The sequence below is a fragment of the Triturus cristatus genome, chromosome 1_1 (genome assembly GCF_964204655.1).
Source record: "Triturus cristatus chromosome 1_1, aTriCri1.1, whole genome shotgun sequence".
Taxonomy (NCBI): domain Eukaryota; kingdom Metazoa; phylum Chordata; class Amphibia; order Caudata; family Salamandridae; genus Triturus; species Triturus cristatus.
The window spans coordinates 6,369,327-6,513,505 of record NC_140579.1 but is presented as its reverse complement, the minus strand read 5'-3'; positions in this window follow the sequence as shown (position 1 = coordinate 6,513,505).

The following is a 144,179-nucleotide window of genomic DNA, read 5'->3' as shown; positions in this document are numbered from 1 at the left end:
CTCATCGCTCTGACACAAGCCTGTATTCAAGCCAAAAATAAAAGAGTTAACATATACACAGATTCACGTTATGCATTCGGAGTTGTACACGACTTCGGAGTCCTCTGGCGAGAGAGAGGTTATTTAACTTCTCACGGTGCCAACATTCAACACGGTCCCCTCATTCAAGCTCTGTTAGATGCAATACATCTGCCTACTGCGATATCTATCATGAAGTGCAAGGCACATACAAAAGTCATCGATATCATTTCCCAGGGTAACGACCTGGCAGACCGAACAGCTAAGCAAACAGCACAGAATCGGACTCATGCAACTGACTTGACAAAGACAATAGTTCCAACATCGACACACTGCATGACAGTTAGGGATCCCGCCCTTGATGTAATTGACATACAGACACATGCTACACCAGAGGAAATCAAGAAATGGCCTGAACTAGGAGGGATCCAAACAGATCAGGGATGGATGACGAAGGGAAAATCTACATGGTTTCTCCCCGACTCCATGGTTCAAGTTATCATTAACACAATACATAGTCCAGCGCATCTAGGAGAGAAAGCTATGTTAGACAGTATTCGAAACATCTGGTTCAATAAACACTTACGAGCAGCAGCCAAACAGAAAGTGCGTACTTGCATGATTTGTTGCCAGTTCAACCCAGGTAAAGGCATTCCTGTAGAGCAAGGTGGATTTCAACCTCCCGATCACCCTTTTGAGGTCCTCCAGATGGATTATATCCAGATGGAACGTTGTCAAGGATTCAAATATGTCCTCGTAGTTGTATGCGCACTTTCCCGTTGGACAGAAGCATATCCAGTCTCAGATTACACTGCCCCGACCACTGCCAAGCAGCTGGTTCGTGAATTCTTCCCACGGTATGGTTTGCCCCGTATCGTGTACTCAGATAATGGTCAACCATTCTCATCCGAGCTAATGAAACACATTTCACTCCTGTTAGGCTATCAATGGAAATTCCACTGTGTCCGGCATCCCGAGGCAGCAGGTCTCGTGGAGCGTCATAATCAGACTCTGAAAATACGACTTTCTAAAATCTGCAGAGAGAAAGGCGTCGACTGGATAGTAGCTTTACCAGTTGCGCTCTTTTACATGAGAATGATAGCACATTCTCGAACAGGGCTATCCCCGTACGAGGTGGTCTTCGGTAGGCCACCAAATATGTGGGGGACGCCTATACCTCGTAAAATCACTGATGTTGATTGTAATATGCTGACAGATTACCTTGCTTCCTTGATGTCTGCACTACAATCTTGCCGTTCACAGGTAGCTGCAGCCTTTCCCGACAACACCGAGGTGAAGCCCCATGAAGTGGTTCCCGGAGACTACGTATTTATAAGAAATTTCGACAGGAGGAGCCCGCTGGAGCCTCGCTGGCAAACGCCGAAATTAGTACTCCTGACCACGAGGACAGCAGTGAAGATTGAGGGTCGCAAGGGTTGGCTACATTCGAGCCATATCAAGAAATTTCATGGACTGCCTTCTGATTTGAACTCTCAGCCCTACCCTCCTCCACAGACTGACTCAAAACTCCCCCTGGTCGAGAAAACTGCTTCCCAGGAATATAAACTGAAACTAAGGTCTAGCAAGTCAGACAATTTGATTGTTTAAGTCCTCTCCTAGGTGAATCGGTTGAATTAGTCTCTGACATGTATCCTCTAGACCGAAACAGAGAGAAAGATAGACAGAAACAGCTCAAGAAACGTGCATATTGTAAATTACTTCGTAGTCACTGTATAGTGACATTATTGATTATGTTTTTTCTAAATCTTCTGATTATTGCTGCAAGTATACTGTTGCACATATACTACCCTATTTTCAAGCGTGCACATTCTGCTTCCGACGTTACTGCCGAACACTCTTTTAGCGAATTACCTCCACATGAGTTGCCCTACAGACTTGCGCTGCGCAACAACACATTCATTAGTATGTTACATCACTTCCATCAGACCAACAACGCTACAAATTGTTGGATATGTGGCCGACTCCCTCCCTACCAGAAATACAAGGGAGTTCTGCCCCTCTGTCCATATCCATTCACACACAATGGTTCCTGTGGTGCATGGTTTAGTTTGATTAATTCTTTAGATTCAGATACCGTAATTTACCAGAGCAACTGGGTATGGGGAAACCTGAACTTAGTTTTGCTTAAAGCCTGCTACCCTAACAAGGAGGGACTTCCCAAAAGGACAGGAACTGATCTAGAAAATGAAGTATATGGATTAGGTAATTTTACACTTAACCTCATGATTCTGAATGTTGAATCCGAAGCCGCACCAGTCTTGCCTGCTATGTCCGTATTACCAGTCAAAGGTGAATTATGTGTATGAAAGAATGGTACAGTACACTTGGGTCATAGTAAATGTACTACTGTGATCGAATTCAGTGATCAAGGCAAGTCTACATTTAGAGCTTCCCGTCATTCCTACTTCATTTGTGGTCATACCGCATATATACGTTTACCTCTAGATTGGGATGGTACCTGTTACATTGCATTCCTTCTGCCACCTGTTTTCCTAGCCCCTCCTGATTATCATAGAAACACCCATCTAGTACACAATAGACCCCAGAGAGATCTCCCGATTGTCGACTACGCTGAAACGGCATGGGAACAATACACAGACTTCAATAAAGGTCTCTTCCCCTACATAGGTGTTGTCTCTAATAGTAAACTGATACGCAGATTAACCAGAACCCTTGAAGCAGTAGTGAATGAAACTACCTCTGCCCTAGGCAACTTAACAGAGGAGCAGTCTGCGATGCGGATTGTTGTTCTCCAAAATCGTCTTGTCCTTGACGTCATCCTGACCGATAGGGGCGGAGCCTGTAGAGTCATCGGATCGAGTTGCTGTGTTTTCATTCCAGAAAACGCACCATCAGTATATAAAGCCATAACTCGTCTCCATAAGATTGCAAGTCAGATACACCAGAATCCAGGCACCTGGACGTGGTCCGGTTGGTTCTGGAGTGTGTTGTCAGCCGGGGGATGGAAAGTCCTATCCTTCCTAGGTATTGCCCTTCTCATAGTATTCAGTTGCTGCCTGTGTCTACAATGTGGACCAGCGATTTGCGGCCTGTGTGCCACATCATGTATTCCACACTCAAGTTCTCATTCAAAATCCCGGAAGAAGAAAGAAGAACAAATGATGTTACATGAACAGATTGATGGATTCCTGAGGATCGATATCTCATGAAGGGTCCGTAGGGGACAAGGAGGGAATGAGGAAATATGAATTTTTATGATCAATTGTGTCCCCTATCTTAGACCCTAACGGCTCCATGTACATGCTACAAGTACATGTATGTTCCCTCCACTTCCAGCGATGAAGACGCAAATACATTTGCGTCCAACGTTAACATGTCCTCTTTCAGATCCACCATGAATGGGTCGAATATTCCGTTCCTAAGTATGCATTGCCACCGTCTTTATATGGTGCACCTTTCACGTTTTTCAGCTCTGGCAAGTTAGGCCCTGAATTCTGCCATCGAGCTTTTCCTGCTTTCTGCCTCTGAATGCTCCAGCCTGGACCTGTATCTGTATCCATGACCTTTGTCTTACTTCCTGCGCGGCTAACGGTGCCTGGCCCGGCCTGTTGCCTGCCAAGACTGTATTCAGCCTTCAAGTTATCTGCTCCGCTCCTCGAGAAATTCCTGTCTAGTAGTTTAGGTAAACATCCACCCAGCTACAGAGCAAAGGGCCCGGCCTTACTGTCTCCGTGCAAGTAATTCATAGCTCCTGTTACCATGGTAGGCCCATGCCCCCTCGCATCTCATGTAGACACGTAGACACTTATACACGCACTAGCAGTCAGTATAGGATAGCCTCTGCCCGAGGGACCTTTCCTTCCAGATAATACAGTTCCTTAAACACAAGATATTAGATACGATTTGGGATTAGGTTGTTCTGACATCCCAGACTTCTGTCTCCTCACGTAGGGCTAAATGTCAAGTCCCCTTCACCCTCCAGTTACACGTCAATCACACGTCATGCTGCTGCACGCGCATCTCTGCCATGTATTTCTGCTGACATTACAGGATTCTCTTATGGATCCACCCACCTGTGACATCCTCATAATGACGTTTCTAAGTACACGCCTATTGTAACGCCTTTTTCATTACGTATGTGTACTCTTATCTCTCCTCTCAACTGTTACGCCTTCTGCACCTGCCTTCCTGAAATGCATTGACTATATATATGATAACCTGTCAATAAAGTATGCGTTATCCCTTCCCGAACCTTCGTGGTGACGGAATCCGATTGCCTGGTTCGAACCAATTCCTTTGTAAGGAATAAAACCCCTTTTAAACCCTCTAATATCACGGATTCTGCCTCTTATTTATTCTGAGTTATCCTTATTGAACTTTACCGCATAAATTAAGTACAGGTAATTAAAATTTACCACATGTTTCAGGAATTAGATGGATTTTGATCCTTTTAATATTAGTCAGAAATGGCAGTGGATCTTTTCGGACATGTAGAAATTGTGTTTTTCTATCGTAAGAGTGACTTCCGTGTATCGGCACAATTCCCATCGCAAACGCATTGTCAGTAGGGCTCTTAAGATTGACAAGCCTGACAAATGTTCTTGGGTTTGGCGTGAAAGCAGCTGCTCCTCAGAAAACGAATGAGCCCTATTGATGGCTCGGGTAGTTGTGTTGGGAGGAGTCTTCCTACTTCGTGCTGCTTAAATGACAAATTCACGATTTATTTTGGACTGGCAGCAATCAGGAGTTTATTTCTGTTTACTCTGCGTAGTGGAGTTGTTCTCATTAGTCATAAAGACGTGCATCCACAACTCCAGCTTTTTTTTTTTTTTTACTCTTTCTGTTTTTTAAAACCGACACGTGTTTTACCAGTTATTTTGATCAGTTCAATTAGCACCTTTGAGTACAAACTCAACAGTTTACATAGTGTGCGACCATAGCAGTAGAGATCAGAATTACCCAGATTTAGTGGTCTCTGAATGGGTCACTCACCTCTTAGCAATTACTAATTGTAAGGAACTCACCCAATTATATTTTTGCTGCTTTTGGGACTCCTCTTTGATACATAAAATGTGTTTGTAATTTTATTGTAACTGAAGGTGTGAAATGATAGGGTAACCAGGATGGAATCATAGTAGTATTCTTTGCTCTACATGATTCGCAGCTATTTATATAAGATGTCAAACTGTGTTGCTTAATTTTATATTAAGATTAAGAGTGTGAAATCAAAATAATGTTTTCGTTTTTGCAAGCAAGTTGAAGCCTACATGCCAGGGTAATGAATTTAGTCATCTATTTTATTTATAATGCTGCTATTGGATCATTTTAGCTCCAGAAAAGTAGCTTACCTTATTTTGGTGGTCTTCGCAGCTTGTGAAATATCCTTAAAGATAACGTGCCCCCTGAAAATGGAACACAAATGATTTACTAATTTCTTTAGTTTTTATATGCTTGTATTCTGTAGGTTGATATCCTTTCAGCCTATACTGATTGGATGGGAATTTCTAATTTTTTGCGGACCATCTTAGCCACTCCTTAGCTCGCACATTCCCACAACGGGCTAGCGTTTGATCTCAGACTATAGAGATAGAAATAAACAATTTGCTGATTTCCCTACGCCAACCCTTCTCCTATTTGTTTTCTCTTGGTGTACAGGACAAGCAGTTTTCTACTCTACACTTTGGCAAAGGTTAAACGCTTGTGTCACGAGGCGACTATGCAGTGTCTGCAACGGACATGGCCATGCGTAAGACACCATATTCGATATGGTATCGATATTACTGTTTCCGGGCAAAGAGCCACAGATTTTCTCTCTGTGGGGGGGCTGTGGGTCCGGGGCCCCCCGGTCATGGCCCTGCAGCCGTCTGTGCCAGTCCCTCATGTCGTGTGTCACAATGCCCTCCTCCTCCTAAATGTTATCGTTCTGAGATGAATTCGGAAGGGTAGGAGCAGCCTCAGGTACTGGTCATCTAACGCCTTTTCTGGACGTTTTATTAAAACACCTTCCTGAGCTCCGCCCCGCCCGGACCCCCTCTTCCGGGGACCCCTACCTACGCTCCCTGCACAGGGCCACCATGGGCCTAGAGCCGCCCCTGCGACTAGGGGTGTAAACTGTTATCTTTGTTTGAAGATATAGCGGGCCTTTGCCTTTTAAGGCATTGTATGTGAGGCAACAGATCTTGAAACGGGAATGCTTCTTCACTGGGAGCCAATGCAGTTCCTTCAGCAAAGGCACGGAGGGAGTTCCAGAAGGGCGGTTCAGAATAAGCCTAGCCGCAGTATTCTGGACCAGCTGAAGCTTGGAGAGCAGTGATTTGCTAGCTTCTGCCAAACGGGCATTTCCATAGTCCAGTCTGCTCATCACCATGGCCTGGACCAGGGTTCTACAGACCGTAGTGGGGAGGAAGGGAAACATTCTGCGCAGAAGGCGCAGATTGTAGTAGCATGCGCTCGTAGTTGCCGCGATCTGATCTTTCATCGTTAATGATTGACCCAGTATTATCCCTAGATTCTTTACAGTTAGTTTGGGCACAGGGGTAGCACCTAATTGGTGGGGCCACCAGTTGTCCGATCACATGGAGGGGGCTTTTCCAAGCAGATTGATCTCCGTCTTTTCTGAGTTTAGCTTGAGACAGTTCTCAGTCATCCGGTTGGAGATTGCTAGCATACCTGATGTGAAACGTGTTTTTGCTGTTATCTGGTCTTGGCCTAGAGTATACATCAGCTGGGTGTATGATATTATCTCAAAGCCAAAGTGCTCTGCAATCTTTGCTAACGGGCCATGTAGATATTGAACAAGGTGGGGATCAGACATGAGCCCTGCGGGACACCCTTGTCTAAATTAATTTTGCGTGATGAGTATGGGCTCAGGATGCCAGTTTGCATCCTGTCTGTCAGGAAATGCTGAAGCCACTTAAGCGCCAGACCCTGTACACCAATTGCTCTCAGCCTTTCCAAGAGCCTTGAATGAGAGATGGTGTCAAAGGCTGCGGAGAGATCTAATAATATCAGTATCACTGGCATTCCTGCATCCACCAGGTTCCGAAGTTCCGAAGTATCCACGTCACGAGTCGAGTCGAGTCCAGTCTGGTCTAGTCCAGACCAGAGTTTCCGAGGCCTTCTGTTCCGTTCCGTGCTTCCCGGTGAGTACCGTTGCTGGGGACGCATCTAGACGTGCGCATTGGTTTGTGCCGGTCAAGGCGGGTTTGGGTACACAGACCCGGTCTGCACTGTTTTAGCAGTGTATCTCTACTGTTTAGCAGTACATCCAGTATTATGCAGTTAGCAAGTTTTATTCTAATTATCATTGTTCGTTTTAAAATGTTTTAATATGTTTTAAATGTCGTGGTATGAGTGATTGTTCGATCTTCATTACTGTGTTTATTGTATTAATTGTGTTCTAGTCCGAGTCAGAATCAAGTAGCAAGGTTTAAGATGCCGTTCTTTTCAAAATTAAGACAGATAAAAACTAGAAAAGGGATACTCGAGGAAGCCGTTCCCATTCCACCTAGGGACACTCCAGGGTACTTTATGTACCATAAACATGGCCTAGATGCCGTATTATATCTCGATTTGTGGGTGGACTACACCAAGGATTTAGCAGAGAATCAGAGATGGCCCGCTGCTGGGACATGGGATGCAGATTGCATCATGAGAGTAGAAGAAGCATTATGGAAAAAGAAAGCCAGACAGTCACAGAAAGATGCCATTGAATTATGGCGTAAAGAATCGCATAGACGCACAGAGAAAGCACTCAGAAAAGAAGAGAAAAGTAGGGAGGATTCAGACAAAGCCCGAGAAAACGTATTAATTGAGGAAGGTATCCGAGCAAAAGCAGAACAAGTAGACAGACAACGAAACACTCTTATGAATGGTATGTATCCTCTTCTGGCCGAGGGTTTACCTAAGGCCACCCTGGAAGTACCGAAAGATCTGCCACCTCCATTGCTTCCGACTAAATTACTTCCCAAGACCGCAAAGGACATTTTCCTTTCTTCCTATTTAGACGATGTAGCCCCCGAATATGTTAATGCTCCGCCGCCACGCACACCACCTGCTAATGGCGCTCGACCCCGAGATAATCTGCCCCCACTTCCCCAGCAACATACTCCTCCTTCCGTTCCAAACCTTCCGCCCGTTCCTTCACTCCTTCCTGCATCTATTCTTCCTACCTTACACCCAATGAATCCTTTTGGACCTAGCACCTCAGGAGGAGCGACAGGAAGTTTTCATACGCCGCCATCAGTGCGTCGATTGACCTATAGGGATTTAGCACACCAACGTACACCTCAAACAGCAAATTATGACATACTTAAAGAGCCTCTTACAGACTGTAGATATGATCCAGTGCCCGGTAAAGACGACAGAATGATGCTATCATCAGTACGTCTACGACGAGTTGCGAACTATTTAATGATACTACCAGGAATGGTTGATCATCTAGACAAAATATATCACTTTGTCCAAACAGGGCAAGGTCCCGAAAGTATTGGCGAGGCCATGGCATACCAGAAAGTGGACACGCAAAAACTGTTGTTACGCTTCTTCATAAACTGCCTGATAAGAAACAGAGATAGGCCTAGTGCAGACCCGGAAGAAATGAAAGCACTTAACAAATGGGGTCAGAATATAGCAGACGGAAAACATGATAAACAGAATAGTATAAAAAATATGTACCGAAGGATCCGAAAAACAGTAGAACAAATACGTGAAAGAGAACAGCCTGAAAGAGAACTAGATGCAGATAAAACTGAATCCTCGGAGGAGGAGGAACAACCAGAAACGACAACAGGACAATTACAATTACCAGCTAGAGAAATGATAGCTTATGTAGGTAAGGGAAGATCTTTTAATAATTCAATGCGTCCGATACGTCCAGAAAGTAAGAGAATTTTTCAAGCAGCCATGTCAAATCCAAAGACCCCTGAACACTTATTTCAGGCCACTGATAAAATACTTCAAGAACGAATGGGGTACCATGTACTCGATTCTATGGATGAACAAGAATTAGCCAGGTCAGCAGTACAATGGGCTGACAGTTCTGATAAATATAGTGATGACGCGCTAGTACACACGTTTTTGAATCTTTCACCAGACGAACAGCGTTTAGCTGGTATGTACATGATACAACACCTCCTTATATTGTATAAAGGTCAACATTCCGATCCTGGTCCCCTACCTGATATACTGATAGAACTACTCATGAATAAATGGAGAGGTCTAGGTACGGATCTAATTAAAGTAATTCTAGAACATCGGCACAGATACAGTGCCTTCCTGTGTCCACAGCTTGATCCAGCTCCCTCCATGGAAAGAAAAATGTATTACATAGACAGACAGAATCCCTTACGCGAAGTGCACCCAGTTAGAAATGATGATAATACTTTTAGACGCGTGTTTGTGTACACGCCCATAACTAAAATAGAACTATTGGAAATGAAAAAATTAGTGCCCAGCCATGACAGAGATCCAGCAGGTTTTCACCGTGAAATAAAAGACATGTTACTCATGGGTGATTATACCTATCCTGACATTATGAAAATATTAAAAGTATTATTGCCTGCCGGTATTTACGAGAAACTCAAAGAAAAAGAATGGGAGGTGGGAGAGCAAAAGATTGATTGGACTGCATTAGAAAACGAAGAAAATACCCGAACTCCAGGCCTAGGGCTTGGGGACAAAACTAAAGCGTTACCAGGATTGTTAGTACAAGTATTGCCACGTTTATTAACTACGAAAAAGGAAGACTGGGGTGCAATCTCAGCCTGCAAACAGAAACCCGATGAAGACACTAGTGATTTTTATTCCCGATTTGAAAAATGTTTTGGTATTAATAGCGGCCTGAAAGCAAGTAGCGATTCATATCCACATCTTTTTGTAACAAAATTAGTCGAGAATTCCCTGCCCCAGGTTAAGAACAGAGTATTGAAAGTCGAGAGCACTTGGCAAGCTAATACCCCGTCACAAATGTTACAAATGTTACAGTACCACCAGAATAGAATTAGAGAAGAACAAGAACACGAACAAAGACGTATGAAAGATACGAAAATGAAAATGCTCGTTGCTCAGTCAGTTCCAGCTGACGGTCATAAAAAGGGTGCGACACAGTCCAGTAATTCAGCGGCTCCTGTTAAAGGGACATGCAACTATTGTAAACAGCCAGGTCATTATATACACGATTGTGCAGTTCTGAAACACAATATCTCTACGGGTAAAACCAAGGAGAGACCGCGTCCACCTAGACAGGATCAGATCCAACCACAAGCACCTCAGAATGTACAGCCTATGCAAGCTTCGCAACAGGCCGTAGCAGTACCACAGCCACAGCCTAGTACCGCAACACAAAACACGACACAACAGATGTACCAGTATGCACAAAATGACTATCCCGATTATCAGCGATACACATGAAACAGCCTAGAGAGGGAGGTTGGCTTGCCTCTTATTGAGGTTCCCGTAGATCAAGAGGGTCCTTATGTACATAGTGAAGTATTAGGGAAAGACAGAAAGTTTTTAATTGATACAGGGGCAAGCAGAACAACTATAAGTCACGACGAGGTTCCAGGGGCACCCCTCTCAGGCTCACAGAATGTTTCCCTTGGATTTTCAGGAAAGCCTATTGTTAACGAAGTATCGCAACCTCTTCCTCTTGCAGTTGGTCCATTGATACGGACTACAGATTTATTGCTTACAAAATCATGCCCAGAAAACTTGTTAGGTATAAAGACACTGAAAGCACTAGGAGCTGTAATATGTTGTTCCCCAGAAGGGGTACGATTATTTTTGCGTGACTTTAAAGGTCACTACGTATTGAAAGATATAGATCACCGGTTACAGAATGTCCCTGCACATTTATGGGCACAAGGCCCCACTGATGTAGGTTGTATGCACATTACATCATATCGAGTCACACTCAAAGCAGGAGTGGTATTACCACGAATTCGACAATACAAGTTACCTCCAGATGCTGTAGTGGCTTTGCTGCAAATCATTGACGAGCTCATTGCACAAGGAGTGGTTGTGGAAACCGACTCCAATGTATGTAATTCTCCTATCATTCCAATTCTTAAACGTACTGATCCAAATGCGCCCCCAGTTTATCGATTAATTATTGATCTGCGCGAATTGAATAAATGCATTGTACCACAGTATCCCGTGGTTCCAGATATCTCTTCGTTATTGACAGCTATTGATTCAGAAGCAACGTTCTTTACTGTGATTGACCTCAAGAACGCCTTCTTTAGCGTCCCAATCGATCCGGAAAGCCAATATTTGTTCGGATTCTGTTTAAATGGACGAAGCTTCAAATTTGCACGCGCACCTCAAGGATTCACAGAAAGCCCCAGCATCTATAGCCAAGCACTGAAAAGACAACTTGACAGTATCCACATGCCTGTTAACACTACCCTGCTTCAGTATGTCGATGATCTACTGATCACCGCCCGAAGCGAGCCCGAATGTGAAAAAGCATCACTGACGGTTTTACATTTCCTGGCTGACAAGGGGCACAAGGTGTCCCCTTCGAAGCTGCAATTCCGTGTTCAGCAAGTTGTGTACCTTGGGCACTTGCTGTCCAAAGGGGGGAGACAGCTCACACCTGACCGCATCCAGTTAATTGTAAACATGTCACCACCCAAGACACAAAAGGAGGTGCGGGCCTTCATAGGCCTCACTTCGTACTGTAGACAATGGATTCCCCAATATGCATTTCTAGTAAAGCCACTCATTCAGTTGACAACCCAGGAGGCAGCGACTTCGACTGTCCTCCCTTGGACTCAGGAACATACACAAGCTTTTGAAGACTTAAAGAAAGCCTTATGTCAAGCACCTGTTTTAGCGACACCATGTTACAGTAAGCCTTTTACACTATTTGTCACAGAACGCGAAGGTACTGCCTTGTCAGTACTCACCCAGGAACAAGCAGGTTCACACAAACCGTGTGCTTACTTTTCTAGCACATTAGATCCAGTAGCCCAGGCTCTGCCTACGTGCCTGAAATCAGTCGCAGCGACAGCTTTAGCGATCAGACAAAGCGATTCCATAGTATTAGGACATCAATTGACAGTGCAAGTTCCACATTCCGTGGAAGTTCTTTTAAACCGAACACAGACCCAGCACTTGACTATAGCACGACTGACAGGTTATGAATTGACGTTGTTTCAGCCACACATAGAAATCAGACGCTGTAGTACATTAAATCCTGCCACACTTTTGCCATTAAGTGGAACAGACCCATTGGCACATGATTGTATTGAAGTCATTACTATTACGACAAAACCCAGACAAGACTTGACAGACATTCCATTACCAGATCCAGACCTGACACTTTATGTGGATGGTTCATGCATGAGAACAAGTACAGGAGAGTTAGTGGCCGCTTATGCAGTCACAACAGACACCGAAGTTATTGAAACGTATTGTATTGACACCTTGTCAGCTCAAGCAGCAGAGCTCATCGCTCTGACACAAGCCTGTATTCAAGCCAAAAATAAAAGAGTTAACATATACACAGATTCACGTTATGCATTCGGAGTTGTACACGACTTCGGAGTCCTCTGGCGAGAGAGAGGTTATTTAACTTCTCACGGTGCCAACATTCAACACGGTCCCCTCATTCAAGCTCTGTTAGATGCAATACATCTGCCTACTGCGATATCTATCATGAAGTGCAAGGCACATACAAAAGTCATCGATATCATTTCCCAGGGTAACGACCTGGCAGACCGAACAGCTAAGCAAACAGCACAGAATCGGACTCATGCAACTGACTTGACAAAGACAATAGTTCCAACATCGACACACTGCATGACAGTTAGGGATCCCGCCCTTGATGTAATTGACATACAGACACATGCTACACCAGAGGAAATCAAGAAATGGCCTGAACTAGGAGGGATCCAAACAGATCAGGGATGGATGACGAAGGGAAAATCTACATGGTTTCTCCCCGACTCCATGGTTCAAGTTATCATTAACACAATACATAGTCCAGCGCATCTAGGAGAGAAAGCTATGTTAGACAGTATTCGAAACATCTGGTTCAATAAACACTTACGAGCAGCAGCCAAACAGAAAGTGCGTACTTGCATGATTTGTTGCCAGTTCAACCCAGGTAAAGGCATTCCTGTAGAGCAAGGTGGATTTCAACCTCCCGATCACCCTTTTGAGGTCCTCCAGATGGATTATATCCAGATGGAACGTTGTCAAGGATTCAAATATGTCCTCGTAGTTGTATGCGCACTTTCCCGTTGGACAGAAGCATATCCAGTCTCAGATTACACTGCCCCGACCACTGCCAAGCAGCTGGTTCGTGAATTCTTCCCACGGTATGGTTTGCCCCGTATCGTGTACTCAGATAATGGTCAACCATTCTCATCCGAGCTAATGAAACACATTTCACTCCTGTTAGGCTATCAATGGAAATTCCACTGTGTCCGGCATCCCGAGGCAGCAGGTCTCGTGGAGCGTCATAATCAGACTCTGAAAATACGACTTTCTAAAATCTGCAGAGAGAAAGGCGTCGACTGGATAGTAGCTTTACCAGTTGCGCTCTTTTACATGAGAATGATAGCACATTCTCGAACAGGGCTATCCCCGTACTAGGTGGTCTTCGGTAGGCCACCAAATATGTGGGGGACGCCTATACCTCGTAAAATCACTGATGTTGATTGTAATATGCTGACAGATTACCTTGCTTCCTTGATGTCTGCACTACAATCTTGCCGTTCACAGGTAGCTGCAGCCTTTCCCGACAACACCGAGGTGAAGCCCCATGAAGTGGTTCCCGGAGACTACGTATTTATAAGAAATTTCGACAGGAGGAGCCCGCTGGAGCCTCGCTGGCAAACGCCGAAATTAGTACTCCTGACCACGAGGACAGCAGTGAAGATTGAGGGTCGCAAGGGTTGGCTACATTCGAGCCATATCAAGAAATTTCATGGACTGCCTTCTGATTTGAACTCTCAGCCCTACCCTCCTCCACAGACTGACTCAAAACTCCCCCTGGTCGAGAAAACTGCTTCCCAGGAATATAAACTGAAACTAAGGTCTAGCAAGTCAGACAATTTGATTGTTTAAGTCCTCTCCTAGGTGAATCGGTTGAATTAGTCTCTGACATGTATCCTCTAGACCGAAACAGAGAGAAAGATAGACAGAAACAGCTCAAGAAACGTGCATATTGTAAATTACTTCGTAGTCACTGTATAGTGACATTATTGATTATGTTTTTTCTAAATCTTCTGATTATTGCTGCAAGTATACTGTTGCACATATACTACCCTATTTTCAAGCGTGCACATTCTGCTTCCGACGTTACTGCCGAACACTCTTTTAGCGAATTACCTCCACATGAGTTGCCCTACAGACTTGCGCTGCGCAACAACACATTCATTAGTATGTTACATCACTTCCATCAGACCAACAACGCTACAAATTGTTGGATATGTGGCCGACTCCCTCCCTACCAGAAATACAAGGGAGTTCTGCCCCTCTTTCCATATCCATTCACACACAATGGTTCCTGTGGTGCATGGTTTAGTTTGATTAATTCTTTAGATTCAGATACCGTAATTTACCAGAGCAACTGGGTATGGGGAAACCTGAACTTAGTTTTGCTTAAAGCCTGCTACCCTAACAAGGAGGGACTTCCCAAAAGGACAGGAACTGATCTAGAAAATGAAGTATATGGATTAGGTAATTTTACACTTAACCTCATGATTCTGAATGTTGAATCCGAAGCCGCACCAGTCTTGCCTGCTATGTCCGTATTACCAGTCAAAGGTGAATTATGTGTAAGAAAGAATGGTACAGTACACTTGGGTCATAGTAAATGTACTACTGTGATCGAATTCAGTGATCAAGGCAAGTCTACATTTAGAGCTTCCCGTCATTCCTACTTCATTTGTGGTCATACCGCATATATACGTTTACCTCTAGATTGGGATGGTACCTGTTACATTGCATTCCTTCTGCCACCTGTTTTCCTAGCCCCTCCTGATTATCATAGAAACACCCATCTAGTACACAATAGACCCCAGAGAGATCTCCCGATTGTCGACTACGCTGAAACGGCATGGGAACAATACACAGACTTCAATAAAGGTCTCTTCCCCTACATAGGTGTTGTCTCTAATAGTAAACTGATACGCAGATTAACCAGAACCCTTGAAGCAGTAGTGAATGAAACTACCTCTGCCCTAGGCAACTTAACAGAGGAGCAGTCTGCGATGCGGATTGTTGTTCTCCAAAATCGTCTTGTCCTTGACGTCATCCTGGCCGATAGGGGCGGAGCCTGTAGAGTCATCGGATCGATTTGCTGTGTTTTCATTCCAGAAAACGCACCATCAGTATATAAAGCCATAACTCGTCTCCATAAGATTGCAAGTCAGATACACCAGAATCCAGGCACCTGGACGTGGTCCGGTTGGTTCTGGAGTGTGTTGTCAGCCGGGGGATGGAAAGTCCTATCCTTCCTAGGTATTGCCCTTCTCATAGTATTCAGTTGCTGCCTGTGTCTACAATGTGGACCAGCGATTTGCGGCCTGTGTGCCACATCATGTATTCCACACTCAAGTTCTCATTCAAAATCCCGGAAGAAGAAAGAAGAACAAATGATGTTACATGAACAGATTGATGGATTCCTGAGGATCGATATCTCATGAAGGGTCCGTAGGGGACAAGGAGGGAATGAGGAAATATGAATTTTTATGATCAATTGTGTCCCCTATCTTAGACCCTAACGGCTCCATGTACATGCTACAAGTACATGTATGTTCCCTCCACTTCCAGCGATGAAGACGCAAATACATTTGCGTCCAACGTTAACATGTCCTCTTTCAGATCCACCATGAATGGGTCGAATATTCCGTTCCTAAGTATGCATTGCCACCGTCTTTATATGGTGCACCTTTCACGTTTTTCAGCTCTGGCAAGTTAGGCCCTGAATTCTGCCATCGAGCTTTTCCTGCTTTCTGCCTCTGAATGCTCCAGCCTGGACCTGTATCTGTATCCATGACCTTTGTCTTACTTCCTGCGCGGCTAACGGTGCCTGGCCCGGCCTGTTGCCTGCCAAGACTGTATTCAGCCTTCAAGTTATCTGCTCCGCTCCTCGAGAAATTCCTGTCTAGTAGTTTAGGTAAACATCCACCCAGCTACGGAGCAAAGGGCCCGGCCTTACTGTCTCCGTGCAAGTAATTCATAGCTCCTGTTACCATGGTAGGCCCATGCCCCCTCGCATCTCATGTAGACACGTAGACACTTATACACGCACTAGCAGTCAGTATAGGATAGCCTCTGCCCGAGGGACCTTTCCTTCCAGATAATACAGTTCCTTAAACACAAGATATTAGATACGATTTGGGATTAGGTTGTTCTGACATCCCAGACTTCTGTCTCCTCACGTAGGGCTAAATGTCAAGTCCCCTTCACCCTCCAGTTACACGTCAATCACACGTCATGCTGCTGCACGCGCATCTCTGCCATGTATTTCTGCTGACATTACAGGATTCTCTTATGGATCCACCCACCTGTGACATCCTCATAATGACGTTTCTAAGTACACGCCTATTGTAACGCCTTTTTCATTACGTATGTGTACTCTTATCTCTCCTCTCAACTGTTACGCCTTCTGCACCTGCCTTACTGAAATGCATTGACTATATATATGATAACCTGTCAATAAAGTATGCGTTATCCCTTCCCGAACCTTCGTGGTGACGGAATCCGATTGCCTGGTTCGAACCAATTCCTTTGTAAGGAATAAAACCCCTTTTAAACCCTCTAATATCACGGATTCTGCCTCTTATTTATTCTGAGTTATCCTTATTGAACTTTACCGCATAAATTAAGTACAGGTAATTAAAATTTACCACATGTTTCAGGAATTAGATGGATTTTGATCCTTTTAATATTAGTCAGAAATGGCAGTGGATCTTTTCGGACATGTAGAATTGGTGTTTTTCTATCGTAAGAGTGACTTCCGTGTATCGGCACAATTCCCATCGCAAACGCATTGTCAGTAGGGCTCTTAAGATTGACAAGCCTGACAAATGTTTTTGGGTTTGGCGTGAAAGCAGCTGCTCCTCAGAAAACGAATGAGCCCTATTGATGCCTCGGGTAGTTGTGTTGGGAGGAGTCTTCCTACTTCGTGCTGCTTAAATGACAAATTCACGATTTATTTTGGACTGGCAGCAATCAGGAGTTTATTTCTGTTTACTCTGCGTAGTGGAGTTGTTCTCATTAGTCATAAAGACGTGCATCCACAACTCCAGCTTTTTTTTTTTTTTTTACTCTTTCTGTTTTTTAAAACCGACACGTGTTTTACCAGTTATTTTGATCAGTTCAATTAGCACCTTTGAGTACAAACTCAACAGTTTACATAGTGTGCGACCATAGCAGTAGAGATCAGAATTACCCAGATTTAGTGGTCTCTGAATGGGTCACTCACCTCTTAGCAATTACTAATTGTAAGGAACTCACCCAATTATATTTTTGCTGCTTTTGGGACTCCTCTTTGATACATAAAATGTGTTTGTAATTTTATTGTAACTGAAGGTGTGAAATGATAGGGTAACCAGGATGGAATCATAGTAGTATTCTTTGCTCTACATGATTCGCAGCTATTTATATAAGATGTCAAACTGTGTTGCTTAATTTTATATTAAGATTAAGAGTGTGAAATCAAAATAATGTTTTCGTTTTTGCAAGCAAGTTGAAGCCTACATGCCAGGGTAATGAATTTAGTCATCTATTTTATTTATAATGCTGCTATTGGATCATTTTAGCTCCAGAAAAGTAGCTTACCTTATTTTGGTGGTCTTCGCAGCTTGTGAAATATCCTTAAAGATAACGTGCCCCCTGAAAATGGAACACAAATGATTTACTAATTTCTTTAGTTTTTATATGCTTGTATTCTGTAGGTTGATATCCTTTCAGCCTATACTGATTGGATGGGAATTTCTAATTTTTTGCGGACCATCTTAGCCACTCCTTAGCTCGCACATTCCCACAACGGGCTAGCGTTTGATCTCAGACTATAGAGATAGAAATAAACAATTTGCTGATTTCCCTACGCCAACCCTTCTCCTATTTGTTTTCTCTTGGTGTACAGGACAAGCAGTTTTCTACTCTACACTTTGGCAAAGGTTAAACGCTTGTGTCACGAGGCGACTATGCAGTGTCTGCAACGGACATGGCCATGCGTAAGACACCATATTCGATATGGTATCGATATTACTGTTTCCGGGCAAAGAGCCACAGATTTTCTCTCTGTGGGGGGGCTGTGGGTCCGGGGCCCCCCGGTCATGGCCCTGCAGCCGTCTGTGCCAGTCCCTCATGTCGTGTGTCACAATGCCCTCCTCCTCCTAAATGTTATCGTTCTGAGATGAATTCGGAAGGGTAGGAGCAGCCTCAGGTACTGGTCATCTAACGCCTTTTCTGGACGTTTTATTAAAACACCTTCCTGAGCTCCGCCCCGCCCGGACCCCCTCTTCCGGGGACCCCTACCTACGCTCCCTGCACAGGGCCACCATGGGCCTAGAGCCGCCCCTGCGACTAGGGGTGTAAACTGTTATCTTTGTTTGAAGATATAGCGGGCCTTTGCCTTTTAAGGCATTGTATGTGAGGCAACAGATCTTGAAACGGGAATGCTTCTTCACTGGGAGCCAATGCAGTTCCTTCAGCAAAGGCACGGAGGGAGTTCCAGAAGGGCGGTTCAGAATAAGCCTAGCCGCAGTATTCTGGACCAGCTGAAGCTTGGAGAGCAGTGATTTGCTAGCTTCTGCCAAACGGGCATTTCCATAGTCCAGTCTGCTCATCACCATGGCCTGGACCAGGGTTCTACAGACCGTAGTGGGGAGGAAGGGAAACATTCTGCGCAGAAGGCGCAGATTGTAGTAGCATGCGCTCGTAGTTGCCGCGATCTGATCTTTCATCGTTAATGATTGACCCAGTATTATCCCTAGATTCTTTACAGTTAGTTTGGGCACAGGGGTAGCACCTAATTGGTGGGGCCACCAGTTGTCCGATCACATGGAGGGGGCTTTTCCAAGCAGATTGATCTCCGTCTTTTCTGGGTTTAGCTTGAGACAGTTCTCAGTCATCCGGTTGGAGATTGCTAGCATACCTGATGTGAAACGTGTTTTTGCTGTTATCTGGTCTTGGCCTAGAGTATACATCAGCTGGGTGTATGATATTATCTCAAAGCCAAAGTGCTCTGCAATCTTTGCTAACGGGCCATGTAGATATTGAACAAGGTGGGGATCAGACATGAGCCCTGCGGGACACCCTTGTCTAAATTAATTTTGCGTGATGAGTATGGGCCCAGGATGCCAGTTTGCATCCTGTCTGTCAGGAAATGCTGAAGCCACTTAAGCGCCAGACCCTGTACACCAATTGCTCTCAGCCTTTCCAAGAGCCTTGAATGAGAGATGGTGTCAAAGGCTGCGGAGAGATCTAATAATATCAGTATCACTGGCATTCCTGCATCCACCCCCTGTCTCAATGAATCGGTCACGGCCAGGAGCACCGTCTCTGTACTGTATCCTGGGCGAAAGCCAGATTGTGAGGGATCAAGAATATGATTAAGTCCAAGATAGGATCCCAGCTGTTTGTATATTAGGCCTTCGAGCTGTTCGCCCATAAGGGGTAACAAGGATATTGTGCGATAGTCGCCAAGAGATTTTTGGTCCAGCGTTGCTTTTTTTTAATATGGGCCGTACGCATGCTGCCTTCCACTCTGTCGGAATAATGCCTGATTTTATTGAGCAATTAAAGATCTCTCGAATCATTGGGGCGCAGCAGGTAGCTAGAAGGGATATTATTTTAGGTGGACAGAGATACCGAGGGGACCCAGACTTAGCTGCATCCAAGGAGCTGCGTATTTCCCCTAAAGTGATAGGCTGAAAACTACCTTGTGTGCGGAGGGTTACTTTTGGCTGCTCTTCTTTAGAGATGGTGGTCTCTGCATCCTGCAAAGGAGCAGCAGGGAGTTTTGAGTAGATGTGATAAATTTTCTCCTGGAAGAAATTAGCCAAAGAGTCACAGAGGTCTTGGTATTCCACAGGAGATTGAATGCACAATTGTAGAGAGATAATATAAAGGACTTTGGGGGAGTTGTCGGCTCGTTCGATTTGGTTAATGATAAAGCTCCGCCTAGCAGATTTGATATTCTGATGATATCGAGACAGCGCTTGTTTGTACTGATCCTTGTCATGAGGCTCTTTCCTTCAATGCCAGAGTCTCTCTAAGATCTTGCCTTTAGTTTTTTCTAGTTTTAGTTCTGGTGTGAATCACGGGGCTGATGGTCGGTGATGTGTGGGACCGTGATTTTTAAAGTGAACTGTTTCATCCAGCGCCACCGCAAGGGCAGAGTTGAAGGAATTCAGCAGTTCAGAGACCTCGGGTTGTCATTTGGTGACTTGGGGTGAAAAGCATCGCTAAAGTCTTCAGGAGTAAGTTTGTGCCAAGGTCTATGAGCATCGCGTCGCAGTCTGCTGTTTGTAGTAATACCCAGGGAGTGAGGGGCTGAACCTCAAAAGTGATTAGAAAATGACCAGTCCATGTAAGGGGGAGAGGTGTCTTGCAGTCCAGCTGGTCTATGTTGGAAAAAAGTAGATCCAGTGTGTGACCAGCTGTATGCATTGGGCCATTGACTCTTTGGGAGAGTCCTAATGTTTCTAGGTCTGTTACAAGTTTCCTAACTTCTGGGTTGGTATGTTCTTCCCCATGGAAATTAAAGTCGCCTAGAAGGAGAAATTTGTTTGAAGCTAGAACATGCATGCTATCTGTTCTATCAATAGCTGCCTGACATTGTTTTTTGGCCCGGGGGGGGCGGTAAATCAGTGCTCCAATCCAGATATCTCAGACATCTCAGCAATCCAGCTGTAGGGGACTTACTTATGGTAACAAAAGGGGTTCTTGGCCCCCAACTACCCTAAGCAGCCAAAGGGACTTCATTAGGGGTGGCTGAACAATATTCCGCCCTCATGGAACTCTGCGGAATTTAGTGGAGGTTTTCGGCAACTCCGTGGAACTCCGCCGAGTAAAACCCTGCAAGCTCTGCCCTGGCCTACTTTTGTTCAAAGTTCCAGGAGGAGGAACCTTGGGGCATGGACACTCTCGTGGTGGATTGGCCCCAGAAGCAGCTCTACGCTTTCCCTCCATTTCCTTTGATTACAAAGATTTTGGCAAAAATTCAGCGGGAGGAAGAAGAGGTGATCTTGATAGTGTCGCTCTAGCCATGGTGATCGTGGTTCCATCTCCTTTTGAGACTCCTTGCCCTTCACATCTTCATCTCGCTCTCTGGGCTTGGAGGTGGAAAGGATGAACCTTTTAAGTCTCAAGCGTTCAGGACGGCAGATTGACTTTGTAACTTTTGGGCAGGCATGTCAAGGAAGGTCTGCAATTAAAGCCACGTTGAGTAGGTGGTTGAAGGATACTATCATGCAGGCTCCGCAGGGCCCTCTGGAGGCGACTTGATTCAGCGATGGTCTACCAGGTACGTGGCTGCCTGCTCGGCAGAATTCCAGGCAGTTTCTCTTCCAGAAATCATAAGAGCAGCCACTCGGCCTTCAGAGGCTACTTTCGATAGACATTCCTGACTGAATAATATTCTGGGCTGTGCTAGCAATTTTGGGATGCGGGTGTTGAGCTCAGTTCTGGAATGAATTACTTTGCTTACCACTATTAATTTAACAGGTTCAATGTGCATTAAATCATTGGGTGCCCATATTTGATGTGTACTGTATTTTTATCAAAGGCTTTGTAATTTAGTATATCTCATGATGTAATGACTGGGACAAGGACGAGCGACATGGAGGTAATGCCATGATTACTTACGTGTAATCTTCATTACTCTTAGTCCTACTCATCGTCGTGCTTGGATATTTCAGGGGAATTCTGGGTAAACCAAAGCCTTGTATGGTAGCGCAGGAGGGTGGGTAGGGCTTGCTAGAATTCTCATGTGTGTTTCTTCTGTCCAGAGGGTGGAGTCACCCCATGATGTATTGACTGTAACGAGGAGAAGGAGGTCGTACAGTAATGGAGATTACCTGTAAGTAATCGGGGCGTTCATTCATCTGTCCTAAAAACTTAGGTAAGTAGAGTAAACACCACCTTTTGTTGACAGATCAGGGGTGTTTTGGGAGTGTGCGCTTTGTTCCCTTTCTGTCTAATTTGCAAATAGCATTCTCCTTAGAGTCCTATTTTCTATTAAAGTGACTCCCTAGTGGACTACTTCCACCACAAAATCACCGATCTGTATAGGAACTTCGAGCCCCAACTCACCGACCTCATCCTCCACCGCACTCAAACCAGCACCAACCACACCCACAGGCTTACTGACTGGAAGCAGCTCTCAACCCCAGACACCATCTTGAACTCCATACACTCCGCAGCACCCTTGGACCGCTGCCCACACCAAATCTACAACCAGAAATTCTCAACACGTCCATCACTACAGCCACCGTTCCTTACACTTGGAAACATCCAGAGGTAAAACCCCTCCTGAAGACAGCCTCCGCCTGTAGGAGAGTAGGGTCTGCTTTCTATGTTCACCCCCACTTTTTGCTTTTGCTTTACTGGTTTTCGACTTAGATGTGGCTGTGGGCCTGCTAATCAGACCCACAGCCCTGCTGTTCTCTCTCTAAATTAATACTATGTACTTTAGGTGCATAACCCATTTGGATAGGATCACCTTATTGGCCCCTGTACAGTGTACCCTAGGTACCCAGGGCATAGGTGTACCCTAGGCCTACCAGGGGCTGCAGCATGTATTATGCCACCCCTGGCCTGGCCTTCCATTTTGACACAACTGGCTGATCACTCAGCTGGGGCAGGGTCGTGTAATCACCCCTTGCTTAGGTGTAGTATTCCTATACCTAACTTACATATAGACACATGTGTACCTATCAGTCACTCCTATGGCAGGCCTTGACAATCCTGGAGGCAGAGTGCTTGGTAACATGTGAGATGGTGCTCTAGCATGAGCTGAGCCTGTCTGCAGCTTTCGGAACCTTGTCCTTATAGCTGTTCTATGATATAGCCTACCATATACTCTTAAAGTGCCTTATAATCTTAGACGGTTATGGTAACTATGGTTTGGCTTTATCAAAACATGTCGTGTAAGGTGTCTAACACTAGGGAATAATACCCCCATGCCATTTCTGGACATGAGAATATTATTCCCCCCTTCTAGAGGGAAAGACATGTTAAAATCATACTTCAACTGTTAGCCTCTGACCAAAGCCTCAGCATCACAAAATGGATGCTGCTGCCACGACACAAGTCTGACCTCCTGCAGCTGGGAGTGATCCCAGCCAGGGAGGCCTGGACAATAGGTTTCCTGCTTAGGGAGGTGCTAGCACCTCCCCAGACAGCCTTTAGTGTATTGGGGCAGGGTGGGCTGAAAGGAATGAGACATGCCTGGGGCACACAAGGTGTTCCTTGCATAGTCCAGTTCAAACCGGCGCTGGGGCACTCCAGCCCCAGCTCTGGCGCGAAACTGGACAAAGGGAAGTGGGTGTAACCACCCCCTCCCAGGTCCCACCCATAAGGCGTGACCTAGCAGGTATCCCAGCCCCCCAGATTAGTATAAGAGTGGGAGTTGGGCCTCAAGACTTTAGATTATCCTGAACCTGCAAAACTGAACAGAAACTCTGGACCTTCGACATTCGACGAAAGAAGAAGACTGAAGAATCTCCCTTGTAGCCAAGGAGTGGCTACCCTGTGCAAACAGGCACCATCAAGAGACTACCCTTTGCTTTGCGACCGTTCTACGAGGAACCGACTGCAGAGCCCGACCAGAGCCTTGACTTCCAGACTTCTCCGACCCTCATCCACATCTGCAGCAGAGCTGAGATCCGTGGAGGAACGAGCGACGTGGGACCAGCTACCTGGGAAAAGTGGCTAGTAACTTACAGCGCAGCTTCTGAGGTACCCTCGAAGTTGTGCACCGGGGATTGAGAAGCCCCAACCCCAAGCACCATCTGCACCGAAGATCAGCCCCCCACACTCCACGAGTCCTGCGTGGGGCCCTTCAGCATTTTCCTGCTTGCCGCGTCTGTCCGGTTGCTTGCCCGCTGGCTAGTGGCCTCTGTGACGACGCACCCTGAAATCTTCTGCGCTGGTTTGGCTCCTCCAGACTGGCTCCCGCTTCTCTGCAACGAAGAAGCACCCCAGACCTTCCTGGTCTGCACCAGAAGCAAGTCCTTTGTTCTTCGTGGGTTCCGCTTGCCAAGGCTTGGCGAGTCCTAGTCCAACTTCGACGCCGCCGACAGCAAGAGCCTTCGTAGGACAGCTCGCCTCCTGGTCCTGGTCGTCCTCGACGCTTCCTGATCCTCCTGGCTGCAGCGACAAGCTTCACCTTCACCTGCAACTCTTCACGACATCGCCTGGTTCCTTCCTGGTTCCACGTGGTCACTGGCTAGTGACCTTGACTCTGTCCCTTCTGCTTGCAGGTTTCTTCTCTTCTTGATCCCAGCCTTGGGATCCACCGGACACTCTCCCCTGACTGCCTGTCAGCATCTTTCTTCAGGCATCCATAGGAGTCGACGACGAAAACGACGCATCTTCACCCCTATGCACCCGCAGCCTGTGGGCTAGGTAACTTGGGTACTCCGGTGCTCATCAGGATAGTGACTATCCTAGTGTCTAGTTTTCAAGTCTCAACTTCCTAGCTACTCCGGAAGTGTCCTAAATCTATCTATTTCTAAACTGTAATATTGCTATTGACTTTTACGCATTACGCGTGAGTGTTTCCACTCTGCACACGAATCCCGTGGGCCTCCCACTTCCTAACTAACGCTAGTGTAGTGTAGCCCCAGCGATTCCCTAGGCCTAGGCCTATTCTATTTCCGTGACAGTGGTTCTTATACCACTTACTTAGTATATGGTTTGCGTGGCCCCTAGGGCCTAACTGTATTACTTACCTGTGTGACTTACTGTATGCATTAATAAGACTGTGTTGTACTTACCTCTAATCTCATAAAGAGTGCTGAGGGTTTGCTTAGAATAAATACACTTTATTTTATATATATATCTGTTGTGGTGTCCTTTCATTTGGTATTCAAGGGATTATATATGGTATCACAGCTGGCTTCACATGCCATTCAGAGTTTAGCCTAAGACTGCTCTTGTCCATGCTACCACTAGGATAGCTGGTCTATAAGGTTGACTTTACAACCAATCACCATAAGGGTATTTGGACTGATATAAGGTGTACACCATAACTAGTGACATCATACATCAGGCCAACTTCTCACATTGGTGAGCAGCGGTTGGGATCTGAGCTTGCTGTTGTAATACCATTGTAATCTTGAGATACTAAATTGAAAGATCACACAGATATTGTCTAGGTACATATAACATAGATTATTATACTTAAGTCCTACTGGACTTTGTAGTTGTAGGTTGAAGGGAGTAACACACCCTGACTACAACTACTAGAAAGGTTTAGTAGATACAACTAGTGTAGGTAGGTGCACACACCACACCCTCACTAGATCATGTCTCTGAGAGTAGATCAAGTAGATGCTCTCTCACGAGGATCAGGTCTGCAAAAGATCCCCTCTAGATATGATACCTTAACATTCCAGGAGATGAGACAGTTGTGTACCTCCAGAGGAATAAAACAGGGTGCAAACCCTACCCTCCTTCAGTTAAGACAACTCCTAGAGGAGTATGATGCTCAGAGGGCATCTCAGGAAGGTGCCCTAGGCACAGAGGAGGGTCTACCCACCACAGAGGAGTCAGATGGGGCTTCAGATGGGGAGGTAGACAGCCAGAGCCAAGTAAGGAGACTTAGCCAGGCTAACTTAAGTTTACATGGGAGTTTGCATGGGGTCCCCCATACAGACCCACAAGTAGGCATTCACAGAGAAGCAGGAGGGGCAGATCCCCTTCAAGGGAATCCATCCACTCCCATGTCTCTAGCATCTCTAATGCTTCCTCTCACAGGGGAATGACTTCACCTGAGAGAAAGGAGCATGCAGCCAGAATGAGGGAGGCTAATCTGAGGATTCAGAGGGAAGAACTTGCCCTTGCCAAAGAGAAGCTTGCTCTGGCTAGAGAGCAAAAGTTAAGTGGGTTAGAACCCACTGGTGGCAGCAACATTCCTAGAGATAGAGACAGGCACTATGATAATAGAAACCTGAGCAAGATTGTCCCTCCCTACAAGTGTGGGGATGACATCCACAAATGGATAACTGCTTTGGAGAGAGCTTGCAAAGTACAGCAGGTACCCCAAAGTCAGTGGGCAGCTATCTTGTGGCTCTCCTTCTCTGAGAAAGGAAGAGACAAGCTCCTCACAGTTAGTGATGAGGATGCAGATAATTACACTGTCCTGAAGAGTGCTCTGATTGATGGGTTTGGCCTAACCACTGAACAATACAGGTTGTTGTTCAGGGATACCCAGAAGACACAGACTCAGGACTGGACTGACTTTGTAGATTGTGCCACTAAGGCTCTGGAAGGCTGGCTAATGGGAAGTAAGGTTAAGGACTATACAGGATTGTATAATTTGATCATGAGAGAGCAAATACTTAACAACTGTCAAAACCAGCTATTGCATCAACACCTGATTGATTCTGATCTGACTTCTCCCCAAGAATTGGGAAAGAAGGCAGATAGATGGGTCAGGACTAGAGTTAAGCAGAAAAACCAGAACCAGGGCGGTGATCAGAAAAAGGCAGACCAGAAGGGTAATGAGCAGAAACAAAAAGACCAGAAGTCTTCACCAGGCCCCCAAAAGGCTCAGGGGGAGGGTGGTTCCAAAAAGGATAAGAAGAAAGATGGCCAAAAGAAACCATGGTGCAACTATTGTAAGTCCAACTCACATTGGTTTAGTGAGTGCACCAAAAAGGATAAGCCCCCAACCACCATTGCCCCTAAGGCAACTGTACCCCCTAGTTCAGCTGTAAGTGGTGGTTCCCAGCAAAAGGGTGTAGTAGGGTTAACCCTGGGAACTGAGGAGGATTCTGGCCTAGTCAGAGTACCTACTCAGGCTGTTCTGATCTGTGATGGGGACTTAGCTTTGTCCTCTACTGTAGGCCCCAGTAACCTGGGCAAGTACAGACAGACACCTTTTATCAACCAAAGAATGGCTCAGGCCTACAGGGACACTGGAGCTAGTGTCACAATGGTGACACCTGCTTTGTGGACCCTGGACAGATCATACTAGGTGAGAATTACCTAGTGACCAACGCTAGCAATGCCACTACCTCCCATAGTGTGGCTATTGTTAACTTCTCCTGGGGAGGGGTAACTGGCCTCAAGAAAGTTGTTGTTAGTTCAGACCTTCCTGTAGAGTGTTTACTGGGCAATGATCTTGAAACTTCAGTTTGGTCTGAAGTGGAGTATAGGACCCATGCAGAAATGCTGGGGATAGATGCACATGTCCTTGCTGTGACCAGGTCACAGGCCAAAAAGTGCAACACTGAACAAGTGCTGGATCCTGAAACTATGGACCAGTCACAATCCAAGAGAAAGAGCAGTAGGGTTAAGGCTGTGCCTTCCCCCCTGCCTCAGGTAGTGGATCAGCCCTCCCAGGAGGATGATTCTGAGAGCCCTGAAGGAACTGTCCTAGAAGAACTTGAACCTGATCAGGTTGAGTTTCTTGGGACAGGGGGACCTTCCAGGGCAGATCTGAGGCAGGCTCAATTAGACTGCCCCTCTCTTGAACCCCTCAGACAGCTGGCTGCTGCTGAGGCTGCAGGGAATGCTCAAGGTACCCATAGAGTGTATTGGGATGAAGGGCTACTGTACTCAGAGGCTAGAGACCCCAAGCCTGGTGCATCCAGGAGGTTGGTCATACCACTGAAGTTCAGAGGCTTCCTTCTAACCTTGGCCCATGATATTCCCCTTGCAGGACATTTAGGCCAGAACAAGACTTGGGACAGGCTTGTCCCTCACTTTCACTGGCCCCATATGTCAGAAGATACTAAGGAGTTTTGTCGCTCCTGTGTCACCTGCCAAGCCAGTGGCAAATCAGGTGGCACCACAAAGGCCCCCCTCATACCACTACCTGTGGTGGGGGTCCCCTTTGAAAGAGTGGGCATAGATATTGTAGGACCAATGGACCCACAAACAGCATCTGGGCACAGATTCATACTGGTGATAGTGGACCATGCCACCAGGTACCCAGAAGCAATTCCCCTGAGGACCACAACAGCTCCTGTTGTGGCAAGGGCCCTGCTTGGAGTATTCTCCAGAGTGGGCTTTCCAAAGGAGGTCATTTCTGACAGAGGTGCCAACTTTATGTCAGGATACTTGACTGCAATGTGGAAGGAGTGTGGTGTTAACTATAAGTTCACCACACCCTATCACCCACAGTGCAATGGGCTTGTTGAGAGATTCAACAAGACCCTAAAGGGAATGATAAAAGGATTACCAGACAAGCTTAGGCGAAGATGGGACATCCTTTTACCCTGCCTTCTGTTTGCTTACAGAGAGGTCCCACAAAAGGGGGTTGGCTACAGCCCTTTTGAGCTTTTGTTTGGGCATCCTGTAAGAGTACCCCTGTGTTTGGTAAAGGAAGGATGGGAGAGACCTCTCAGACAACCCAAACTAGACATAGTGGATTATGTACTTGGTCTCCGCTCCAGGATGGCAGAGTATATGAAGAAGGCTTCTAAAAACCTTGAGGCAAGCCAAGAACTCCAAAAAGCTTGGCATGACCAAAAGGCTGTACTGACTGTTTACCAGCCAGGACAGAAAGTGTGGGTGTTGGAGCCAGTGGCCCCAGCAGCACTCCAAGACAAATGGTCTGGACCCCACACTATTGTTGAGAAAAAGGGAGAAGTCACCTACTTGGTGGACCTTGGGACTCCCAGAAGCCCCCACAGGGTGCTTCATGTCAACAGATTGAAGGCATATGTTGACAGGGCAGACATGGGGCTACTCATGGCTACAGATGAGGGGCAGGAGGAAGAGAGTGACCCTCTCCCAGACCTGTTGACTCAGAACCCTGATGATGGCTCAGTTGATGGTGTGGTCTTTTCTGACAGCCTCACTGTCCATCAGCAACAGGACTGCAGACAAGTTCTGCAGGCCTACAGACATATGTTCTCTCTGACCCCAAGTCAGACAAACTGGTGCACCCATGAGGTGGACACTGGTGACAGTCTGCCTGTGAAGAGTAAAATCTACAGGCAACCTGACCATGTCAGGGACTGCATAAAAGTTGAGGTACAAAAGATGTTGGAGCTGGGAGTCATTGAACCTTCAGAGAGCCCTTGGGCTAGTCCTGTAGTCCTTGTGCCAAAACCTCACACCCAAGATGGTAAGAGAGAGATGAGGTTTTGCGTGGATTACAGAGGTCTCAATGCTGTCACTAGGACAGATGCCCACCCAATACCTAGGGCAGATGAGCTCATTGACAGACTGGCAGCTGCTAAGTTTTTGAGCACATTTGACCTAACAGCAGGCTACTGGCAAATCAGACTAGCTGAGAGTGCAAAGGCCAAAACTGCTTTCTCGACCCCAGGAGGACATTATCAATTTGTGGTAATGCCCTTTGGTTTGAAGAATGCACCTGCCACTTTCCAAAGGCTGGTGAATCAAGTCCTTACTGGGTTGGATGATTATTGTGCAGCTTATATTGATGATATTGCTGTCTTTAGCTCCACCTGGGAGGATCACCTGGTCCACCTGAGGAATGTTTTAGAGGCCCTGCAAAAGGCAGGCCTCACTATCAAGGCCACTAAGTGCCAGATAGGGCAGAGCAAGGTTGTATACCTGGGCCACCTAGTTGGTGGGGGTCAGGTTCAACCACTGGAGAGCAAGATCCAGACCATAAAGGACTGGGCTCCTCCAACTACCCAGACTCAGGTCAGAGCTTTCTTGGGCCTGACTGGGTACTACAGAAAGTTTGTTAAGAACTATGGGTCCATAGTGACACCACTTAATGACTTGACCTCCAAGAAGATGCCAAAGAAAGTTCAGTGGACAGTAAGCTGTCAAAGAGCATTTGATGACCTGAAGCAGGCCATGTGCAGTGCACCTATTCTGAAAAGTCCAGACTACTCCAAAGAGTTCATTGTCCAGACAGATGCTTCTGAGTTAGGTGTGGGAGCTGTTCTTTCACAACTGAATGTAGATGGTCAAGACCAGCCCATTGCTTTTATAAGTAGAAGGCTGACCCCTAGAGAGAAACGTTGGTCAGCTATTGAGAGGGAGGCCTTTGCTGTGGTTTGGGCCCTGAAGAAGCTGAGGCCATACTTGTTTGGCACTCACTTCAAGATTCAGACAGACCATAAGCCCCTCTTGTGGCTAAATCAGATGAAGGGTGAAAATCCCAAACTTCTTAGGTGGTCCATTTCCCTACAGGGGATGGACTTCACAGTGGAACATAGACCTGGGACTGACCATGCCAATGCAGATGGACTCTCCAGATATTTCCACTTAGAACATGAAGACTCAACTGGTCAAGGTTAGTTTAATGTCCCTAAGTTTGGGGGGGGGGTTGTGTAGGAGAGTAGGGTCTGCTTTCTATGTTCACCCCCACTTTTTGCTTTTGCTTTACTGGTTTTCGACTTAGATGTGGCTGTGGGCCTGCTAATCAGACCCACAGCCCTGCTGTTCTCTCTCTAAATTAATACTATGTACTTTAGGTGCATAACCCATTTGGATAGGATCACCTTATTGGCCCCTGTACAGTGTACCCTAGGTACCCAGGGCATAGGTGTACCCTAGGCCTACCAGGGGCTGCAGCATGTATTATGCCACCCCTGGCCTGGCCTTCCATTTTGACACAACTGGCTGATCACTCAGCTGGGGCAGGGTCGTGTAATCACCCCTTGCTTAGGTGTAGTATTCCTATACCTAACTTACATATAGACACATGTGTACCTATCAGTCACTCCTATGGCAGGCCTTGACAATCCTGGAGGCAGAGAGCTTGGTAACATGTGAGATGGTGCTCTAGCATGAGCTGAGCCTGTCTGCAGCTTTCGGAACCTTGTCCTTATAGCTGTTCTATGATATAGCCTACCATATACTCTTAAAGTGCCTTATAATCTTAGACGGTTATGGTAACTATGGTTTGGCTTTATCAAAACATGTCGTGTAAGGTGTCTAACACTAGGGAATAATACCCCCATGCCATTTCTGGACATGAGAATATTATTCCCCCCTTCTAGAGGGAAAGACATGTTAAAATCATACTTCAACTGTTAGCCTCTGACCAAAGCCTCAGCATCACAAAATGGATGCTGCTGCCACGACACAAGTCTGACCTCCTGCAGCTGGGAGTGATCCCAGCCAGGGAGGCCTGGACAATAGGTTTCCTGCTTAGGGAGGTGCTAGCACCTCCCCAGACAGCCTTTAGTGTATTGGGGCAGGGTGGGCTGAAAGGAATGAGACATGCCTGGGGCACACAAGGTGTTCCTTGCATAGTCCAGTTCAAACCGGCGCTGGGGCACTCCAGCCCCAGCTCTGGCGCGAAACTGGACAAAGGGAAGTGGGTGTAACCACCCCCTCCCAGGTCCCACCCATAAGGCGTGACCTAGCAGGTATCCCAGCCCCCCAGATTAGTATAAGAGTGGGAGTTGGGCCTCAAGACTTTAGATTATCCTGAACCTGCAAAACTGAACAGAAACTCTGGACCTTCGACATTCGACGAAAGAAGAAGACTGAAGAATCTCCCTTGTAGCCAAGGAGTGGCTACCCTGTGCAAACAGGCACCATCAAGAGACTACCCTTTGCTTTGCGACCGTTCTACGAGGAACCGACTGCAGAGCCCGACCAGAGCCTTGACTTCCAGACTTCTCCGACCCTCATCCACATCTGCAGCAGAGCTGAGATCCGTGGAGGCGACGAGCGACGTGGGACCGGCTACCTGGGAAAAGTGGCTAGTAACTTACAGCGCAGCTTCTGAGGTACCCTCGAAGTTGTGCACCGGGGATTGAGAAGCCCCAACCCCAAGCACCATCTGCACCGAAGATCAGCCCCCCACACTCCACGAGTCCTGCGTGGGGCCCTTCAGCATTTTCCTGCTTGCCGCGTCTGTCCGGTTGCTTGCCCGCTGGCTAGTGGCCTCTGTGACGACGCACCCTGAAATCTTCTGCGCTGGTTTGGCTCCTCCAGACTGGCTCCCGCTTCTCTGCAACGAAGAAGCACCCCAGACCTTCCTGGTCTGCACCAGAAGCAAGTCCTTTGTTCTTCGTGGGTTCCGCTTGCCAAGGCTTGGTGAGTCCTAGTCCAACTTCGACGCCGCCGACAGCAAGAGCCTTCGTGGGACAGCTCGCCTCCTGGTCCTGGTCGTCCTCGACGCTTCCTGGTCCTCCTGGCTGCGGCAACAAGCTTCACCTTCACCTGCAACTCTTCACGACATCGCCTGGTTCCTTCCTGGTTCCACGTGGTCACTGGCTAGTGACCTTGACTCTGTCCCTTCTGCTTGCAGGTTTCTTCTCTTCTTGATCCCAGCCTTGGGATCCACCGGACACTCTCCCCTGACTGCCTGTCAGCATCTTTCTTCAGGCATCCATAGGAGTCGACGACGAAAACGACGCATCTTCACCCCTATGCACCCGCAGCCTGTGGGCTAGGTAACTTGGGTACTCCGGTGCTCATCAGGATAGTGACTATCCTAGTGTCTAGTTTTCAAGTCTCAACTTCCTAGCTACTCCGGAAGTGTCCTAAATCTATCTATTTCTAAACTGTAATATTGCTAATGACTTTTACGCATTACGCGTGAGTGTTTCCACTCTGCACACGAATCCCGTGGGCCTCCCACTTCCTAACTAACGCTAGTGTAGTGTAGCCCCAGCGATTCCCTAGGCCTAGGCCTATTCTATTTCCGTGACAGTGGTTCTTATACCACTTACTTAGTATATGGTTTGCGTGGCCCCTAGGGCCTAACTGTATTACTTACCTGTGTGACTTACTGTATGCATTAATAAGACTGTGTTGTACTTACCTCTAATCTCATAAAGAGTGCTGAGGGTTTGCTTAGAATAAATACACTTTATTTTATATATATATCTGTTGTGGTGTCCTTTCATTTGGTATTCAAGGGATTATATATGGTATCACAGCTGGCTTCACATCCCATTCAGAGTTTAGCCTAAGACTGCTCTTGTCCATGCTACCACTAGGATAGCTGGTCTATAAGGTTGACTTTACAACCAATCACCATAAGGGTATTTGGACTGATATAAGGTGTACACCATAACTAGTGACATCATACATCAGGCCAACTTCTCACACCGCCAACCCCAGCGAACTCCAGAACTTCATTCCCATCTCATTACTCCCTTTCCAAGCCAAGGTCCTGGAAAAAGTCATCAATCGTCAGCTCATAGTTTACCTCGATGAAAGCAACCTGCTCGACACCTCCCAATCAGGCTTCCAACCCAACCACAGCACAGAGCGTGCCCTGATCACAGCAACGGATGACCTCAGGCACCTGCTCGACTTAGGTGAAACAGCTGCCCTTATCCTCCTTGACCTCTTTGCGGCTTTCAACACTGTCTCCCACCACACCCTCATCACCAGACTTCAGCACATTGACATCCAAGGCACCGTTCTCAACTGGATCTACTCCTTCCTCTCTGGCCGAACACAGAAGATCCATCTCCCACCCTTCTCCTCTGCCCCCAAAAACATCATTTGCAGCATACCCCAGGGCTCCTTCTTCAGCCCCACCCTCTTCAACGCCTACATGATGCCACTTGACGATATCGCACGCACCCACGGAGTAAACATCATCTCACACGCTGACAATACACAGCTCATACTATCCCTCACAGAAGAAACCGACACCACAAGAGCAAACCTCCTAAACTCCATGTCCGACATCGCCACCTGGAGGAAGTCCAACAGCCTGAAGTTCAACTTGGACAAGACGTAGGTACTCATCTTCAAAACCAAGCCTTTCCCCTGAAATGACACATAGTGGCTTACCGCACTCTGCCCTGCACCAACCCCCTCCGACCACTCACGCAACCTCAGAATCGTCTTGGACAGCCAACTGACCATTAAGCAACGCAGTCTCCTCCGCCTGCTTCCACACTCTCTGCATGCTCCCCAAGATCTTCTGATGGATCCCCATCTCCCCAGGAAGATGGTCTCCCAAGCCCTTGTCTCCAGCCGTCTTGACTACGGCTACACACTCTACGCAGGGACCACCAAACAGCTCCTAAACCCCCTTCAGACTATCTAGGACTCAGCAGCAAGACTCATCTTCAAGCTCCCCAGAAGACCCAGCATCACTTCTCACCTCAAAGCTCTTCACTGGCTCCCGTCCAATAAAGATGCCTCTTTAAACTCCTCACACATGCCTAAAAGTGCCTCCACAATAGTGGACCCCCTACATCAACCACCACATGACATTCTGACTGACATGACTGACTGGAGGCAGTGGCAACCCCTGGTCCCCCTCTTTCTGGCCCCCTTCTCTTGGCCTTCCCCCCACTCCCTCTCACTCAGCCAAGACTCTTGGTATCACACTCAATCATCAGCTGACACTTCATTCCCACATAAGTGCCGTTGTTTCCTCTTGCTTCTTCTCCCTGCGCATCATTAGGAAAGTCTCCCGGTTTTTCTCTCCCTCTGCACTTAAACTGATTGTTATGGCCATGATCCTATCCAAGATCGATTATGGAAACATTATTTATAATGGTGTTCCCGCTTATGCTCTTCAACGCCTTCAACTGGTGCAGAACCAGGCAGCTCGTCTGGTACATGGACTATCTAAATCTCACCATTCCTCTCCTCTTCTCATCGCCCTTCATTGGCTTCCCATCAAACAACGGGCCCTTTTTAAACTTGGCTGCCTTACCTTTCAAGCCCGGGCGGGCACAGCTCCCGTTTTCATCAACTCTGCCATCACCAATTATCTCCCTTCTAGAGATCTTCGCTCTTCCACTAAATCCCTACTTGTCACTCCCCGTTTCAAGAAACAAAGATCGGGAGGCCTGAAATTTTCAGTCCTCGCGCCTACCTTTTGGAATACCCTTCCGCTCTCCATTCGCCTCTCTCCCTCCTATACGGAGTTCCGTAAGGCCCTTAAGACCCTTTTGTTCCAGCAAGCTTTCAGTCCTTAGTCCCTCAGCTTCCCGTGCCCCCATACCGCCCAGGACTCCCTCTAGCGCCAAGAAACTGCATAGTGTACGTGCGCTTTACAAATTTCCAAAAGTTCAAAAATTCAAATTCCACCGACAAACCAGGGAGCTCCGCTCCTCCTCCCTTGCCCTGGCTCACGTTCCCCACATCTGTTGGAGCCGCTTTGGTGGTCGTTCCTTCCCCTATCTCGCCGCCAAATCCTGGAACGACCTCCTGCTCCACCTACGCACCGCCCCATCGCTTGAAGACTTCAGGAAAAAGCTCAAGACTTGGCTCTTTGACAGAGGCTCGCGGAAACCCCGCACCTGGAGACCCTCCGGCATGACAAGCCGCGCTCTACAAAGACCCACTCATTGATGGATTTCACAAATGTCCGACAGCTTGCATGTAACACGGTGATCCATTTGAAAATGTGATCTACAAATTAATTTTAATTCCTTGATTATGGAAATCAAGAGCTTCGTTGAGTCTGTTTATATTTTTTACTTTTCTTTTAAATGCCCACTTGTGTAACCAACACATGCTTCTCTTGGCCATTTGCTAACTCAGGGGCAGATTTACGTTTCCTGGCGCATCCCTGCAAATCAGCAGGGATGCGCCAAGAAACATGCGACACGCAATGCCATTGTTGCGCCACCACAGATGCGCCGCATTTACAATGCGGCGCGCCATGGCGCAAAGATAGGCAGATGCGTGTCGCATATGCCAGCGTAAGGTTGGCGCAGTGCTGGAGTTCTGACGCGGGCGTGACGCAACTCCAGCGCTGTGCCAACCCTGCCTATCTTCCACATGGTGCGTCACACCTTACGCCTGCTTCAAGCAGGTGCTAGGTTTTGACGCAGCAGGGTCGTAAAAGTGACTGGGTGAAATCTTGTAGGCACTTTTCCGAGGCGTTCCTGCGCCGGAACGCCCACCCTGCGCCGGAACGCCCACATGAAACCTGACGCAGGTTTCATGTGGTGCAGGGCTTTACAACGTGACGCATCTCCCTAGATGCGTCACATTGTAAATCCCCCGCAGCATGGTGCACAGGGCTTGTAAATCTGCCCCAAAGTGTCATTGTTTCCTCTTCCTAAGCTGATCGCCTTGACTCTGCCTGGCTGATGGGATGGGGCAGAGTCGGTAGACATGGGCATTCCTAGCTTTTTGCACTAAGCTGTGCCCTCAGAGCAGCACCTTCTCGCCTTTAAAATGACTACTTTTCAACCCTTCCTATGTCACTTTCCACCAGTCTCTCTACTCCTGGGGATGTGCTCGGAGCAAGGAGAGTTGTTATTGGCTGTGAATTGCATCCCTATGTGAGCACGTGGCCACAGCCAACCTGCCAATCACGGTGTCTACCTTCACTCAGCAGAAGCAAGGCTTGGGTGCAGGCCCGTGACAGCGCTCTAGAGAAGCCTTTGAGGTTAGCTCTGTGCTAGGGACGCGTCTACTAGGAGTGGACAAGCCAGACAACCATAGAGAGAGCCGAGCCAGGGCAAACATGAGACGAATCATAGAAATAAATCTTTTATTGGCCCTGCACAATAAATACATATGTTTGACTTTATATTTTATGGTTATTTAAAACCTTTACAATATAAAATAGCAGGTACTAATAAACATGGCTAAGTTCATGCAAGTGAAACCAAATAAAACATAAAAATATGAACGTGTTTCTTGGTGATTAAACACATATTACAATTACCATTTCAGTTGACCCCCAATGGGGATGTGCAGATTTGTGTTTTTTGTATGAAAACTGCACATGTCGAGTTTTTACATGTTAAGCAGCGGACACGGTCTTACATCTTTTTTTTAAAAAAATGAAGAGCTCTACATTGGAAAAACAAAGATTAAGTAAAATGCGGGCACAGAAGTGGGGCATATTCGTTTTAGCAGAATGTTAACATGTTAGAGCACTTCCTAGTAATAAAATGAAAAGCAGCGGAATATTCTTTGGTTAAATACATTTATTTTATAAATCACATATTACATATTGTACGTTATGAATCATAGCACATGGGCCGAGTCTTTGACAGAGAAATATTTTTACAAATCTGTGTATTTTGTTTTTTTAGACAACAAAAGACAGCATATCATGTTATAAATTGTCAACAGCACTTTGCGTGCTGGGACTTTCATTCCCTACTTATAAAGCGTTCATTAGAACTACAATTCCCAGAATGCACCCTGCCGTTGGGTCAGAGTAAGGACTAGCGGAACACGTTGCAAGTGACATAGAGCCACTTGTCAGCTGCATTGAGCACTGGCATTTCCTAACAACCAGCAATGACTGGTGCTGGAGTGTTGCAAGGAAGATTGCTGTGGTTTGAGGGGATACCCCACCCCCAGACTCCTTTATGAAGCACCAAAGGGCAGAGGGCCCTCCCCAAGGACCTCAGGATGCAGGAAACCCCTTCCTGTATTTTCTGTTTATCAGAGCAGCTTGAAGCCCTCAGCTTTAGCTGACTTCCTATAAGAAGTGGGTGAGCCAACAAATTAACATGGAGAGTGTAGTGTCATGAGACCACGTGCGCTAGGAGCCTTGCATTCTGGGGTGTCTCACCACTTGTTCCTCTGTGAGTGAGTAGCAGGGCAAGTGAGACACTATAGCTAGTTGGTCCTGGGCTAATGGGTACTAAGATGGTAGGATAACTCAGTCCCTTTATACTAAGGTCCCATAATCCCAACCATAGTTCTGTGGCCGCGCAGAATCCCCAGCGATAGCTGTGTATGTTCCAGCAGTGTACAAGCGCTGCGGCTGTGGTGATAGCTGTGCATGTTTCTGCAGTGTCCTAGTGCTTCAGCTTGTTGATAGCTGTGTGCACTAGGAAGGCACCTGATGACATTTTCTCAACTTGTACGGTCACAGGCGGTCGCAAACGTTTGGGGTGGGAAAGATGCCTACTCAAGCTGCAGCAAAGAAGCATGCAGCGACATCTGGTGTGCCGCATAGTGCCGCTCGCGCAGATTTTGCAGCGCAAAACAAGCTCCTGGTGCTAAAAATCAGCATGACGTGCTGATTTGGCTCACTCGCAGAATTCTGCAGAATCTCACAGAGTCTTCATGTATCTCCACATAATTCAACACGTTCCTGCAGTGCCCAGGTCCCGCAGCTGTGGTGATAGCTGTGCATCTTCGTGCAGTGCCCTTTGCAGTTGAGGTTATAGCTGCGCATGTTCCTGCTGTGGTCAAGTGCTGCAGCTGTGGTGCTAGCTGTGCTTCAGCTGTGGTAATAACTGTGTGTGTTGCTGCAGTGCCCAGCTGCTGCAGCTGTAATGATAGCTGCCTGTGTTCCTGCAGTGTCCATGTGCCGCAGCTGTGGGGATAGCAGAACATGTTCCTGCAGTGCCCAGCTGCTGCAGCTGTAATGATAGCTGCCTGTGTTCCTGCAGTGTCCATGTGCCGCAGCTGTGGGGATAGCAGAACATGTTCCTGCAGTGCCCAGCTGCTGCAGCTGTAATGATAGCTGCCTGTGTTCCTGCAGTGTCCAGGTGCCGCAGCTGTGGGGATAGCAGAACATGTTTCTGTAGTGCCCAGGTGCTGCAGCTGTTGGGATAGCTGTGCGTGCTCCTGCAGTGCCCAGGTGCAGCACCTGTGGTGGTAGCTGCCCATGTTCCTGCAGTCGCCGGGACCTGCACCTGCACCTGTGGTGATAGCTGTGCGTTTGCTTGCAGTGCACAGGTGCTGCTGCTGTGGCCATAGTTGTGAATCCTCTGGCAGTCCACAGGTGCTGCAGCTGTGGTAATAGTTGTGTGCATTCCTGCAGTTCAGATACTGTAGTTTTGTTATAGCTGTTGAAATGTCTGCAGTGCATAGCTGCTGCAACTGTGGTGATAGATGTGTGTGTTCCAGCAAAGCCCAGATAATGCAGCTGTGTTTCTCCAGTGCGCAAGTGAGGCAACTATGAAAATAGCTGCACTTGTTCTTACAGTGCACAAGTGCTGCAGCTGTGTTGACAGCTGCGTGTGTTCCTGCAGTGCTGAGGTGCTGCTGCAGTGTTGATAGCTGTGCATCTTCCTGCAGTGCCCATGTGCTGTAGCTGTGGTGATAGCTGTGTGTGATCCTGAAGAGCCCAAATACTGCAGCTGTGGTGATAGTTGTGCGTGTTCCTGCAGTGCCGAGATGCTGCAGCTGTGTTGACAGCTGCGTGTGTTCCTGTAGTGCTGAGGTGCTGCTGCAGTGTTGATAGCTGTGCATGTTCCTGCAGTGCCCAGGTACTGCAGCTGTGGCAAAAGCTGTGCATGTTCCTGCAGTGCCCAGGTGCTGCTGCAGTGTTGATAGCTGTGCATGTTCCTGCAGTGCCCAGGTGCTGCAGCTGTGTCGACGGCTGCACGTGTTCCTGTAATGGTGAGCTGCTGCAGCTATGGGCTAGCTGTGCCACTTCCTGCAGTGTCCAGGTGCTGCAGTTGTGGCAATAGCTGTGGATGTCCCTGCAGTCCACAAGGTATGCAGCTGTGGTGATAGCTGTGCATGTTTCAGCAGTGCAGAAGTGCTGTAGCTATGGCAATAGCTGGGCTTGTTCCTGCAGTGCAGAAGTGCTGGAGCAGTGGTAACAGCTGCACGTTTTCCTGCAGTGCCGAGGTGCAGCAGCTGGGTGTATAGCTGTGCATGTTCCTGCAGTGCCCAGGTGCAGCAGCTGTGGTGATAGCTGTCTGTGATCCTGAAGAGCCCAAATACTGCAGCTGTGGTGATAGTTGTGCGTGTTCCTGCAGTGCCGAGGTGCTGCAGCTGTGTTGATAACTGCACGTTTCTGCAGTGCCAAGGTGCTGCAGCTGTGGTGATAACTGTGCATGTTCCTGCAATGCCGAGGTGCTGCACCAGTGTTGATAGCGGGCATGCCCCTGCAGTGCATATCTGGAGCAACAGGAATTCAAGCAACAGAACTACAAGGCGTTCTGGGGATTGGTGAATGCCCCAAGAAATCCATCCCAGCCACATCTGGAATCCAGCCTATCTGAGGAAGCATGGACCACCTTCCTGTTTTCCCAGTTCAGCTGATACACCAGCACAGTGGTAACACCAGAAGCTGAAAGGGACGCTCCATCTGAGGGAAATGGCACGCCAGCCGCTTAGTCCAAAGATACAGAGTATGCCCATCATCGACAAAAACACCATACATCGTACGCCCATCATCGACACAAACGCCATACATCGTACGCCCATCATCGACACAAACGCCATACATCGTACGCCCATCATCGACACAAACGCCATACATCGTACACCCATCATCGACACAAACACCATACATTGTACGCCCATTATTGACACAAACGCCATACATCGTTCGCCCATCATCGACACAAACGCCATACATCGTACGCCCATCATCGACACAAACGCCATACATCGTACGCCCATCATTGACACAAACACCATACATTGTACGCCCATTATTGACACAAACGCCATACATCGTACGCCCATCATCGACACAAACGCCATACATCGTACGCCCATCATCGACACAAACGCCATACATCGCACGCCCATCATCGACACAAACACCATACATTGTACGCCCATCATCGACAAAAACACCATACATCGTACGCCCATCATCGACACAAACACCATACATCGTACGCCCATCATCGACACAAACGCCATACATCGTACGCCCATCATCGACACAAACGCCATACATCGCACGCCCATCATCGACACAAACACCATACATTGTACGCCCATTATTGACACAAACGCCATACATCGTACGCCCATCATCGACACAAACGCCATACATCGTACGCCCATCATCGACACAAACGCCATACATCGTACGCCCATCATTGACACAAACACCATACATTGTACGCCCATCATCGACACAAACGCCATACATTGTACGCCCATTATTGACACAAACGCCATACATCGTACGCCCATCATCGACACAAACGCCATACATCGCACGCCCATCATCGACACAAACGCCATACATCGTACGCCCATCATCGACACAAACGCCATACATCGTACGCCCATCATCGACACAAACGCCATACATCGCACGCCCATCATCGACACAAACACCATACATTGTACGCCCATTATTGACACAAACGCCATACATCGTACGCCCATCATCGACACAAACGCCATACATCGCACGCCCATCATCGACACAAACACCATACATCGCACGCCCATCATCGACACAAACGCCATACATCGTACGCCCATCATCGACACAAACGCCATACATCGTACACCCATCATCGACACAAACACCATACATCGGCAGATAACTGAGGGCAGAACCACCTGAGCCTCAGGTCCAAATGGAATCTCCTAGGCCATCTACAAGGCCGATCAGAAAGAATGGGCTGAGCACATGGCCCCACTATTTAATCACACCTCCAACAGGAGCCATGACTCCAGCATACATTATAGCGCCTATTTTTAATGGAGGGGACAAATCTGAAGCCGAGAACTACAGACTCATCGACAATGAAGCAAAATACTATTGCAGGCATTTTACTGGATCCCCTTCTCGTCTGGGCCACAACAAACTCCATCATCCCGATCCTCCAGACTAGGTTTACAAAAAAAGTTGGGACTTCGAGAAGCATCATGGCCCTGCCATTACTGTTTGATTCCTAAAAAACTGCCTAACTTCCTCTATACTTCTGCTACATCGACTATAAAGCCGCTTTCAATTGTGTAAACCAAAATAGGCTAAGGAGGAAATTAAGGAGCTGGCTCGTACCTGCGGTACTCTTAGGAGCCATTGAGCATCCATACTCTGATACCTGGATCAGATTCAAGATGGGAAGCGAGCCAACGTATCCAGGGCCACTCCAACGGCTGGTGGACTTGAACAGGGGTGTGTCCAGGCCCCTACACTTTTCACTCTATTTCTGGCAGACCGTCCTTCTGCTTTGACCTCGGTCAACTCCAATGCCCTAAAGTTTGACTCCATAATCCTCTCAAATCTGCCCGACGCTGATGACCTGGTGCTGATTAGTCGGACGAAGGTCGGTCTGAGGCGCCTTCTGAACGCCACCCAAGTATACTCCACCATGAATGGCCTGACAATGAACACCAAGAACACAAAAATCATGAACTGCTCCAGAAGAACAGATGGAAAGGTTAGCTGGTTTCATGGCTCCATCAAGGTTGACGAAACAAGTGAAAATAAATACTTCGGCCTCTTATTCGTCAGCAGTGGAACTTTCAGACCCCAGAAGGAGGAAATGAAAAGAAAGGGAATCGCCCTGGCAGCGGGGCCAAGGGCCTTATTCAGAAACCTAAATGGCCTGTCGTATAGCCCCATTTTTGAAAGAGCCAGGGCAACGGTGGTGCCTACCCCGTAAGTGGGGCCTTAAGGGACAAAGACTCGAAAACCCTGGATACCATCATTGCAAGAATATATAGGTGACAGTACCAACTCCCCAGTTATCCATCAACTGCCCAGATCAGGCGGGAGTTTGGGTTAGTTAAACCGTTATTTGCCAGGCGAGCAGCATTTGTCACCATCTGCTACAGACTTATATCCGCAGAGGAGAACACTATAAATTACAATGCATGGCTGGAAATAACCAATAGATCTCACTCACCTACCAGAGGCTATCTCGATGCAGCAATTGATTAGCTTGGTCTAGCGGAATTATGGTCTGCAGCAGCGACTTATGAAACCTTTAAAAGAGCTGTCAACAAAAGGTCCAAAATATTGTCATACTTAGAGAACAGGACAACCCTAGAGAAAAGTACACATGCCTGGATCATATTAAATAGCTGTACAATCTTGAAACCCCAGCAATATCTGGGAGAAGCCTTCAACAGCAGGATAAAAGGCTGATACCTGAAACACTGACTAGGGATCTTGAAACCACTGCACTATCTGGGAGAAGCCTTCAACAGCAGGATAAAAGGCCGATACCTGAAACACTGACTAGGGATCTTGAAACCACAGCAATATCTGGGCGAAGCCTTCAACAGCAGGATAAAAGGCCGATACCTGTAACACTGACTAGGGATCTTGAAACCACAGCAATATCTGGGCGAAGCCTTCAACAGCAGGATAAAAGGCCGATACCTGAAACACCGACTAGGGATCTTGAAACCACAGCAATATCTGGTTGAAGCCTTCAACAGCAGGATAAAAGGCAGATATGTGAAATGCCGACTAGGGATCTTGAAACGGCAGCAATATCTGGGAGAAGCCTTCAACAGCAGGATAAAAGGCCGATACGTGAAATATTGACTAGGGATCTTGAAACCACAACAATATCTGGGTGAAGCCTTCAACAGCAGGATAAAAGGCCGATACCTGAAAGGCCGACTAGGGATCTTGAAACCACTGCAATATCTGGGTGAAGCCTTCAACAGCAGGATAAAAGGCCGATACGTGAAATGCTGACTAGGTATCTTGAAACCATAGCAATATCTGGGAGAAGCCTTCAACAGTAGGATTAAAAGCTTATACGTGAAATGCCAACTAGGGATCTTGAAACCACAGCAATATCTGGGAGAAGCCTTCAACGGCAGGATAAAAGGCCGATACATGAAATGCCAACTAGGGATCTTGAAACCGCAGCAATATCTGGGAGAAGCCTTCAACAGCAGGATAAAAAGGCCGATACCTGAAACTCCGACTTGGGATCTTGAAACCACAGCAATATCCGGGATAAGTCTTCAACAGCAGGATAAAAGGCAGATATGTGAAATGCTAACTAGGGATCTTTAAACCACAGCAATATCTGGGAGAAGACTTCAACGGCAGGATAAAAGGCCGATGCGTGAAATATTGACTTGGGATCTTGAAACCACAGCAATATCTGGGAGAAGCCTTCAACGGCAGGATAAAAGGCCGATATGTGAAGTATTGACTAGGGATCTTGAAACCACAGCAATATCTGTGAGAAGCCTTCAATAGCAGAATAAAAATGCCGATACGTGAAATGCCGACTAGGGATCTTAAAACCACATTAATATCTGGGCGAGGCCTTCAACAGCAGGATAAAAGGCCGATATGTGAAATGCAGACTAGGGATCTAGAAACCACAGCAATATCTGGGAGAAGCCTTCATTAGCAGGATAAAAGGCCGAAACCTGAAATACTGATTAGAGATCTAGAAACCACAGCAATATCTGGGAGAAGCCTTCAACAGCAGGATAAAAGGCCGATACGTGAAATATTGACTAAGGATCTTGAAACCACAGTAATATCTGGGAGAAGCCTTCAACAGTAGGATAAAATGCAGATACATGAAATATTGACTACGGATCTTGAAACCACAGCAATATCTGGAAGAAGCCTTCAACAGCAGGATAAAAGGCCGATACATGAGATGCCGACTAGGGATCTTGAAATCACAGCCATATCTAGTAGAAGCATTCAACGAAAGGATAAAAGGCCGGTACGTGAAGTATTGACTAGGGATCTTGAAACCACAACAATATCTGTGAGAAGCCGTCAATAGCAGTATAAAAAGGCTGATACGTGAAATGCTGACTAGGGATCTTGAAACCACAGCAATATCTGGGCGAAGCCTTCAACAGCAGGATAAAAGGCTGATACGTGAAATGCCGACTAGGGATCTTAAAACCATATTAATATCTGGGCGAGGCCTTCAACAGCAGGATAAAAGGCCGATATGTGAAATGCAGACTAGGGATCTAGAAACCACAGCACTATCTGGGAGAAGCCTTCATTAGCAGGATAAAAGGCCGAAACCTGAAATACTGATTAAAGATCTAGAAACCACAGCAATATCTGGGAGAAGTCTTCAACAGCAGGATAAAAGGCCGATACGTGAAATATTGACTAAGGATCTTGAAACCACAGTAATATCTGGGAGAAGCCTTCAACAGCAGGATAAAATGCAGATACATGAAATATTGACTAGGGATCTTGAAACCACAGCAATATCTGGGAGAAGCCTTCAACAGCAGGATAAAAGGCTGATACATGAAATGCCGACTAGGGATCTTGAAACCACAGCCATATCTAGTAGAAGCATTCAACGAAAGGATAAAAGGCCGGTACGTGAAGTATTGACTAGGGATCTTGAAACCACAACAATATCTGTGAGAAGCCGTTAATAGCAGTATAAAAAGGCTGATACGTGAAATGCCGACTAGAGATCTTAAAACCACATCAATATCTGGGCGAGGCCTTCAACAGCAGGATAAAAGGCGGATACTTGAAATATTGACTAGGGATCTTGAAACCATAGCAATATCTGGGAGAAGCCTTCAACAGCAAGATAAAAGGCGGATACTTGAAATATTGACTTGGGATCTTGAAACCACAGCAATATCTGGGAGAAGCCTTCAACGGCAGGATAAAAGGCCGATATGTGAAGTATTGACTAGGGATCTTGAAACCACAGCAATATCTGTGAGAAGCCTTCAATAGCAGAATAAAAATGCCGATACGTGAAATGCCGACTAGGGATCTTAAAACCACATTAATATCTGGGCGAGGCCTTCAACAGCAGGATAAAAGGCCGATATGTGAAATGCAGACTAGGGATCTAGAAACCACAGCAATATCTGGGAGAAGCCTTCATTAGCAGGATAAAAGGCCGAAACCTGAAATACTGATTAGAGATCTAGAAACCACAGCAATATCTGGGAGAAGCCTTCAACAGCAGGATAAAAGGCCGATACGTGAAATATTGACTAAGGATCTTGAAACCACAGTAATATCTGGGAGAAGCCTTCAACAGTAGGATAAAATGCAGATACATGAAATATTGACTAGGGATCTTGAAACCACAGCAATATCTGGAAGAAGCCTTCAACAGCAGGATAAAAGGCCGATACATGAGATGCCGACTAGGGATCTTGAAACCACAGCCATATCTAGTAGAAGCATTCAACGAAAGGATAAAAGGCCGGTACGTGAAGTATTGACTAGGGATCTTGAAACCACAACAATATCTGTGAGAAGCCGTCAATAGCAGTATAAAAAGGCTGATACGTGAAATGCTGACTAGGGATCTTGAAACCACAGCAATATCTGGGCGAAGCCTTCAACAGCAGGATAAAAGGCTGATACGTGAAATGCCGACTAGGGATCTTAAAACCACATTAATATCTGGGCGAGGCCTTCAACAGCAGGATAAAAGGCCGATATGTGAAATGCAGACTAGGGATCTAGAAACCACAGCACTATCTGGGAGAAGCCTTCATTAGCAGGATAAAAGGCCGAAACCTGAAATACTGATTAAAGATCTAGAAACCACAGCAATATCTGGAAGAAGTCTTCAACAGCAGGATAAAAGGCCGATACGTGAAATATTGACTAAGGATCTTGAAACCACAGTAATATCTGGGAGAAGCCTTCAACAGCAGGATAAAATGCAGATACATGAAATATTGACTAGGGATCTTGAAACCACAGCAATATCTGGGAGAAGCCTTCAACAGCAGGATAAAAGGCCGATACATGAAATGCCGACTAGGGATCTTGAAACCACAGCCATATCTAGTAGAAGCATTCAACGAAAGGATAAAAGGCCGGTACATGAAGTATTGACTAGGGATCTTGAAACCACAACAATATCTGTGAGAAGCCGTCAATAGCAGTATAAAAAGGCTGATACGTGAAATGCCGACTAGAGATCTTAAAACCACATCAATATCTGGGCGAGGCCTTCAACAGCAGGATAAAAGGCGGATACTTGAAATATTGACTAGGGATCTTGAAACCATAGCAATATCTGGGAGAAGCCTTCAACAGCAAGATAAAAGGCGGATACTTGAAATATTGACTAGGGATCTTGAAACCACAGCAATATCTGGGAGAAGCCTTCAACGGCAGGATAAAAGGCCGATATGTGAAATGCCGACTAGGGATCTTGAAACCATAGCAATATCTGGGAGAAGCCTTCAACAGCTGGATAAAAGGCTGATACTTGAAATATTGACTAGGGATCTTGAAACCACAGCAATATCTGGGAGAAACCTTCAACGACAGGATAAAAGGCCGATACATGAAATGCCGACTAGGGATCTTGAAACCACAGCAATATCTGGGAGAAGCCTTCAACGTCAGGATAAAAAAAAGGCCGATACGTGATATATTGACTAGTGATCTTGAAACCACAGCAATATCTGGGAGAAGCCTTCAACAGCAGGATAAAAGGCTGATACGTGAAATGCCGACTAGGGATCTTGAAACCACAGCAATATCTGGGAGAAGCCTTCAACAGCAGGGTAAAAGGCCGATACATGAAATACCGACTAGGGATCTTGAAACCACAGCCATATCTGGTAGAAGCATTAAACGGCAGGATAAAAAAAAGGCCGATACAGGATATATTGACTAGTGATCTTGAAACCACAGCAATATCTGGGAGGAGCCTTCAACAGCAGGATAAAAGGCCTAGACTTGAAATGCTGACTAGGGATCTTGAAACCACAGCAATATCTGGGCGAAGCCTTCAACAGCAGGATAAAAGGCTGATACATGAAATGCCGACTAGGGATCTTGAAAGCACAGCAATATCTGGGAGAAGCCTTCAACGTCAGGAGAAAAAAAAGGCCGATACGTGATATATTGACTAGGGATCTTGAAACCACAGCAATATCTGGGAGGAGCCTTCAACAGCAGGATAAAAGGCCGATACTTGAAATGCCGACTAGGGATCTTGAAACCACAGCAATATCTGGGAGAAGCCTTCAACAGCAGGGTAAAAGGCCGATACATGAAATGCCGACTAGGGATCTTGAAACCACAGCCATATCTGGTAGAAGCATTCAACGAAAGGATAAAAGGCCGGTACGTGAAGTATTGACTAGGGATCTTGAAACCACAACAATATCTGTGAGAAGCCGTCAATAGCAGTATAAAAAGGCTGATACGTGAAATGCCGACTAGAGATCTTAAAACCACATCAATATCTGGGCGAGGCCTTCAACAGCAGGATAAAAGGCGGATACTTGAAATATTGACTAGGGATCTTGAAACCATAGCAATATCTGGGAGAAGCCTTCAACAGCAAGATAAAAGGCGGATACTTGAAATATTGACTAGGGATCTTGAAACCACAGCAATATCTGGGGGAAGCCTTCAACGGCAGGATAAAAGATCGATATGTGAAATGCCGACTAGGGATCTTGAAACCATAGCAATATCTGGGAGAAGCCTTCAACAGCTGGATAAAACGCTGATACTTGAAATATTTACTAGGGATCTTGAAACCACAGCAATATCTGGGAGAAACCTTCAACGACAGGATAAAAGGCCGATACATGAAATGCCGACTAGGGATCTTGAAACCACAGCAATATCTGGGAGAAGCCTTCAACGTCAGGATAAAAAAAAGGCCGATACGTGATATATTGACTAGTGATCTTGAAAGCACAGCAATATCTGGGAGAAGCCTTCAACAGCAGGATAAAAGGCTGATACGTGAAATGCCGACTAGGGATCTTGAAACCACAGCAATATCTGGGAGAAGCCTTCAACAGCAGGGTAAAAGGCCGATACATGAAATACCGACTAGGGATCTTGAAACCACAGCCATATCTGGTAGAAGCATTAAACGGCAGGATAAAAAAAAGGCCGATACAGGATATATTGACTAGTGATCTTGAAACCACAGCAATATCTGGGAGGAGCCTTCAACAGCAGGATAAAAGGCCTAGACTTGAAATGCTGACTAGGGATCTTGAAACCACAGCAATATCTGGGCGAAGCCTTCAACAGCAGGATAAAAGGCTGATACATGAAATGCCGACTAGGGATCTTGAAACCACAGCAATATCTGGGAGGAGCCTTCAACAGCAGGATAAAAGGCCGATACTTGAAATGCCGACTAGGGATCTTGAAACCACATCAATATCTGGGAGGAGCCTTCAACAGCAGACTAAAAGGCCTAGACTTGAAATGCCGACTAGGGATCTTGAAACCACAGCAATATCTGGGCGAAGCCTTCAACAGCAGGATAAAAGACTGATACGTGAAGTGCCGACTAGGGATCTTGAAACTACACCAATATCTGGGAGGAGCCTTCAACAGCAGGAAAAAAGGCCGATACTTGAAATGCCGACTAGGGATCTTGAAACCACAGCAATATCTGGGAGGAGCCTTCAACAGCAGACTAAAAGGCCTAGACTTGAAATGCCGACTAGGGATCTTGAAACCACAGCAATATCTGGGCGAAGCCTTCAACAGCAGGATAAAAGGCTGATACGTGAAATGCCGACTAGGGATCTTGAAACCACAGCAATATCTGGGAGGAGCCTTCACCAGCAGGATAAAAGGCTGATACGTAAAATGCCGACTAGGGATCTTGAAACCACAGCAATATCTGGGAGAAGCCTTCAACAGCAGGGTAAAAGGCCGATACATGAAATGCCGACTAGGGATCTTGAAACCACAGCCATATCTGGTAGAAGCATTCAACGGCAGGAGAAAAAAAAGGCCGATGCGTGATATATTGACTAGTGATCTTGAAACCACAGCAATATCTGGGAGGAGCCTTCAACAGCAGGATAAAAGGCCTAGACTTGTAATGCTGACTAGGGATCTTGAAACCACAGCAATATCTGGGAGGAGCCTTCAACAGCAGACTAAAAGGCCTAGACTTGAAATGCCGACTAGGGATCTTGAAACCACAGCAATATCTGGGCGAAGCCTTCAACAGCAGGATAAAAGGCTGATATGTGAAATTGCATTTTAATCTCCCTCCTTCGCACATCCTTTTTATTAGGGACCGAAGGGAGCACAACAATTAAAAGTTCAAGCACTCCAGACAGACCCAATCTTGCACTTTGCACTGAAATAGGACAATCATCTTTTATTGTGGTTTTTAAAGTGTTTGTATTTGAACCCAGTGCTGAGACTGTATCTGGAGAGGTTTCATCAACTCTGCACAGTAAGTCACTACCTACCTATCTGGCCACAGGACACATCTAAATGGCGAGAAGATTATTTTTATTTATTTATTTTATTTTATTTGATAGGTGTTAGATAGCGCTGGCTAGACCCGGTATCAGAGCGCTTTACATGAGTATCAGACCAAAGTTGCAGGTTACATCGTTACAAAGGTTACACAGTTATTAGAGCACAGCTAAATAGTTACATGTTAGGTCGAGATAAACAATAAGGACATAAGCATAAGGGAAAAAGCAGGTAAGGGGAGGGATTAAGGGGAGAGGGGGTATGAGCAGGGGAAGTAGACAGCGAATGAAGGAGGGAAGGGGGGGGTGAGAGACACAGCAAGAAAGAGGGGGAGGGTGATGGGGACACAAACCAGTAAATGAGTCAAAGCTGCGTCCAAAGTCCAGTAAGCGGTGATCCCAGGTTAGGGGTATCATTCCACCAGCTCCATCGCGCGATGTTCCCTTTCCGCAGTGGACTCTCTCAGAGGGGTCGCTGAGACTCCAAGGCCTACCTACTGGATCCTTCCCCAAAAAGGGGAGAGGGAGTGCTTTGGCAAGGGGTGCCATACCATACCTCAACTGTGAGTGGCTCCCTTGGCACTCTGGACTCTCTCATAGGGAACACTGAGACTCCAGAGTAGAATAATTGGATCTTTCCCCAACCAGGGGAGAAGGAGTGCTTAGTGAAAGGGCACATGGGGCGAGGGGAGAGATTCAGGGGAGAGGGGATAAGAGCAGGGGAAGTAGACAAAGAATGAAATAGGGAGAGCGGTGGGAGAGGGTGAGAGACAGAGCATGAAAGAAGGGGGGATCTTCCTTATCTCTGCTAGTTCTTCAGGTTTCGATCCCTCCGTTGGGTTTGCCATTGATTCTTCTGTCTTGTGTTACGCCAGACTCCGCCACCTGATCGCAGCTGGATGCTGGGTCTGGCAGTGGTAGTCCCATCGCTTCCTTCAGGTCAGTGACGTGTCGAGCTTTGTTACTGAACTCAAACGTGAGGACGAAAAGGGTATGTCCATCTATACCTAATGTATTCCGCTTTTAGTTTTTCGGTCAGAGTCCTGAGTTGCTGGCATCGCTGTAGGGTAGCCTGTGCTATGTCTTGATATGTCATGCCCCCACACAGTGTCCAATGTCTCCTATTTTGGTGGTGTTGTGGCTGCCATTTTAGGGACAGGCATCCTCGCTTGCCAGAACTTATTGCATTTCACCCTGTCTCTACTTATGGTGCACTTCCAGTGTATGGCCTTCGTTTCTGCCGCTTCACCTCTGCTATCGAGCCACAGCCTTTCCCCCATCACCAGTCTCTGTAGCCCGCTGTTCTGGATTAGCGCCTTGCAGCCGCGCCTCCGCATCCCTCTGCTCCCCACAGCCTGCTGTTGCAGCGCTCACCTTAATTCCGCTAGGTTGCGATTCCGATGTTCTGCAGACTGAGAGTCGTTCGTTGGGGCCGAGGGGGAACGTCCTTTGGTCCAGACCGTAGGGCTCAAATCTCGCCTCTCCAGTCTTATCGATGCAGGCGTATGCCATCTTGTCGCGGTGGTGGCTTTTCACTTGTGTCCCGATCAGGTAGTATTCCGGTCGCCTCCAGTGAGACCTTCTGAACCGCAGGAGAGTCCTAGCAAACTGATGCAACTTGTGAAAACCACAGCATCAGCTCCTAGTGCCTTTAACATGCTGCATACAGAGGTCTCATACGAGGGTCCGCTCATCATGTAGTAAACGCCTTCATGTATAAAGTATAAAGATCGTCAGCACACTGCATGGCCATGCTGCAGAGGTCTTTGTCATAGGCATCAGAAATACATGGGAACCTCACCCCAAACCTTCATTTTAGCAGTTGGAGCCACCCCGGGGAAAATATCCGGTGCGTCCACTTCAGCCGAGAGAAGATGATCACACGCAGTGGATCCGCTTCGCTTCATTCTCAAAGCGGGTCCGTTCCTTCTCAGGCGCCATCTTGAGGCTAAAACGCCGGGCAAGATTTTAGCCGATATCCTGGCGTTGTATCGTCCGGTTGGAACGGCGGTAACAGCGGCAGACGCTCCAGATCATCCAATGTCGGGAGATGGTTCAAGAAGTTGTTAAAGTGGGGATTAAGCGCCTCACTTGGATGTTAAAAGCGTGGCTTCAACGGAGCAGAAGTTCCGAGCGGCCATGTTGGATCCTGGCTCCTCTTTCGCTCCGTTTATGAATGTGCTATAGCAGCTTTAGCGGCAGTAGCCCACTGGCAGCACAGAAGCGCCGTCAGGAAGACGCAGTATCCGAGCAGGCGTAGCCGCTCCGGACCCCTCATCCTCTGGGGTGGGGAACCCCCGCGCACACCAGTTCAGCCAAAGACGGCACTCAACCACCCCTGGTCAGCCTGCCACGCTACTCGAGCCCGGGTCGCTGCTGACACCTGTTGGAAGGCGTTCCCCGGGGAGGTTGCGGAATGTGTTCCTGACCACCCTGAGGCCCACCTTTCCCAGAGTTAGGCCGAGCAAGAGCAGGGAGGCCCTTCCTGGAAGGGTCTCGCACCTAGGATCGCACACGCTACGCTTACTCTCTCCTTCGGATAGAGGGACACCACACAGTAAATCGTTGTAAGATAATAAGCTTTTATCGATGGTTATCAGGGATCTTTACGATCTGGAAGGCAGGTGCAGAATTAATGCCACAAGCGGCAGCGATCTTGTGATGGAGGGAAAAGGGGTAGCAGGACAGTCTTTCAATCAGTGTCTCTGCGAGGTATCCGGTGCCCAGCTCTCAATCCTCGAGCCGAGGGGATGTTGCTTCTCTCGGCGATCTCTGCCGACTTTCTTGGAGGAACGGGCCGCGAGTCACTCAGCAGGCACCGGAGGGTCTTAGTTCAGGGAGCCGCGACGGCGTCAGCAGGGCTCAGATGGTTCAGAGTTCGGGGAGCCGCGACAGCGTCCGCAGGGCTCAGGTGGTTCGGAGTTCGGGTAGCGTTCTTCTGTTCGGGGAGCGATCGAGCCGCGACCAAGTCCACAGGCTCTCGTCAGTCCAGGTCTTCTCTGCCCCTCGTCTCCTCAGCACCCCTTGTTATACTCCCCCTCCTCTTTGAAGTCCGGGGTCCTCGCGGAGAGGGGTCTGGTGCCTGGGGGGCGGTGTGTCGGGGTTTCCTGTCGCTCAGCCCCTTGATCTGTTCAGGTGTGTCCGGGAGGGACTCCAGACGCCCAGCAGGAGAGGCGCCCGCTCACCGGGGGCCTGGTGGTCGATCGAAACCTCCCTCGGGGAAGAGACCAGAGGTGTGACAGGGTCGGCGCCTCTCGGTCTGGTTTGGGGGGGGGTTTCGTTCTCCCTCGGCCGGGCATGCATGTTGGGGATCTGGTCGGCCCTCGGGATGTTGGTCCACGGAAGCCGGAAGGCCGTGCCCTCGAGGTTCGGCGTGGTTGTAGTGTGACTTGCTGGTCGGGAGGGCCCACGCCACGAGGCCGGTCTCACACGTGCCCCCCCAGCTGAAAGGCGGGGAGAACTACCCATCCACTTGGGAGTTCTCCTCGCTGAAGCGGAAGAATCGGGACAGGCCGTCCGCGTTGGCGTGGTCCGTCCCGGGGCGATGTTCCACAGTGAAATCCATCCCTTGGAGGGAGATGGACCAGCGTAGCAGCTTGGGGTTTTCCCCTCGCATCTGCATCAACCACCGCAGGGGTCGATGATCTGTTTGTACTCGGAAGTGTGTTCCGAACAGGTAGGGCCATAGCTTTTTGAGGGCCCAGACTACTGCGAACGTCTCTCGTTCAATTGTGCTCCACCGCTGTTCCCGGGGCAGTAACCTTCGGCTGATGAAGGCTATGGGCTGATCTATGCCTTTGTCGTCGTACTGTGAGAGGACTGCCCCGATGCCGTGTTCCGAGGCGTCCGTCTGGACCACAAACTCCTGGGCGTAGTCGGGTGCTTTGAGCACTGGAGCCGCGCACATTGCGGCCTTTAGGGTGTCGAACGCCTTCTGGCAGGAGGGGGTCCAGTGTATTTTCTTGGGGTGTTTTTTGGAGGTTAGTTCTGTGAGAGGGCCTGCGATGCTGCCATAGTTTTTAATAAACCTTTGGTAGTAGCCGGTGAGGCCCAGGAAGGCTCGGACTTCCGTTTGGGTTGCAGGGGGTTCCCAGGACAAGATGGCGTCGATCTTCGGCTGGAGGGGGGCGACCTGCCCACTCCCCACCTGGTGCCCCAGATAGGTTACGGAGCCGTGCCCAATTTGACATTTGCTAGCTTTGACGGTGAGGCCGGCTCGGCGCAGAGCCAGCAGGACTTGACGGAGGTGCTGGAGGTGCTCGGTCCATTGGGAGCTGAAGACCGCTATGTCGTCGAGGTATGCTGCGCTGAACCCCTCTAGTCCGGACAGGACCCTGTTCACCAGCCGCTGGAAGGTGGCCGGGGCATTTTTCATTCCGAACGGCATCACCCTAAAGCGGTAGTGCCCATCCGGGGTGGAGAAGGCGGAGCGCTCCTTGGCTCCCTCGGTGAGGGCAATCTGCCAGTACCCACTGGTCAGGTCGAAGGTGCTGAGGTAGCAGGCGGCCCCAAGGCGGTCAATGAGTTCGTCGGCACGGGGGATAGGGTGAGCGTCTGCTCGGGTGACCGCATTGAGGCCTCGGTAGTCCACGCAAAATCTCAGCTCGGGGGCAACACCCGGGGTAGTCGCTTTCGGAACCAGGACTACCGGGCTGGCCCAGGGGCTGTCAGAGGGTTCAATCACCCCGAGGTCTAACATCTTTGCCACCTCGGTCTGGATGCAGGTCCGGACCCGATCAGGGACCCGGTAGGCCCGATGTCTCACTGGCGGGCTGTCTCCGGTGTCCACGTCGTGGACACACCAGCTGGTGACCCCGGGGGTCAGGGAGAAGAGATCCGCGAACTGCCCTAGTAGCTGGCGGCAGTCGTCGGTCTGTTGGGCTGTGAGGGCGGTCGACAGTCTCACTCCCTCCACGGATCCATCGGTTTCCTTCGCCCCCAGGGGGTCTGGAAGGGGCTCGGTGTCGTCTTCGGCCCCATCGTCGGTGGCCAGGAGTAGACTTAATTCGGTCCGTACAAAGTGGGGCTTGAGGCGGTTCACGTGGAGAACCCGGAGGGGGTTCCGCGGGGACTGCACATCGATGAGATATGTGACTTGGCTCTTCCGCTCGATCACCTTGAAGGGCCCAGTCCATTTATCTTGGAGAGCGCAGGGTCTCACCGGGGCCATGACCCAGACTTGTTGGCCCGGCTGAAACTCGACCAGCGTAGCATTCTGGTCATACCAGCGCTTCATTTCTTCTTGACTGGCCTCGAGGTTTGCTTCTGCGAGTTCCCTGAATTTTCGGGTCTGGTTGCGGAGTGCCAAGATGTATCGGAACACGTCCGGAGGGGTCCCCCGGGGGGTTGTTTCCCACCCCTCCTTGACCAGGCTCAGGGGTCCTCGGACGGGGTGTCCATATAATAGTTCGAATGGGCTGAATCCCAGGGATTTTTGGGGAACCTCCCGGTAGGCGAACAGGAGACATGGGAGGAGGACGTCCCACCTCCGGCGTAGGGGTTCCTCGAGGCCCAGGATCATTCCTTTCAGCGTCTTGTTAAAGCGCTCAACTAGTCCATTTCCTTGGGGGTGGTACGGGGTGGTGAATTTGTACGATACTCCGCACTGCTGCCAGAGGGATTTCATATAACGGGAGATAAAGTTCGTACCCCGGTCACTCACGACTTCGCGGGGGAACCCCATGCGGGAGAAGATCCCCATCAAGGGCCGGCCCACCACGGGGGCCGTCACGGTGCGGAGAGGGATGGCCTCGGGGTAATGGGTGGCATGATCCACTAGGGCGAGGATGAACCGGTGGCCCTGGGCGGTCTTGGGGTCCAGCGGTCCCACAATGTCGATTCCTACCCGCTCAAAAGGGGTACTGACGACGGGGAAGGGCTGTAGCGGAGCCTTGCGCTTGCCCCCACTCTTTCCGCTGGCCTGGCACGTGGGGCAGGACTTGCAGTGGGCCTCCACATTTGCTCGCATCTTGGGCCAATAGAAGTGGGTGACGAGCCGTTGGTAGGTCTTATCCTCGCCTAAGTGTCCGGCCAGGGGTACATCGTGGGCCAGGCCCAGGAGGAGACTTCGGAAGCGTAGGGGTACCACTAGTACCCGGGCCGACCCCAACTCGGCCGACTTCTGTTCGCTGTACAGGAGGCCGTCCTCCCAGTATACCCAGTGGGTGCCAGTCTGGTCGCCTGCTGCTTGGGCCTCGGCCTGTTGTCGGGGCCCGATGAGGGACGGGCAGGTGGATTGTTCTTGGCAGAATTCTTCACGGGAGGGGCCCCCTTCGCAAGGCCACTGGGCCAGTTCTGGCAGGTCCTCGAGGGGGGTCAGGGTTTCGGGGTCGGACGGCACTGACCCTTCGTCGGGAGTGGTCGGCTCGTCCAGAAGGGGGTCGTTGGCCTCTGGTGGTGTATTCTGGATCTCGGGGGAGGTGGCGGTGTCTAGCGGCATGGGCTCTTCCCCCTCGGAGGGAGGTGCCCGGAGAGTCATTGAGCGCGTGGTGGCGCATACCCACTCGGGGAGGCCCATCATCTCGAGGTGGGCTCTTCGTTCCACTTGTCCCCACGGGGAGTTCTCAAGGTCGTTGCCCAGGAGGCAGTCCACGTGCTGGGAGGTTCGGACCGCCACCTTTAACTTGCCGGTGACTCCCCCCCATTCGAAGGGGACTAGGGCCATCCGACAGAGGCTCTCGGAATTGTCTGAGGAGATGACGGGGCAAAAGGCGCCAGGCAGGATCTGATCCTCGGAGATCAGGTGACAATGAACCGCCGTGACACTCGCCCCCGTGTCCCGGAGGCCCTCGATGCGGTGACCGTTGACCGTCACCTGCTGTCGGTACTTCTTCGTGTTGGCGGGCAGGGACGTTCCGGGGACCATCTCTCGATCCCCTAGGGAGACCAAGGCCATGGCGGCTGGTTCCCATTCTTCGGAGTCTTCTATCTCTTCCCCCAGGGCTACGGAGGCCATCTGTCTAGTCGGCGGGGTTGTTGTGGTGGACCGCTGGTACAGGGGACACTGGGGGTCGCTGGCATAGTGTCCAGTCTGTTGGCAGCGGAAGCAGGTGATCCTCACTCGGGGCCCCGGCCTCCCTGGTGGCCCGGTGCTGGCCGGAGGTGGAGCTGGAAAGGGCGGAGATTGTCCTCTGAGAGGGCTGAGCGGGGATCCCCCCGGAAGCTCCCTTTGCCGGCCTTGATTCCCTCCGCCCCTCTGGCGGGGGGGTCCCTGACTGTGGCGACCGTAGTCCCCCACGGGGCCCCGGTAGGCCCGGGTGTTCACCCACCGGTCAGCCTCGACGGCCAGTTTTCGAGGGTCTGTGAGTTTGCTGTCCAGGAGGTGCTGGCGCAGCTCTACGAAGCAATTCGCGGACAAGTGTTCCCATGCGATTAGGTCGAACAGTTCCTCGAAGGTGGAGACCTTGCTGCCCTTGATCCACCCGTCCAGGGCCCGGCTGTAGAAGTTCACGTACTCCACCCAGGTGGTACCGGGTATCTTTTTGCAGTCTCTAAACCATTGCCGGTACATTTCAGGGGTGAGCCCATATCTGGCTACTAGAGCCTCTTTCATGTGACTGTAGGAGTTCATCACGGTGGAGGGCAGGTCCAGCAGGGTATCTCTCCCCTCGCTCAGGAACTGGCCCCACAGCCCAGCCCCCCAGTCCTTCTGCGGGACTCGGTGGGAGGTCATGGCGACTTCGTAGGCCTTGAACCATTGCTGAATATCGTCGTTCTTATAGTATTCTTTCACCACATCTTTGGGGATGTGGACCTTTGGTTCCACGGTGGAGGAGATGGGTTGGGTGTCCGAGGGTCGGGCCTCCGCCTTCTTAGCCTTGAGCTCGATTTCTTTTAGGCTACGTTCGTGCTCTAATTGGAGTTTTTTCTCGTCGTGTTCTCTCTGTCGTTTCTTTTCCTCTAATTCTCCTTGTAGGCGTAACTGTTCCACCGCCAGTTTTTTCTCAGCCAGCTTTAGCTCTCCTTCGATTTTTAATTTTGCTAGTTCTAGTTCGTGGTTGCGATCTCTTTCTCGGTCCGCTAGTTCCTCCGGGGATAGGCCCCTCTCGGGGGCGCCGTTCCTCCCCGGGCTGCTTCGTGGTTCGTTGGGAGGTTCTCCTTCTGTTTGTGTCCGGGGAGTTTCTGCCTCGACCCAGGTTTTTAATGCCCCCTGGAAGTCCTCTTTCGTGCTTAGTCCGGTGGTAGCGATTCCAAAGTCTTTGCAAAATTGTTTCAGTTCTCGGTGTGTATAAGATTCTAACTGGTCTTTTTGGAATGCCGCGCTCGGGTTGGTGCCTGCGGCACCTAGGGAAGTTTCTCCTTCCATTCTTCTTGGTAGTGCGTACGTCGTCTACTGCACGATCTCTAGGTGTTGGCTCGGATCCCGTCGCCTGCCACCAAATGTTGGAAGGCGTTCCCCGGGGAGGTTGCGGAATGTGTTCCTGACCACCCTGTGGCCCACCTTTCCCAGAGTTAGGCCGAGCAAGAGCAGGGAGGCCCTTCCTGGAAGGGTCTCGCACCTAGGATCGCACACGCTACGCTTACTCTCTCCTTCGGATAGAGGGACACCACACAGTAAATCGTTGTAAGATAATAAGCTTTTATCGGTGGTTATCAGGGATCTTTATGATCCGGCAGGCAGGTGCAGAATTAATGCCACAAGCGGCAGCGATCTTGTGATGGAGGGAAAAGGGGTAGCGGGACAGTCTTTCAATCAGTGTCTCTGCGAGGTATCCGGCGCCCAGCTCTCAATCCTCGAGCTGAGGGGATGTTGCTTCTCTCGGCGATCTCTGCCGACTTTCTTGGAGGAACGGGCCGCGAGTCACTCAGCAGGCACCGGAGGGTCTTAGTTCAGGGAGCCGCGACGGCGTCATCAGGGCTCAGATGGTTCAGAGTTCGGGGAGCCGCGGCAGCGTCAGCAGGGCTCAGATGGTTCAGAGTTCGAGGAGCCGCGACAGCGTCAGCAGGGCTCAGATGGTTCAGAGTTCGGGGAGCCGCGACAGCGTCCGCAGGGCTCAGGTGGTTCGGAGTTCGGGTAGCGTTCTTCTGTTCGGGGAGCGGTCGAGCCGCGACCAAGTCCGCAGGCTCTCGTCAGTCCAGGTCTTCTCTGCCCCTCGTCCCCTCAGCACCCCTTGTTATACTCCCCCTCCTCTTTGAAGTCCGGGGTCCTCGCGGAGAGGGGTCTGGTGCCTGGGGGGCGGTGTGTCGGGGTTTCCTGTCGCTCAGCCCCTTGATCTGTTCAGGTGTGTCCGGGAGGGACTCCAGACGCCCAGCAGGAGAGGCGCCCGCTCACCGGGGGCCTGGTGGTCGATCGAAACCTCCCTCGGGGAAGAGACCAGAGGTGTGACAGGGTCGGCGCCTCTCGTCTGGTTTGGGGGGGGGGGGGGTTTCGTTCTCCCTCGGCCGGGCATGCGTGTTGGGGATCTGGTCAGCCCTCGGGATGTTGGTCCACGGAAGCCGGAAGGCCGTGCCCACGAGGTTCGGCGTGGTTGTAGTGTGACTTGCTGGTCGGGAGGGCCCACGCCACGAGGCCGGTCTCACAACACCTTTTTGCACAAGCACTTTCGTCCCGGATGTGCACAACAGACACACATTTATAGGCCTCTTCCCGCCTGTGCTGTCCTGCTGCGATGTGCACACCAGACACACAGATAAAGGCCCCTCCCCTTCTGTGCTCTCCTGCTGCGGTGTGGACACCAGACACACATTTAAAGGCCTCTTCCCGCCTGTGCTCTCCTGCTGCGGTGTGCACACCAGACACACATTTAAAGGCCTCTTGCGGCCTGTGCTCTCCTGCTGCGGTGTGCACACCAGTCACACATTTAAGTGCCTCTTCCCGCCTATGCTCTCCTGCTGCGATGTGCACACCAGTTACACATTTAAAGGCCTCTTCCCGCCTATGCTCTCCTGCTGCGGCTGCTGCGGTGTGCATACCAGACACACATTTAAAGGCTCTCCCCGCCTGTGCTCTCCTGTTGCGCTGTGCACACCAGACACACATTTAAAGGCCTCTTCTTGCCTGTGCTCTCCTGCTGCGGTGGCACACCAGAACAGACATTTAAAGGCCTCTTCCCGCCTATGCTCTCCTGCTGCGGCTGCTGCGGTGTGCACACAATACACACATTTAAAGGCTCTTCCCGCCTGTGCTCTCCTGCTGTGGTGTGCACACCAGACACACATTTAAAGGCCTCTTACTGCCTGTGCTCTCCTGCTGCGGCTGCTGCGGTGTGCACACCAGACACACATTTAAAGGCCTCTTCCCGCCTGAGCTCTCCTACTGCGGTGTGTACACCAGACACACATTTAAAGGCCTCTTCCCTCCTGTGCTCTCCTGCTGCGGTGTGTACACCAGACACACATTTAAAGGCCTCATACTGCCTGTGCTCTCCTGCTGCGGTATGCACACCAGACCCACATTTAAAGGCCTCGTACTGCCTGTGCTCTCCTGCTGTGGTATGCACACCAGTCACACATTTAAGTGCCTCTTCCCGCCTATGCTCTCCTGCTGCGATGTGCACACCAGTTACACATTTAAAGGCCTCTTCCCGCCTATGCTCTCCTGCTGCGGCTGCTGCGGTGTGCACACCAGACACACATTTAAAGGCTCTTCCCGCCTGTGCTCTCCTGCTGCGCTGTGCACACCAGACACACATTTAAAGGCCTCTTCTTGCCTGTGCTCTCCTGCTGCGGTGGCACACCAGAACACACATTTAAAGGCCTCTTCCCGCCTATGCTCTCCTGCTGCGGCTGCTGCGGTGTGCACACAATACAGACATTTAAAGGCTCTTCTCGCCTGTGCTCTCCTGCTGCGCTGTGCACACCAAACACACATTTAAAGGCCTCTTACTGCCTGTGCTCTCCTGCTGCGGTGTGCACACCAGACAAACATTTAAAGGCTTCTTCCCGCCTGTGCTCTCCTGCTGCGGTTTGCACACCAGACCCACATTTAAAGGCCTCGTACTGCCTGTGCTCTCCTGCTGTGGTATGCACACCAGTCACACATTTAAGTGCCTCTTCCCGCCTATGCTCTCCTGCTGCGATGTGCACACCAGTTACACATTTAAAGGCCTCTTCCCGCCTATGCTCTCCTGCTGCGGCTGCTGCGGTGTGCACACAATACACACATTTAAAGGCTTTTCCCGCCTGTGCTCTCCTGCTGTGGTGTGCACACCAGACACACATTTAAAGGCCTCTTACTGCCTGTGCTCTCCTGCTGCGGCTGCTGCGGTGTGCACACCAGACACACATTTAAAGGCCTCTTCCCGCCTGAGCTCTCCTACTGCGGTGTGTACACCAGACACACATTTAAAGGCCTCTTCCCTCCTGTGCTCTCCTGCTGCGGTGTGTACACCAGACACACATTTAAAGGCCTCATACTGCCTGTGCTCTCCTGCTGCGGTATGCACACCAGACCCACATTTAAAGGCCTCGTACTGCCTGTGCTCTCCTGCTGTGGTATGCACACCAGTCACACATTTAAGTGCCTCTTCCCGCCTATGCTCTCCTGCTGCGATGTGCACACCAGTTACACATTTAAAGGCCTCTTCCCGCCTATGCTCTCCTGCTGCGGCTGCTGCGGTGTGCACACCAGACACACATTTAAAGGCTCTTCCCGCCTGTGCTCTCCTGCTGCGCTGTGCACACCAGACACACATTTAAAGGCCTCTTCTTGCCTGTGCTCTCCTGCTGCGGTGGCACACCAGAACACACATTTAAAGGCCTCTTCCCGCCTATGCTCTCCTGCTGCGGCTGCTGCGGTGTGCACACAATACAGACATTTAAAGGCTCTTCTCGCCTGTGCTCTCCTGCTGCGCTGTGCACACCAAACACACATTTAAAGGCCTCTTACTGCCTGTGCTCTCCTGCTGCGGTGTGCACACCAGACAAACATTTAAAGGCTTCTTCCCGCCTGTGCTCTCCTGCTGCGGTTTGCACACCAGACACACATTTAAAGGCCTCTTACTGCCTGTGCTCTCCTGCTGCGGTGTGCACACCAGACACACATTTAGGGGCCTATTGCTGCCTGTGCTCTCCTGCTGCGGTGTGCACACGAGACACACATTTAGAGACCTCTTGCGGCCTGTGCTCTCCTGCTGTGGTGTGCACACCAGTCACACATTTAAGTGCCTCTTCCCGCCTATGCCCTCCTGCTGCGGTGTGCACACCAGTCACACATTTAAAGGCCTCTTCCCGCCGATGCTCTCCTGCTGCGGCTGCTGCGGTGTGCACACCAGACACACATTTATAGGCTTCTTTCCGCCTGTACTCTCCTGCTGCGGTGTGCACACCAGTCACACATTTGAAGGCCTCTTCCTGCCTGTGCTCTCCTGCTGCTGTGTGCACACCAGACACACATTTAAAGGCCTCTTCCCGCCTGTGCTCTCCTTCTGTGCTGTGCACACGAGACACACATTTATAGGCCTCTTCCCGCCTGTGCTCTCCTGCTGCGGCTGCTGGGGTGTGCACACCAGACACGCATGTATAGGCCTCTTTCCGCCTGTGCTCTCCTGCTGCGGTGTGCACACCAGACACACATTTAAAGGCCTCTTCCCGCCTGTGCTCTCCTGCTGTGGTGTGCACACCAGACACACATTTAAAGGCCTCTTCCCGCCTGTGCTCTCCTGCTGCGGTGTGCACACCAGACACACATTTAAAGGCCTCTTCCCGCCTGTGCTCTCCTGCTGCGGTGTGCACACCAGACACACATTTAAAGGCCTCTTCCTGCCTGTGCTCTCCTACTGCGGTGTGCACACCAGACACACATTTAAAGGCCTCTTCCCGCCTGTGCTCTCCTGCTGTGGTGTGCACACCAGACACACATTTAAAGGCCTCTTCCCGCCTGTGATCTCCTGCTGCGGTGTGCACACCAGGCACACATTTAAAGGCCTCTTCCCGCCTGTGCTCTCCTGCTGCGGTGTGCACACCAATCACACATTTATAGGCCTCTTCCCGCCTGTGCTCTCCTGCTGCGGTGTGCACACCAGTCACACATTTATAGGCCTCTTCCCGCCTATGCTGTCCTGCTGCGGCTGCTGCGGTGTGCACACCAGACACACGTTTAAAGGCCTCTTCCCGCCTGTGCTCTCCTGCTGCGGTGTGCACACCAGACACACATTTAAAGGCCTCTTCCCGCCTGTGCTCTCCTGCTGCGGTGTGCACACCAGGCACACATTTAAAGGCCTCTTCCCGCCTGTGCTCTCCTGCTGTGGTGTGCACACCAGACACACATTTAAAGGCCTCTTCCCGCCTGTGCTCTCCTGTTGCGGTGTGCACACCAGTCACACATTTATAGGCCTCTTCCCGCCTGTGCTCTCCTGCTGCGGTGTGCACACCAGTCACACATATATAGGCCTCTTCCTGCCTATGCTCTCCTGCTGCGGCTGCTGCGGTGTGCACACCAGACACACGTTTAAAGGCCTCTTCCCGTCTGTGCTCTCCTGCTGCGGTGTACACACCAGACACACATTTAAAGGCCTCTTCCTGCCCGTGCTCTCCTGCTGCGGTGTGCACACCAGACACACATTTATAGGCCTCTTCCCGCCTGTGCTCTCCTGCTGCGGTGTGCACACCAGTCACACATATATAGGCCTCTTCCTGCCTATGCTCTCCTGCTGCGGCTGCTGCGGTGTGCACACCAGACACACGTTTAAAGGCCTCTTCCCGTCTCTGCTCTCCTGCTGCGGTGTACACACCAGACACACATTTAAAGGCCTCTTCCCGCCTGTGCTCTCCTGCTGCGGTGTGCACACCAGGCACACATTTAAAGGCCTCTTCCCGCCTGTACTCTCCTGCTGCGGTGTGCACACCAGGCACACATTTAAAGGCCTCTTCCCGCCTGTGCTCTCCTGCTGCGGTGTGCACACCAGACACACATTTAAAGGCCTCTTCCCGTCTGTGCTCTCCTGCTGCGGTGTGCACACCAGACACACATTTAAAGGCCTCTTCCCGCCTGTGCTCTCCTGCTGCGGTGTGCACACCAGGCACACATTTAAAGGCCTCTTCCCGCCTGTGCTCTCCTGCTGCGGTGTGCACACCAGACACGCATTTAAAGGCCTCTTCCCGCCTGTGCTCTCCTGCTGCGGTGTGCACACCAGTCACACATTTATAGGCCTCTTCCCGCCTGTGCTCTCCTGCTGCGGTGTGCATACCAGACACACATTTAAAGGCCTCTTCCTGCCCGTGCTCTCCTGCTGCGGTGTGAACACCAGACACACATTTAAAGGCCTCTTCCTGCCTGTGCTCTCCTGCTGCGGTGTGCACACCAGACACACATTTAAAGGCCTCTTCCTGCCCGTGCTCTCCTGCTGCGGTGTGCACACCAGACACACATTTAAAGGCCTCTTCCCGCCTGTGCTCTCCTGCTGCGGTGTGCACACCAGACACACATTTAGGGGCCTCTTCCCGCCTATGCTCTCCTGCTGCAGCTGCTGCAGTGTGCACACCAGACACACGTTTAAAGGCCTCTTCCTGCCTGTGCTCTCCTGCTGCGGAGTGCACACCAGTCACACATTTATAGGCCTATGCTCTCCTGCTGCGGTGTTCACACCAGACACACGTTTAAAGGCCTCTTCCCGCCTGAGCTCTCCTGCTGCGGTGTGCACACCAGTCACACATTTATAGGCTTCTTCCCGCCTATGCTCTCCTGCTGCGGCTGCTGCGGTGTGCACACCAGACACACATTTAAAGGCTCTTCCCGCCTGTGCTCTCCTGCTGCGCTGTGCACACCAGACACACATTTAAAGGTCTCTTCCCGCCTGTGCTCTCCTGCTGCGGTGTGCACACCAGGCACACATTTAAAGGCCTCTTCCCGCCTGTGCTCTCCTGCAGCGGTGTGCACACCAGTCACACATTTATAGGCCTCTTACTGCCTGTGCTCTCCTGCTGCGGCTGCTGCGGTGTGCACACCAGACACACATTTAAAGGCTCTTCCCGCCTGTGCTCTCCTGCTGCGGTGTGCACACCAGTCACACATTTATAGGCCTACATTTATAGGCCTCTTACTGCCTGTGCTCTCCTGCTGCGGCTGCTGCGGTGTGCACACCAGACACACATTTAAAGGCTCTTCCCGCCTGTGCTCTCCTGCTGCAGTGTGCACACCAGATACACATTTAAAGGCTCTTCCTGCCTGTGCTCTCCTGCTACGCTGTGCACTCTAGACACACATTTAAAGGCCTCTTCCCGCCTGTGCTCTCCTGCTGCGGTTTGCACACCAGGCACACATTTAAAGGCCTCTTCCCGCCCGTGCTCTCCTGCTGCGGTGTGCACACCAGTCACACATTTATAGGCCTCTTCCCGCCTATGATCTCCTGCTGTGGTGTGCACACCAGACACACATTTAAAGGCTCTTCCTGCCTGTGCTCTCCTGCTGCGGCTGCTGCGGTGTGCACACCAGACACACGTTTAAAGGCCTCTTCCCGCCTGTGCTCTCCTGCTGCGATGTGCACACCAGACACACCTTTAAAGGTTCTTCCTGCCTGTGCTCTCCTGCTGCGGCTGCTGCGGTGTGCACACCAGACACACATTTAAAGGCTCTTCCCGCCTGTGCTCTCCTGCTGCGGTGTGCACACCAGACACACATTTAAGGCTCTTCCTGCCTGTGCTCTCTTGCTGCGCTGTGCACACCAGACACACATTTAAAGGCCTCTTCCCGCCTGTGCTCTCCTGCTGCAGTGTGCACACCAGGCATACATTTAAAGGCCTCTTCCCGCCTGTGCTCTCCTGCTGCGGTGTGCACACCAGTCACACATTTATAGGCCTCTTCCCGCCTATGATCTCCTGCTGTGGTGTTGTGAGACCGGCCTCGTGGCGTGGGCCCTCCCGACCAGCAAGTAACCCTACACCCACGCCGAGCCTTCCGTCTTCCGTGGGCCAACATCCCGAGGGGCGACCAGATCACCAACACGCATGCCCGGCCGAGGGAGAACGAACCCCCCCCCCCAAACCAGACCGAGAGGCGCCGACCCCGTCACACCTCTGGTCTCTCCCCCGAGGGAAGTTTCGATCGACCACCAGGCCCCCGGTGAGCGGGCGCCTCGCCTGCTGGGTGTCTGGAGACCCTCCCAGACCCACCTGAACAAATCAAAGGGCCGAGCGACAGGAAACCCCGACACACCGCCCCCCCAGGCACCAGACCCCTCTCCGCGAGGACTCCGGACTTCAAAGAGGAGGGGGGGTATAACAAGGGGTGCGGAGAGGACGGGAGCAGAGAAGACCTGGACTGACGAGAGCCTGCTGACTTGGTCGCGGCTCGATCGCTCACCGAACAGAAGAACGCTACCCGAACTCTGTAACCACCTGAGCCCTGCGGACGCTGTCGCGGCTCCCCGAACTCTGAACCATCTGAGCCCTGCTGACGCCGTCGCGGCTCCCCGAACTCTGAACCATCTGGGCCCTGCTGACGCCGTCGCGGCTCCCTGAACTCTGAACCATCTGAGCCCTGCTGACGCCGTCGCGGCTCCCTGAACTACGACCCTCCGGTGCCTGCTGAGTGACTCGCGGCCCGCTCCTCCAAGAGATACGGCAGAGATTGCCGAGAGAAGCAACATCCCCTCAGCTCGAGGATTGAGAGCTGTGCGCCGGATACCTCGCAGAGACACTGACTCAAAGACTGTCCCGCTACCCTTTCTCTCCTCACGAGATCGCTGCCGCTTGTGGCATTATTTCTGCACCTGCCTGCCGGATCATAAACATCCCTGACAACTACCGATAAAAGCATTGTCTTATAACGAATTACTGTGTGGTGTCCCTCTATCCGAAGAGAGAGTAAGCACGGCGTGTGCGATCCTAGGTACGAGACCCTTCCAGGAAGGGCCTCCCTGCTCTTGCTCGGCCTAACTCTGGGAAGGTGGGCCTCCGGGTGGTCGGGAACGCATTCCGCAGCCTCCCCGGGAAACGCCTTCCAACATTTGGTGGCAGGCGACGGGATCCGAGCCAACACCTAGAGATCGTGCAGTAGACGGCTTACGCACTACCAAGAAGAAATGGAAGGAGAAACTTCCCTAGGTGCCGCAGGCACCAACCCGAGCACGACATTCCAAGAGGACCAGTTAGAATCTTATACGCACCGAGAACTGAAACAATTTTGCAAAGACCTTGGAATCGCTACCACCGGACTGAGCACGAAAGAAGACTTCCAGGGAGCATTAAAAACCTGGGTCGAGGCGGGAACTCCCCGGACACAAACAGAAGGAGAGCCTCCCAACGAACCACGAAGCACCCCGGGGAGGTACGGCACCCCCGAGGGGGGCCTATCCCCAGAGGAACTAGCGGACCGAGAAAGAGGTCGCAACCATGAACTAGAACTAGCAAAATTAAAAATCGAAGGAGAGCTAAAACTGGCTGAAAAAAAACTGGCGATGGAACAGTTACGCCTACAAGGAGAACTAGAGGAAAAGAAACGACAGAGAGAACACGAAGAAAAAAACCTCCAACTAGAGCACGAACGTAGCCTAAAAGAAATCGAGCTCAAGGCTAAGAAGGCGGAGGCCCGACCCTCGGAAACCCAACCCATCTCCTCCACCGTAGAACCAAAGGTCCACATCCCCAAAGATGTGGTGAAAGAATACTATAAGAACGACGACATTCAACAATGGTTCAAGGCCTACGAAGTCGCCATGACCTCCCACCGAGTCCCGCAGAAAGACTGGGGGGCTGGGCTGTGGGGCCGGTTCCTGAGCGAGGGGAGAGATACCCTGCTGGACCTGCCCTCCACGGTGATGAACTCCTACAGTCACATGAAAGAGGCCCTGGTAGCCAGAAATGGGCTCACCCCTGAAATGTACCGGCAACGGTTTAGAGACTGCAAAAAGATACCCGGTACCACCTGGGTGGAGTACGTGAACTTTTACAGCCGGGCCTTGGACGGATGGATCAAGGGCAGCAAGGTCTCCACCTTTGAGGAGCTGTTCGACCTAATCGCATGGGAACACTTGTCCGCTAATTGCTTCGTAGAGCTGCGCCAGCACCTCCTGGACAGCAAACTCACAGACCCTCGAAAACTGGCCGTCGAGGCTGACCGCTGGGTGAACACCCGGGCCTCCCGGGGCCCCGTGGGAGACTGCGGTCGCCACAGTCAGGGACCCCCCTGCCAGAGGGACGGAGGGAATCAAGGCCGGCCAAGGGAGCTCCCGGGGGGATCCCCGCTCAGCCCTCCCAGAGGACAATCTCCGCCCTTTCCCGCTCCACCTCCGGCCAGCACCGGGCCACCAGGGAGACCGGGGCCCCGAGTGAGAATCACCTGTTTCCGCTGCCAACAGACCGGACACTATGCCAGCGACCCTCAATGTCCCCTGTACCAGCGGACCGCCACAACAACCCCGCCGGCTCGACAAATGGCCTCCGAAGCCCTGGGGGAAGAGATGGAAGACTCTGAAGAATGGGAACCAGCCGCCATGGCCTTGGTCTCCCTAGGGGACCGGGAGATGGTCCCCGGAACGTCCCTGCCCGCCAACACGAAGAAGTACCGGCAGCAGGTAACGGTCAACGGTCACCGCATCGAGGGCCTCCGGGACACAGGGGCGAGTGTCACGGCGGTTCATTGTCACCGGATCTCCGAAGATCAGATCCTGCCTGGCGCCTTTTGCCCCGTCATATCATCAGACAATTCCGAGAGCCTCTGCCGGATGGCCCTAGTCCCCTTCGAATGGGGGGGAGTCACCAGCAAGTTAAAGGTGGCGGTCCGAACCTCCCAGCCCGTGGACTGCCTCCTGGGCAACGACCTTGAGAACTCCCCGTGGGGACAAGTGGAACGAAGAGCCCACCTCGAGATGATGGGCCTACCCGAGTGGGTATGCGCCACCACGCGCTCGATGACTCTCAGGGCGCCTTCCTCCGAGAGGGGAGAGGCCATGCCGCTAAGCACCGCCACCATCCCCGAGATCCAGGATACACCACCAGATGCCAACGACCCCCTTCTGGACGAACCGACCGCTCCCAACGAAGGGTCAGTACCTTCCGACCCCGAAACCCTGACCAAACTCGGGGACTTGCCAGAACTGGCCCAGTGGCCCTGCGAAGGGGGCCCCTCCCGTGAAGAATTCTGCCAAGAACAATCCACCTGCCCGTCCCTCATTGGACCCCGACAACAGGCCGAGGCCCAAGCAGCAGGCGACCGGACTGGCACCCACTGGGTATACTGGGAGAACGGCCTCCAGTACAGCGAACAGAAGTCAGCCGAGTTGGGATCGGCCCGAGTACTAGTGGTACCCCTACGCTTCCGATGTCTCCTCCTGGGCCTGGTCCATGATGTACCCCTGGCCGGACACTTAGGCCAAGATAAGACCTACCAACGACTCGTCACCCACTTCTATTGGCCCAAGATGCGAGCAAATGTGGAGGCCCACTGCAAGTCCTGCCCCACGTGCCAGGCCAGCGGAAAGAGTGGGGGCAAGCGCAAGGCTCCGCTACAACCCTTCCCCGTCGTCAGTACCCCTTTTGAGCGGGTAGGAATCGACATTGTGGGACCGCTGGTCCCCAAGACCGCCCAGGGCCACCGGTTCATCCTCGTCCTGGTGGATCATGCCACCCGTTACCCCGAAGCCATCCCTCTCCGCACCGTGACGGCCCCTGTGGTAGGCCGGGCCTTGATGGGGATCTTCTCCCGCATGGGGTTCCCCCGCGAAGTCGTGAGTGACCGGGGTACGAACTTTATCTCCCTATATATGAAGTCCCTCTGGCAGCAGTGCGGAGTATCGTACAAATTCACCACCCCGTACCACCCCCAAGGAAACGGCCTAGTCGAGCGCTTTAACAAAACACTGAAAGGAATGATCATGGGCCTCGAGGAACCCCTACGCCGGAGGTGGGACGTCCTCCTCCCATGCCTCCTGTTCGCCTACCGGGAGGTTCCCCAAAAATCCCTGGGATTCAGCCCATTCGAACTACTATATGGACACCCCGTCCGGGGACCCCTGAGCCTGGTCAAGGAGGGGTGGGAAACAACCCCCCGGGGGACCCCTCCGGATCTATTCCGATACATCTTGGCGCTCCGCAACCAGACCAGGAAATTCAGAGAACTCGCAGAAGCGTACCTCGAGGCTAGTCAAGAAGAAATGAAGCGCTGGTATGACCAGAATGCTACGCTGGTCGAGTTTCAGCCGGGCCAACAAGTCTGGGTCATGGCCCCGGTGAGACCCTGCGCCCTCAAAGATAAATGGACTGGACCCTTCAAGGTGGTCGAGCGGAAGAGCCAGGTCACCTACCTCGTCGATGTGCAGTCCCCGCGGAACCCTCTCCGGGTTCTCCACGTGAACCGCCTCAAACCTCACTTTGTACCGACCGAATTGAGTTTACTCCTGGCCACTGACGATGGGGCCGAAGAAGACACTGAGCCCCTTCCAGACCCCCTGGGGGCGAAAGAGACCGATGGGTCCGTGGAGGGAGTGAGACTGTCCATCGCCCTGACAGCCCAACAGTCCGACGACTGCCGCCAGCTACTAGGGCAGTTCGCGGACCTCTTCTCCCTGACCCCTGGGGTCACCAACTAGTGTGTCCACGACGTGGACACCGGAGACAGCCCGCCAGTGAGACATCGGGCCTACCGGGTCCCTGATCGGGTCCGAACCTGCATCCAGACCGAGGTGGAGAAGATGCTAGACCTCGGGGTGATTGAACCCTCCGACAGCCCCTGGGCCAGCCCGGTAGTCCTGGTTCCGAAAGCGACTACCCCGGGTGTTGCCCCCGAGCTGAGGTTTTGCGTGGACTACCGAGGGCTCAATGCGATCACCCGAGCGGACGCTCACCCGATCCCCCGTGCCGACGAGCTCATTGACCGCCTTGGGGCCGCTCGCTACCTCAGCACCTTCGACCTGACTAGTGGATACTGGCAGATTGCCCTCACCGAGGGAGCCAAGGAGCGCTCCGCCTGATCCACACCGGATGGGCACTACCGCTTTAGGGTGATGCCGTTTGGTATGAAGAATGCCCCGGCCACCTTCCAGCGGCTGGTGAACAGGGTCCTGTCCGGACTAGAGGGGTTCAGCGCAGCATACCTCGACGACATAGCAGTCTTCAGCTCCCAATGGACCGAGCATCTCCAGCCCCTCCGTCAAGTCCTGCTGGCTCTGCGCCGGGCCGGCCTCACCATCAAAGCCAGCAAATGTCAAATTGGACACGGCTCCGTAACCTATCTGGGGCACCAGGTGGGAAGTGGGCAGGTCGCCCCCCTCCAGCCAAAGATCGACGCCATGCTGTCCTGGGAACCCCCCGCAACCCAAACGGAAGTCCGGGCCTTCCTGGGCCTCACCGGCTACTACCGAAGGTTTATCAAAAACTATGGCAGTATCGCAAGCCCCCTCACAGAACTAACCTCCAAAAAACACCCCAAGAAAGTACACTGGACTCCCTCCTGCCAGAAGGCGTTCGACACCCTCAAGGCCGCCATGTGCGCAGCCCCAGTGCTCAAAGCACCCGACTACGCCCAGGAGTTTGTAGTCCAGACGGACGCCTCGGAACACGGCATCGGGGCAGTCCTCTCCCAGTTCGACGACAAGGGCATAGATCGGCCCATAGCCTTCATCAGCCGAAGGTTGCTGCCCCGGGAACAGCGGTGGAGCACCATTGAGAGAGAGACCTTGGCAGTAGTCTGGGCCCTCAAAAAGCTACGACCCTACCTGTTCGGAACCCACTTCCGAGTACAAACGGACCACCGCCCCTTGCGGTGGCTGATGCAGATGCGAGGGGAAAACCCCAAGTTGCTACGCTGGTCCATCTCCCTCCAAGGGATGGATTTCACGGTGGAACATCGCCCCGGGACGGACCACGCCAACGCGGACGGCCTGTCCCGATTCTTCCGCTTCAGTGAGGAGAACCCCCAAGTGGATGGGTAGTTCTCCCTGCTTTTCAGCTGGGGGGGACACGTGTGAGACCGGCCTCGTGGCGTGGGCCCTCCCGACCAGCAAGTAACCCTACAACCACGCCGAACCTCGTGGACACAGCCTTCCGGCTTCCGTGGGCCAACATCCTGAGGGCCGACCAGATCACCAACACGCATGCCCGGCCGAGGGAGAACGAAACCCCCCCCAAACCAGACCGAGAGGCGCCGACGCCGTCACACCTCTGGTCTCTCCCCGAGGGAGGTTTCGATCGACCACCAGGCCCCCGGTGAGCGGGCGCCTCGCCTGCTGGGTGTCTGGAGACCCTCCCAGACCCACCTGAACAAATCAAAGGGCCGAGCGACAGGAAACCCCGACACACCGCCCCCCCCAGGCACCAGACCCCTCTCCACGAGGACTCCGGACTTCAAAGAGGAGGGGGAGTATAACAAGGGGTGCGGAGAGGACGAGAGCTGAGAAGACCTGGACTGACGAGAGCCTGCTGACTTGGTCGCGGCTCGATCGCTCACCGAACAGAAGAACGCTACCCGAACTCTGTAACCACCTGAGCCCTACGGACGCTGTCGCGGCTCCCCGAACTCTGAACCATCTGAGCCCTGCTGACTCCGTCGCGGCTCCCCGAACTCTGAACCATCTGAGCCCTGCTGACGCCGTCGCGCCTCCCTGAACTCTGAACCATCTGAGCCCTGCTGACGCCGTCGCGGCTCCCTGAACTACGACCCTCCGGTGCCTGCTGAGTGACTCGCGGCCCGCTCCTCCAAGAGATACGGCAGAGATTGCCGAGAGAAGCAACATCCCCTCAGCTCGAGGATTGAGAGCTGTGCGCCGGATACCTCGCAGAGACACTGACTCAAAGACTGTCCCGCTACCCTTTCCCTCCTCACGAGATCGCTGCCGCTTGTGGCATTAATTCTGCACCTGCCTGCCGGATCATAAAGATCCCTGACAACTACCGATAAAAGCATTGTCTTATAACGAATTACTGTGTGGTGTCCCTCTGTCCGAAGAGAGAGTAAGCGCGGCGTGTGCGATCCTAGGTACGAGACCCTTCCAGGAAGGGCCTCCCTGCTCTTGCTCGGCCTAACTCTGGGAAGGTGGGCCTCCGGGTGGTCGGGAACGCATTCCGCAGCCTCCCCGGGAAACGCCTTCCAACAGGTGTGCACACCAGACACACATTTAAAGGCTCTTCCTGTCTGTGCTCTCCTGCTGCGGCTGCTGCGGTGTCCACACCAGACACACATTTAAAGGCTCTTCCCGCCTGTGCTCTGCTGCTGTGGTGTGCACACCAGTCACACATTTAAAGGCTCTTCCCGCCTATGCTCTCCTGCTGCGGTGTGCACACCAGTCACACATTTATAGGCCTCTTCCCACCTGTGCTCTCCTGCTGCGGTGTGCACAGCAGACACACATTTAAAGGCCTCTTCCCGCCTATGATCTCCTGCTGCGGTGTGCACACCAGACACACATGTAAAAGGCCTCTTCCTGCCTGTGCTCTTGTTCTGCGGTGTGCACACCAGACACACATTTAAAGGCCTCTTCCTGCCTGTGCTCTCCTGCTGCGGTGTGCACACCAGTCACACATTTATAGGCCTCTTCCTGCCTGTGCTCTCCTGCTGCGGTGTGCACACCATTCACACATTCATAGGCTTCTTCCCGCCTATGCTCTCCTGCTGCGGTGTGCACACCAGACACACATTTAAAGGCCTCTTCCTGCCTATGATCTCCTGCTGCGGTGTGTACACCAGACACACATGTAAAGGCCTCTTCCTGCCTGTGCTCTCCTGCTGCGGTGTGCACACAAGTCACACATTGATAGGCTTCTTCCCGCCTATGCTCTCCTGCTGCGGTGTGCACACCAGTTACACATTTAAAGGCTTCTTCCCGCCTATGCTCTCCTGCTGCGGTGTGCACACCAGTCACACATTTAAAGGCCTCTTCCCGCCTATGATCTCCTGCTGCGGTGTACACACCAGACACACATTCAAAGGCCTCTTCCTGCCTGTGCTCTCCTGCTGCGGTGTGCACACCAGACACACATTTAGGGGCCTCTTCCCGCCTATGCTCTCCTGCTGCGGCTGCTGCAGTGTGCACACCAGACACACGTTTAAAGGCCTCTTCCCGCCTGTGCTCTCCTGCTGCGGAGTGCACACCAGACACACATTTAAAGGCCTCTTCCTGCCTGTGCTCTCCTGCTGCGGTGTGCACACCAGACACACATGTAAAGGCCTCTTCCTGCCTATGCTCTTGTGCTGCGGTGTGCACACCAGACACACATTTAAAGGCCTCTTCCTGCCTGTGCTCTCCTGCTGCGGTGTGCACACCAGACACACATTTAAAGGCCTCTTCCTGCCTGTGCTCTCCTGCTGCGGTGTGCACACCAGACACACATTTAAAGGCCTCTTCCTGCCTATGCTCTTGTGCTGCGGTGTACACACCAGACACACATTTAAAGGCCTCTTCCTGCCTGTGCTCTCCTGCTGCGGTGTACACACCAGACACACATTTAAAGGCCTCTTCCTGCCTGTGCTGTCCTGCTGCGGTGTGCACACCAGACACACATTTAAAGGCCTCTTCCCGCCTGTGCTCTCCTGCTGCGGTGTGCACACCAGACACACATTTAAAGGCCTCTTCCTGCCTGTGCTCTCCTGCTGCGGTGTGCACACCAGTCACACATTGATAGGCTTCTTCCCGCCTATGCTCTCCTGCTGCGGTGTGCACACCAGTCACACATTTAAAGTTTTCTTCCCGCCTATGCTCTCCTGCTGCGGTGTGCACACCAGTCACACATTTAAAGGTCTCTTCCCCCCTATGATCTTCTGCTGCGGTGTGCACACCAGACACACATGTAAAGGCCTCTTCCTGCCTATGCTCTTGTGCTGCGGTGTGCACACCAGACACACATTTAAAGGCCTCTTCCTGCCTGTGCTCTTGTGCTGCGGTGTGCACACCAGACACACATTTAAAGGCCTCTTCCTGCCTGTGCTCTTGTGCTGCGGTGTGCACACCAGACACACATTTATAGGCCTCTTCCCTCCTGTGCTCTCCTGCTGCGGTGTGCACACCAGACACACATTTAAAGGCCTCTTCCTGCCTGTGCTCTTGTGCTGCGGTGTGCACACCAGACACACATTTAAAGGCCTCTTCCTGCCTGTGCTCTTGTGCTGCGGTGTGCACACCAGACACACATTTAAAGGCCTCTTCCTGCCTATGCTCTTGTGCTGGGGTGTGCACACCAGACGAACATTTAAAGGCCTCTTCCTGCCTGTGATCTTGTGCTGCGGTGTGCACACCAGACACACATTTAAAGGCCTCTTCCTGCCTATGCTCTTGTGCTGCAGTGTGCACACCAGACACACATTTAAAGGCCTCTTCCTGCCTATGCTCTCCTGCTGCGGCTGCTGCGGTGTGCACACCAGACACACATTTAAAGGCCTCTTCCTGCCTGTGCTCTTGTGCTGCGGTGTGCACACCAGACACACATTTAAAGGCCTCTTCCTGCCTCTGCTCTTGTGCTGCGGTGTGCACACCAGACACACATTTAAAGGCCTCTTCCTGCCTATGCTCTCCTGCTGCGGTGTGCACACCAGGCACACATTTAAAGGCCTCTTCCCGCCTGTGCTCTCCTGCTGCGGTGTGCACACCAGTCACACATTTATAGGCCTCTTCCTGCCTGTGCTCTCCTGCTGCGGTGTGCACACCAGTCACACATTGATAGGCTTCTTCCCGCCTATGCTCTCCTGCTGCGGTGTGCACACCAGTCACACATTTAAAGGCTTCTTCCCGCCTATGCTCTCCTGCTGCGGTGTGCACACCAGTCACACATTTAAAGGCCTCTTCCCGCCTATGATCTTCTGCTGCGGTGTGCACACCAGACACACATGTAAAGGCCTCTTCCTGCCTATGCTCTTGTGCTGCGGTGTGCACACCAGACACACATTTAAAGGCCTCTTCCTGCCTGTGCTCTCCTGCTGCGGTGTGCACACCAGACACACATTTAAAGGCCTCTTCCTGCCTGTGCTCTCATGCTGCGGTGTGCACACCAGACACACATTTAAAGGCCTATTCCTGCCTATGCTCTTGTGCTGCGGTGTGCACACCAGACACACATTTAAAGGCCTCTTCCTGCCTGTGCTCTTGTGCTGCGGTGTGCACACCAGACACACATTGAAAGGCCTCTTCCTGCCTATGCTCTTGTGCTGCGGTGTGCACACCAGACACACATTTAAAGGCCTCTTCCTGCCTATGCTCTTGTGCTGCGGTGTGCACACCAGGCACACATTTAAAGGCCTCTTCCCGCCTGTGCTCTCCTGCTGCGGTGTGCACACCAGACACACATTTAAAGGCTCTTCCTGCCTGTGCTCTCCTGCTGTGGCTGCTGCGGTGTGCACACCAGACACACATTTAAAGGCTCTTCCCGCCTGTGCTCTCCTGCTACGGTGTGCACACCAGACACACATTTAAAGCCTCTTCCCGCCTGTGCTCTCCTGCTGCGGTGTGCACGCCTGTCACACATTTAAAGGCTCTTCCCGCCTATGCTCTCCTGCTGCGGTGTGCACACCAGTCACACATTTATAGGCCTCTTCCTGCCTGTGCTCTCCTGCTGCGGTGTGCACACCAGACACACATGTAAAGGCCTCTTCCTGCCTATGCTCTTGTGCTGCGGTGTGCACACCAGACACACATTTAAAGGCCTCTTCCTGCCTGTGCTCTCCTGCTGCGGTGTGCACACCAGACACACATTTAAAGGCCTCTTCCTGCCTGTGCTCTCCTGCTGCGGTGTGCACACCAGACACACATTTAAAGGCCTCTTCCTGCCTATGCTCTTGTGCTGCGGTGTACACACCAGACACACATTTAAAGGCCTCTTCCTGCCTGTGCTCTCCTGCTGCGGTGTACACACCAGACACACATTTAAAGGCCTCTTCCTGCCTGTGCTGTCCTGCTGCGGTGTGCACACCAGACACACATTTAAAGGCCTCTTCCCGCCTGTGCTCTCCTGCTGCGGTGTGCACACCAGACACACATTTAAAGGCCTCTTCCTGCCTGTGCTCTCCTGCTGCGGTGTGCACACCAGTCACACATTGATAGGCTTCTTCCCGCCTATGCTCTCCTGCTGCGGTGTGCACACCAGTCACACATTTAAAATTTTCTTCCCGCCTATGCTCTCCTGCTGCGGTGTGCACACCAGTCACACATTTAAAGGTCTCTTCCCCCCTATGATCTTCTGCTGCGGTGTGCACACCAGACACACATGTAAAGGCCTCTTCCTGCCTATGCTCTTGTGCTGCGGTGTGCACACCAGACACACATTTAAAGGCCTCTTCCTGCCTGTGCTCTTGTGCTGCGGTGTGCACACCAGACACACATTTAAAGGCCTCTTCCTGCCTGTGCTCTTGTGCTGCGGTGTGCACACCAGACACACATTTATAGGCCTCTTCCCTCCTGTGCTCTCCTGCTGCGGTGTGCACACCAGACACACATTTAAAGGCCTCTTCCTGCCTGTGCTCTTGTGCTGCGGTGTGCACACCAGACACACATTTAAAGGCCTCTTCCTGCCTGTGCTCTTGTGCTGCGGTGTGCACACCAGACACACATTTAAAGGCCTCTTCCTGCCTATGCTCTTGTGCTGGGGTGTGCACACCAGACGAACATTTAAAGGCCTCTTCCTGCCTGTGATCTTGTGCTGCGGTGTGCACACCAGACACACATTTAAAGGCCTCTTCCTGCCTATGCTCTTGTGCTGCAGTGTGCACACCAGACACACATTTAAAGGCCTCTTCCTGCCTATGCTCTCCTGCTGCGGCTGCTGCGGTGTGCACACCAGACACACATTTAAAGGCCTCTTCCTGCCTGTGCTCTTGTGCTGCGGTGTGCACACCAGACACACATTTAAAGGCCTCTTCCTGCCTCTGCTCTTGTGCTGCGGTGTGCACACCAGACACACATTTAAAGGCCTCTTCCTGCCTATGCTCTCCTGCTGCGGTGTGCACACCAGGCACACATTTAAAGGCCTCTTCCCGCCTGTGCTCTCCTGCTGCGGTGTGCACACCAGTCACACATTTATAGGCCTCTTCCTGCCTGTGCTCTCCTGCTGCGGTGTGCACACCAGTCACACATTGATAGGCTTCTTCCCGCCTATGCTCTCCTGCTGCGGTGTGCACACCAGTCACACATTTAAAGGCTTCTTCCCGCCTATGCTCTCCTGCTGCGGTGTGCACACCAGTCACACATTTAAAGGCCTCTTCCCGCCTATGATCTTCTGCTGCGGTGTGCACACCAGACACACATGTAAAGGCCTCTTCCTGCCTATGCTCTTGTGCTGCGGTGTGCACACCAGACACACATTTAAAGGCCTCTTCCTGCCTGTGCTCTCCTGCTGCGGTGTGCACACCAGACACACATTTAAAGGCCTCTTCCTGCCTGTGCTCTCATGCTGCGGTGTGCACACCAGACACACATTTAAAGGCCTCTTCCTGCCTATGCTCTTGTGCTGCGGTGTGCACACCAGACACACATTTAAAGGCCTCTTCCTGCCTGTGCTCTTGTGCTGCGGTGTGCACACCAGACACACATTGAAAGGCCTCTTCCTGCCTATGCTCTTGTGCTGCGGTGTGCACACCAGACACACATTTAAAGGCCTCTTCCTGCCTATGCTCTTGTGCTGCGGTGTGCACACCAGGCACACATTTAAAGGCCTCTTCCCGCCTGTGCTCTCCTGCTGCGGTGTGCACACCAGACACACATTTAAAGGCTCTTCCTGCCTGTGCTCTCCTGCTGTGGCTGCTGCGGTGTGCACACCAGACACACATTTAAAGGCTCTTCCCGCCTGTGCTCTCCTGCTACGGTGTGCACACCAGACACACATTTAAAGCCTCTTCCCGCCTGTGCTCTCCTGCTGCGGTGTGCACGCCTGTCACACATTTAAAGGCTCTTCCCGCCTATGCTCTCCTGCTGCGGTGTGCACACCAGTCACACATTTATAGGCCTCTTCCCACCTGTGCTCTCCTGCTGCGGTGTGCACACCAGTCACACATTTATAGGCCTCTTCCCTCCTGTGCTCTCCTGCTGCGGTGTGCACACCAGACACACATTTAAAGGCCTCTTCCTGCCTATGATCTCCTGCTGCGGTGTGCACACCAGACACACATGTAAAGGCCTCTTCCCGCCTGTGCTCTTGTGCTGCGGTGTGCACACCAGACACAGATTTAAAGGCTTCTTCCTGCCTGTGCTCTCCTGCTGCGGTGTGCACAGCAGTCACACATTTAAAGGCTTCTTCCCGCCTATGCTCTCCTGCTGCGGTGTGCACACCAGTCACACATTTATAGGCTTCTTCCCGCCTATGCTCTCCTGCTGCGGTGTGCACACCAGACACACATTTAAAGGCCTCTTCCCGCCTATGATCTCCTGCTGCGGTGTGCACACCAGACACACATGTAAAGGCCTCTTCCCGCCTGTGCTCTCCTGCTGCGGTGTGCACACCAGTCACACATTTATAGGCGTCTTCCTGCCTGTGCTCTCCTGCTGCGGTGTGCACACCAGTCACACATTGATAGGCTTCTTCCCGCCTATGCTCTCCTGCTGCGGTGTGCACACCAGTCACACATTTAAAGGCTTCTTCCCGCCTATGCTCTCCTGCTGCGGTGTGCACACCAGTCACACATTTAAAGGCCTCTTCCTGCCTATGATCTTCTGCTGCGGTGTGCACACCAGACACACATGTAAAGGCCTCTTCCTGCCTATGCTCTTGTGCTGCGGTGTGCACACCAGACACACATTTAAAGGCCGCTTCCTGCCTGTGCTCTCCTGCTGCGGTGTGCACACCAGACACACATTTAAAGGCCTCTTCCTGCCTGTGCTCTCATGCTGCGGTGTGCACACCAGACACACATTTAAAGGCCTCTTCCTGCCTATGCTCTTGTGCTGCGGTGTGCACACCAGACACACATTTAAAGGCCTCTTCCTGCCTGTGCTCTTGTGCTGCGGTGTGCACACCAGACACACATTGAAAGGCCTCTTCCTGCCTATGCTCTTGTGCTGCGGTGTGCACACCAGACACACATTTAAAGGCCTCTTCCTGCCTATGCTCTTGTGCTGCGGTGTGCACACCAGCCACACATTTATAGGCTTCTTCCCGCCTATGCTCTCCTGCTGCGGCTGCTGCGGTATGCACACCAGACAGACATTTAAAGGCCTCTTCCCGCCTGTGCTCTCCTGCTGCGGTTTGCACACCAGGCACACATTTAAAGGCCTCTTCCCGCCTGTGCTCGCCTGCTGCGGTGTGCACACCAGTCACACATTTATAGGCCTCTCCCCGCCTATGATCTCCTGCTGTGGTGTGCACACCAGACACACATTTAAAGGCTCTTCCTGCCTGTGCTCTCCTGCTGCGGCTGCTGCGGTGTGCACACCAGACACACATTTATAGGCCTCTTCCCGCCTGTGCTCTCCTGCTGCGGTGTGCACACCAGTCACACATATATAGGCCTCTTCCCGCCTGTGCTCTCCTGCTGCGGTGTGCACACCAGGCACACATTTAAAGGCCTCTTCCCGCCTGTGCTCTCCTGCTGCGGTGTGCACACCAGTCACACATTTATAGGCCTCTTCCCGCCTATGATCTCCTGCTGCGGTGTGCACACCAGGCACACATATAAAGGCCTCTTCCCGCCTGTGCTCTCCTGCTGCGGTGTGGACACCAGGCACACATTTAAAGGCCTCTTCCCGCCTGTGCTCTCCTGCTGCGGTGTTCACACCAGACACACATTTAAAGGCTCTTCCTGCCTGTGCTCTCCTGCTGTGGCTGCTGCGGTGTGCACACCAGACACACATTTAAAGGCTCTTCCCGCCTGTGATCTCCTGCTACGGTGTGCACACCAGACACACATTTAAAGCCTCTTCCCGCCTGTGCTCTCCTGCTGCGGTGTGCACGCCTGTCACACATTTAAAGGCTCTTCTCGCCTATGCTCTCCTGCTGCGGTGTGCACACCAGTCACACATTTATAGGCCTCTTCCCACCTGTGCTCTCCTGCTGCGGTGTGCACACCAGTCACACATTTATAGGCCTCTTCCCTCCTGTGCTCTCCTGCTGCGGTGTGCACACCAGACACACATTTAAAGGCCTCTTCCTGCCTATGATCTCCTGCTGCGGTGTGCACACCAGACACACATGTAAAGGCCTCTTCCCGCCTGTGCTCTTGTGCTGCGGTATGCACACCAGACACAGATTTAAAGGCCTCTTCCTGCCTGTGCTCTCCTGCTGCGGTGTGCACAACAGTCACACATTTATAGGCTTCTTCCCGCCTATGCTCTCCTGCTGCGGTGTGCACACCAGTCACACATTTAAAGGCTTCTTCCCGCCTATGCTCTCCTGCTGCGGTGTGCACACCAGTCACACATTTATAGGCTTCTTCCCGCCTATGCTCTCCTGCTGCGGTGTGCACACCAGACACACATTTAAAGGCCTCTTCCCGCCTATGATCTCCTGCTGCGGTGTGCACACCAGACACACATGTAAAGGCCTCTTCCCGCCTGTGCTCTCCTGCTGCGGTGTGCACACCAGTCACACATTTATAGGCGTCTTCCTGCCTGTGCTCTCCTGCTGCGGTGTGCACACCAGTCACACATTGATAGGCTTCTTCCCGCCTATGCTCTCCTGCTGCGGTGTGCACACCAGTCACACATTTAAAGGCTTCTTCCCGCCTATGCTCTCCTGCTGCGGTGTGCACACCAGTCACACATTTAAAGGCCTCTTCCCGCCTATGATCTTCTGCTGCGGTGTGCACACCAGACACACATGTAAAGGCCTCTTCCTGCCTATGCTCTTGTGCTGCGGTGTGCACACCAGACACACATTTAAAGGCCGCTTCCTGCCTGTGCTCTCCTGCTGCGGTGTGCACACCAGACACACATTTAAAGGCCTCTTCCTGCCTGTGCTCTCATGCTGCGGTGTGCACACCAGACACACATTTAAAGGCCTCTTCCTGCCTATGCTCTTGTGCTGCGGTGTGCACACCAGACACACATTTAAAGGCCTCTTCCTGCCTGTGCTCTTGTGCTGCGGTGTGCACACCAGACACACATTGAAAGGCCTCTTCCTGCCTATGCTCTTGTGCTGCGGTGTGCACACCAGACACACATTTAAAGGCCTCTTCCTGCCTATGCTCTTGTGCTGCGGTGTGCACACCAGCCACACATTTATAGGCTTCTTCCCGCCTATGCTCTCCTGCTGCGGCTGCTGCGGTATGCACACCAGACAGACATTTAAAGGCCTCTTCCCGCCTGTGCTCTCCTGCTGCGGTTTGCACACCAGGCACACATTTAAAGGCCTCTTCCCGCCTGTGCTCGCCTGCTGCGGTGTGCACACCAGTCACACATTTATAGGCCTCTCCCCGCCTATGATCTCCTGCTGTGGTGTGCACACCAGACACACATTTAAAGGCTCTTCCTGCCTGTGCTCTCCTGCTGCGGCTGCTGCGGTGTGCACACCAGACACACATTTATAGGCCTCTTCCCGCCTGTGCTCTCCTGCTGCGGTGTGCACACCAGTCACACATATATAGGCCTCTTCCCGCCTGTGCTCTCCTGCTGCGGTGTGCACACCAGGCACACATTTAAAGGCCTCTTCCCGCCTGTGCTCTCCTGCTGCGGTGTGCACACCAGTCACACATTTATAGGCCTCTTCCCGCCTATGATCTCCTGCTGCGGTGTGCACACCAGGCACACATATAAAGGCCTCTTCCCGCCTGTGCTCTCCTGCTGCGGTGTGGACACCAGGCACACATTTAAAGGCCTCTTCCCGCCTGTGCTCTCCTGCTGCGGTGTTCACACCAGACACACATTTAAAGGCTCTTCCTGCCTGTGCTCTCCTGCTGTGGCTGCTGCGGTGTGCACACCAGACACACATTTAAAGGCTCTTCCCGCCTGTGATCTCCTGCTACGGTGTGCACACCAGACACACATTTAAAGCCTCTTCCCGCCTGTGCTCTCCTGCTGCGGTGTGCACGCCTGTCACACATTTAAAGGCTCTTCTCGCCTATGCTCTCCTGCTGCGGTGTGCACACCAGTCACACATTTATAGGCCTCTTCCCACCTGTGCTCTCCTGCTGCGGTGTGCACACCAGTCACACATTTATAGGCCTCTTCCCTCCTGTGCTCTCCTGCTGCGGTGTGCACACCAGACACACATTTAAAGGCCTCTTCCTGCCTATGATCTCCTGCTGCGGTGTGCACACCAGACACACATGTAAAGGCCTCTTCCCGCCTGTGCTCTTGTGCTGCGGTATGCACACCAGACACAGATTTAAAGGCCTCTTCCTGCCTGTGCTCTCCTGCTGCGGTGTGCACAACAGTCACACATTTATAGGCTTCTTCCCGCCTATGCTCTCCTGCTGCGGTGTGCACACCAGTCACACATTTATAGGCTTCTTCCCGCCTATGCTCTCCTGCTGCGGTGTGCACACCAGTCACACATTTAAAGGCCTCTTCCCGCCTATGATCTCCTGCTGCGGTGTACACACCAGACACACATTCAAAGGCCTCTTCCTGCCTGTGCTCTCCTGCTGCGGTGTGCACACCAGACACACATTTAGGGGCCTCTTCCCGCCTATGCTCTCCTGCTGCGGCTGCTGCAGTGTGCACACCAGACACACGTTTAAAGGCCTCTTCCCGCCTGTGCTCTCCTGCTGCGGAGTGCACACCAGACACACATTTAAAGGCCTCTTCCTGCCTGTGCTCTCCTGCTGCGGTGTGCACACCAGACACACATGTAAAGGCCTCTTCCTGCCTATGCTCTTGTGCTGCGGTGTGCACACCAGACACACATTTAAAGGCCTCTTCCTGCCTGTGCTCTCCTGCTGCGGTGTGCACACCAGACACACATTTAAAGGCCTCTTCCTGCCTGTGCTCTCCTGCTGCGGTGTGCACACCAGACACACATTTAAAGGCCTCTTCCTGCCTATGCTCTTGTGCTGCGGTGTACACACCAGACACACATTTAAAGGCCTCTTCCTGCCTGTGCTCTCCTGCTGCGGTGTACACACCAGACACACATTTAAAGGCCTCTTCCTGCCTGTGCTGTCCTGCTGCGGTGTGCACACCAGACACACATTTAAAGGCCTCTTCCCGCCTGTGCTCTCCTGCTGCGGTGTGCACACCAGACACACATTTAAAGGCCTCTTCCTGCCTGTGCTCTCCTGCTGCGGTGTGCACACCAGTCACACATTGATAGGCTTCTTCCCGCCTATGCTCTCCTGCTGCGGTGTGCACACCAGTCACACATTTAAAGTTTTCTTCCCGCCTATGCTCTCCTGCTGCGGTGTGCACACCAGTCACACATTTAAAGGTCTCTTCCCCCCTATGATCTTCTGCTGCGGTGTGCACACCAGACACACATGTAAAGGCCTCTTCCTGCCTATGCTCTTGTGCTGCGGTGTGCACACCAGACACACATTTAAAGGCCTCTTCCTGCCTGTGCTCTTGTGCTGCGGTGTGCACACCAGACACACATTTAAAGGCCTCTTCCTGCCTGTGCTCTTGTGCTGCGGTGTGCACACCAGACACACATTTATAGGCCTCTTCCCTCCTGTGCTCTCCTGCTGCGGTGTGCACACCAGACACACATTTAAAGGCCTCTTCCTGCCTGTGCTCTTGTGCTGCGGTGTGCACACCAGACACACATTTAAAGGCCTCTTCCCGCCTATGATCTCCTGCTGCGGTGTGCACACCAGACACACATGTAAAGGCCTCTTCCCGCCTGTGCTCTCCTGCTGCGGTGTGCACACCAGTCACACATTTATAGGCCTCTTCCTGCCTGTGCTCTCCTGCTGCGGTGTGCACACCAGTCACACATTGATAGGCTTCTTCCCGCCTATGCTCTCCTGCTGCGGTGTGCACACCAGTCACACATTTAAAGGCTTCTTCCCGCCTATGCTCTCCTGCTGCGGTGTGCACACCAGTCACACATTTAAAGGCCTCTTCCCGCCTATGATCTTCTGCTGCGGTGTGCACACAAGACACACATGTAAAGGCCTCTTCCTGCCTATGCTCTTGTGCTGCGGTGTGCACACCAGACACACATTTAAAGGCCTCTTCCTGCCTGTGCTCTCCTGCTGCGGTGTGCACACCAGACACACATTTAAAGGCCTCTTCCTGCCTGTGCTCTCATGCTGCGGTGTGCACACCAGACACACATTTAAAGGCCTCTTCCTGCCTATGCTCTTGTGCTGCGGTGTGCACACCAGACACACATTTAAAGGCCTCTTCCTGCCTGTGCTCTTGTGCTGCGGTGTGCACACCAGACACACATTGAAAGGCCTCTTCCTGCCTATGCTCTTGTGCTGCGGTGTGCACACCAGACACACATTTAAAGGCCTCTTCCTGCCTATGCTCTTGTGCTGCGGTGTGCACACCAGCCACACATTTATAGGCTTCTTCCCGCCTATGCTCTCCTGCTGCGGCTGCTGCGGTATGCACACCAGACAGACATTTAAAGGCCTCTTCCCGCCTGTGCTCTCCTGCTGCGGTTTGCACACCAGGCACACATTTAAAGGCCTCTTCCCGCCTGTGCTCGCCTGCTGCGATGTGCACACTAGTCACACATTTATAGGCCTCTTCCCGCCTATGATCTCCTGCTGTGGTGTGCACACCAGACACACATTTAAAGGCTCTTCCTGCCTGTGCTCTCCTGCTGCGGCTGCTGCGGTGTGCACACCAGACACACATTTATAGGCCTCTTCCCGCCTGTGCTCTCCTGCTGCGGTGTGCACACCAGTCACACATATATAGGCCTCTTCCCGCCTGTGCTCTCCTGCTGCGGTGTGCACACCAGGCACACATTTAAAGGCCTCTTCCCGCCTGTGCTCTCCTGCTGCGGTGTGCACACCAGTCACACATTTATAGGCTTCTTCCCGCCTATGATCTCCTGCTGCGGTGTGCACACCAGGCACACATTTAAAGGCCTCTTCCCGCCTGTGCTCTCCTGCTGCGGTGTGGACACCAGGCACACATTTAAAGGCCTCTTCCCGCCTGTGCTCTCCTGCTGCGGTGTGCACACCAGACACACATTTAAAGGCTCTTCCTGCCTGTGCTCTCCTGCTGTGGCTGCTGCGGTGTGCACACCAGACACACATTTAAAGGCTCTTCCCGCCTGTGCTCTCCTGCTACGGTCTGCACACCAGACACACATTTATAGGCCTCTTCCCACCTGTGCTCTCCTGCTGCGGTGTGCACACCAGTCACACATTTATAGGCCTCTTCCCTCCTGTGCTCTCCTGCTGCGGTGTGCACACCAGACACACATTTAAAGGCCTCTTCCTGCCTATGATCTCCTGCTGCGGTGTGCACACCAGACACACATGTAAAGGCCTCTTCCCGCCTGTGCTCTTGTGCTGCGGTGTGCACACCAGGCACAGATTTAAAGGCCTCTTCCTGCCTGTGCTCTCCTGCTGCGGTGTGCACAACAGTCACACATTTATAGGCTTCTTCCCGCCTATGCTCTCCTGCTGCGGTGTGCACACCAGTCACACATTTATAGGCTTCTTCCCGCCTATGCTCTCCTGCTGCGGTGTGCACACCAGACACACATTTAAAGGCCTCTTCCCGCCTGTGCTCTCCTGCTGCGGTGTGCACACCAGACACACATTTAAAGGCCTCTTCCCGCCTGTGCTCTCCTGCTGCGGTGTGCACACCAGGCACACATTTAAAGGCCTCTTCCCGCCTGTGCTCTCCTGCTGAGGTGTGCACACCAGTCACACATTTATAGGCCTCTTCCCGCCTATGATCTCCTGCTGTGGTGTGCACACCAGACACACATTTAAAGGCTCTTCCTGCCTGTGCTCTCCTGCTGCGGCTGCTGCGGTGTGCACACCAGACACACATTTAAAGCCTCTTCCCGCCTGTGCTCTCCTGCTGCGGTGTGCACGCCTGTCACACATTTAAAGGCTCTTCCCGCCTATGCTCTCCTGCTGCGGTGTGCACACCAGTCACACATTTATAGGCCTCTTCCCACCTGTGCTCTCCTGCTGCGGTGTGCACACCAGTCACACATTTATAGGCCTCTTCCCTCCTGTGCTCTCCTGCTGCGGTGTGCACACCAGACACACATTTAAAGGCCTCTTCCTGCCTATGATCTCCTGCTGCGGTGTGCACACCAGACACACATGTAAAGGCCTCTTCCTGCCTGTGCTCTTGTGCTGCGGTGTGCACACCAGACACAGATTTAAAGGCCTCTTCCTGCCTGTGCTCTCCTGCTGCGGTGTGCACAAAAGTCACACATTTATAGGCTTCTTCCCGCCTATGCTCTCCTGCTGCGGTGTGCACACCAGTCACACATTCATAGGCTTCTTCCCGCCTATGCTCTCCTGCTGCGGTGTGCACACCAGACACACATTTAAAGGCCTCTTCCCGCCTATGATCTCCTGCTGCGGTGTGCACACCAGACACACATGTAAAGGCCTCTTCCCGCCTGTGCTCTCCTGCTGCGGTGTGCACACCAGTCACACATTTATAGGCCTCTTCCTGCCTGTGCTCTCCTGCTGCGGTGTGCACACCAGTCACACATTGATAGGCTTCTTCCCGCCTATGCTCTCCTGCTGCGGTGTGCACACCAGTCACACATTTAAAGGCTTCTTCCCGCCTATGCTCTCCTGCTGCGGTGTGCACACCAGTCACACATTGAAAGGCCTCTTCACGCCTATGATCTTCTGCTGCGGTGTGCACACCAGACACACATGTAAAGGCCTCTTCCTGCCTATGCTCTTGTGCTGCGGTGTGCACACCAGACACACATTTAAAGGCCTCTTCCTGACTGTGCTCTCCTGCTGCGGTGTGCACACCAGACACACATTTAAAGGCCTCTTCCTGCCTGTGCTCTCATGCTGCGGTGTGCACACCAGACACACATTTAAAGGCCTCTTCCTGCCTATGCTCTTGTGCTGCGGTGTGCACACCAGACACACATTTAAAGGCCTCTTCCTGCCTGTGCTCTTGTGCTGCGGTGTGCACACCAGACACACATTGAAAGGCCTCTTCCTGCCTATGCTCTTGTGCTGCGGTGTGCACACCAGACACACATTTAAAGGCCTCTTCCTGCCTATGCTCTTGTGCTGCGGTGTGCACACCAGCCACACATTTATAGGCTTCTTCCCGCCTATGCTTTCCTGCTGCGGCTGCTGCGGTGTGCACACCAGACACACATTTATAGGCCTCTTCCCGCCTGTGCTCTCCTGCTGCGGTGTGCACACCAGACACACATTTAAAGGCCTCTTCCTGCCTATGCTCTTGTGCTGCGGTGTGCACACCAGACACACATTTAAAGGCCTCTTCCTGCCTATGCTCTTGTGCTGCGGTGTGCACACCAGCCACACATTTATAGGCTTCTTCCCGCCTATGCTCTCCTGCTGCGGCTGCTGCGGTATGCACACCAGACACACATTTAAAGGCCTCTTCCCGCCTGTGCTCTCCTGCTGCGGTGTGCACACCAGACACACATTTATAGGCCTCTTCCCTCCTGTGCTCTCCTGCTGCGGTGTGCACACCAGACACACATTTAAAGGCCTCTTCCTGCCTGTGCTCTTGTGCTGCGGTGTGCACACCAGACACACATTTAAAGGCCTCTTCCTGCCTGTGCTCTTGTGCTGCGGTGTGCACACCAGACACACATTTAAAGGCCTCTTCCTGCCTATGCTCTTGTGCTGGGGTGTGCACACCAGACGAACATTTAAAGGCCTCTTCCTGCCTGTGATCTTGTGCTGCGGTGTGCACACCAGACACACATTTAAAGGCCTCTTCCTGCCTATGCTCTCCTGCTGCGGCTGCTGCGGTGGGCACACCAGACACACATTTAAAGGCCTCTTCCTGCCTGTGCTCTTGTGCTGCGGTGTGCACACCAGACACACATTTAAAGGCCTCTTCCTGCCTCTGCTCTTGTGCTGCGGTGTGCACACCAGACACACATTTAAAGGCCTCTTCCTGCCTATGCTCTTGTGCTGCGGTGTGCACACCAGCCACACATTTATAGGCTTCTTCCCGCCTATGCTCTCCTGCTGCGGCTGCTGCCGTGTGCACACCAGACACACATTTATAGGCCTCTTCCCGCCTGTGCTCTCCTGCTGCGGTGTGCACACCATTCACACATTTATAGGCTTCTTCCGCCTATGCTCTCCTGCTGCGGTGTGCACACCAGACACACATTTAAAGGCCTCTTCCTGCCTATGATCTCCTGCTGCGGTGTGTACACCAGACACACATGTAAAGGCCTCTTCCTGCCTGTGCTCTCCTGCTGCGGTGTGCACACAAGTCACACATTGATAGGCTTCTTCCCGCCTATGCTCTCCTGCTGCGGTGTGCACACCAGTTACACATTTAAAGGCTTCTTCCCGCCTATGCTCTCCTGCTGCGGTGTGCACACCAGTCACACATGTAAAGGCCTCTTCCCGCCTATGATCTCCTGCTGCGGTGTACACACCAGACACACATTCAAAGGCCTCTTCCTGCCTGTGCTCTCCTGCTGCGGTGTGCACACCAGACACACATTTAGGGGCCTCTTCCCGCCTATGCTCTCCTGCTGCGGCTGCTGCAGTGTGCACACCAGACACACGTTTAAAGGCCTCTTCCCGCCTGTGCTCTCCTGCTGCGGAGTGCACACCAGACACACATTCAAAGGCCTCTTCCTGCCTGTGCTCTCCTGCTGCGGTGTGCACACCAGACACACATTTAGGGGCCTCTTCCCGCCTATGCTCTCCTGCTGCGGCTGCTGCAGTGTGCACACCAGACACACATTTAAAGGCCTCTTCCCGCCTGTGCTCTCCTGCTGCGCTGTACACACCAGACACACATTTAAAGGCCTCTTCCTGCCTGTGCTCTCCTGCTGCAGTGTGCACACCAGACACACATGTAAAGGCCTCTTCCTGCCTATGCTCTTGTGCTGCGGTGTGCACACCAGACACACATTTAAAGGCCTCTTCCTGCCTGTGCTCTCCTGCTGCGGTGTGCACACCAGACACACATTTAAAGGCCTCTTCCTGCCTGTGCTCTCCTGCTGCGGTGTGCACACCAGACACACATTTAAAGGTCTCTTCCTGCCTATGCTCTTGTGCTGCGGTGTACACACCAGACACACATTTAAAGGCCTCTTCCTGCCTGTGCTCTCCTGCTGCGGTGTACACACCAGACACACATTTAAAGGCCTCTTCCTGCCTGTGCTCTCCTGCTGCGGTGTGCACACCAGACACACATTTAAAGGCCTCTTCCCGCCTGTGCTCTCCTGCTGCGGTGTGCACACCAGACACACATTTAAAGGCCTCTTCCTGCCTGTGCTCTCCTGCTGCGGTGTGCACACCAGTCACACATTGATAGGCTTCTTCCCGCCTATGCTCTCCTGCTGCGGTGTGCACACCAGTCACACATTTAAAGTTTTCTTCCCGCCTATGCTCTCCTGCTGCGGTGTGCACACCAGTCACACATTTAAAGGTCTCTTCCCGCCTATGATCTTCTGCTGCGGTGTGCACACCAGACACACATGTAAAGGCCTCTTCCTGCCTATGCTCTTGTGCTGCGGTGTGCACACCAGACACACATTTAAAGGCCTCTTCCTGCCTGTGCTCTTGTGCTGCGGTGTGCACACCAGACACACATTTAAAGGCCTCTTCCTGCCTGTGCTCTTGTGCTGCGGTGTGCACACCAGACACACATTTATAGGCCTCTTCCCTCCTGTGCTCTCCTGCTGCGGTGTGCACACCAGACACACATTTAAAGGCCTCTTCCTGCCTGTGCTCTTGTGCTGCGGTGTGCACACCAGACACACATTTAAAGGCCTCTTCCTGCCTGTGCTCTTGTGCTACGGTGTGCACACCAGACACACATTTAAAGGCCTCTTCCTGCCTATGCTCTTGTGCTGGGGTGTGCACACCAGACGAACATTTAAAGGCCTCTTCCTGCCTGTGATCTTGTGCTGCGGTGTGCACACCAGACACACATTTAAAGGCCTCTTCCTGCCTATGCTCTTGTGCTGCAGTGTGCACACCAGACACACATTTAAAGGCCTCTTCCTGCCTATGCTCTCCTGCTGCGGCTGCTGCGGTGTGCACACCAGACACACATTTAAAGGCCTCTTCCTGCCTGTGCTCTTGTGCTGCGGTGTGCACACCAGACACACATTTAAAGGCCTCTTCCTGCCTCTGCTCTTGTGCTGCGGTGTGCACACCAGACACACATTTAAAGGCCTCTTCCTGCCTATGCTCTCCTGCTGCGGTGTGCACACCAGGCACACATTTAAAGGCCTCTTCCCGCCTGTGCTCTCCTGCTGCGGTGTGCACACCAGTCACACATTTATAGGCCTCTTCCTGCCTGTGCTCTCCTGCTGCGGTGTGCACACCAGTCACACATTGATAGGCTTCTTCCCGCCTATGCTCTCCTGCTGCGGTGTGCACACCAGTCACACATTTAAAGGCTTCTTCCCGCCTATGCTCTCCTGCTGCGGTGTGCACACCAGTCACACATTTAAAGGCCTCTTCCCGCCTATGATCTTCTGCTGCGGTGTGCACACCAGACACACATGTAAAGGCCTCTTCCTGCCTATGCTCTTGTGCTGCGGTGTGCACACCAGACACACATTTAAAGGCCTCTTCCTGCCTGTGCTCTCCTGCTGCGGTGTGCACACCAGACACACATTTAAAGGCCTCTTCTTGCCTGTGCTCTCATGCTGCGGTGTGCACACCAGACACACATTTAAAGGCCTCTTCCTGCCTATGCTCTTGTGCTGCGGTGTGCACACCAGACACACATTTAAAGGCCTCTTCCTGCCTGTGCTCTTGTGCTGCGGTGTGCACACCAGACACACATTGAAAGGCCTCTTCCTGCCTATGCTCTTGTGCTGCGGTGTGCACACCAGACACACATTTAAAGGCCTCTTCCTGCCTATGCTCTTGTGCTGCGGTGTGCACACCAGGCACACATTTAAAGGCCTCTTCCCGCCTGTGCTCTCCTGCTGCGGTGTGCACACCAGACACACATTTAAAGGCTCTTCCTGCCTGTGCTCTCCTGCTGTGGCTGCTGCGGTGTGCACACCAGACACACATTTAAAGGCTCTTCCCGCCTATGCTCTCCTGCTGCGGTGTGCACACCAGTCACACATTTATAGGCCTCTTCCCACCTGTGCTCTCCTGCTGCGGTGTGCACACCAGTCACACATTTATAGGCCTCTTCCCTCCTGTGCTCTCCTGCTGCGGTGTGCACACCAGACACACATTTAAAGGCCTCTTCCTGCCTATGATCTCCTGCTGCGGTGTGCACACCAGACACACACGTAAAGGCCTCTTCCCGCCTGTGCTCTTGTGCTGCGGTGTGCACACCAGACACAGATTTAAAGGCCTCTTCCTGCCTGTGCTCTCCTGCTGCGGTGTGCACAACAGTCACACATTTATAGGCTTCTTCCCGCCTATGCTCTCCTGCTGCGGTGTGCACACCAGTCACACATTTATAGGCTTCTTCCCGCCTATGCTCTCCTGCTGCGGTGTGCACACCAGACACACATTTAAAGGCCTCTTCCCGCCTATGATCTCCTGCTGCGGTGTGCACACCAGACACACATGTAAAGGCCTCTTCCCGCCTGTGCTCTCCTGCTGCGGTGTGCACACCAGTCACACATTTATAGGCCTCTTCCTGCCTGTGCTCTCCTGCTGCGGTGTGCACACCAGTCACACATTGATAGGCTTCTTCCCGCCTATGCTCTCCTGCTGCGGTGTGCACACCAGTCACACATTTAAAGGCTTCTTCCCGCCTATGCTCTCCTGCTGCGGTGTGCACACCAGTCACACATTTAAAGGCCTCTTCCCGCCTATGATCTTCTGCTGCGGTGTGCACACCAGACACACATGTAAAGGCCTCTTCCTGCCTATGCTCTTGTGCTGCGGTGTGCACACCAGACACACATTTAAAGGCCGCTTCCTGCCTGTGCTCTCCTGCTGCAGTGTGCACACCAGACACACATTTAAAGGCCTCTTCCTGCCTGTGCTCTCATGCTGCGGTGTGCACACCAGACACACATTTAAAGGCCTCTTCCTGCCTATGCTCTTGTGCTGCGGTGTGCACACCAGACACACATTTAAAGGCCTCTTCCTGCCTGTGCTCTTGTGCTGCGGTGTGCACACCAGACACACATTGAAAGGCCTCTTCCTGCCTATGCTCTTGTGCTGCGGTGTGCACACCAGACACACATTTAAAGGCCTCTTCCTGCCTATGCTCTTGTGCTGCGGTGTGCACACCAGCCACACATTTATAGGCTTCTTCCCGCCTATGCTCTCCTGCTGCGGCTGCTGCGGTATGCACACCAGACAGACATTTAAAGGCCTCTTCCCGCCTGTGCTCTCCTGCTGCGGTTTGCACACCAGGCACACATTTAAAGGCCTCTTCCCGCCTGTGCTCGCCTGCTGCGGTGTGCACACCAGTCACACATTTATAGGCCTCTTCCCGCCTATGATCTCCTGCTGTGGTGTGCACACCAGACACACATTTAAAGGCTCTTCCTGCCTGTGCTCTCCTGCTGCGGCTGCTGCGGTGTGCACACCAGACACACATTTATAGGCCTCTTCCCGCCTGTGCTCTCCTGCTGCGGTGTGCACACCAGTCACACATATATAGGCCTCTTCCCGCCTGTGCTCTCCTGCTGCGGTGTGCACACCAGGCACACATTTAAAGGCCTCTTCCCGCCTGTGCTCTCCTGCTGCGGTGTGCACACCAGTCACACATTTATAGGCCTCTTCCCGCCTATGATCTCCTGCTGCGGTGTGCACACCAGGCACACATTTATAGGCTTCTTCCCGCCTATGCTCTCCTGCTGCGGCTGCTGCGGTATGCACACCAGACACACATTTAAAGGCCTCTTCCCGCCTGTGCTCTCCTGCTGCGGTGTGCACACCAGACACACATTTATAGGCCTCTTCCCTCCTGTGCTCTCCTGCTGCGGTGTGCACACCAGACACACATTTAAAGGCCTCTTCCTGCCTGTGCTCTTGTGCTGCGGTGTGCACACCAGACACACATTTAAAGGCCTCTTCCTGCCTGTGCTCTTGTGCTGCGGTGTGCACACCAGACACACATTTAAAGGCCTCTTCCTGCCTATGCTCTTGTGCTGGGGTGTGCACACCAGACGAACATTTAAAGGCCTCTTCCTGCCTGTGATCTTATGCTGCGGTGTGCACACCAGACACACATTTAAAGGCCTCTTCCTGCCTATGCTCTCCTGCTGCGGCTGCTGTGGTGTGCACACCAGACACACATTTAAAGGCCTCTTCCTGCCTGTGCTCTTGTGCTGCGGTGTGCACACCAGACACACATTTAAAGGCCTCTTCCTGCCTCTGCTCTTGTGCTGCGGTGTGCACACCAGACACACATTTAAAGGCCTCTTCCTGCCTATGCTCTTGTGCTGCGGTGTGCACACCAGCCACACATTTATAGGCTTCTTCCCGCCTATGCTCTCCTGCTGCGGCTGCTGCCGTGTGCACACCAGACACACATTTATAGGCCTCTTCCCGCCTGTGCTCTCCTGCTGCGGTGTGCACACCATTCACACATTTATAGGCTTCTTCCCGCCTATGCTCTCCTGCTGCGGTGTGCACACCAGACACACATTTAAAGGCCTCTTCCTGCCTATGATCTCCTGCTGCGGTGTGTACACCAGACACACATGTAAAGGCCTCTTCCTGCCTGTGCTCTCCTGCTGCGGTGTGCACACAAGTCACACATTGATAGGCTTCTTCCCGCCTATGCTCTCCTGCTGCGGTGTGCACACCAGTTACACATTTAAAGGCTTCTTCCCGCCTATGCTCTCCTGCTGCGGTGTGCACACCAGTCACACATTTAAAGGCCTCTTCCCGCCTATGATCTCCTGCTGCGGTGTACACACCAGACACACATTCAAAGGCCTCTTCCTGCCTGTGCTCTCCTGCTGCGGTGTGCACACCAGACACACATTTAGGGGCCTCTTCCCGCCTATGCTCTCCTGCTGCGGCTGCTGCAGTGTGCACACCAGACACACGTTTAAAGGCCTCTTCCCGCCTGTGCTCTCCTGCTGCGGAGTGCACACCAGACACACATTCAAAGGCCTCTTCCTGCCTGTGCTCTCCTGCTGCGGTGTGCACACCAGACACACATTTAGGGGCCTCTTCCCGCCTATGCTCTCCTGCTGCGGCTGCTGCAGTGTGCACACCAGACACACATTTAAAGGCCTCTTCTCGCCTGTGCTCTCCTGCTGCGCTGTACACACCAGACACACATTTAAAGGCCTCTTCCTGCCTGTGCTCTCCTGCTGCGGTGTGCACACCAGACACACATGTAAAGGCCTCTTCCTGCCTATGCTCTTGTGCTGCGGTGTGCACACCAGACACACATTTAAAGGCCTCTTCCTGCCTGTGCTCTCCTGCTGCGGTGTGCACACCAGACACACATTTAAAGGCCTCTTCCTGCCTGTGCTCTCCTGCTGCGGTGTGCACACCAGACACACATTTAAAGGTCTCTTCCTGCCTATGCTCTTGTGCTGCGGTGTACACACCAGACACACATTTAAAGGCCTCTTCCTGCCTGTGCTCTGCTGCTGCGGTGTACACACCAGACACACATTTAAAGGCCTCTTCCTGCCTGTGCTCTCCTGCTGCGGTGTGCACACCAGACACACATTTAAAGGCCTCTTCCCGCCTGTGCTCTCCTGCTGCGGTGTGCACAACAGACACACATTTAAAGGCCTCTTCCTGCCTGTGCTCTCCTGCTGCGGTGTGCACACCAGTCACACATTGATAGGCTTCTTCCCGCCTATGCTCTCCTGCTGCGGTGTGCACACCAGTCACACATTTAAAGTTTTCTTCCCGCCTATGCTCTCCTGCTGCGGTGTGCACACCAGTCACACATTTAAAGGTCTCTTCCCGACTATGATCTTCTGCTGCGGTGTGCACACCAGACACACATGTAAAGGCCTCTTCCTGCCTATGCTCTTGTGCTGCGGTGTGCACACCAGACACACATTTAAAGGCCTCTTCCTGCCTGTGCTCTTGTGCTGCGGTGTGCACACCAGACACACATTTAAAGGCCTCTTCCTGCCTGTGCTCTTGTGCTGCGGTGTGCACACCAGACACACATTTATAGGCCTCTTCCCTCCTGTGCTCTCCTGCTGCGGTGTGCACACCAGACACACATTTAAAGGCCTCTTCCTGCCTGTGCTCTTGTGCTGCGGTGTGCACACCAGACACACATTTAAAGGCCTCTTCCTGCCTATGCTCTTGTGCTGCGGTGTGCACACCAGACACACATTTATAGGCCTCTTCCCGCCTGTGCTCTCCTGCTGCGGTGTGCACACCAGTCACACATATATAGGCCTCTTCCCGCCTGTGCTCTCCTGCTGCGGTGTGCACACCAGGCACACATTTAAAGGCCTCTTCCCGCCTGTGCTCTCCTGCTGCGGTGTGCACACCAGTCACACATTTATAGGCCTCTTCCCGCCTATGATCTCCTGCTGCGGTGTGCACACCAGGCACACATTTAAAGGCCTCTTCCCACCTGTGCTCTCCTGCTGCGGTGTGGACACCAGGCACACATTTAAAGGCCTCTTCCCGCCTGTGCTCTCCTGCTGCGGTGTGCACACCAGACACACATTTAAAGGCTCTTCCTGCCTGTGCTCTCCTGCTGTGGCTGCTGCGGTGTGCACACCAGACACACATTTAAAGGCTCTTCCCGCCTGTGCTCTCCTGCTACGGTCTGCACACCAGACACACATTTATAGGCCTCTTCCCACCTGTGCTCTCCTGCTGCGGTGTGCACACCAGTCACACATTTATAGGCCTCTTCCCTCCTGTGCTCTCCTGCTGCGGTGTGCACACCAGACACACATTTAAAAGCCTCTTCCTGCCTATGATCTCCTGCTGCGGTGTGCACACCAGACACACATGTAAAGGCCTCTTCCCGCCTGTGCTCTTGTGCTGCGGTGTGCACACCAGACACAGATTTAAAGGCCTCTTCCTGCCTGTGCTCTCCTGCTGCGGTGTGCACAACAGTCACACATTTATAGGCTTCTTCCCGCCTATGCTCTCCTGCTGCGGTGTGCACACCAGTCACACATTTATAGGCTTCTTCCCGCCTATGCTCTCCTGCTGCGGTGTGCACACCAGACACACATTTAAAGGCCTCTTCCCGCCTGTGCTCTCCTGCTGCGGTGTGCACACCAGACACACATTTAAAGGCCTCTTCCCGCCTGTGCTCTCCTGCTGCGGTGTGCACACCAGGCACACATTTAAAGGCCTCTTCCCGCCTGTGCTCTCCTGCTGAGGTGTGCACACCAGTCACACATTTATAGGCCTCTTCCCGCCTATGATCTCCTGCTGTGGTGTGCACACCAGACACACATTTAAAGGCTCTTCCTGCCTGTGCTCTCCTGCTGCGGCTGCTGCGGTGTGCACACCAGACACACATTTAAAGCCTCTTCCCGCCTGTGCTCTCCTGCTGCGGTGTGCACGCCTGTCACACATTTAAAGGCTCTTCCCGCCTATGCTCTCCTGCTGCGGTGTGCACACCAGTCACACATTTATAGGCCTCTTCCCACCTGTGCTCTCCTGCTGCGGTGTGCACACCAGTCACACATTTATAGGCCTCTTCCCTCCTGTGCTCTCCTGCTGCGGTGTGCACACCAGACACACATTTAAAGGCCTCTTCCTGACTGTGCTCCCCTGCTGCGGTGTGCACACCAGACACACATTTAAAGGCCTCTTCCTGCCTGTGCTCTCATGCTGCGGTGTGCACACCAGACACACATTTAAAGGCCTCTTCCTGCCTATGCTCTTGTGCTGCGGTGTGCACACCAGACACACATTTAAAGGCCTCTTCCTGCCTGTGCTCTTGTGCTGCGGTGTGCACACCAGACACACATTGAAAGACCTCTTCCTGCCTATGCTCTTGTGCTGCGGTGTGCACACCAGACACACATTTAAAGGCCTCTTCCTGCCTATGCTCTTGTGCTGCGGTGTGCACACCAGCCACACATTTATAGGCTTCTTCCCGCCTATGCTTTCCTGCTGCGGCTGCTGCGGTGTGCACACCAGACACACATTTATAGGCCTCTTCCCGCCTGTGCTCTCCTGCTGCGGTGTGCACACCAGACACACATTTAAAGGCCTCTTCCTGCCTATGCTCTTGTGCTGCGGTGTGCACACCAGACACACATTTAAAGGCCTCTTCCTGCCTATGCTCTTGTGCTGCGGTGTGCACACCAGCCACACATTTATAGGCTTCTTCCCCCCTATGCTCTCCTGCTGCGGCTGCTGCGGTATGCACACCAGACACACATTTAAAGGCCTCTTCCCGCCTGTGCTCTCCTGCTGCGGTGTGCACACCAGACACACATTTATAGGCCTCTTCCCTCCTGTGCTCTCCTGCTGCGGTGTGCACACCAGACACACATTTAAAGGCCTCTTTCTGCCTGTGCTCTTGTGCTGCGGTGTGCACACCAGCCACACATTTATAGGCTTCTTCCCGCCTATGCTCTCCTGCTGCGGCTGCTGCGGTATGCACACCAGACAGACATTTAAAGGCCTCTTCCCGCCTGTGCTCTCCTGCTGCGGTTTGCACACCAGGCACACATTTAAAGGCCTCTTCCCGCCTGTGCTCGCCTGCTGCGGTGTGCACACCAGTCACACATTTATAGGCCTCTTCCCGCCTATGATCTCCTGCTGTGGTGTGCACACCAGACACACATTTAAAGGCTCTTCCTGCCTGTGCTCTCCTGCTGCGGCTGCTGCGGTGTGCACACCAGACACACATTTATAGGCCTCTTCCCGCCTGTGCTCTCCTGCTGCGGTGTGCACACCAGTCACACATATATAGGCCTCTTCCCGCCTGTGCTCTCCTGCTGCGGTGTGCACACCAGGCACACATTTAAAGGCCTCTTCCCGCCTGTGCTCTCCTGCTGCGGTGTGCACACCATTCACACATTTATAGGCCTCTTCCCGCCTATGATCTCCTGCTGCGGTGTGCACACCAGGCACACATTTATAGGCTTCTTCCCGCCTATGCTCTCCTGCTGCGGCTGCTGCGGTATGCACACCAGACACACATTTAAAGGCCTCTTCCCGCCTGTGCTCTCCTGCTGCGGTGTGCACACCAGACACACATTTATAGGCCTCTTCCCTCCTGTGCTCTCCTGCTGCGGTGTGCACACCAGACACACATTTAAAGGCCTCTTCCTGCCTGTGCTCTTGTGCTGCGGTGTGCACACCAGACACACATTTAAAGGCCTCTTCCTGCCTGTGCTCTTGTGCTGCGGTGTGCACACCAGACACACATTTAAAGGCCTCTTCCTGCCTATGCTCTTGTGCTGGGGTGTGCACACCAGACGAACATTTAAAGGCCTCTTCCTGCCTGTGATCTTGTGCTGCGGTGTGCACACCAGACACACATTTAAAGGCCTCTTCCTGCCTATGCTCTCCTGCTGCGGCTGCTGCGGTGTGCACACCAGACACACATTTAAAGGCCTCTTCCTGCCTGTGCTCTTGTGCTGCGGTGTGCACACCAGACACACATTTAAAGGCCTCTTCCTGCCTCTGCTCTTGTGCTGCGGTGTGCACACCAGACACACATTTAAAGGCCTCTTCCTGCCTATGCTCTTGTGCTGCGGTGTGCACACCAGCCACACATTTATAGGCTTCTTCCCGCCTATGCTCTCCTGCTGCGGCTGCTGCCGTGTGCACACCAGACACACATTTATAGGCCTCTTCCCGCCTGTGCTCTCCTGCTGCGGTGTGCACACCATTCGCACATTTATAGGCTTCTTCCCGCCTATGCTCTCCTGCTGCGGTGTGCACACCAGACACACATTTAAAGGCCTCTTCCTGCCTATGATCTCCTGCTGCGGTGTGTACACCAGACACACATGTAAAGGCCTCTTCCTGCCTGTGCTCTCCTGCTGCGGTGTGCACACAAGTCACACATTGATAGGCTTCTTCCCGCCTATGCTCTCCTGCTGCGGTGTGCACACCAGTTACACATTTAAAGGCTTCTTCCCGCCTATGCTCTCCTGCTGCGGTGTGCACACCAGTCACACATTTAAAGGCCTCTTCCCGCCTATGATCTCCTGCTGCGTTGTACACACCAGACACACATTCAAAGGCCTCTTCCTGCCTGTGCTCTCCTGCTGCGGTGTGCACACCAGACACACATTTAGGGGCCTCTTCCCGCCTATGCTCTCCTGCTGCGGCTGCTGCAGTGTGCACACCAGACACACGTTTAAAGGCCTCTTCCCGCCTGTGCTCTCCTGCTGCGGAGTGCACACCAGACACACATTCAAAGGCCTCTTCCTGCCTGTGCTCTCCTGCTGCGGTGTGCACACCAGACACACATTTAGGGGCCTCTTCCCGCCTATGCTCTCCTGCTGCGGCTGCTGCAGTGTGCACACCAGACACACATTTAAAGGCCTCTTCCCGCCTGTGCTCTCCTGCTGCGCTGTACACACCAGACACACATTTAAAGGCCTCTTCCTGCCTGTGCTCTCCTGCTGCGGTGTGCACACCAGACACACATGTAAAGGCCTCTTCCTGCCTATGCTCTTGTGCTGCGGTGTGCACACCAGACACACATTTAAAGGCCTCTTCCTGCCTGTGCTCTCCTGCTGCGGTGTGCACACCAGACACACATTTAAAGGCCTCTTCCTGCCTGTGCTCTCCTGCTGCGGTGTGCACACCAGACACACATTTAAAGGTCTCTTCCTGCCTATGCTCTTGTGCTGCGGTGTACACACCAGACACACATTTAAAGGCCTCTTCCTGCCTGTGCTCTCCTGCTGCGGTGTACACACCAGACACACATTTAAAGGCCTCTTCCTGCCTGTGCTCTCCTGCTGCGGTGTGCACACCAGACACACATTTAAAGGCCTCTTCCCGCCTGTGCTCTCCTGCTGCGGTGTGCACACCAGACACACATTTAAAGGCCTCTTCCTGCCTGTGCTCTCCTGCTGCGGTGTGCACACCAGTCACACATTGATAGGCTTCTTCCCGCCTATGCTCTCCTGCTGCGGTGTGCACACCAGCCACACATTTAAAGTTTTCTTCCCGCCTATGCTCTCCTGCTGCGGTGTGCACACCAGTCACACATTTAAAGGTCTCTTCCCGCCTATGATCTTCTGCTGCGGTGTGCACACCAGACACACATGTAAAGGCCTCTTCCTGCCTATGCTCTTGTGCTGCGGTGTGCACACCAGACACACATTTAAAGGCCTCTTCCTGCCTGTGCTCTTGTGCTGCGGTGTGCACACCAGACACACATTTAAAGGCCTCTTCCTGCCTGTGCTCTTGTGCTGCGGTGTGCACACCAGACACACATTTATAGGCCTCTTCCCTCCTGTGCTCTCCTGCTGCGGTGTGCACACCAGACACACATTTAAAGGCCTCTTCCTGCCTGTGCTCTTGTGCTGCGGTGTGCACACCAGACACACATTTAAAGGCCTCTTCCTGCCTGTGCTCTTGTGCTGCGGTGTGCACACCAGACACACATTTAAAGGCCTCTTCCTGCCTATGCTCTTGTGCTGGGGTGTGCACACCAGACGAACATTTAAAGGCCTCTTCCTGCCTGTGATCTTGTGCTGCGGTGTGCACACCAGACACACATTTAAAGGCCTCTTCCTGCCTATGCTCTTGTGCTGCAGTGTGCACACCAGACACACATTTAAAGGCCTCTTCCTGCCTATGCTCTCCTGCTGCGGCTGCTGCGGTGTGCACACCAGACACACATTTAAAGGCCTCTTCCTGCCTGTGCTCTTGTGCTGCGGTGTGCACACCAGACACACATTTAAAGGCCTCTTCCTGCCTCTGCTCTTGTGCTGCGGTGTGCACACCAGACACACATTTAAAGGCCTCTTCCTGCCTATGCTCTCCTGCTGCGGTGTGCACACCAGGCACACATTTAAAGGCCTCTTCCCGCCTGTGCTCTCCTGCTGCGGTGTGCACACCAGTCACACATTTATAGGCCTCTTCCTGCCTGTGCTCTCCTGCTGCGGTGTGCACACCAGTCACACATTGATAGGCTACTTCCCGCCTATGCTCTCCTGCTGCGGTGTGCACACCAGTCACACATTTAAAGGCTTCTTCCCGCCTATGCTCTCCTGCTGCGGTGTGCACACCAGTCACACATTTAAAGGCCTCTTCCCGCCTATGATCTTCTGCTGCGGTGTGCACACCAGACACACATGTAAAGGCCTCTTCCTGCCTATGCTCTTGTGCTGCGGTGTGCACACCAGACACACATTTAAAGGCCTCTTCCTGCCTGTGCTCTCCTGCTGCGGTGTGCACACCAGACACACATTTAAAGGCCTCTTCTTGCCTGTGCTCTCATGCTGCGGTGTGCACACCAGACACACATTTAAAGGCCTCTTCCTGCCTATGCTCTTGTGCTGCGGTGTGCACACCAGACACACATTTAAAGGCCTCTTCCTGCCTGTGCTCTTGTGCTGCGGTGTGCACACCAGACACACATTGAAAGGCCTCTTCCTGCCTATGCTCTTGTGCTGCGGTGTGCACACCAGACACACATTTAAAGGCCTCTTCCTGCCTATGCTCTTGTGCTGCGGTGTGCACACCAGGCACACATTTAAAGGCCTCTTCCCGCCTGTGCTCTCCTGCTGCGGTGTGCACACCAGACACACATTTAAAGGCTCTTCCTGCCTGTGCTCTCCTGCTGTGGCTGCTGCGGTGTGCACACCAGACACTCATTTAAAGGCTCTTCCCGCCTGTGCTCTCCTGCTACGGTGTGCACACCAGACACACATTTAAAGCCTCTTCCCGCCTGTGCTCTCCTGCTGCGGTAGGCACGCCTGTCACACATTTAAAGGCTCTTCCCGCCTATGCTCTCCTGCTGCGGTGTGCACACCAGTCACACATTTATAGGCCTCTTCCCACCTGTGCTCTCCTGCTGCGGTGTGCACACCAGTCACACATTTATAGGCCTCTTCCCTCCTGTGCTCTCCTGCTGCGGTGTGCACACCAGACACACATTTAAAGGCCTCTTCCTGCCTATGATCTCCTGCTGCGGTGTGCACACCAGACACACATGTAAAGGCCTCTTCCCGCCTGTGCTCTTGTGCTGCGGTGTGCACACCAGACACAGATTTAAAGGCCTCTTCCTGCCTGTGCTCTCCTGCTGCGGTGTGCACAACAGTCACACATTTATAGGCTTCTTCCCGCCTATGCTCTCCTGCTGCGGTGTGCACACCAGTCACACATTTATAGGCTTCTTCCCGCCTATGCTCTCCTGCTGCGGTGTGCACACCAGACACACATTTAAAGGCCTCTTCCCGCCTATGATCTCCTGCTGCGGTGTGCACACCAGACACACATGTAAAGGCCTCTTCCCGCCTGTGCTCTCCTGCTGCGGTGTGCACACCAGTCACACATTTATAGGCCTCTTCCTGCCTGTGCTCTCCTGCTGCGGTGTGCACACCAGTCACACATTGATAGGCTTCTTCCCGCCTATGCTCTCCTGCTGCGGTGTGCACACCAGTCACACATTTAAAGGCTTCTTCCCGCCTATGCTCTCCTGCTGCGGTGTGCACACCAGTCACACATTTAAAGGCCTCTTCCCGCCTATGATCTTCTGCTGCGGTGTGCACACCAGACACACATGTAAAGGCCTCTTCCTGCCTATGCTCTTGTGCTGCGGTGTGCACACCAGACACACATTTAAAGGCCGCTTCCTGCCTGTGCTCTCCTGCTGCAGTGTGCACACCAGACACACATTTAAAGGCCTCTTCCTGCCTGTGCTCTCATGCTGCGGTGTGCACACCAGACACACATTTAAATGCCTCTTCCTGCCTATGCTCTTGTGCTGCGGTGTGCACACCAGACACACATTTAAAGGCCTCTTCCTGCCTGTGCTCTTGTGCTGCGGTGTGCACACCAGACACACATTGAAAGGCCTCTTCCTGCCTATGCTCTTGTGCTGCGGTGTGCACACCAGACACACATTTAAAGGCCTCTTCCTGCCTATGCTCTTGTGCTGCGGTGTGCACACCAGCCACACATTTATAGGCTTCTTCCCGCCTATGCTCTCCTGCTGCGGCTGCTGCGGTATGCACACCAGACAGACATTTAAAGGCCTCTTCCCGCCTGTGCTCTCCTGCTGCGGTTTGCACACCAGGCACACATTTAAAGGCCTCTTCCCGCCTGTGCTCGCCTGCTGCGGTGTGCACACCAGTCACACATTTATAGGCCTCTTCCCGCCTATGATCTCCTGCTGTGGTGTGCACACCAGACACACATTTAAAGGCTCTTCCTGCCTGTGCTCTCCTGCTGCGGCTGCTGCGGTGTGCACACCAGACACACATTTATAGGCCTCTTCCCGCCTGTGCTCTCCTGCTGCGGTGTGCACACCAGTCACACATATATAGGCCTCTTCCCGCCTGTGCTCTCCTGCTGCGGTGTGCACACCAGGCACACATTTAAAGGCCTCTTCCCGCCTGTGCTCTCCTGCTGCGGTGTGCACACCAGTCACACATTTATAGGCCTCTTCCCGCCTATGATCTCCTGCTGCGGTGTGCACACCAGGCACACATTTAAAGGCCTCTTCCCGCCTGTGCTCTCCTGCTGCGGTGTGGACACCAGGCACACATTTAAAGGCCTCTTCCCGCCTGTGCTCTCCTGCTGCGGTGTTCACACCAGACACACATTTAAAGGCTCTTCCTGCCTGTGCTCTCCTGCTGTGGCTGCTGCGGTGTGCACACCAGACACACATTTAAAGGCTCTTCCCGCCTGTGCTCTCCTGCTACGGTGTGCACACCAGACACACATTTAAAGCCTCTTCCCGCCTGTGCTCTCCTGCTGCGGTGTGCACGCCTGTCACACATTTAAAGGCTCTTCTCGCCTATGCTCTCCTGCTGCGGTGTGCACACCAGTCACACATTTATAGGCCTCTTCCCACCTGTGCTCTCCTGCTGCGGTGTGCACACCAGTCACACATTTATAGGCCTCTTCCCTCCTGTGCTCTCCTGCTGCGGTGTGCACACCAGACACACATTTAAAGGCCTCTTCCTGCCTATGATCTCCTGCTGCGGTGTGCACACCAGACACACATGTAAAGGCCTCTTCCCGCCTGTGCTCTTGTGCTGCGGTATGCACACCAGACACAGATTTAAAGGCCTCTTCCTGCCTGTGCTCTCCTGCTGCGGTGTGCACAACAGTCACACATTTATAGGCTTCTTCCCGCCTATGCTCTCCTGCTGCGGTGTGCACACCAGTCACACATTTATAGGCTTCTTCCCGCCTATGCTCTCCTGCTGCGGTGTGCACACCAGACACACATTTAAAGGCCTCTTCCCGCCTATGATCTCCTGCTGCGGTGTGCACACCAGACACACATGTAAAGGCCTCTTCCCGCCTGTGCTCTCCTGCTGCGGTGTGCACACCAGTCACACATTTATAGGCCTCTTCCTGCCTGTGCTCTCCTGCTGCGGTGTGCACACCAGTCACACATTGATAGGCTTCTTCCCGCCTATGCTCTCCTGCTGCGGTGTGCACACCAGTCACACATTTAAAGGCTTCTTCCCGCCTATGCTCTCCTGCTGCGGTGTGCACACCAGTTACACATTTAAAGGCCTCTTCCCGCCTATGATCTTCTGCTGCGGTGTGCACACAAGACACACATGTAAAGGCCTCTTCCTGCCTATGCTCTTGTGCTGCGGTGTGCACACCAGACACACATTTAAAGGCCTCTTCCTGCCTGTGCTCTCCTGCTGCGGTGTGCACACCAGACACACATTTAAAGGCCTCTTCCTGCCTGTGCTCTCATGCTGCGGTGTGCACACCAGACACACATTTAAAGGCCTCTTCCTGCCTATGCTCTTGTGCTGCGGTGTGCACACCAGACACACATTTAAAGGCCTCTTCCTGCCTGTGCTCTTGTGCTGCGGTGTGCACACCAGACACACATTGAAAGGCCTCTTCCTGCCTATGCTCTTGTGCTGCGGTGTGCACACCAGACACACATTTAAAGGCCTCTTCCTGCCTATGCTCTTGTGCTGCGGTGTGCACACCAGCCACACATTTATAGGCTTCTTCCCGCCTATGCTCTCCTGCTGCGGCTGCTGCGGTATGCACACCAGACAGACATTTAAAGGCCTCTTCCCGCCTGTGCTCTCCTGCTGCGGTTTGCACACCAGGCACACATTTAAAGGCCTCTTCCCGCCTGTGCTCGCCTGCTGCGATGTGCACACCAGTCACACATTTATAGGCCTCTTCCCGCCTATGATCTCCTGCTGTGGTGTGCACACCAGACACACATTTAAAGGCTCTTCCTGCCTGTGCTCTCCTGCTGCGGCTGCTGCGGTGTGCACACCAGACACACATTTATAGGCCTCTTCCCGCCTGTGCTCTCCTGCTGCGGTGTGCACACCAGTCACACATATATAGGCCTCTTCCCGCCTGTGCTCTCCTGCTGCGGTGTGCACACCAGGCACACATTTAAAGGCCTCTTCCCGCCTGTGCTCTCCTGCTGCGGTGTGCACACCAGTCACACATTTATAGGCTTCTTCCCGCCTATGATCTCCTGCTGCGGTGTGCACACCAGGCACACATTTAAAGGCCTCTTCCCGCCTGTGCTCTCCTGCTGCGGTGCGGACACCAGGCACACATTTAAAGGCCTCTTCCCGCCTGTGCTCTCCTGCTGCGGTGTGCACACCAGACACACATTTAAAGGCTCTTCCTGCCTGTGCTCTCCCGCTGTGGCTGCTGCGGTGTGCACACCAGACACACATTTAAAGGCTCTTCCCGCCTGTGCTCTCCTGCTACGGTCTGCACACCAGACACACATTTATAGGCCTCTTCCCACCTGTGCTCTCCTGCTGCGGTGTGCACACCAGTCACACATTTATAGGCCTCTTCCCTCCTGTGCTCTCCTGCTGCGGTGTGCACACCAGACACACATTTAAAGGCCTCTTCCTGCCTATGATCTCCTGCTGCGGTGTGCACACCAGACACACATGTAAAGGCCTCTTCCCGCCTGTGCTCTTGTGCTGCGGTGTGCACACCAGACACAGATTTAAAGGCCTCTTCCTGCCTGTGCTCTCCTGCTGCGGTGTGCACAACAGTCACACATTTATAGGCTTCTTCCCGCCTATGCTCTCCTGCTGCGGTGTGCACACCAGTCACACATTTATAGGCTTCTTCCCGCCTATGCTCTCCTGCTGCGGTGTGCACACCAGACACACATTTAAAGGCCTCTTCCCGCCTGTGCTCTCCTGCTGCGGTGTGCACACCAGACACATATTTAAAGGCCTCTTCCCGCCTGTGCTCTCCTGCTGCGGTGTGCACACCAGGCACACATTTAAAGGCCTCTTCCCGCCTGTGCTCTCCTGCTGAGGTGTGCACACCAGTCACACATTTATAGGCCTCTTCCCGCCTATGATCTCCTGCTGTGGTGTGCACACCAGACACACATTTAAAGGCTCTTCCTGCCTGTGCTCTCCTGCTGCGGCTGCTGCGGTGTGCACACCAGACACACATTTAAAGCCTCTTCCCGCCTGTGCTCTCCTGCTGCGGTGTGCACGCCTGTCACACATTTAAAGGCTCTTCCCGCCTATGCTCTCCTGCTGCGGTGTGCACACCAGTCACACATTTATAGGCCTCTTCCCACCTGTGCTCTCCTGCTGCGGTGTGCACACCAGTCACACATTTATAGGCCTCTTCCCTCCTGTGCTCTCCTGCTGCGGTGTGCACACCAGACACACATTTAAAGGCCTCTTCCTGACTGTGCTCCCCTGCTGCGGTGTGCACACCAGACACACATTTAAAGGCCTCTTCCTGCCTGTGCTCTCATGCTGCGGTGTGCACACCAGACACACATTTAAAGGCCTCTTCCTGCCTATGCTCTTGTGCTGCGGTGTGCACACCAGACACACATTTAAAGGCCTCTTCCTGCCTGTGCTCTTGTGCTGCGGTGTGCACACCAGACACACATTGAAAGACCTCTTCCTGCCTATGCTCTTGTGCTGCGGTGTGCACACCAGACACACATTTAAAGGCCTCTTCCTGCCTATGCTCTTGTGCTGCGGTGTGCACACCAGCCACACATTTATAGGCTTCTTCCCGCCTATGCTTTCCTGCTGCGGCTGCTGCGGTGTGCACACCAGACACACATTTATAGGCCTCTTCCCGCCTGTGCTCTCCTGCTGCGGTGTGCACACCAGACACACATTTAAAGGCCTCTTCCTGCCTATGCTCTTGTGCTGCGGTGTGCACACCAGACACACATTTAAAGGCCTCTTCCTGCCTATGCTCTTGTGCTGCGGTGTGCACACCAGCCACACATTTATAGGCTTCTTCCCGCCTATGCTCTCCTGCTGCGGCTGCTGCGGTATGCACACCAGACACACATTTATAGGCCTCTTCCCTCCTGTGCTCTCCTGCTGCGGTGTGCACACCAGACACACATTTATAGGCCTCTTCCCTCCTGTGCTCTCCTGCTGCGGTGTGCACACCAGACACACATTTAAAGGCCTCTTTCTGCCTGTGCTCTTGTGCTGCGGTGTGCACACCAGCCACACATTTATAGGCTTCTTCCCGCCTATGCTCTCCTGCTGCGGCTGCTGCGGTATGCACACCAGACAGACATTTAAAGGCCTCTTCCCGCCTGTGCTCTCCTGCTGCGGTTTGCACACCAGGCACACATTTAAAGGCCTCTTCCCGCCTGTGCTCGCCTGCTGCGGTGTGCACACCAGTCACACATTTATAGGCCTCTTCCCGCCTATGATCTCCTGCTGTGGTGTGCACACCAGACACACATTTAAAGGCTCTTCCTGCCTGTGCTCTCCTGCTGCGGCTGCTGCGGTGTGCACACCAGACACACATTTATAGGCCTCTTCCCGCCTGTGCTCTCCTGCTGCGGTGTGCACACCAGTCACACATATATAGGCCTCTTCCCGCCTGTGCTCTCCTGCTGCGGTGTGCACACCAGGCACACATTTAAAGGCCTCTTCCCGCCTGTGCTCTCCTGCTGCGGTGTGCACACCAGTCACACATTTATAGGCCTCTTCCCGCCTATGATCTCCTGCTGCGGTGTGCACACCAGGCACACATTTATAGGCTTCTTCCCGCCTATGCTCTCCTGCTGCGGCTGCTGCGGTATGCACACCAGACACACATTTAAAGGCCTCTTCCCGCCTGTGCTCTCCTGCTGCGGTGTGCACACCAGACACACATTTATAGGCCTCTTCCCTCCTGTGCTCTCCTGCTGCGGTGTGCACACCAGACACACATTTAAAGGCCTCTTCCTGCCTGTGCTCTTGTGCTGCGGTGTGCACACCAGACACACATTTAAAGGCCTCTTCCTGCCTGTGCTCTTGTGCTGCGGTGTGCACACCAGACACACATTTAAAGGCCTCTTCCTGCCTATGCTCTTGTGCTGGGGTGTGCACACCAGACGAACATTTAAAGGCCTCTTCCTGCCTGTGATCTTGTGCTGCGGTGTGCACACCAGACACACATTTAAAGGCCTCTTCCTGCCTATGCTCTCCTGCTGCGGCTGCTGCGGTGTGCACACCAGACACACATTTAAAGGCCTCTTCCTGCCTGTGCTCTTGTGCTGCGGTGTGCACACCAGACACACATTTAAAGGCCTCTTCCTGCCTCTGCTCTTGTGCTGCGGTGTGCACACCAGACACACATTTAAAGGCCTCTTCCTGCCTATGCTCTTGTGCTGCGGTGTGCACACCAGCCACACATTTATAGGCTTCTTCCCGCCTATGCTCTCCTGCTGCGGCTGCTGCCGTGTGCACACCAGACACACATTTATAGGCCTCTTGCCGCCTGTGCTCTCCTGCTGCGGTGTGCACACCATTCGCACATTTATAGGCTTCTTCCTGCCTATGCTCTCCTGCTGCGGTGTGCACACCAGACACACATTTAAAGGCCTCTTCCTGCCTATGATCTCCTGCTGTGGTGTGTACACCAGACACACATGTAAAGGCCTCTTCCTGCCTGTGCTCTCCTGCTGCGGTGTGCACACAAGTCACACATTGATAGGCTTCTTCCCGCCTATGCTCTCCTGCTGCGGTGTGCACACCAGTTACACATTTAAAGGCTTCTTCCCGCCTATGCTCTCCTGCTGCGGTGTGCACACCAGTCACACATTTAAAGGCCTCTTCCCGCCTATGATCTCCTGCTGCGGTGTACACACCAGACACACATTCAAAGGCCTCTTCCTGCCTGTGCTCTCCTGCTGCGGTGTGCACACCAGACACACATTTAGGGGCCTCTTCCCGCCTATGCTCTCCTGCTGCGGCTGCTGCAGTGTGCACACCAGACACACGTTTAAAGGCCTCTTCCCGCCTGTGCTCTCCTGCTGCGGAGTGCACACCAGACACACATTCAAAGGCCTCTTCCTGCCTGTGCTCTCCTGCTGCGGTGTGCACACCAGACACACATTTAGGGGCCTCTTCCCGCCTATGCTCTCCTGCTGCGGCTGCTGCAGTGTGCACACCAGACACACATTTAAAGGCCTCTTCCCGCCTGTGCTCTCCTGCTGCGCTGTACACACCAGACACACATTTAAAGGCCTCTTCCTGCCTGTGCTCTCCTGCTGCGGTGTGCACACCAGACACACATGTAAAGGCCTCTTCCTGCCTATGCTCTTGTGCTGCGGTGTGCACACCAGTCACACATTTAAAGGCCTCTTCCTGCCTGTGCTCTCCTGCTGCGGTGTGCACACCAGACACACATTTAAAGGCCTCTTCCTGCCTGTGCTCTCCTGCTGCGGTGTGCACACCAGACACACATTTAAAGGTCTCTTCCTGCCTATGCTCTTGTGCTGCGGTGTACACACCAGACACACATTTAAAGGCCTCTTCCTGCCTGTGCTCTCCTGCTGCGGTGTACACACCAGACACACATTTAAAGGCCTCTTCCTGCCTGTGCTCTCCTGCTGCGGTGTGCACACCAGACACACATTTAAAGGCCTCTTCCCGCCTGTGCTCTCCTGCTGCGGTGTGCACACCAGACACACATTTAAAGGCCTCTTCCTGCCTGTGCTCTCCTGCTGCGGTGTGCACACCAGTCACACATTGATAGGCTTCTTCCCGCCTATGCTCTCCTGCTGCGGTGTGCACACCAGTCACACATTTAAAGTTTTCTTCCCGCCTATGCTCTCCTGCTGCGGTGTGCACACCAGTCACACATTTAAAGGTCTCTTCCCGCCTATGATCTTCTGCTGCGGTGTGCACACCAGACACACATGTAAAGGCCTCTTCCTGCCTATGCTCTTGTGCTGCGGTGTGCACACCAGACACACATTTAAAGGCCTCTTCCTGCCTGTGCTCTTGTGCTGCGGTGTGCACACCAGACACACATTTAAAGGCCTCTTCCTGCCTGTGCTCTTGTGCTGCGGTGAGCACACCAGACACACATTTATAGGCCTCTTCCCTCCTGTGCTCTCCTGCTGCGGTGTGCACACCAGACACACATTTAAAGGCCTCTTCCTGCCTGTGCTCTTGTGCTGCGGTGTGCACACCAGACACACATTTAAAGGCCTCTTCCTGCCTGTGCTCTTGTGCTGCGGTGTGCACACCAGACACACATTTAAAGGCCTCTTCCTGCCTATGCTCTTGTGCTGGGGTGTGCACACCAGACGAACATTTAAAGGCCTCTTCCTGCCTGTGATCTTGTGCTGCGGTGTGCACACCAGACACACATTTAAAGGCCTCTTCCTGCCTATGCTCTTGTGCTGCAGTGTGCACACCAGACACACATTTAAAGGCCTCTTCCTGCCTATGCTCTCCTGCTGCGGCTGCTGCGGTGTGCACACCAGACACACATTTAAAGGCCTCTTCCTGCCTGTGCTCTTGTGCTGCGGTGTGCACACCAGACACACATTTAAAGGCCTCTTCCTGCCTCTGCTCTTGTGCTGCGGTGTGCACACCAGACACACATTTAAAGGCCTCTTCCTGCCTATGCTCTCCTGCTGCGGTGTGCACACCAGGCACACATTTAAAGGCCTCTTCCCGCCTGTGCTCTCCTGCTGCGGTGTGCACACCAGTCACACATTTATAGGCCTCTTCCTGCCTGTGCTCTCCTCCTGCTGCGGTGTGCACACCAGTCACACATTGATAGGCTTCTTCCCGCCTATGCTCTCCTGCTGCGGTGTGCACACCAGTCACACATTTAAAGGCTTCTTCCCGCCTATGCTCTCCTGCTGCGGTGTGCACACCAGTCACACATTTAAAGGCCTCTTCCCGCCTATGATCTTCTGCTGCGGTGTGCACACCAGACACACATGTAAAGGCCTCTTCCTGCCTATGCTCTTGTGCTGCGGTGTGCACACCAGACACACATTTAAAGGCCTCTTCCTGCCTGTGCTCTCCTGCTGCGGTGTGCACACCAGACACACATTTAAAGGCCTCTTCTTGCCTGTGCTCTCATGCTGCGGTGTGCACACCAGACACACATTTAAAGGCCTCTTCCTGCCTATGCTCTTGTGCTGCGGTGTGCACACCAGACACACATTTAAAGGCCTCTTCCTGCCTGTGCTCTTGTGCTGCGGTGTGCACACCAGACACACATTGAAAGGCCTCTTCCTGCCTATGCTCTTGTGCTGCGGTGTGCACACCAGACACACATTTAAAGGCCTCTTCCTGCCTATGCTCTTGTGCTGCGGTGTGCACACCAGGCACACATTTAAAGGCCTCTTCCCGCCTGTGCTCTCCTGCTGCGGTGTGCACACCAGACACACATTTAAAGGCTCTTCCTGCCTGTGCTCTCCTGCTGTGGCTGCTGCGGTGTGCACACCAGACACACATTTAAAGGCTCTTCCCGCCTGTGCTCTCCTGCTACGGTGTGCACACCAGACACACATTTAAAGCCTCTTCCCGCCTGTGCTCTCCTGCTGCGGTGTGCACGCCTGTCACACATTTAAAGGCTCTTCCCGCCTATGCTCTCCTGCTGCGGTGTGCACACCAGTCACACATTTATAGGCCTCTTCCCACCTGTGCTCTCCTGCTGCGGTGTGCACACCAGTCACACATTTATAGGCCTCTTCCCTCCTGTGCTCTCCTGCTGCGGTGTGCACACCAGACACACATTTAAAGGCCTCTTCCTGCCTATGATCTCCTGCTGCGGTGTGCACACCAGACACACATGTAAAGGCCTCTTCCCGCCTGTGCTCTTGTGCTGCGGTGTGCACACCAGACACAGATTTAAAGGCCTCTTCCTGCCTGTGCTCTCCTGCTGCGGTGTGCACAACAGTCACACATTTATAGGCTTCTTCCCGCCTATGCTCTCCTGCTGCGGTGTGCACACCAGTCACACATTTATAGGCTTCTTCCCGCCTATGCTCTCCTGCTGCGGTGTGCACACCAGACACACATTTAAAGGCCTCTTCCCGCCTATGATCTCCTGCTGCGGTGTGCACACCAGACACACATGTAAAGGCCTCTTCCCGCCTGTGCTCTCCTGCTGCGGTGTGCACACCAGTCACACATTTATAGGCCTCTTCCTGCCTGTGCTCTCCTGCTGCGGTGTGCACACCAGTCACACATTGATAGGCTTCTTCCCGCCTATGCTCTCCTGCTGCGGTGTGCACACCAGTCACACATTTAAAGGCTTCTTCCCGCCTATGCTCTCCTGCTGCGGTGTGCACACCAGTCACACATTTAAAGGCCTCTTCCCGCCTATGATCTTCTGCTGCGGTGTGCACACCAGACACACATGTAAAGGCCTCTTCCTGCCTATGCTCTTGTGCTGCGGTGTGCACACCAGACACACATTTAAAGGCCGCTTCCTGCCTGTGCTCTCCTGCTGCAGTGTGCACACCAGACACACATTTAAAGGCCTCTTCCTGCCTGTGCTCTCATGCTGCGGTGTGCACACCAGACACACATTTAAATGCCTCTTCCTGCCTATGCTCTTGTGCTGCGGTGTGCACACCAGACACACATTTAAAGGCCTCTTCCTGCCTGTGCTCTTGTGCTGCGGTGTGCACACCAGACACACATTGAAAGGCCTCTTCCTGCCTATGCTCTTGTGCTGCGGTGTGCACACCAGACACACATTTAAAGGCCTCTTCCTGCCTATGCTCTTGTGCTGCGGTGTGCACACCAGCCACACATTTATAGGCTTCTTCCCGCCTATGCTCTCCTGCTGCGGCTGCTGCGGTATGCACACCAGACAGACATTTAAAGGCCTCTTCCCGCCTGTGCTCTCCTGCTGCGGTTTGCACACCAGGCACACATTTAAAGGCCTCTTCCCGCCTGTGCTCGCCTGCTGCGGTGTGCACACCAGTCACACATTTATAGGCCTCTTCCCGCCTATGATCTCCTGCTGTGGTGTGCACACCAGACACACATTTAAAGGCTCTTCCTGCCTGTGCTCTCCTGCTGCGGCTGCTGCGGTGTGCACACCAGACACACATTTATAGGCCTCTTCCCGCCTGTGCTCTCCTGCTGCGGTGTGCACACCAGTCACACATATATAGGCCTCTTCCCGCCTGTGCTCTCCTGCTGCGGTGTGCACACCAGGCACACATTTAAAGGCCTCTTCCCGCCTGTGCTCTCCTGCTGCGGTGTGCACACCAGTCACACATTTATAGGCCTCTTCCCGCCTATGATCTCCTGCTGCGGTGTGCACACCAGGCACACATTTAAAGGCCTCTTCCCGCCTGTGCTCTCCTGCTGCGGTGTGGACACCAGGCACACATTTAAAGGCCTCTTCCCGCCTGTGCTCTCCTGCTGCGGTGTTCACACCAGACACACATTTAAAGGCTCTTCCTGCCTGTGCTCTCCTGCTGTGGCTGCTGCGGTGTGCACACCAGACACACATTTAAAGGCTCTTCCCGCCTGTGCTCTCCTGCTACGGTGTGCACACCAGACACACATTTAAAGCCTCTTCCCGCCTGTGCTCTCCTGCTGCGGTGTGCACGCCTGTCACACATTTAAAGGCTCTTCTCGCCTATGCTCTCCTGCTGCGGTGTGCACACCAGTCACACATTTATAGGCCTCTTCCCACCTGTGCTCTCCTGCTGCGGTGTGCACACCAGTCACACATTTATAGGCCTCTTCCCTCCTGTGCTCTCCTGCTGCGGTGTGCACACCAGACACACATTTAAAGGCCTCTTCCTGCCTATGATCTCCTGCTGCGGTGTGCACACCAGACACACATGTAAAGGCCTCTTCCCGCCTGTGCTCTTGTGCTGCGGTATGCACACCAGACACAGATTTAAAGGCCTCTTCCTGCCTGTGCTCTCCTGCTGCGGTGTGCACAACAGTCACACATTTATAGGCTTCTTCCCGCCTATGCTCTCCTGCTGCGGTGTGCACACCAGTCACACATTTATAGGCTTCTTCCCGCCTATGCTCTCCTGCTGCGGTGTGCACACCAGACACACATTTAAAGGCCTCTTCCCGCCTATGATCTCCTGCTGCGGTGTGCACACCAGACACACATGTAAAGGCCTCTTCCCGCCTGTGCTCTCCTGCTACGGTGTGCACACCAGTCACACATTTATAGGCCTCTTCCTGCCTGTGCTCTCCTGCTGCGGTGTGCACACCAGTCACACATTGATAGGCTTCTTCCCGCCTATGCTCTCCTGCTGCGGTGTGCACACCAGTCACACATTTAAAGGCTTCTTCCCGCCTATGCTCTCCTGCTGCGGTGTGCACACCAGTCACACATTTAAAGGCCTCTTCCCGCCTATGATCTTCTGCTGCGGTGTGCACACAAGACACACATGTAAAGGCCTCTTCCTGCCTATGCTCTTGTGCTGCGGTGTGCACACCAGACACACATTTAAAGGCCTCTTCCTGCCTGTGCTCTCCTGCTGCGGTGTGCACACCAGACACACATTTAAAGGCCTCTTCCTGCCTGTGCTCTCATGCTGCGGTGTGCACACCAGACACACATTTAAAGGCCTCTTCCTGCCTATGCTCTTGTGCTGCGGTGTGCACACCAGACACACATTTAAAGGCCTCTTCCTGCCTGTGCTCTTGTGCTGCGGTGTGCACACCAGACACACATTGAAAGGCCTCTTCCTGCCTATGCTCTTGTGCTGCGGTGTGCACACCAGACACACATTTAAAGGCCTCTTCCTGCCTATGCTCTTGTGCTGCGGTGTGCACACCAGCCACACATTTATAGGCTTCTTCCCGCCTATGCTCTCCTGCTGCGGCTGCTGCGGTATGCACACCAGACAGACATTTAAAGGCCTCTTCCCGCCTGTGCTCTCCTGCTGCGGTTTGCACACCAGGCACACATTTAAAGGCCTCTTCCCGCCTGTGCTCGCCTGCTGCGATGTGCACACCAGTCACACATTTATAGGCCTCTTCCCGCCTATGATCTCCTGCTGTGGTGTGCACACCAGACACACATTTAAAGGCTCTTCCTGCCTGTGCTCTCCTGCTGCGGCTGCTGCGGTGTGCACACCAGACACACATTTATAGGCCTCTTCCCGCCTGTGCTCTCCTGCTGCGGTGTGCACACCAGTCACACATATATAGGCCTCTTCCCGCCTGTGCTCTCCTGCTGCGGTGTGCACACCAGGCACACATTTAAAGGCCTCTTCCCGCCTGTGCTCTCCTGCTGCGGTGTGCACACCAGTCACACATTTATAGGCTTCTTCCCGCCTATGATCTCCTGCTGCGGTGTGCACACCAGGCACACATTTAAAGGCCTCTTCCCGCCTGTGCTCTCCTGCTGCGGTGCGGACACCAGGCACACATTTAAAGGCCTCTTCCCGCCTGTGCTCTCCTGCTGCGGTGTGCACACCAGACACACATTTAAAGGCTCTTCCTGCCTGTGCTCTCCTGCTGTGGCTGCTGCGGTGTGCACACCAGACACACATTTAAAGGCTCTTCCCGCCTGTGCTCTCCTGCTACGGTCTGCACACCAGACACACATTTATAGGCCTCTTCCCACCTGTGCTCTCCTGCTGCGGTGTGCACACCAGTCACACATTTATAGGCCTCTTCCCTCCTGTGCTCTCCTGCTGCGGTGTGCACACCAGACACACATTTAAAGGCCTCTTCCTGCCTATGATCTCCTGCTGCGGTGTGCACACCAGACACACATGTAAAGGCCTCTTCCCGCCTGTGCTCTTGTGCTGCGGTGTGCACACCAGACACAGATTTAAAGGCCTCTTCCTGCCTGTGCTCTCCTGCTGCGGTGTGCACAACAGTCACACATTTATAGGCTTCTTCCCGCCTATGCTCTCCTGCTGCGGTGTGCACACCAGTCACACATTTATAGGCTTCTTCCCGCCTATGCTCTCCTGCTGCGGTGTGCACACCAGACACACATTTAAAGGCCTCTTCCCGCCTGTGCTCTCCTGCTGCGGTGTGCACACCAGACACATATTTAAAGGCCTCTTCCCGCCTGTGCTCTCCTGCTGCGGTGTGCACACCAGGCACACATTTAAAGGCCTCTTCCCGCCTGTGCTCTCCTGCTGAGGTGTGCACACCAGTCACACATTTATAGGCCTCTTCCCGCCTATGATCTCCTGCTGTGGTGTGCACACCAGACACACATTTAAAGGCTCTTCCTGCCTGTGCTCTCCTGCTGCGGCTGCTGCGGTGTGCACACCAGACACACATTTAAAGCCTCTTCCCGCCTGTGCTCTCCTGCTGCGGTGTGCACGCCTGTCACACATTTAAAGGCTCTTCCCGCCTATGCTCTCCTGCTGCGGTGTGCACACCAGTCACACATTTATAGGCCTCTTCCCACCTGTGCTCTCCTGCTGCGGTGTGCACACCAGTCACACATTTATAGGCCTCTTCCCTCCTGTGCTCTCCTGCTGCGGTGTGCACACCAGACACACATTTAAAGGCCTCTTCCTGACTGTGCTCCCCTGCTGCGGTGTGCACACCAGACACACATTTAAAGGCCTCTTCCTGCCTGTGCTCTCATGCTGCGGTGTGCACACCAGACACACATTTAAAGGCCTCTTCCTGCCTATGCTCTTGTGCTGCGGTGTGCACACCAGACACACATTTAAAGGCCTCTTCCTGCCTGTGCTCTTGTGCTGCGGTGTGCACACCAGACACACATTGAAAGACCTCTTCCTGCCTATGCTCTTGTGCTGCGGTGTGCACACCAGACACACATTTAAAGGCCTCTTCCTGCCTATGCTCTTGTGCTGCGGTGTGCACACCAGCCACACATTTATAGGCTTCTTCCCGCCTATGCTTTCCTGCTGCGGCTGCTGCGGTGTGCACACCAGACACACATTTATAGGCCTCTTCCCGCCTGTGCTCTCCTGCTGCGGTGTGCACACCAGACACACATTTAAAGGCCTCTTCCTGCCTATGCTCTTGTGCTGCGGTGTGCACACCAGCCACACATTTATAGGCTTCTTCCCGCCTATGCTCTCCTGCTGCGGCTGCTGCGGTATGCACACCAGACACACATTTATAGGCCTCTTCCCTCCTGTGCTCTCCTGCTGCGGTGTGCACACCAGACACACATTTATAGGCCTCTTCCCTCCTGTGCTCTCCTGCTGCGGTGTGCACACCAGACACACATTTAAAGGCCTCTTTCTGCCTGTGCTCTTGTGCTGCGGTGTGCACACCAGCCACACATTTATAGGCTTCTTCCCGCCTATGCTCTCCTGCTGCGGCTGCTGCGGTATGCACACCAGACAGACATTTAAAGGCCTCTTCCCGCCTGTGCTCTCCTGCTGCGGTTTGCACACCAGGCACACATTTAAAGGCCTCTTCCCGCCTGTGCTCGCCTGCTGCGGTGTGCACACCAGTCACACATTTATAGGCCTCTTCCCGCCTATGATCTCCTGCTGTGGTGTGCACACCAGACACACATTTAAAGGCTCTTCCTGCCTGTGCTCTCCTGCTGCGGCTGCTGCGGTGTGCACACCAGACACACATTTATAGGCCTCTTCCCGCCTGTGCTCTCCTGCTGCGGTGTGCACACCAGTCACACATATATAGGCCTCTTCCCGCCTGTGCTCTCCTGCTGCGGTGTGCACACCAGGCACACATTTAAAGGCCTCTTCCCGCCTGTGCTCTCCTGCTGCGGTGTGCACACCAGTCACACATTTATAGGCCTCTTCCCGCCTATGATCTCCTGCTGCGGTGTGCACACCAGGCACACATTTATAGGCTTCTTCCCGCCTATGCTCTCCTGCTGCGGCTGCTGCGGTATGCACACCAGACACACATTTAAAGGCCTCTTCCCGCCTGTGCTCTCCTGCTGCGGTGTGCACACCAGACACACATTTATAGGCCTCTTCCCTCCTGTGCTCTCCTGCTGCGGTGTGCACACCAGACACACATTTAAAGGCCTCTTCCTGCCTGTGCTCTTGTGCTGCGGTGTGCACACCAGACACACATTTAAAGGCCTCTTCCTGCCTGTGCTCTTGTGCTGCGGTGTGCACACCAGACACACATTTAAAGGCCTCTTCCTGCCTATGCTCTTGTGCTGGGGTGTGCACACCAGACGAACATTTAAAGGCCTCTTCCTGCCTGTGATCTTGTGCTGCGGTGTGCACACCAGACACACATTTAAAGGCCTCTTCCTGCCTATGCTCTCCTGCTGCGGCTGCTGCGGTGTGCACACCAGACACACATTTAAAGGCCTCTTCCTGCCTGTGCTCTTGTGCTGCGGTGTGCACACCAGACACACATTTAAAGGCCTCTTCCTGCCTCTGCTCTTGTGCTGCGGTGTGCACACCAGACACACATTTAAAGGCCTCTTCCTGCCTATGCTCTTGTGCTGCGGTGTGCACACCAGCCACACATTTATAGGCTTCTTCCCGCCTATGCTCTCCTGCTGCGGCTGCTGCCGTGTGCACACCAGACACACATTTATAGGCCTCTTGCCGCCTGTGCTCTCCTGCTGCGGTGTGCACACCATTCGCACATTTATAGGCTTCTTCCCGCCTATGCTCTCCTGCTGCGGTGTGCACACCAGACACACATTTAAAGGCCTCTTCCTGCCTATGATCTCCTGCTGCGGTGTGTACACCAGACACACATGTAAAGGCCTCTTCCTGCCTGTGCTCTCCTGCTGCGGTGTGCACACAAGTCACACATTGATAGGCTTCTTCCCGCCTATGCTCTCCTGCTGCGGTGTGCACACCAGTTACACATTTAAAGGCTTCTTCCCGCCTATGCTCTCCTGCTGCGGTGTGCACACCAGTCACACATTTAAAGGCCTCTTCCCGCCTATGATCTCCTGCTGCGGTGTACACACCAGACACACATTCAAAGGCCTCTTCCTGCCTGTGCTCTCCTGCTGCGGTGTGCACACCAGACACACATTTAGGGGCCTCTTCCCGCCTATGCTCTCCTGCTGCGGCTGCTGCAGTGTGCACACCAGACACACGTTTAAAGGCCTCTTCCCGCCTGTGCTCTCCTGCTGCGGAGTGCACACCAGACACACATTCAAAGGCCTCTTCCTGCCTGTGCTCTCCTGCTGCGGTGTGCACACCAGACACACATTTAGGGGCCTCTTCCCGCCTATGCTCTCCTGCTGCGGCTGCTGCAGTGTGCACACCAGACACACATTTAAAGGCCTCTTCCCGCCTGTGCTCTCCTGCTGCGCTGTACACACCAGACACACATTTAAAGGCCTCTTCCTGCCTGTGCTCTCCTGCTGCGGTGTGCACACCAGACACACATGTAAAGGCCTCTTCCTGCCTATGCTCTTGTGCTGCGGTGTGCACACCAGTCACACATTTAAAGGCCTCTTCCTGCCTGTGCTCTCCTGCTGCGGTGTGCACACCAGACACACATTTAAAGGCCTCTTCCTGCCTGTGCTCTCCTGCTGCGGTGTGCACACCAGACACACATTTAAAGGTCTCTTCCTGCCTATGCTCTTGTGCTGCGGTGTACACACCAGACACACATTTAAAGGCCTCTTCCTGCCTGTGCTCTCCTGCTGCGGTGTACACACCAGACACACATTTAAAGGCCTCTTCCTGCCTGTGCTCTCCTGCTGCGGTGTGCACACCAGACACACATTTAAAGGCCTCTTCCCGCCTGTGCTCTCCTGCTGCGGTGTGCACACCAGACACACATTTAAAGGCCTCTTCCTGCCTGTGCTCTCCTGCTGCGGTGTGCACACCAGTCACACATTGATAGGCTTCTTCCCGCCTATGCTCTCCTGCTGCGGTGTGCACACCAGTCACACATTTAAAGTTTTCTTCCCGCCTATGCTCTCCTGCTGCGGTGTGCACACCAGTCACACATTTAAAGGTCTCTTCCCGCCTATGATCTTCTGCTGCGGTGTGCACACCAGACACACATGTAAAGGCCTCTTCCTGCCTATGCTCTTGTGCTGCGGTGTGCACACCAGACACACATTTAAAGGCCTCTTCCTGCCTGTGCTCTTGTGCTGCGGTGTGCACACCAGACACACATTTAAAGGCCTCTTCCCGCCTGTGCTCTCCTGCTGCGCTGTACACACCAGACACACATTTAAAGGCCTCTTCCTGCCTGTGCTCTCCTGCTGCGGTGTGCACACCAGACACACATGTAAAGGCCTCTTCCTGCCTATGCTCTTGTGCTGCGGTGTGCACACCAGTCACACATTTAAAGGCCTCTTCCTGCCTGTGCTCTCCTGCTGCGGTGTGCACACCAGACACACATTTAAAGGCCTCTTCCTGCCTGTGCTCTCCTGCTGCGGTGTGCACACCAGACACACATTTAAAGGTCTCTTCCTGCCTATGCTCTTGTGCTGCGGTGTACACACCAGACACACATTTAAAGGCCTCTTCCTGCCTGTGCTCTCCTGCTGCGGTGTACACACCAGACACACATTTAAAGGCCTCTTCCTGCCTGTGCTCTCCTGCTGCGGTGTGCACACCAGACACACATTTAAAGGCCTCTTCCCGCCTGTGCTCTCCTGCTGCGGTGTGCACACCAGACACACATTTAAAGGCCTCTTCCTGCCTGTGCTCTCCTGCTGCGGTGTGCACACCAGTCACACATTGATAGGCTTCTTCCCGCCTATGCTCTCCTGCTGCGGTGTGCACACCAGTCACACATTTAAAGTTTTCTTCCCGCCTATGCTCTCCTGCTGCGGTGTGCACACCAGTCACACATTTAAAGGTCTCTTCCCGCCTATGATCTTCTGCTGCGGTGTGCACACCAGACACACATGTAAAGGCCTCTTCCTGCCTATGCTCTTGTGCTGCGGTGTGCACACCAGACACACATTTAAAGGCCTCTTCCTGCCTGTGCTCTTGTGCTGCGGTGTGCACACCAGACACACATTTAAAGGCCTCTTCCTGCCTGTGCTCTTGTGCTGCGGTGTGCACACCAGACACACATTTATAGGCCTCTTCCCTCCTGTGCTCTCCTGCTGCGGTGTGCACACCAGACACACATTTAAAGGCCTCTTCCTGCCTGTGCTCTTGTGCTGCGGTGTGCACACCAGACACACATTTAAAGGCCTCTTCCTGCCTGTGCTCTTGTGCTGCGGTGTGCACACCAGACACACATTTAAAGGCCTCTTCCTGCCTATGCTCTTGTGCTGGGGTGTGCACACCAGACGAACATTTAAAGGCCTCTTCCTGCCTGTGATCTTGTGCTGCGGTGTGCACACCAGACACACATTTAAAGGCCTCTTCCTGCCTATGCTCTTGTGCTGCAGTGTGCACACCAGACACACATTTAAAGGCCTCTTCCTGCCTATGCTCTCCTGCTGCGGCTGCTGCGGTGTGCACACCAGACACACATTTAAAGGCCTCTTCCTGCCTGTGCTCTTGTGCTGCGGTGTGCACACCAGACACACATTTAAAGGCCTCTTCCTGCCTCTGCTCTTGTGCTGCGGTGTGCACACCAGACACACATTTAAAGGCCTCTTCCTGCCTATGCTCTCCTGCTGCGGTGTGCACACCAGGCACACATTTAAAGGCCTCTTCCCGCCTGTGCTCTCCTGCTGCGGTGTGCACACCAGTCACACATTTATAGGCCTCTTCCTGCCTGTGCTCTCCTCCTGCTGCGGTGTGCACACCAGTCACACATTGATAGGCTTCTTCCCGCCTATGCTCTCCTGCTGCGGTGTGCACACCAGTCACACATTTAAAGGCTTCTTCCCGCCTATGCTCTCCTGCTGCGGTGTGCACACCAGTCACACATTTAAAGGCCTCTTCCCGCCTATGATCTTCTGCTGCGGTGTGCACACCAGACACACATGTAAAGGCCTCTTCCTGCCTATGCTCTTGTGCTGCGGTGTGCACACCAGACACACATTTAAAGGCCTCTTCCTGCCTGTGCTCTCCTGCTGCGGTGTGCACACCAGACACACATTTAAAGGCCTCTTCTTGCCTGTGCTCTCATGCTGCGGTGTGCACACCAGACACACATTTAAAGGCCTCTTCCTGCCTATGCTCTTGTGCTGCGGTGTGCACACCAGACACACATTTAAAGGCCTCTTCCTGCCTGTGCTCTTGTGCTGCGGTGTGCACACCAGACACACATTGAAAGGCCTCTTCCTGCCTATGCTCTTGTGCTGCGGTGTGCACACCAGACACACATTTAAAGGCCTCTTCCTGCCTATGCTCTTGTGCTGCGGTGTGCACACCAGGCACACATTTAAAGGCCTCTTCCCGCCTGTGCTCTCCTGCTGCGGTGTGCACACCAGACACACATTTAAAGGCTCTTCCTGCCTGTGCTCTCCTGCTGTGGCTGCTGCGGTGTGCACACCAGACACACATTTAAAGGCTCTTCCCGCCTGTGCTCTCCTGCTACGGTGTGCACACCAGACACACATTTAAAGCCTCTTCCCGCCTGTGCTCTCCTGCTGCGGTGTGCACGCCTGTCACACATTTAAAGGCTCTTCCCGCCTATGCTCTCCTGCTGCGGTGTGCACACCAGTCACACATTTATAGGCCTCTTCCCACCTGTGCTCTCCTGCTGCGGTGTGCACACCAGTCACACATTTATAGGCCTCTTCCCTCCTGTGCTCTCCTGCTGCGGTGTGCACACCAGACACACATTTAAAGGCCTCTTCCTGCCTATGATCTCCTGCTGCGGTGTGCACACCAGACACACATGTAAAGGCCTCTTCCCGCCTGTGCTCTTGTGCTGCGGTGTGCACACCAGACACAGATTTAAAGGCCTCTTCCTGCCTGTGCTCTCCTGCTGCGGTGTGCACAACAGTCACACATTTATAGGCTTCTTCCCGCCTATGCTCTCCTGCTGCGGTGTGCACACCAGTCACACATTTATAGGCTTCTTCCCGCCTATGCTCTCCTGCTGCGGTGTGCACACCAGACACACATTTAAAGGCCTCTTCCCGCCTATGATCTCCTGCTGCGGTGTGCACACCAGACACACATGTAAAGGCCTCTTCCCGCCTGTGCTCTCCTGCTGCGGTGTGCACACCAGTCACACATTTATAGGCCTCTTCCTGCCTGTGCTCTCCTGCTGCGGTGTGCACACCAGTCACACATTGATAGGCTTCTTCCCGCCTATGCTCTCCTGCTGCGGTGTGCACACCAGTCACACATTTAAAGGCTTCTTCCCGCCTATGCTCTCCTGCTGCGGTGTGCACACCAGTCACACATTTAAAGGCCTCTTCCCGCCTATGATCTTCTGCTGCGGTGTGCACACCAGACACACATGTAAAGGCCTCTTCCTGCCTATGCTCTTGTGCTGCGGTGTGCACACCAGACACACATTTAAAGGCCGCTTCCTGCCTGTGCTCTCCTGCTGCAGTGTGCACACCAGACACACATTTAAAGGCCTCTTCCTGCCTGTGCTCTCATGCTGCGGTGTGCACACCAGACACACATTTAAATGCCTCTTCCTGCCTATGCTCTTGTGCTGCGGTGTGCACACCAGACACACATTTAAAGGCCTCTTCCTGCCTGTGCTCTTGTGCTGCGGTGTGCACACCAGACACACATTGAAAGGCCTCTTCCTGCCTATGCTCTTGTGCTGCGGTGTGCACACCAGACACACATTTAAAGGCCTCTTCCTGCCTATGCTCTTGTGCTGCGGTGTGCACACCAGCCACACATTTATAGGCTTCTTCCCGCCTATGCTCTCCTGCTGCGGCTGCTGCGGTATGCACACCAGACAGACATTTAAAGGCCTCTTCCCGCCTGTGCTCTCCTGCTGCGGTTTGCACACCAGGCACACATTTAAAGGCCTCTTCCCGCCTGTGCTCGCCTGCTGCGGTGTGCACACCAGTCACACATTTATAGGCCTCTTCCCGCCTATGATCTCCTGCTGTGGTGTGCACACCAGACACACATTTAAAGGCTCTTCCTGCCTGTGCTCTCCTGCTGCGGCTGCTGCGGTGTGCACACCAGACACACATTTATAGGCCTCTTCCCGCCTGTGCTCTCCTGCTGCGGTGTGCACACCAGTCACACATATATAGGCCTCTTCCCGCCTGTGCTCTCCTGCTGCGGTGTGCACACCAGGCACACATTTAAAGGCCTCTTCCCGCCTGTGCTCTCCTGCTGCGGTGTGCACACCAGTCACACATTTATAGGCCTCTTCCCGCCTTTGATCTCCTGCTGCGGTGTGCACACCAGGCACACATTTAAAGGCCTCTTCCCGCCTGTGCTCTCCTGCTGCGGTGTGGACACCAGGCACACATTTAAAGGCCTCTTCCCGCCTGTGCTCTCCTGCTGCGGTGTTCACACCAGACACACATTTAAAGGCTCTTCCTGCCTGTGCTCTCCTGCTGTGGCTGCTGCGGTGTGCACACCAGACACACATTTACGTTTAAAACGTTTTTATTGAGACAAAACAAACCATGGGGGAGGGGGATAGGAGGGCAGGATACATGGAATACAATCAAAGAAAAAGGGTGCAACTCCAGAGGGTTGGCAATAGGTAGCGCGGTGGGTCAGGGGGAAAAACACAGTAAATGAAGGCTAGAAATACAAGCTGTGAAATCCCCGCACGCTTATCCGACACCCCAAATCTAAACAATAAAAACCCCCCCATCAACACCTCAATAGAACACAATCCCCCCCTCCCATCCCCCATCCACCCAGTAACTAAACAACAACACTCCCCCCCCCCCCCCCCGTCCTATGGTCCCGCATCAGAGTAATCCTAACCAGGAAGCCCCGCACCCCCCCCCCCTCCCCGGGGGGTCCCCGTTTCACATGTAAGCTAGTCCGCCGGGGTCACCGGCGGCGTCAGCCTGAGCAGCCTAAGATACCTCGGGCAGGTGAGCTCCCGGAATTCAGTGGACAGCAGCGCTAGAAAGGGTTGCCACAGCTCTTCAAATTGGTCTATCTCCCCCGCAACCGTAAGCGACAGCTTCTCCATCCCCAGCACATGCCAGAGCCTATGCAACCAACCGGTGATGGAGGGGACGGTGGTTGTGCGCCAGTGGATTAGAATGTTCTGAACCGCAGACCCCAGCGCGATTGCGATCTGCCTACCCCTACGGGACTTCAGTGGGTACATTAGGTCATTGGGGAGGCCCAGCAGGACATACGCCGGGAGTCGCGGTAGCTCTATCCCAAAGTGCTTATCCACCTCGTCCAAGACTTCCTTCCAGTAGGCGGTCAGCACTGGGCAATCCCAAAGAATGTGTGTAAGGGTACCTTCCTGCCCGCAGCTCCGCCAGCACCCCCTGTCAGTGTGTTTATGCATTTCATACAGTCTCTCCGGGGTGTAGTACCAGTATGTGGATACCTTAGTAAAGGTCTCCGTAAGGCCCGTGTGATATGCAGAGTGCCGCGCCCGATACGCAATTTTGTCCCATTCCTTGTGGCTGAGTGTCCTACCCAATTCCCTGTGCCAACGCTCCCTCCCCGGGTTGTAATAGTGAAACGGCGGGGGTTGTAGGTATTTGTACAGATCGGTGATCAGTTTAGCGTCGGAGGTCCGAGTAGCCAACCACCTCTCATACGGTGTAATTGGACGGGCGGCGGTGGCACGCACCTGGGGCTGGAGGGCCCAATGCCGAACTTGCATGTAGCGCAATCTGTCCAGCTCCGTCAGGCCGAACTCCTGGCGGAGTTGCTGAAAAGGAACCACTCCTTCCGGGCCATAGATCTGGAAGAGTGCCCTGCAGCCCGCCCGCACCCAGTGGGAGAAAACCCCCGGCTCCATCCCTGGGGAGAAGTCCGGGTTGCCCGCAATGGGCGTGAGCGGCGAAGGGAAGGTGGTAAGGCCCCGGGCCTCACAGACCGCGTCCCACACCCGCAGGGGGACCCGCGTAACAAAGGAAGCGTAAAGATTAGGGGGGCGATGCGCGCGGCGCAGGAATGGAACCTCTTGTAAGGTGCGGCCCGCCACTGCCTGGTCTTGGAAGAGCCAATGTTTGTCGGACTCCCACCTGCTCCACTCCACCAGATAGCGGAGCTGTGCCGCCTGAAAGTACTTACGGAGGTCCGGAATGCCGAGACCCCCCGCTTCCGGAGCAAGCGTGGAGAGGACCCTCTTCATGCGTGGCCTGCGGCCCTGCCAGACAAAGCGGGAGATGTCAGCCTGCATTTGTCGTATCCAGCCCGCCGGGGGTTGGAGCGGAAGGGCCCGGAAAAGATATAGTATCTGGGGCAACACCGTCATCTTGACCGCCGCGATTCGCCCCAGCCAGGACAGCAGGCCTTTGTTCCAGCGGCCAAGCTCGTCCTTGATCTTCCTGCTGAGGGAGGCATAATTGGCCGTAACCATCCCCGATAATGTAGGCGCCAGCAGAATCCCCAGATACGGCACCGTGGACGAGGACCACTGCATGGGGAAGAGCCGCTGAAGATCCCTCCTGGTTTCCGCAGCCAGGGACACGTCTAATGCCATCGACTTGCTCATATTCATTTTGAAGCCGGCCACCCCCGCAAAGGCGTCCAGCTCTCGGAGGCAAGCAGGCAGCGACCTCCTAGGGTCGTCCAAAGTCAGCAGGACATCATCCGCGTAGAGACTGACGGTGTGGACGTACTGGCCCATCCGGACCCCGACAGCATCCGGATTATTACGAATCCTCTGAGCAAACGGCTCCATGTAGAGGGCAAACAAGAGCGGCGAAAGAGGGCAGCCCTGCCGCGTGCCGCGCTCGATGGCAAAGCCACCGGAGCTACACCCGTTGACCCGCACCGACGCTGAAGGATGCTTATAGCAGTTAAAGACCATGGTGCGGAACTTATCGCCGATTCCCAGTTTCTTGAGGACCAGCTCAAGATACGGCCAGTGAACTCTGTCGAAGGCCTTCTCCGCATCAACGGACAGCAACATCCGCTCCCCCGAGATCCTTGAGGCCTTCTCCAGAACATGCGTCACCCTCTTGGTGTTGTCAACCGTCTGTCTGCCGGGCACAAAACCAGCCTGGTCCGCCTCCACCAGGTCGGGGAGGTGTGGACTCAGCCTGGACGCGAGAATCCCCGTGTACAGCTTGAGGTCGACATTCAAAAGCGAGATGGGTCGGTACGAGCCGCAGAGGGCCCGGTCCTTCCCAGGTTTCGGGATTACCGCGACCGTCGCCCTCAGGAGATCCGGAGGGATGGCTCCGGGTTCGGAGAAAGAGTTAAATAGCCGAGTAAGGACAGGGGCCACGGCCGTGCAAAAAGTCTTGTAAAATAGCGACGTGTACCCGTCCGGGCCCGGGGCCTTGCCATGTTTCAGCCGCGCGATAGCGGAAATCACTTCCTCAACATGGATGTCCCGCTCCAGGTGGTCAGCCTGAGCCGGATCCAGTACCGGGAGGGTCACCGACTCTAAATAGCCGTCGGCATCCCGTGGCGAGGAGGGCTCCTCAGCATACAGCGCCTCGTAGAAGCCGCGGAAAGACTCCGCTACCTCCGCGTCCCCGGAGACAACCCCCCCGTCCGCGCCCACCAATTCTTTCACAACGCTGCGCTGTTGCGCGACCCGGAGCCGGTGTGCTAGGAGCTTGCCACATCTGTCCCCCCCAGTGTAGTAGGCATGTTTCAAGCGTAGGGCGGCATACTCCGCCCTGTCAAGATCCAGAGCCGACAGGAGCTTCCTCGCTGCCTTCAACTGCCTCCACACCCTCGGCGCCCCCGTACGGCGGTGGACCTGCTCAAGCTCCCGGACTTGAGCTGTCAGCTCATCCCTCTTCAGTTGCCGCTCCCTATTCTCAGCTGCGGAGATAGAGATGAATTCCCCCCGGAGGACGGCCTTCAACGCCACCCACTGTGTCGCCCGCGAGGTGTCAGTGTTGCTATTGTGGGTGAGATAGTCCTGTATGACCTCCCCGATGCGTTGCACCACCGACTTCTTGTGTAGAAGTGTATCCCGGAGGCGCCACACCCCCCGAGAGGGGGAGGCCGCCGGCCACTGGAAAACGCCGGTGACTGGGGAGTGGTCAGACAGGGTCAGGACCCCGATGTCCGCCGCCGTGGCAGCGGCACGCATCGGTCCACTCACCAGGAGGTAGTCCAGCCGTGAGTAGGTTTGGTGTGCGTGCGAGAAGTAAGAGTAGTCCCTATCCGTGGGGTGCATGGAGCGCCAGAGGTCGTGCAGATCCATTTCCGCAATCCGGGCCCTCCCAGCCTGGGACAGTTCCCCCGTCTGCGGGAAGCGCTGCGCCGATCTGTCCATCGCAGAGTCAAAGACAATGTTGAGGTCTCCCCCCAAGATAATGTGGCGGTCGGGGGAAGCAGTGACATCCACCAGCGCGGAATCTAGGAAGCGCTCTTGGTGATCGTTTGGGCTATAAACGGAACCGACCGTAAATGCTATGCCTCCCAGGCGCATGCGATACGCAAGGAGCCTCCCCTTCTGTTCAGCACACTTATGCAACACCTCCCCCCGAAAGGAGCTCGCTAGGAGAATGGCTACCCCCGCCGTCTTGTTCGCTGCCGAGGAAAAGAACTGGGTAGGGAACTTAGCAGAGCGCATCCTATGGCAATCTCGGGGCAATAAGTGTGTCTCCTGCAAAAGGCAAATGTCCGCCTGCGTCCCCTCCAGCAACGACAGGATCGCTCTGCGCTTCACCGGGTTGTTCAGACCCTGAACATTAAGGGTCACCACCTTTAGGCCCGGCATTCCTCGCGGGGGTCGGGAGCGCCATGCAATGGGCAGGGAATCAGCGGGTGGGGCGCGCGGGGCCACAGCGCAGGACAAGCCAAAACAAAGCGGGCATACAACATCGGACGGGACCTTCCCAACCCCAAACAACCCCCTCCCCCACCCAAAACCCAACCCTGGCAACTAGCCACCCACAAACTCAAACACCCCATAGTCTCAGTCAAGCCCCAAAACGGGCAAGTCCGTAGAAAAGAGCAAAGTGGACGTCCAGCCACTCACCTCCAACCGTTCCCCCCCAACCCCCCCGCCCCGTACCAAGCATGTAAAGAAGCTAAAGACATCTCCCCCCGGAGTGTGTGTTAGGCCGTCAAGGCCACGCTAGAGGAGCCGGTCGAGTCCCCGGCCGCCACCCTCAGGGCGTCGGCCATGTCCGCTCTGATGGTGGGGGAGTCCGGGCGCCCCACACTGGTCGCTGAGCGCCGCCTCGTTGACCTCCGCCGGTTCCGTCTCTCCGAGGACCTCCACGACGGCGTAGCTCCCTCCTCCTCCGCCGCCGTGAGCCCCAGGACACCACAAATGTCTTGCAAGGAGCGTAGCTGGTGTAGCACTCCGTTCCACCGAAAAATCAGGCGGAAGGGGTGACCCCAAGAGTACGGCGTCTCATGCTCGCGCAAAAAGTCAGTGGCAATCCTAAAGGACCTGCGTTTCTGCAGAGTGATGGCGGAGAGGTCCTGGTAAAGCGCCACCGGCCGATCCCGGAAAGTCAGGGGCTGTTTCCTGCGGGCTTCAGCCATGATGCGTTCCTTTAGTGGAAAGTCGGGCAGGAAGGCCAGAATGTCCGGTGGAGGCGCCGATGACTGGCGCTGCCGGCCAACCCTGTGCGCCCTGTCAATGCTGATGGGAAAGTCCGCAGCTTCCCCCAGGATCTCTCGGAACAGGGCCCGCAGGTAGCTCCCCAGATCGGACCCCTCGTCCGCAGTCGGCACGCCACGCACTCGGATGTTGTTCCTCCGAGATCTGTTCTCAAGGTCCTCGGAATGGGCCTGGAGCTCCACACACTGTTCCCGGAGGCGAAGAACGTCCTGCTGGAGGTGGACTATCTCCTCCGCTCGCTGTTGGCCCTCCGTCTCCGCCGCTTCCACACGCTCGCCAAGGCCCTCCACCTCCCTGCGCACTTCTCGGACCTCACTGGCCACCTCCTGCTTCAGTGTCTGGAAGTCCTCCCTGAGGGAGCTGAACAGTTCCTCCATAAAGGCCCTCGTGACGGGTGGCTCCCCTCCAGTCACATCCACCGGAGCCCGGGAGGGCCCCGGTGAGGGCTGCGTCCTGTCCCGCAAGTGCTGGGCCCTGCCAAGCATGTCCGGCAGGGTACGGTCCCCTTTCTTCGGGCCTCCTCTTCCAGACATCGCTAGCTCCGCAGTCGGGCACCGATCCAGGCACTCCAGGGATGCTCAGCCGCCGGCTAGCACTCGACCTGGGTATCCCCCACGAGTGAGGTCGCTGCGTCACAGGTGACAAAATGGCGGCCCAGTCCGGTCACCGTCAGCCGCAAGAGCTTGTGTGAGACAACCAAGGGGGCCGCAGCAGAGGGGTCTCATCAGCACATCCCTCCGGTAATCAGCCCAGCAGCAGCGGGGGTCGCTTGCATCCAGCAGCCAGGACTCCGGCGAAGGCTGCCACCACTGCTCCTTCGGGGACAAAATGGCGGCCGGGCGGAGCAAGCCAAAACGACCAGGCCCAACGACACCACCGGGCCCCCCGAGGCACCCCACAGTAAAATAAGTTCCACCACCGGCCCCCGTCTGTCACGCACAGGGGCCTAGATGATCCAACCCCATCAGGGAGTCCGCTGTACCTCGGCTAGGGGTTAGGGCCTCCGCAGTGCGGGATGTCGCCGTCACCAGTCTGAGTGCCGGGGCACCCGTCCCAAGCCTTCCACACCGTCGGGTCCCTTCCCGCAAGGCTCCTTCAGTCACCGTCGAACGGCGGGCCAGATCCCCTCCAGATCGCAACTTTCAGCACCAGGCCCAGCCGAGGCGCCCGGACAGCTCTCCAATGCGCTCCGCCCCTCGGGCTCGCCGTCGTCGTTCCTTGGTCTCGATCGAACTTTTGGGGGGGTTCCCCCGAGGCGATCCGACCCAAAACAGCACCAATGTGCACCCCTGATGCTCCGCCACGCTCCTCTCCCGCGCTGAGCCTCAGCGGGGGGAGAAAAGCATAAGAAAAGGGCTCTAGCTTGGCCGGGCCGGAGGAGCTACGGGAGGAAGCGTCCGCTCACCCCGCCATCTTGGCCACGCCCCCCCAGACACACATTTAAAGGCTCTTCCCGCCTGTGCTCTCCTGCTACGGTGTGCACACCAGACACACATTTAAAGCCTCTTCCCGCCCGTGCTCTCCTGCTGCGGTGTGCACGCCTGTCACACATTTAAAGGCTCTTCTCGCCTATGCTCTCCTGCTGCGGTGTGCACACCAGTCACACATTTATAGGCCTCTTCCCACCTGTGCTCTCCTGCTGCGGTGTGCACACCAGTCACACATTTATAGGCCTCTTCCCTCTTGTGCTCTCCTGCTGCGGTGTGCACACCAGACACACATTTAAAGGCCTCTTCCTGCCTATGATCTCCTGCTGCGGTGTGCACACCAGACACACATGTAAAGGCCTCTTCCCGCCTGTGCTCTTGTGCTGCGGTATGCACACCAGACACAGATTTAAAGGCCTCTTCCTGCCTGTGCTCTCCTGCTGCGGTGTGCACAACAGTCACACATTTATAGGCTTCTTCCCGCCTATGCTCTCCTGCTGCGGTGTGCACACCAGTCACACATTTATAGGCTTCTTCCCGCCTATGCTCTCCTGCTGCGGTGTGCACACCAGACACACATTTAAAGGCCTCTTCCCGCCTATGATCTCCTGCTGCGGTGTGCACACCAGACACACATGTAAAGGCCTCTTCCCGCCTGTGCTCTCCTGCTGCGGTGTGCACACCAGTCACACATTTATAGGCCTCTTCCTGCCTGTGCTCTCCTGCTGCGGTGTGCACACCAGTCACACATTGATAGGCTTCTTCCCGCCTATGCTCTCCTGCTGCGGTGTGCACACCAGTCACACATTTAAAGGCTTCTTCCCGCCTATGCTCTCCTGCTGCGGTGTGCACACCAGTCACACATTTAAAGGCCTCTTCCCGCCTATGATCTTCTGCTGCGGTGTGCACACAAGACACACATGTAAAGGCCTCTTCCTGCCTATGCTCTTGTGCTGCGGTGTGCACACCAGACACACATTTAAAGGCCTCTTCCTGCCTGTGCTCTCCTGCTGCGGTGTGCACACCAGACACACATTTAAAGGCCTCTTCCTGCCTGTGCTCTCATGCTGCGGTGTGCACACCAGACACACATTTAAAGGCCTCTTCCTGCCTATGCTCTTGTGCTGCGGTGTGCACACCAGACACACATTTAAAGGCCTCTTCCTGCCTGTGCTCTTGTGCTGCGGTGTGCACACCAGACACACATTGAAAGGCCTCTTCCTGCCTATGCTCTTGTGCTGCGGTGTGCACACCAGACACACATTTAAAGGCCTCTTCCTGCCTATGCTCTTGTGCTGCGGTGTGCACACCAGCCACACATTTATAGGCTTCTTCCCGCCTATGCTCTCCTGCTGCGGCTGCTGCGGTATGCACACCAGACAGACATTTAAAGGCCTCTTCCCGCCTGTGCTCTCCTGCTGCGGTTTGCACACCAGGCACACATTTAAAGGCCTCTTCCCGCCTGTGCTCGCCTGCTGCGGTGTGCACACCAGTCACACATTTATAGGCCTCTTCCTGCCTATGATCTCCTGCTGTGGTGTGCACACCAGACACACATTTAAAGGCTCTTCCTGCCTGTGCTCTCCTGCTGCGGCTGCTGCGGTGTGCACACCAGACACACATTTATAGGCCTCTTCCCGCCTGTGCTCTCCTGCTGCGGTGTGCACACCAGTCACACATATATAGGCCTCTTCCCGCCTGTGCTCTCCTGCTGCGGTGTGCACACCAGGCACACATTTAAAGGCCTCTTCCCGCCTGTGCTCTCCTGCTGCGGTGTGCACACCAGTCACACATTTATAGGCCTCTTCCCGCCTATGATCTCCTGCTGCGGTGTGCACACCAGGCACACATTTAAAGGCCTCTTCCCGCCTGTGCTCTCCTGCTGCGGTGTGGACACCAGGCACACATTTAAAGGCCTCTTCCCGCCTGTGCTCTCCTGCTGCGGTGTGCACACCAGACACACATTTAAAGGCTCTTCCTGCCTGTGCTCTCCTGCTGTGGCTGCTGCGGTGTGCACACCAGACACACATTTAAAGGCTCTTCCCGCCTGTGCTCTCCTGCTACGGTCTGCACACCAGACACACATTTAAAGCCTCTTCCCGCCTGTGCTCTCCTGCTGCGGTGTGCACGCCTGTCACACATTTAAAGGCTCTTCCCGCCTATGCTCTCCTGCTGCGGTGTGCACACCAGTCACACATTTATAGGCCTCTTCCCACATGTGCTCTCCTGCTGCGGTGTACACACCAGTCACACATTTATAGGCCTCTTCCCTCCTGTGCTCTCCTGCTGCGGTGTGCACACCAGACACACATTTAAAGGCCTCTTCCTGCCTATGATCTCCTGCTGCGGTGTGCACACCAGACACACATGTAAAGGCCTCTTCCCGCCTGTGCTCTTGTGCTGCGGTGTGCACACCAGACACAGATTTAAAGGCCTCTTCCTGCCTGTGCTCTCCTGCTGCGGTGTGCACAACAGTCACACATTTATAGGCTTCCTCCCGCCTATGCTCTCCTGCTGCGGTGTGCACACCAGTCACACATTTATAGGCTTCTTCCCGCCTATGCTCTCCTGCTGCGGTGTGCACACCAGACACACATTTAAAGGCCTCTTCCCGCCTGTGCTCTCCTGCTGCGGTGTGCACACCAGACACACATTTAAAGGCCTCTTCCCGCCTGTGCTCTCCTGCTGCGGTGTGCACACCAGGCACACATTTAAAGGCCTCTTCCCGCCTGTGCTCTCCTGCTGAGGTGTGCACACCAGTCACACATTTATAGGCCTCTTCCCGCCTATGATCTCCTGCTGTGGTGTGCACACCAGACACACATTTAAAGGCTCTTCCTGCCTGTGCTCTCCTGCTGCGGCTGCTGCGGTGTGCACACCAGACACACATTTAAAGCCTCTTCCCGCCTGTGCTCTTGTGCTGCGGTGTGCACACCAGACACAGATTTAAAGGCCTCTTCCTGCCTGTGCTCTCCTGCTGCGGTGTGCACAACAGTCACACATTTATAGGCTTCTTCCCGCCTATGCTCTCCTGCTGCGGTGTACACACCAGTCACACATTCATAGGCTTCTTCCCGCCTATGCTCTCCTGCTGCGGTGTGCACACCAGACACACATTTAAAGGCCTCTTCCCGCCTATGATCTCCTGCTGCGGTGTGCACACCAGACACACATGTAAAGGCCTCTTCCCGCCTGTGCTCTCCTGCTGCGGTGTGCACACCAGTCACACATTTATAGGCCTCTTCCTGCCTGTGCTCTCCTGCTGCGGTGTGCACACCAGTCACACATTGATAGGCTTCTTCCCGCCTATGCTCTCCTGCTGCGGTGTGCACACCAGTCACACATTTAAAGGCTTCTTCCCGCCTATGCTCTCCTGCTGCGGTGTGCACACCAGTCACACATTGAAAGGCCTCTTCCCGCCTATGATCTTCTGCTGCGGTGTGCACACCAGACACACATGTAAAGGCCTCTTCCTGCCTATGCTCTTGTGCTGCGGTGTGCACACCAGACACACATTTAAAGGCCTCTTCCTGCCTGTGCTCTCCTGCTGCGGTGTGCACACCAGACACACATTTAAAGGCCTCTTCCTGCCTGTGCTCTCATGCTGCGGTGTGCACACCAGACACACATTTAAAGGCCTCTTCCTGCCTATGCTCTTGTGCTGCGGTGTGCACACCAGACACACATTTAAAGGCCTCTTCCTGCCTGTGCTCTTGTGCTGCGGTGTGCACACCAGACACACATTGAAAGGCCTCTTCCTGCCTATGCTCTTGTGCTGCGGTGTGCACACCAGACACACATTTAAAGGCCTCTTCCTGCCTATGCTCTTGTGCTGCGGTGTGCACACCAGCCACACATTTATAGGCTTCTTACCGCCTATGCTTTCCTGCTGCGGCTGCTGCGGTGTGCACACCAGACACACATTTATAGGCCTCTTCCCGCCTGTGCTCTCCTGCTGCGGTGTGCACACCAGACACACATTTAAAGGCCTCTTCCTGCCTATGCTCTTGTGCTGCGGTGTGCACACCAGACACACATTTAAAGGCCTCTTCCTGCCTATGCTCTTGTGCTGCGGTGTGCACACCAGCCACACATTTATAGGCTTCTTCCCGCCTATGCTCTCCTGCTGCGGCTGCTGCGGTATGCACACCAGACACACATTTAAAGGCCTCTTCCCGCCTGTGCTCTCCTGCTGCGGTGTGCACACCAGACACACATTTATAGGCCTCTTCCCTCCTGTGCTCTCCTGCTGCGGTGTGCACACCAGACACACATTTAAAGGCCTCTTCCTGCCTGTGCTCTTGTGCTGCGGTGTGCACACCAGACACACATTTAAAGGCCTCTTCCTGCCTGTGCTCTTGTGCTGCGGTGTGCACACCAGACACACATTTAAAGGCCTCTTCCTGCCTATGCTCTTGTGCTGGGGTGTGCACACCAGACGAACATTTAAAGGCCTCTTCCTGCCTGTGATCTTGTGCTGCGGTGTGCACACCAGACACACATTTAAAGGCCTCTTCCTGCCTATGCTCTTGTGCTGCAGTGTGCACACCAGACACACATTTAAAGGCCTCTTCCTGCCTATGCTCTCCTGCTGCGGCTGCTGCGGTGTGCACACCAGACACACATTTAAAGGCCTCTTCCTGCCTGTGCTCTTGTGCTGCGGTGTGCACACCAGACACACATTTAAAGGCCTCTTCCTGCCTCTGCTCTTGTGCTGCGGTGTGCACACCAGACACACATTTAAAGGCCTCTTCCTGCCTATGCTCTTGTGCTGCGGTGTGCACACCAGCCACACATTTATAGGCTTCTTCCCGCCTATGCTCTCCTGCTGCGGCTGCTGCCGTGTGCACACCAGACACACATTTATAGGCCTCTTCCCGCCTGTGCTCTCCTGCTGCGGTGTGCACACCAGACACACATTTAAAGGCCTCTTCCTGCCTATGCTCTTGTGCTGCGGTGTGCACACCAGACACACATTTAAAGGCCTCTTCCTGCCTATGCTCTTGTGCTGCGGTGTGCACACCAGTCACACATTTATAGGCCTCTTCCCGCCTGTGCTCGCCTGCTGCGGTGTGCACACCAGTCACACATTTATAGGCCTCTTCCCGCCTATGATCTCCTGCTGTGGTGTGCACACCAGACACACATTTAAAGGCTCTTCCTGCCTGTGCTCTCCTGCTGCGGCTGCTGCGGTGTGCACACCAGACACACATTTATAGGCCTCTTCCCGCCTGTGCTCTCCTGCTGCGGTGTGCACACCAGTCACACATATATAGGCCTCTTCCCGCCTGTGCTCTCCTGCTGCGGTGTGCACACCAGGCACACATTTAAAGGCCTCTTCCCGCCTGTGCTCTCCTGCTGCGGTGTGCACACCAGTCACACATTTATAGGCCTCTTCCCGCCTATGATCTCCTGCTGCGGTGTGCACACCAGGCACACATTTAAAGGCCTCTTCCCGCCTGTGCTCTCCTGCTGCGGTGTGGACACCAGGCACACATTTAAAGGCCTCTTCCCGCCTGTGCTCTCCTGCTGCGGTGTGCACACCAGACACACATTTAAAGGCTCTTCCTGCCTGTGCTCTCCTGCTGTGGCTGCTGCGGTGTGCACACCAGACACACATTTAAAGGCTCTTCCCGCCTGTGCTCTCCTGCTACGGTGTGCACACCAGACACACATTTAAAGGCTCTTCCTGCCTGTGCTCTCCTGCTGCGGTGTGCACACCAGTCACACATTTATAGGCCTCTTCCCGCCTGTGCTCTCCTGCTGCGGTGTGCACACCAGACACACATTTAAAGGCCTCTTCCCGCCTGTGCTCTCCTGCTGCGGTGTGCACACCAGGCACACATTTAAAGGCCTCTTCCCGCCTGTGCTCTCCTGCTGAGGTGTGCACACCAGTCACACATTTATAGGCCTCTTCCCGCCTATGATCTCCTGCTGTGGTGTGCACACCAGACACACATTTAAAGGCTCTTCCTGCCTGTGCTCTCCTGCTGCGGCTGCTTCGGTGTGCACACCAGACACACATTTAAAGCCTCTTCCCGCCTGTGCTCTCCTGCTGCGGTGTGCACGCCTGTCACACATTTAAAGGCTCTTCCCGCCTATGCTCTCCTGCTGCGGTGTGCACACCAGTCACACATTTATAGGCCTCTTCCCACCTGTGCTCTCCTGCTGCGGTGTGCACACCAGTCACACATTTATAGGCCTCTTCCCTCCTGTGCTCTCCTGCTGCGGTGTGCACACCAGACACACATTTAAAGGCCTCTTCCTGCCTATGATCTACTGCTGCGGTGTGCACACCAGACACACATGTAAAGGCCTCTTCCCGCCTGTGCTCTTGTGCTGCGGTGTGCACACCAGACACAGATTTAAAGGCCTCTTCCTGCATGTGCTCTCCTGCTGCGGTGTGCACAACAGTCACACATTTATAGGCTTCTTCCCGCCTATGCTCTCCTGCTGCGGTGTGCACACCAGTCACACATTTATAGGCTTCTTCCCGCCTATGCTCTCCTGCTGCGGTGTGCACACCAGACACACATTTAAAGGCCTCTTCCCGCCTATGATCTCCTGCTGCGGTGTACACACCAGACACACATGTAAAGGCCTCTTCCCGCCTGTGCTCTCCTGCTGCGGTGTGCACACCAGTCACACATTTATAGGCCTCTTCCTGCCTGTGCTCTCCTGCTGCGGTGTGCACACCAGTCACACACTGATAGGCTTCTTCCCGCCTATGCTCTCCTGCTGCGGTGTGCACACCAGTCACACATTTAAAGGCTTTTTCCTGCCTATGCTCTCCTGCTGCGGTGTGCACACCAGTCACACATTTAAAGGCCTCTTCCCGCCTATGATCTTCTGCTGCGGTGTGCACACCAGACACACATGTAAAGGCCTCTTCCTGCCTATGCTCTTGTGCTGCGGTGTGCACACCAGACACACATTTAAAGGCCTCTTCCTGCCTGTGCTCTCCTGCTGCGGTGTGCACACCAGACACACATTTAAAGGCCTCTTCCTGCCTGTGCTCTCATGCTGCGGTGTGCACACCAGACACACATTTAAAGGCCTCTTCCTGCCTATGCTCTTGTGCTGCGGTGTGCACACCAGACACACATTTAAAGGCCTCTTCCTGCCTGTGCTCTTGTGCTGCGGTGTGCACACCAGACACACATTGAAAGGCCTCTTCCTGCATATGCTCTTGTGCTGCGGTGTGCACACCAGACACACATTTAAAGGCCTCTTCCTGCCTATGCTCTTGTGCTGCGGTGTGCACACCAGCCACACATTTATAGGCTTCTTCCCGCCTATGCTTTCCTGCTGCGGCTGCTGCGGTGTGCACACCAGACACACATTTATAGGCCTCTTCCCGCCTGTGCTCTCCTGCTGCGGTGTGCACACCAGACACACATTTAAAGGCCTCTTCCTGCCTATGCTCTTGTGCTGCGGTGTGCACACCAGACACACATTTAAAGGCCTCTTCCTGCCTATGCTCTTGTGCTGCGGTGTGCACACCAGCCACACATTTATAGGCTTCTTCCCGCCTATGCTCTCCTGCTGCGGCTGCTGCGGTATGCACACCAGACACACATTTAAAGGCCTCTTCCCGCCTGTGCTCTCCTGCTGCGGTTTGCACACCAGGCACACATTTAAAGGCCTCTTCCCGCCTGTGCTCCCCTGCTGCGGTGTGCACACCAGTCACACATTTATAGGCCTCTTCCTGCCTGTGCTCTCCTGCTGCGGCTGCTGCGGTGTGCACACCAGACACACATTTAAAGGCTCTTCCCGCCTGTGCTCTCCTGCTGCGGTGTGCACACCAGTCACACATTTATAGGCCTCTTCCCGCCTATGATCTCCTGCTGTGTTGTGCACACCAGTCACTCATTTATAGGCCTCTTCCCGCCTGTGCTCTCCTGCTGCGGTGTGCACACCAGGCACACATTTAAAGGCCTCTTCCCGCCTGTGCTCTCCTGCTGCGGTGTGCACACCAGTCACACATTTATAGGCCTCTTCCCGCCTATGATCTCCTGCTGTGGTGTGCACACCAGACACACATTTAAAGGCTCTTCCTGCCTGTGCTCTCCTGCTGCAGTGTGCACACCAGGCACACATTTAAAGGCCTCTTCCCGCCTGTGCTCTCCTGCTGCGGTGTGCACACCAGGCACACATTTAAAGGCCTCTTCCCGCCTGTGCTCTCCTGCTGCGGTGTGCACACCAGACACACATTTAAAGGCCTCTTCCTGCCTATGCTCTTGTGCTGCGGTGTGCACACCAGACACACATTTAAAGGCCTCTTCCTGCCTATGCTCTTGTGCTGCGGTGTGCACACCAGCCACACATTTATAGGCTTCTTCCCGCCTATGCTCTCCTGCTGCGGCTGCTGCGGTATGCACACCAGACAGACATTTAAAGGCCTCTTCCCGCCTGTGCTCTCCTGCTGCGGTTTGCACACCAGGCACACATTTAAAGGCCTCTTCCCGCCTGTGCTCGCCTGCTGCGGTGTGCACACCAGTCACACATTTATAGGCCTCTTCCCGCCTATGATCTCCTGCTGTGGTGTGCACACCAGACACACATTTAAAGGCTCTTCCTGCCTGTGCTCTCCTGCTGCGGCTGCTGCGGTGTGCACACCAGACACACATTTATAGGCCTCTTCCCGCCTGTGCTCTCCTGCTGCGGTGTGCACACCAGTCACACATATATAGGCCTCTTCCCGCCTGTGCTCTCCTGCTGCGGTGTGCACACCAGGCACACATTTAAAGGCCTCTTCCCGCCTGTGCTCTACTGCTGCGGTGTGCACACCAGTCACACATTTATAGGCCTCTTCCTGCCTATGATCTCCTGCTGCGGTGTGCACACCAGGCACACATTTAAAGGACTCTTCCCGCCTGTGCTCTCCTGCTGCGGTGTGGACAGCAGGCACACATTTAAAGGCCTCTTCCCGCCTGTGCTCTCCTGCTGCGGTGTGCACACCAGACACACATTTAAAGGCTCTTCCTGCCTGTGCTCTCCTGCTGTGGCTGCTGCAGTGTGCACACCAGACACACATTTAAAGGCTCTTCCCGCCTGTGCTCTCCTGCTACGGTGTGCACACCAGACACACATTTAAAGGCTCTTCCTGCCTGTGCTCTCCTGCTGCGGTGTGCACACCAGTCACACATTTATAGGCCTCTTCCCGCCTGTGCTCTCCTGCTGCGGTGTGCACACCAGACACACATTTAAAGGCCTCTTCCCGCCTGTGCTCTCCTGCTGCGGTGTGCACACCAGGCACACATTTAAAGGCCTCTTCCCGTCTGTGCTCTCCTGCTGAGGTGTGCACACCAGTCACACATTTATAGGCCTCTTCCCGCCTATGATCTCCTGCTGTGGTGTGCACACCAGACACACATTTAAAGGCTCTTCCTGCCTGTGCTCTCCTGCTGCGGCTGCTGCGGTGTGCACACCAGACACACATTTAAAGCCTCTTCCCGCCTGTGCTCTCCTGCTGCGGTGTGCACGCCTGTCACACATTTAAAGGCTCTTCCCGCCTATGCTCTCCTGCTGCGGTGTGCACACCAGTCACACATTTATAGGCCTCTTCCCACCTGTGCTCTCCTGCTGCGGTGTGCACACCAGTCACACATTTATAGGCCTCTTCCCTCCTGTGCTCTCCTGCTGCGGTGTGCACACCAGACACACATTTAAAGGCCTCTTCCTGCCTATGATCTCCTGCTGCGGTGTGCACACCAGACACACATGTAAAGGCCTCTTCCCGCCTGTGCTCTTGTGCTGCGGTGTGCACACCAGACACAGATTTAAAGGCCTCTTCCTGCCTGTGCTCTCCTGCTGCGGTGTGCACAACAGTCACACATTTATAGGCTTCTTCCCGCCTATGCTCTCCTGCTGCGGTGTGCACACCAGTCACACATTTATAGGCTTCTTCCCACCTATGCTCTCCTGCTGCGGTGTGCACACCAGACACACATTTAAAGGCCTCTTCCCGCCTATGATCTCCTGCTGCGGTGTGCACACCAGACACACATGTAAAGGCCTCTTCCCGCCTGTGCTCTCCTGCTGCGGTGTGCACACCAGTCACACATTTATAGGCCTCTTCCTGCCTGTGCTCTCCTGCTGCGGTGTGCACACGAGTCACACATTGATAGGCTTCTTCCCGCCTATGCTCTCCTGCTGCGGTGTACACACCAGACACACATGTAAAGGCCTCTTCCCGCCTGTGCTCTCCTGCTGCGGTGTGCACACCAGTCACACATTTATAGGCCTCTTCCTGCCTGTGCTCTCCTGCTGCGGTGTGCACACCAGTCACACATTGATAGGCTTCTTCCCGCCTATGCTCTCCTGCTGCGGTGTGCACACCAGTCACACATTTAAAGGCTTCTTCCCGCCTATGCTCTCCTGCTGCGGTGTGCACACCAGTCACACATTTAAAGGCCTCTTCCCGCCTATGATCTTCTGCTGCGGTGTGCACACCAGACACACATGTAAAGGCCTCTTCCTGCCTATGCTCTTGTGCTGCGGTGTGCACACCAGACACACATTTAAAGGCCTCTTCCTGCCTGTGCTCTCCTGCTGCGGTGTGCACACCAGACACACATTTAAAGGCCTCTTCCCGCCTGTGCTCTCATGCTGCGGTGTGCACACCAGACACACATTTAAAGGCCTCTTCCTGCCTATGCTCTTGTGCTGCGGTGTGCACACCAGACACACATTTAAAGGCCTCTTCCTGCCTGTGCTCTTGTGCTGCGGTGTGCACACCAGACACACATTGAAAGGCCTCTTCCTGCCTATGCTCTTGTGCTGCGGTGTGCACACCAGACACACATTTAAAGGCCTCTTCCTGCCTATGCTCTTGTGCTGCGGTGTGCACACCAGCCACACATTTATAGGCTTCTTCCCGCCTATGCTTTCCTGCTGCGGCTGCTGCGGTGTGCACACCAGACACACATTTATAGGCCTCTTCCCGCCTGTGCTCTCCTGCTGCGGTGTGCACACCAGACACACATGTAAAGGCCTCTTCCTGCCTATGCTCTTGTGCTGCGGTGTGCACACCAGCCACACATTTATAGGCTTCTTCCCGCCTATGCTCTCCTGCTGCGGCTGCTGCGGTATGCACACCAGACACACATTTAAAGGCCTCTTCCCGCCTGTGCTCTCCTGCTGCGGTTTGCAAACCAGGCACAAATTTAAAGGCCTCTTCCCGCCTGTGCTCCCCTGCTGCGGTGTGCACACCAGTCACACATTTATAGGCCTCTTCCCGCCTATGATCTCCTGCTGTGGTGTGCACACCAGACACACATTTAAAGGCTCTTCCTGCCTGTGCTCTCCTGCTGCGGCTGCTGCGGTGTGCACACCAGACACACATTTAAAGGCTCTTCCCGCCTGTGCTCTCCTGCTGCGGTGTGCACACCAGTCACACATTTAAAGGTCTCTTCCCGCCTATGATCTTCTGCTGCGGTGTGCACACCAGACACACATGTAAAGGCCTCTTCCTGCCTATGCTCTTGTGCTGCGGTGTGCACACCAGACACACATTTAAAGGCCTCTTCCTGCCTGTGCTCTTGTGCTGCGGTGTGCACACCAGACACACATTTAAAGGCCTCTTCCTGCCTGTGCTCTTGTGCTGCGGTGTGCACACCAGACACACATTTATAGGCCTCTTCCCTCCTGTGCTCTCCTGCTGCGGTGTGCACACCAGACACACATTTAAAGGCCTCTTCCTGCCTGTGCTCTTGTGCTGCGGTGTGCACACCAGACACACATTTAAAGGCCTCTTCCTGCCTGTGCTCTTGTGCTGCGGTGTGCACACCAGACACACATTTAAAGGCCTCTTCCTGCCTATGCTCTTGTGCTGGGGTGTGCACACCAGACGAACATTTAAAGGCCTCTTCCTGCCTGTGATCTTGTGCTGCGGTGTGCACACCAGACACACATTTAAAGGCCTCTTCCTGCCTATGCTCTTGTGCTGCAGTGTGCACACCAGACACACATTTAAAGGCCTCTTCCTGCCTATGCTCTCCTGCTGCGGCTGCTGCGGTGTGCACACCAGACACACATTTAAAGGCCTCTTCCTGCCTGTGCTCTTGTGCTGCGGTGTGCACACCAGACACACATTTAAAGGCCTCTTCCTGCCTCTGCTCTTGTGCTGCGGTGTGCACACCAGACACACATTTAAAGGCCTCTTCCTGCCTATGCTCTCCTGCTGCGGTGTGCACACCAGGCACACATTTAAAGGCCTCTTCCCGCCTGTGCTCTCCTGCTGCGGTGTGCACACCAGTCACA